Here is a 143,260-nt window from a genome sequence, read left to right as displayed (position 1 = left end):
ACACAGGAAGTTGAAGTTATTTGATTTTATTGGAACGCTTGGATGGTCCATTGGTGCTGCTTGACCAAGGCTAGATCAAGGCTAAACTATGTGCAAAGAAACTATGAATATAATGCTGTCAGGCCTAACTCCATGCTGCCCCTCTTTTCTAAAGAAAGAGAAAAAATCTTTCACCGAAGCCACTTTTTAGAGTACGAGTACGACTGGCGATTGAAGGCTTTAGAGTGGACAACAATGTAAGTCATTCTGACATTATTTTGAACAGCTGCCAGGCATTGCTAGAAGCTACAGTGTGTCCAAAATCCAAATAATTGGGCAAGTGAATGAGATTTAGAGTTAGAGCATGTTCACATTTCAAGTCTTAATGTAATGGGATTTGAAAACCTCACTCGTGTCTAAGGGTCCCTTTGTGGTATTGATTTTCATATAAGTGGAGTTTCTTGATGTCATGTCAGCAGAGTCTGTCCTGAACTAAGAGATTAGGGTAAAACCCACCGTGGTGAATGTGATAATGTGTTTCTACTCTGAGCATCCATGGATCATCTGAGAAAATATTTAATTATGGCATGTGGCTAGACACTGCTTGAAATGTTCTAGGGTTGACTTCTAATATCTTCATCGTCACATGTTTTGCTTCTCATCACAGTGTAATTGACGTAAAGGAATAGTTTGACATGTTTTGTGAAATACACTTGTTCGCTTAAGTTAGTACGTTGACAGTTAGCCTAGCTTAGCACAAAGACTGGAAACAGGGGGAAACAGCTAGCCTGGCTACATCCAGTGGTAACAAAATCCACCTACCAGCACATCTAAAGCTCATGAATTAACATGTTAGTTTGATTCTTTGTGACAAAATGATAAATGAATGTAGATAAATGTTATGTGAGAAGGTATTTTTGGCTAGAAGCAATGACTTCCTACCTTGTTGTTAGCCTGAGGTTACTTGGAAACCAGTGGTGATGGTAGGAGCTGTTTTATTTTACCATGGTTAGTTTCTGCACCCAGCCTTTATGCTAAGCTAAGCTAACCAGTCTCCTGGCTTTAGCTTGATATTTACTGTACAAGCATGAGAGTGGTATCAATCTTCTCTCCAAGCTCTCAGCAAAAAAGCAAATACGCGGTTTTCCCAAAAAGTCAAACTATTCCTATAAATCATAGGGATGCAAATGGGGCATGTCTTGTCACCCTCCTGTGATTGCATGGGCAGTGACACTGAACCATATATAGTCAGTACAGTACAATCAGATGATAACCAGAGTTCCTAGGACACGTGCATAAAATTTAGCACTGCACAGAAGGTTTGGTGATTGCTGACTTTCAGACAGAAAAAAAAACTGCTCCTTCCTCCTCTGGCTATGTCATGCTCCTGTTACAGGCCCAGCAATCACACGGAGATGAAACAGAGGGCTAAAAATGACCCTCTTCTTCTTGTTTCCAGGGGTTAGACACTGTTGCTCCACGCCATGTTGTCTCGCTTTGCTGTTTGTCTGTTGTTTAAGCTTCCACACTGAACAATGTCGAATTCAAACCAAGAACAGGTTTTACATCATAAGATTTCACATTATATGTAACGTCTGCTTATTTTGACCCCACCATCAAGCCTCGTCTACACGCTGAAATCTGTCTGTGTGACGCTCTGCTTTTATTTTGCATCGTGATGCTCTTTCAATCAGTTGAAGGAACACTTTCTACTTTTTTAAATTCATGTTGATTTCTTACTGCCTGCTTTTCTGGTGCAACGAACGTAAAGCACTGTCAAAACGTAGAGTAGTTCAGGTTAGGGTCTGCAGAATGTCCTTCGTATGAGCATCTCTCTTTGTGGCCAGTAATGCATGCAAAGCCATGGAAACTGGGAATGCTGAGATGATTTCTTTGTAAATCATGTGAAAGGTTATAATAGCTGTACGCAGCAGTAGTGGGACAAAGTGCTATACAAGAGGTATGCTGTAATCAATACAAAGGCACACAATTGCCATTAGTCAAACGAGTTACAGCACCCACCCCCATTTGCTGTGCCAGCCTCATCGACTGTACTGTGTTTTTATGTTGGAGAGTAACTCACTGCTTTTTATCTTTTGTTTTTTTTCCTTTTGTCTTGTTTTTTTTTCCTTATTATTATTTTCTTTTGTATTTCTATCCAATGTTGTTTACTCCAGAAATGAGGTCTAGTAAATATAGCAGTAAGTGATGTGGCTTCTTGTCTTGCTGTCTTTGTCCGTCTGTCTCCGCATGCCTTTTCCTGCCTGTTGGCTTCTATTTCCTTCTGCCTTTGCTTCATTTTCTCCCTTCGCTTTTGATTTGGTTTGGTACTGTTTTTGTTTTTTTTTTTTCCTCTCATTTCTGGGGGTCACCGAGCTGAGGCTGTCTGAGTTGTCTGTCTGTTACTGGACGGTACACATGTCAGTCCCTATGGTTGACAGCACTAATTAACTTATATCCTGGTTCAGCGTGCAGGACATGAAAATAATATATCTGCTCCAAAGTGGACATTACACCTGACCCTATCTGTCTCTTTCCTTTTACCACGACAACTTTCTGTGCTGGCAGAGCTTCTCAGAATTGAATTTATGGGTATGGAACATTATTATTCATTTTGCTGTGCTTAAAGGGTTTGCCAAGATCCTCTCACAGTCACACATTATTGTGCCATCTTCTTTCTAAAACCAACAACTGGGTCTCCCTCAACCTGTCCCTCTTTTTCTCCTGCCCACTAACCTGCTTTTAAGACATGTAACCTCCCCTCTCTGCATCCACTCTTCTTACAGTCTGACGAATTTGGAAAAGTAGACATTAGAGAAAGAGACAAATTAACTGAGACGGATACATCAATGAAAGAAAGCGCAGAGGAGAATTAAAACACAATGTAACAGGGCTAATACAAAGTTGTGTTTATCTGGATACCATATCAGAACAAAAGCTAGTCTCTTTGTCCAAAAATCAGAGACTGTCTCACATCATCGATAAATACAAGTATCTGGCTCGTCCTCTGGGCTTTGGCAACGTGCATATTGGCTTCAGCAGCCTGTCGAATAAAAACATGCAAGCTGCGAGTATTTTTGCAAAGCCTTGCCAAAAGCGAGCAAAAGGCCTGACCACATAGTCTGTCCTTATTATTCTGCCCTTGATTGACTCAGTGTCGGAGTCGAGAGCTCGCCTGTCCTAAATCACGATTGCTGTTGGCTCCACTGTGCCAGCGAGCTCGCCTTCCCATTTCCCTTTGCCTTTCTGTATCAGTCCCCTGTGACACACACACAATGCCGGGCCAAGGCTCTCGTAGGCTTTGTCAATCCCTACACAGGCCCTTTATTTAGAACGCCCCCTCCCCTCCCTCGACCCCTTCCTCCCCCTTCAGTGGCGTGTCTAGAGCTTTTTTGAGGGAGGGGAGAAGGGGAAAGGTGAGGCGGTGAATTAGGTAAATGGGACAGTTTGTGATTCACCTGCCCCTGATTTAACCTGATTTCAGAAATGCTATAAAAAATTCAGCTTTCTGATGTATTTTACCTTATTTCTACCAGCTTCCCTCCACCAGAACCACAGCTAGATACACAGACAGATAGTCTCCAGTACTGATCAGCGTCCCTGAATTAAGTGTACAGCTTCAGAAGCTTCACAAACACTGAAACTAACTGAATGTTTGTGTAACAGAAGGTTTATGACATTGAAAAACAATCACTGGTCTTCAGGGAGTTTCATTCGGCCGTAACTACCAATCCAAGGGCCTACCTAATCCAGTTTTAGTTGATAAGGGGACAAAGTCAGGCCAGCCTTTGGTTTCTATGGGTCTAGTTTCTCCCTGGGCCTTTCTCCAGGACACGCTCCTGCTCCCCTCCCAACCTCCCCTCCCCTCCTTCTGTCTATGTGTTCCCTCCTGCTCCTCCTTCCTCACCTCTCAGCCTTTTCTCCTTTGATTCCCTCCCTCTCCCCCTCATGTTCTGTTCTGTTTGTTGCTCCCTCTGCGATTGTGTCGTTGCGCTTGCCGTTCTGACACAGAGTGTTACACCACAGCAGGCCCAGAAGTCTGAAATAACCTAGATGCACCAAGATGGCGTAGTATTCACACGGCATCACCACAAACCTGTTGGAGCTTAATGAGTCGAAAGTAGTGCAGTGTAATGTGATCCAAATCTGTCTAGAGATGTTTTCTCAAAGGCAAGTTCTCCCTATGACAAGAAAGTGCTGCAGCCGACTCGAGCCTGTCACAGCAAAAAATGCCTCATAGAGTAAAATATTGTTTTCATCTTATTTTGCTGGTTTAACTTCTCACCTCCTGCCGTGATGTAAGGTGTACTCCAGGAACTTGTGACATCACTGTTGGGTGTGGTTCACGGTGCAACATTTCTGACGACATTCAACCACCCCCATCAGTGATGCTGAGTGTTGTCAGTGGTAAAATAAGCATGAAGCTTTAAACTAAAACACTGCTTTTCAGAAAAAAACAAACAAACAAGGGTTCTACTGCCAAAAAGCCAGGACCCCCCTCCAGTATGACCACCAAAGGGTCACTTAAAAGACTTGTATAGGGTTCTGTGTCAAATTTGTACAAACACATTACCTGTTCAGGAAGATACAAAAAGGAAAATACAGATCATTAAAGCACATACATATATTCCTGTCAAATATAAAACACTTGTTGCATTTCTCTTTACCTTTGGTGACAGTAATACGGTGAGCTTTGAGAATACCAAACCTTTATACTCTCAGGCCATTGTGGTGTCAACACTTTGAACAAGAAATGCTTTATTCCTTTTTCAGTTTAATGATCTCATCCATGCAGGCATGCATTCAGACCCCCTCCAGTACTATCTGTAGCATTACATCCCCATTGCCATTGTAAATACACTTGTATAAGGACAGCAGGAAGTCTATGTCAGGATGTAGGTATACAGCTCTGCTTTCCATCATAATATTTATGAACTTATAGAATTACTCTTGTGTTGTAGTAGCACTGTGTGACTGTAGTACATTTAAAACAGAAAGCCATGTGACATGATAGAGCAGGAGTTGCTTTATAGACAGCACAGGGGATAGGATGGCAGCAGATAATAGTGAGAAACCTGTTTCTGTAGTTAGCATCAATGGAGTAGCGCTCATGCTGTATGTGTGTGTGTCTGTGTGTGTGTGTGTGTGTGTGTGTGTGTGTGTGTGTGTGTGTGTGTGGCCGTTTTCCTGTCTGTTTTGTGATTTTCTGCAATGCATGGACGTGTGCATGCATGTGAACTTGTGTGTATTTGTACGTGTGTGTGTTTCCATCCACAGAGGCTGAGGAGCTCTACCAGAGGCGGGTGCTGACGATCACAGGCATCTGTGTGGCGCTGTTGGTGGTTGGCATCGTTTGTGTGGTGGCCTACTGCAAAACCAAGTATGTGTCTTTGAAGGAAAGATAAATGACTCCCCATTTATGAAAGGCTCCCAACCTTCAAATTAACCTACTGGAAGAGAAATTAGCCATGAGCCGCTTTTTTTCATGCTGTAGAGCCGTGCAGGAAGAAGTGTTCAGATCATTTTCTTAAGATGAAGTACAACAATCTGAAAATACTCCATTACTATTAAAAGTCCTGCATTCGAAATCCTATCTAAGCAAAAGCACAGAAGTATTATCATCAAACTTTACTTAAAAGTAAAACTATTTGTTGTGCAGAAAATGTCCCTTGTTACTGAAGTATTATTATATCCGACATTAAATTTGATCTCTTTAGACCTCAATCAGTCAGCATCTGAGTCGTTTACAGGGGAAATGTGTCTTTGGTGGAACTGGTAACATCTCGCAGACATATGAAACATGACAAGGAGCCTCAACTAGTCGGGAAACTCAAGGGGCCACTACGACCTGCAAGGCACATGACCGATGGAGACTGCCGACTGTGTCGCTAGGCCTGTTAGCTTTGCAAGCTTGCCTTCTTGTGCTGTACAAAGAAGCACAAAATAAAACAATACGTGAAAAAGTAATAATACTGTAAATCACAGGGGAAACGCTTGTTAATCAACCTGTTGCCTCTGTTACGTTTTGACAAATTGTCATTCGAACATGATTAATGTAAGAAATTTGAAAAGGGAGAACCAAACAAATTAAGATATGTAACACACTGACCTCCTTGCAAAATATTACATTTTGTATTTCATGAATATTCATACAAATGCATACCTCACGTAACAGAATTTAACCACAAATAACGATCCCTTCAGTATGATTTCATTCATCATTTCTTTGTGTTAAAGTTCCACATGTGAGCGTTCTCCCTCTGATTCTTTAATATGTAGCAGCTTGAATGTCCGGCTGGAGAAGTAAAGTGATAAAGAGGACACAGCTCAATGCCACTGTAATGAAAAGACAACAAGCATCATTTTCAATAATCAATTCCTATTAAAATATTTTCACATTTGAAACATTTAAATAAGTGCTCATAAGACAACATTGTCAAACCCACAGCCAGAGAGGTCTATTAAGTTATCATTGTAATGATATCCCACATGCTAGCAGATTAGCTTGCTAGCCATAGTGCTAGTTTGGTTATCAATCAGCTACTGACACACCACACTCTACCAGATAAAAAACATTTATTGATGTTTGCCTGCTTGGTTTCCTTGACATGTTGGCAGCATGAGAGAATGGTTCGTTCTTCTCACTGCCTATTCATCACGAGAAGTTAATCAAGAGCCTTCCCTTATTAATTCATCCCAACAACTCTTGGTATATTTTTTAATAATCTGTAATTTTGCTGGACCTTCAATCCTTAGCACTTTACAGCAAATACAACAAAGAATAAAACGCTTTAATTCCAATAAGTGGCCATAAGGTCTCTCAAAGGTGCAATCCAGAGAGAGAGTGCTGCAGCGCTTTGACAATATTACCATGAACATAAAACAATCATGTGATGAGTTAAGTGCGAGCAAAAGAAGTAATGGAAGCTAAGGAGGGAGACAAAAGGGATTTTTAAAGAGCAATTACAGTGAGTAGTAAAATGATATCAGTCACTGTCTTTAGCACTTTTGTCAGATCACTAAATGTTCCTTCTTCAAAACCCCTCTAGGAAGCAGAGGAAGAAGATGCATAGTCACCTACACCAGAACCAGAATCAGTGTGTGGAGCAACCCAACCGCATGCTGGCCAACGGACCCAACCACCCCGGGCCTGGTCCTGAGGAGATCCCCATGGTTGACGTAAGTCCAAACAGTATAAACGCACAGCGGCTGCAGGTACAGGTGATCCTGAGGTCAGATTTAACTGACTGACTGTAAGTAAAGTCACCTCCTGACAAGCTTGTGCTTCATGCTGAGTAGAAACAGCTCACTCGAGACTGACTACAGATTTTTGAGGCAGAGCTGCTGTTGAGGCAGAAATAAATAACTGTGTTTTTTTTTAAATGCAACAAAATTAACTGGCTTTTGAATGTCAAAATGAGGAAAAGTTAGTCATTACCTGTCAGTAGGGATAGGTTTAATAACACTTAGCCTTTTTTTATTTATTTTTTTTTTTTGAGACACCAGTGAAGCATAATGGTGGTGCCAGGGTGTGTGCGCATTTGTCAAACTTTGCCAGAGACATTTTGGCATAAGTGATTTTGTTTTAGCGTCTGGTAGCCAACAATAACAATAATACAATACATCAGTTAGCTGCCAATCAGAATGCATAGAAGTCACATTCTGCAATGACCAGGTTGACTTCTCTTTCCTATCAAAGTGCACAAGGCTCTGCTGCAATAAAGCCAGATATATCAGTGCTTTCAATTAAATATAACCACCCTATAAATAGGGCGTGGGTGTCACAATGTTCAGAATACACTCTCAGATATTCATTAATGCTGAAGCAGGGACAGCAGAAGAAGAAGAAGAGACAAGAACTGGATGTCAGCCTCACCTGAACAAACTTCGCGAGAAGCCCCACAGAGCCTCGGCTGGTTTATGCCTCCTTATATTGGGTTACTGATCGACCTTATTTAACTTCAGCACTGAATTCTACCGTGAGGGTTCTTTTAGCCTTCAGAGCAGGTTTGCCTCCAAAAGAGTCTTTGTGTAAATAAAACTCTGATCCACTGACAACGCGGGGAAACATGGTGGCACATAGCTGACAGACGTTCAAGAGAGGGCAGAAAACACCTACGATTCTCTTGGAGATGTAATGGGCATGAGTCAGCATTGTAGCAACAATGAAAACAGTGAGGAGAGAGTGACGAGGAGTTACAACAGATCTGTACAGAAGAATCATCGCATCCTTACATATCACTTTATATTTATGTTTAACGTATCTATATTTACAGTGTGTTGGTTATTTTGAAAATCAATACACATTAAAAGTATTACAGTGTGTTTATTAGTGTGTTTGTGTGTGTGTGTGTGTGTGTGTGTGTGTGTGTGTGTGTGTGTGTGTTTGTATTGCAGTACATCTCCAAGAGCGTCCCAACGACAGAGTGTGTGATCAGCCACGGAGCTGAGGGTGCAGGCAACTACGCAGGCAGCCGAATGTCTACCCGCTCCCACCACTCTACCACTGCCTCACATGCTTCCAGGTGGGCCTACCACACTCATGCTCATACAGAAAGGCATGCATATATTGGCAAATATAAGAAGTTTTGGTCATTTTTCTTCATATGACATTGGTTTCAGTTGCTATCAGTTGACATAGAGACAATTTATTTTTGTAGAAAGTAGCTCTGATTACTGTCTGAGGGTTATCCAGAGTAATGGGAACATTTCTTTTATTCTTGGCTTCTTCTTGTTTTCTTTTATTCTTGGTTAATTTTTTTAATGCTTTTGTGCCAAAAATAAAATTCCATTCAACCCACTAAATTGCGGTGGCAGGGCAAATCCCAGAGACAGCTATCTCAAAACCTGAACAGTTAAGACCAATACTATCTGCACTAACCAAACCTTTATCTCAAGTTTTCAAAAACCTGCAATACTTGAAATTTGACATGTTGCCAATGTAGTTCAACTTGTTTTGAAAGCTCTCTTGATATACTGTAGTGCAAGTATCACAATAATACTTAAGGGAAGTCAAGGGGAAATGTCATGCTGGACAGGTAGTTTACAATCAGGTAGTGAAGAGTTGCACAGCTGGCTGTTGATTGTCAGTAGCACTTGCAGTACTAACATCTCTGCCACATCACAGACAGTAATTTGATCCAGTGTTTTTTGCCAAAATTTGTCATTTAATGGTGCTTTAATAGACAGTGCATGGGAAAGTTTTTGCATTATAGTATCTTTACCCAGCATTTCGTCCTCCTCTGTATCCTCCTGCATCCTCAGTGCTGTTGTAACCTTTTAAACTTATCACACCCACACCTGCAGACACGAGGAGCAGACGTGGAGCATGGAGCGAACAGAGAGTATGAACTCAGACTGCCAGTCAGGTGGGCTGTCCAGCTCTGTGGGAACCAGTAAGTGCAGCAGCCCGGCATGCATGGCGAGGAGGGCCGCCCACTGGGGCTGTACGGATGTTTCCGGGCCGGGAATGCAGTACGGCGATTCCTACGACTCGCTAAGAGACTCGCCTCACAGTGACAGGTAGGGAAGGTGGTAATGTGTGTGTGTGATTGTGTGTGTATTACTGATGTTGTGGGGACATAAATCCACTTGAACTGTCACATAGTAGAGACTTATCTTCCTTATGGGGACATAATGCAAGTCCACATAGAATAAATCACAAAATTTAAGGAGGAGACTTGGGTTAAGGTTAGGATAAGGGTTAGAGTTAGAGTAGTGGTTATGGTAAGGGTAAGGGTAAGGAAATGAATGTAAGCCAGTGTAATGTTCTTGCTACATAGTGAGGACCAAGGACGTTTTTAACCAGAGTGGGGACATTTTTGGAAATTTAGGTCATTTTGGCTTGTCCTTTCAGCTTCAAAAGCTTGGTTTTAAGCATCCGGTCAGAGTTAGGTTCAGGGGCTAGGGAATACAAAATGTTAATGAGGGTCCTCACAAGTATGCTAGTAAACGTATGTGTGTATGTGTGTGTGTGTGTGTGTGTGTGTGTGTGTGGTGATGGCGGGGCTGGTGGGAGTTCACTCTCCTTGTATATGACTCTACAGTACTTTTGCTTTGGTTTATTTGTTGCCACTCCAGCCCCTTTACTCTTTGGCGACCCCAAGTGGCAGTAAATTGTTATGCATTTTTCAATGTATCAAGGACTATTTCAACCAGATACTGTATAACGTAATGCGACTTTATAAACCAGTGCTATCCTGGGACCTAAATGAGTTCTTAATAGGAAATGAAGCATTTCAAACATTGATGGTAAATTCTTTGTCAAAACAGACCAGTCTCTGTAGGTTGTGTCATAACTATCATTCTGTGAAGGTCAGTCGTGACATACTCATTTCTTTATGAATGTTGTAAATGACATTGGTGTTCCCACTTTGACTCAGCCTGACACCTGTTTTTATCGTTTACCAGTTAGAGGTTTCCTAAATGTCCCAGAATGCGGTCTGACTAATAAAATGCTAAGTTGACTCAGTCTTTCAGAATTTGGGATCTCTGCTGTGGTAAAATTATACATCAACAACGGAGTTAAACTCAATGAGGTGCAGCAGTCATACACTTGCAACTGAGATGGCACATGCTCAGTAATATTTTTCATATTCTTGGAACTGACTGAGTGGGTGGTGAGGTGGCTCAACAGTTAACACTGTTGTTTCATAGCAAAAAGGTCCTGTGTGCAAACCTCAGCCAGCTGGCTGCAGTGTTTCTGTGTAGAGTTTCCTCCCACAGTCCAAAGACTTGCAGGTCAGGGCTGGACTGGAAACAGTAAATTGCCTGCAGGTCTGAATGTAGTTGTTTGTCTGTGTGTGTTAGCCCCGTGATTGACTGGTGACCTGTCCAGGGTGTACCCTTCCTCTTGCTCAGTGCATGCTGGGTAGGCTCCAGCCCCCTGGCTCTAAGGAGGAGGAAGTGGTTTAGTAAACAGATGGATGGGATTCACTGGCAGAATGGCTGATACTGATTAGCTACTGCCATCTCTCCAAATCACAAAGTGTAACTGTATCACAGAAGTGCATCCCACCCCCAGCTCTACCCCACTGAATTATTTCATGACATTTTCAAAGATTCTACAGATGTGTACTGCAAGATCACTGGCAGTTAAAGTACTGTGCCTTAGTGCCAAATTGAAATACATTCGAAATGCAAAATTTTAGTTAAACAATAGCAGATCAACAGAATGCTAAACATGAAAATGCTGAGTTCATGCCTTTTTTAAACAGCTTGTTGCCCGGTATGGCTTTGAGTACAGTTTTCAGTTCATGGATTTTGTTAACCAGACATAATCATCTATTCCAATTATGGCCAAATGTGTGCTAGCTTTGGTGGACTTGCTTACGTGAGCACATTTGCGTGTATGTGCTCAAGGTGTGATGCAGACACTGCAATAATCTGCTGTCGTCTTTTCTGTCCAGGTATGTGTCAGCGCTGACCACACCAGCGCGCCTGTCTCCAGTGGAGTTCCACTACCCCCCATTGCCACCCCAGGTGCCCACCTTCCAGATCACCTCGCCCAACACAAGCCACGCCCTCTCCCTGCCCCCCGCCGCTGCCGCCTACCACAGAGATGACGACCAGCCGCTGCTACGATGCCCAGATGTATGTTGGAAAATAGAGTACATACATACAGTACATATAGATGACTATAATATGTGTGGAGTGGCAGAGTGATGATGACAACATGCCATCATGTTCTATATTTTTTTATTGTTAACAAATCCCATTAAAAGACCAGCAATACATTAATTCATGTTTTGACTTCCCCACCTTCTCAGTGGCATTCAGCCCAAAGCCCATTTATTCCTACTGAAGACATAAATCTTTAAAAGTGGGTCACAAATATATACTTTTTTTTATAATTAAAAAAAAGACTGAATAATTTCCGTAAACAACTGGCCACTGAAGTTTTTAGATAATGTTACTTAAACAGAAGTAAAAAGTGCCTTTGTTAGGGACTATTTTCAGTCATGGATTACTACACATTTGGTGCTCTACTGAGTATTTGTAGCAGCAGGATGCGGGAATCAACTACAGTACCCATGTTCATCTTCTTGAAGTAACATGTTACCAATGACCAACATACATATTTATCATAAGCAGTTTACAGTTTCTATCAAATTTTCCACGCTGTTTTATGTTTCAGGATGGAAGTTTGTACAGGCAGCCCCGGCGTCCGCGGCGACCCTACCTGACGGAGAGCACAGGGAGTCTTCCGTCCAGCCCCTACCGTCTCCCTGATGACGAAGCCTACGAGACCACGCAGGAGTACGCCTCTTCACGGGAACCCATACGGAGCCGGCGCCGCCCGAGACGCAACCGCCTCAATGGACACATCTCCCAGCGTTCGGCCGGCCTACGGGACTATAGCTCACAGAGCTTCAGCCAGTCAGAGGAGGAGGAGGAAGAGGAGGAGGAAGAGGATGCTCACGGGGAGAGCACACCTTTCCTAAGTATGCAGAACATGAATGTGGACCCACCCTTAACCGTCCCGGGTTTCCGTTCGTCATCCGGTGCGGACACACGGACTCACCGCGGGCTGAGTCGGCCGGGGACACGCAGCAACGGGCAGAGCCGCGGCTCCCAGTCGCAGCGCTCCAAGGCTGACAACATGCCCCTTTAAGACTTAACCTCCCCCCCCCGCCACCACCCACCCCCTCCACCTCACACACTCCCCTTCCTCCTACACACAACCAGTGGACTAGAGACCTGCACCTAGGAGAAATATTTTTATTTTGTATAACAGACAGATATTCTAAACAAATGAAATATTTATTTTCATTTCAGCAAAAATTGTCTACTAGCTAACAGCAAAGACTTTTTTTATAACGGGGGGGAAATATTTATATGTAAAGTTTTTTGATTTACAGCATTACGAGAGATGAAAAAATAAGAGAATTACGTGCCAATTTTTTCACAAGTTAGATAAATAGAATAATATTGTGGTGCCTTTTGCTGTATGCTGAAGTCGGAGGTCCCATTGAGTTTTTGTAGCCTTTCTTATAAAGACTCCTCGTTTTTATAGAGACCAATCCTCTTCCTTCCTTTTGCTTTGGTTTTTCTCTGATTTGGGATCTTCTTCTTTTTGAACTGTGATCTGATTATGTCATCATGCAATATTGATTCCTCCTGTGTAAAAGGTGTCTGTTTACATGAGTATGATCCACACGATGCGCTCGTTTCACAGGGACATTAGTCACTGACGCAACCGGAAATGTAGGGTAGTTTCTCTCGGATGGTTTTTGGATGAATCACATCGATCATTTATGTCCTCGTTCGCTGCCTCTCAATCATTTGTTGTTAATCCTGTGAAAACAAGAGTGTTAGGGAGCTGTTGAGGGAAAGTGACTCCAGATTCCTGTGTAGGTGTTCAGGGTGCTGCCATGACATTGGTGGTTGCAGTGTGTGTGTGCCAGTGTGTGTGTGTGTGTGTGTTTGGGAGCATGCCTGTATGTGCACCTCATGAAGCCTCGTTTGGTTCTCGCCTCCTTTCACTTTCGAGGGTGTGGTCTCTTGTTTGCCTGACATGCTCCTCCCACCAATCCTCACGCTGCCAGAAGCTCCATTGCACTGTAAGAACCTCCCTCCATGAGCAGTCATTGGCCAGGGAGCTGCCGATCCAAACCCAACCTAACCTAAGTTGTAATCCAGCCTGACTCTGGCCTCCCGTGGACTGCCCAGCCCGCCCGTTTCCTATGCCAGCAGCTTAGAGCCGCACTGTGTCTCAGGACTTCCCCATCACATCACAGCCAAAAGACTCAAAGCAGAGAGCGCACGTCATCTCAGTCACAGTTCAGTCCGCAGGCCAGATCCACATCTCCTCACACTCCTTCCTGTCCGTCCGTCAGGTTTGTTGAGTTCACTCGTGGCCATGACGAAAGGAGCGTTGGTAAAAACTCTTGGAATCAGAAGGGAGATTCAGTTGCTTTTTTTTTTGTTTTACTTCAAAAGGTTGTGTGTATGTGTGTAAGTGGGCATGTGTGTCGCTGTGTGTGGGTCAAGATGATGACGATCAAAAAATGATGTTACGAGACCACATCTGTTCACTATGTCGCAGGGGTGTAGCTAGGAAAACTGGGCTCCCTGAGAGGAGGATATCGCTCTGGGTCCCCCCCAACCCATCCCCACCCCTTCTTTGTCTTTTTTTTTACTAATATAATCCAACTGGAAACTTTACGGGCCCTCTCCAGCTGTGGGCCCCTGGAATCTCCACCATCTTTCACCCCTGTGGTGATGGCACTGCTCTGATAGGATAAATCTCTCGGGGGTCACTTCGTGCAGGTTCGCACTTCTAGAGAGAGTTATTGAGTTTGATTCTACTTTTTCTTTAGCTCACAGCCAAATGGTGGTATACGATAATACTGATTACTGCATCCTTGATTTGCATTCCTATACCTTTATTGATTGAACTTCTTTTGCTTGGTCATATTGACTGAATGATCTGTTATGTGTCTGTCTCTGTCAGACCCCTCCACCCCACGTCGCCCCTTCATGTCTTTGTCACCCCCTTATCGACCTTCAGAAGCAACTAGCAGATGAATTTAGGCCCCATCTCCAGATGAGTGTACTGAGCAGCACACTAACAGTGGGCTGATCATATCAGAAACTCTTCCACTTCAGATATACATTGGGTTTAGAGACCCTTTCAAGCTCACTAAGGAAAATGATACTGTGTCAGATACATTATGTGTCCCTCTTAGAGTTAATTTCCAATAAGTAGAGTTCTTCTGTTGTTTCCTTTTTTCACGCAGGAAATGCATGGATCACAGATATAGAAAGTATCTTAAAAATGGTGGCGAACCCCTCAGAGTCAGGGGAATCATGCTAGAAATTTATAAAAACATTATTTGGGTTCACGGCCCGAAGGTCTGGCTAGTTTTGTCTTACTATTCACTGTAACCAATCTGGGATTTGCAATGTGGAAATACTGCAAGTGAGGGTAGTGTGCTTCTAGAGCTAGTTGAATTGTTAACACCCCCCGTCCTCTTTCTCCTCACCCTGCACTCCCCCCCTTTACCTTTACATACACACAGACATTTCACACATCATACACTCGTCACACATAATGAAGCACACACTGAGACACGCACACACACTCATATAACACATACAAACACACACACACACACAAAGACCCTCCATGTTTGTGTTTGTCAAGCAGTTTGCCTGTCTTTTTGGCCCACTGACTTCCTCCCCCTCCCTCCCCCTTCCTCCTCTCCCTCTCCTCTCCTCTCCTCTCCTCTCCTCTCCTCTCCTCTCCTCTCACCCCCAACCCCTCTGCATGTCCTAGTGGTACTGGTAGTTGGGTGCATGGAAAAAGCAGCAAGCAAATCATTTTTCCACTCGGTGAAAAAATAAAAATGTGTCTTCATTTTAACATTCAGCAATAAATCCCCTTCTCTTCATGTCCATCATTCTTGGAATATGCTAGAAGATTTTTTGCAAGTTTTATCAAAAACATACTACTTGTAAAAGAATAAAAATCCAAAACCACCCCTTCATATGAAAAATAAAACTTTATTCCTACCATTTTGAAACAGTCCTGTCATCTTTGTCACAAAAAACAACTGGTGTTTGTTGTTTTTAATTTACAGTTCAAATCTTACTTCTTTGTTTTATTTAAAAGTGGTAAGAACATTAAGAAAGCCAAGAGTCAATTATGAACAGACCAACAGTAAGAATGGAGTTGCACAGAAACGAACACTAGATGGCAGCATTTCTGTTGTCTAGTATTTGATTCATGCTTCTACAAGCTGTTGGTAGAGAAGAAATTTATTTGCACTGTAAGATTTGCTCTCATAAGGTTGTGCCTGCATATAAGCGGCAACATGTCAATCTAATGGATTATATTTGATCTTGTGTTTTTTAAAAGATATGCAACAGTGTGCAACAGATGACATTTTTAAAGCCACTCTCACATACCTCCACACCCACCCACTTACGCACACACGTTACTGTGCCCACTCATTATACATAAAAATGTATTCACGTTTAACAGCTCATCCCACTGGTAGTTAAAATGAAATAATAAATCAATAAAAATGGAACACCTTTGTGTCACTCTAACCTATCTACTAGCCACCAGCCTTAATGAAAAATCCTAACTCGACGTTCACATACTAGTTTTTGTTCCCCCTACACCACATACCACCTACACCACAGCAGCCAGTTTGAAGCTCTGAACTGCATCAGTTGGTAGAAAGTTCCAGAAGAAACTAATACAGCGAATGGACCTTGAATTTAAATTATTTTATAAAATCAATATTTATTTATTCTCTTTCTTGGCATCTATGGCCCTTTTCTTTTTAGAAATAAACAATAGAATGTAAGGTAAAGTGATTATAACACCACAGTTTAGAATTCAACTATTCAGCACCAAAGACTTGTACTTAATCGCTCTTTATAATAATATATACTATTTTATACTATCTTTTTGGTCTTTGTTGCTGACTTTCTTTCATCGATTGCTGCTGTCCCTTTTGTTGCTGACAGGTGGGACAGGTTGAACTGAAAATGTCGCCACCCCTTTCCACCCCCCTTTCATCTGGAAGTGGAAAACATGCTGGTTTTCAGTGTTTCCCCATTGATGACACAGGCAGTGGGTTTCGCAAAGCACAAGTTTCAGGATCCCAGGCACACTTCGGGCATTTCAAGCATGAGCCCCTCCTCACTCATCCTGTTTTACCTGATGAGTGCATGGCTTTGGGGTGATGAGGCTCTAAAATGATGTCACTGCTCACCTGTCGGATCAGCATACAGCTAATCTGTGTTTAAAAGATCTTCTACCATCCTTGGGACCTGCTGCGCACAGGTTTCACCCAGCTATTGTTTTCAAGATGGCAGATGGATGTTTGACCTTATAGAGTAAGAACTGTTGCTAAATGTACTGCCACTGGCATGTTGGGGAAAACCAACAACAGTGGTGACGTCAAGAGTCAAAACCATGACGATCTTTTTGCTGTATATTTAGACCTCTTTTTGATTGGATAATACATCCTGTTCAGGGCTGATTCAGCTCTCCCTCATCACTCGTGAAGTAACAACATGTCATTCCTGTTTGTTCTCTTTATGTCAGTGGGTGTTTCCCCTTACATGCGCATACCTGAGTGTCTGTGTCCGCTAAGTAAAGCTGCTCCTTCAAAGTTTTCATCATTGCTCACAAGCATCTGTAGAAACTCCAGCCACCTCATTGACCTGCAGGCCAGATGAGTTCAAGCTAGAACAGAAGAACCATCTTGACTGTCCACAAGACTGACTGTCTGGATCACATCTTTGGCTCTTATAAGAGAGATAATCCCTCTTTTTTCTTCTTTTTCCCGCGTGGACCACCGGCTTTGCTTATTAAAAACAGATTCTGAATTCAGTGAATGAGGGAGCCTTCACTTAAACAGGTAAGCAAAGAAAACTGCCCACTCTTCATTTAAATTTCAGCACTCAGACAGAAGATGGCCTCATCTTGTCAAATGACTCAAAGCAATTGAGACGTAATATTAACTGTAATTTTGAATATCATACAGTAAGGTTACTATAATACTACTACTACTACTAATAATAATAATAATAATAATAATAATAATAATAATAACATGCAGACGTTGTGGACTGCAGTCATTTCTGTAGAACTGTTTTTCACTCCTATTCAAAGTGTGAATAATTGGCTCTTATATACTCTGATGTCATGCTTTTGATATACAGTCGAGCTCGAGACTTGGAAACAATAGTTGACAGAACAATTTTACCACAACATCCATTTAGTAGCCTATACGGGGCTTTATTAATATGACACAATCTCCCAAAACAGACAGGGTGTCATGGGATTGCAGTCCTCTGTCCTCAGACAAATGGAAATTTGAACCTTTACAATTCAGGGCAAAATCCATCAGCTGATGAAGATCATGTGATAGAACTGGAAACCCCAGAGCAGCTACTAAATGGACTTTTTTGTGAGGTTGTTTGGTCAACGTTCAAATATAGCCTTATTGGTAACACTTAACAAAATTTGAGTAGTTACTAAGAAACAAGTGTGCTGTACATGTACTACATGTTCTCTTTTTACACACATTTATCCAAACTAACATACTGTTTGTGTGTTTGCAGTTGAATGGCACGGTGCTACTGTCGCTGGCGTAATGTGTTAATCTGTGTGTGCACTCCTTGCATCTGCATGGCCCTGCTGTTCATCTACGTTGCTGTCATGCTGTGCACAGCCATGAACAACACGGCAACGCCGGGAGCCTACGGACTGGAAATTACTCACTTTGTGGCTTCAGGATATTTAAGAAAAAATACCTTTGCCCCACTCCCCAAAACATTCTGGGGCATCAGCCCGTATGGGGACGCTCTTTGGAACCGACTCCAACTGACTGTTGACCGCCATTTCAACCCCATCCTACACCCCAACAACACCAAGAGGAGAGTTGAAAGCAGTACCTTTCACGAGTCCCTCCTGAAGCAAAGTTTCTCTGAAGTTATCGACTTGGACAGCAAGTGGAGAAAATTTGACACGGTACCACAGCTGATGCAAGAGTTTGTGAAACACATGCAAAGGAGGGACTACCCAATCCTCTTCCAGCCAGATGGACTATGTGGAGCTGGGGCAAAGTATGAGAAGGGTCCCCCTCTGCTTCTCCTGGCCATCAAGACATCAGAGTTGAATTTTAAGAACCGGCAGGCCATTCGACAGACTTGGGGCAGGGAGGGCTGGGTGAGAAAGGGGAGGAACAGCACTGCAGGAGAAGAAGGTGGAGGATATGTCCGCAGGGTGTTTCTGCTCGGCAAAGAAGACCCTGCGGAGCTGGGTGTGAATTTATCTGACTTATTGGAGATAGAGAGTAAACGTTATGGTGATATTCTGCAATGGGACTTTAGAGACACATTTTTCAACCTCACCTTGAAAGATGTGCTCTTCTGGAGCTGGTTCTCACGCTCCTGCGGCCAGACTCACTTTGTCTTTAAGGGAGACGACGATGTCTTCGTCAACACCCCGAAACTGATAACCTACCTCCAGGAAAAGCTGAAGCAGCCACAAGCACAAGAGACCTTAAAAGACTTCATGATTGGAGATGTAATAGGTGCAGCTCTCCCCAGCCGAGTCAACAATTCCAAGTATTTTATCCCAGACAGCTTCTACAAGGGCTTCTACCCTACATATGCAGGCGGAGGAGGGGTGGTGTACTCAGGCCTCTTGACCAAACGTCTACACAGCATATCTAAAAGGGTTCACCTTTTCCCCATCGACGACGTTTACGTAGGCATGTGTATGATTCGGCTAAATGCTCACCCCATCCACCACCCTGCCTTTCTAACGTTTGACTTTCCTGGAAAAGAAGAGGAGAAGATGTGTTCGTACCACACAATCCTATTGGTCCACAAACGAAGCCCCAGCCAGGTACTTAAACTGTGGGCCGACATGGAAGAGACACAAACAAAGTGTTGGAATGTGACCTTGAGAGATCCAGTCAATAACGGAAACAAACTGTAAGACTATCCCCGGTGATTTTTGGCAGCGTTTGTCTATTGAAGGCTTTTGCTACGACAGTCTGATAGCAAATATTTTGGCGAGCTTCTGCCAGAGAGGTGAAACTTTGTTGTGTCTGTGTTAATTTAATTCAAGCATCTAATCCTGGGGTTATATTTAATTATAGGCTACTAAACTTTGTGGAAACCATAGGATCCATTAACATGCCAACAGCCTGAATAATTTCTTTCGTATTCATTTTTCAGACAGCACAGTGCCATTCACGACATTATGTAAGAATAGTTGTAACCTCAAATGCCTTGAGACTGTAATTCATGTCGCTACTGAGCGATAGTAACACCAACACGAGTGGAGAAGAGCCAAAAAGTGACTGACTTAGTAGTGTGCCTTATACAATAATGTTTAGATGAAGTGTGATAACATTAGCTGCATCAGCAATCATAAGCTAGTGGTTCTATCAGACCAGGTGAGACTGTATTAGCAAACCTTCAGTGTACTGAACTGAGCAATGGTGTTTTATTGTTTACAGATTCAACTTTCCATTTCTAAGAACAATTTGTTATTTCTCGTCTAGCAAGTATGCTATAAACCACGATTTATTTTGGTGTACATTAAGTGTATGATCAAAGCAACTTTTTGTTCATGTAATTCTTCTTGAAAACTTGACTTTACACTGGTTGAACAAGTTATACTGTGTTGGAAAGGTGCTAGCCAATGAATTTCCTGTGTTGTTTCATAGTGAAAAGTCTGGCTCCACTGCAGTTAGATATTACATAGAAACTGTCTAGCAAATATACAATCCTGTACATTCATGTAAAGCATTTCTGTCCAATCCTGATAAACGTTCAATACATCGCGTTCTATTTCCACAAAGCTCCACCTGACAGAATGCACGAGAGAGGAGCTCATAAAAATGTTGAGAAATTCATCTTGGCTACCGTTCAGTATAAGCATGTGAAGACTGTTCTTTTTAATAAGGATGCAAATACAGCAATATCTAATGATGCTAATAGTAGTACATTTTCATATAGCATTTTGTTCAATAACAATCAAAACATATGTACAATAACTCATTTCACTCTAATGTATTATTTGCTAAATTATCAGAAATGTATTAATGGAGAAAATAGCAGTCATATATTTTTTTGTTTGGATAATGATTGATGATTAGCTCTTATTCACTCTTTTTTTTTAAGAATTTGGTAGGATCCATGTTTGTTCAAGCCTGTTGCAACATGCATCTTTCTGAAAAAGTATTCATATTTAATAAAAAGATTTTCAGCAAAAATATTTTATATTGCAGTTAGTTCACAGCAATATGAGCTCCGTAGCTTTGTAGTTGATCTGACACCTCGGAGGCAGAATGTGACATGACTAAAGTTCCTGCAGAACTGGTTCCACTAGCAGTCGAACTACTGCTCTGTGGGTGAATGTCAAATAACATGAACTATTCTTTTGGAATTCTGCTTGTAGTACATGTGGGGAAAATGTTTTGATTTTCATATCCATGCATGTATTACTTCGGCCCATCTGTTTCCTGAGGAGATGGTACTTTGAATTAAAGTAGTGGACCATCGTGAAATAAAAGGAAAGAGATTCTTTACAAAGAAAAAATGTTGAATTCTTAAAGTGGAAGTCATGAACGAAATGATGTCAAGTCAAAGTGCTGACAAACACAGCTAAACAATTTCTCTATTACTAAAATGTTCATCATTAAACAAACTGAAATTACCAACGGGGAAAGGAATGTCAGTAAAGGAGAGGCACAAAGCAGTCCCAATGACCAACGTCATTCAAGCTCAAGAAACTGGAAAGATCATTTTGTAAGACCTTTCAGTGACAAAGTGAACCACAGAGATTATCATATTGCTTCATCTGAAAATGCAATCAATACAATTAGCATGACAAGGGTACACTACGAGTGGTAACGGACCAGCTTGTCACAATATCCTTCAGAGGACAGGTAAAACTGGAATGATATTGAAATTCTCACCACGCCCTAACCTTTCTAACACTCTTTCTAAACCACCAACTACAATCAAACATATAGAAAATATTCCCTCTGTCAACAGTGACAACAATGACTTCTTTATGAGTTATGCAATTTCTGTGAGATTTATTTTGTCCTATAGAAGAGGATGAATGAATAGAACTGTTTACACCAAAGGTATACTACGCAGGGACTGTCGGTCAACTGTTCAGACACACAACATTCAAACTTAGCCCATCTTCCCTGGCTGAACACCACCAGAAGCGTATATACCTGACTGCCTGTGGTAAAATAAGTGATGAGATATCTTGGAATATTTTATCAAATATTGCGTTGTGTCATGTGTTCACTGAATTGCGTATACAAAACAAACAGCTACACTAATTGTTGGATTACTGGCTTTAAGTGTCCAGTGACCTTAGCCGTCTTCAGTCCAGCTTGCTAACAGGCGTAGCAGCAGACTATAATTACGTGTCATATGTAATCTGTCGAGCTTCAGACAGCAGTCAACAATCCAACAGCAACATTTCCTAATTGTGCTTGTGTCCAGGCAGGAGTATTTAGCAGAGCTACCTGAGCTTCAGACACAGATGATTCAGATAAGCATCAGCCTGGTCACTACATTTTTAGAGAGTCTGAACCTCACCTGAACATTGTTATTGGCTGGGAGCTACACATCCACTGCCCAAAGGTTGCAGCCCAAAAATGTCCTGAACATAACAACATAATAAAACCTTAATAAAGGCAAAGGGCAGGTCTCTGCAGATAAAAACACTGCCACAGGCTTCTGGTGGGTCATAAGCAATGGTTGACAGGGATGACTTCTGAGTCTATAGATTGTGTTTTTGGAAAATCCTCCACGGTTTACTTTAAAATTAACCTTCAAATGTACTTTATGACCTGGGTATACAGTACACCTTGTGTTGTACTGCCAATATATTAATGGCTACACCAGAGGTCAGTATATAAACATGCTAGAGTTTGTTATAAATTTTAAATTTCAACGTTACTGATTTTTTTAGAATTCATTCAACAAGCAAGACTTATAGTGCTCCATTAAGTTCAAGTCCACTTGATGAGCCGGTCATTTAGTGTGACAACAGGTTTCCATACAAGAACTGCAGAGGGAGCAGTTGAATGAGGAGCATCGTTACAAATCAGTCAGTGATAACGGCAGCGCACACTGTCACGATTTCCACAGTGCTCACTCTCGAGTGTCTGTGTCCTCAGCTCTGCCACTACGAGCCATTTCCTGTCCTTTCTGGTTTGTCATCGTCTTCTTCCTCACTGTCGTCCTCCTCCTCCTCACTCTCGCTGTACTGGTAGTTACAGCGGTTGGTGTTTACAAAGAGGTCGCTCTCATCATCTTCAGAGTCGCTAACGTCCTCTTCCTCGTCTTTCTCCTCTGTCCCCTCTTCCTTTTCCTGCTGTTCGTTTGTCTTGTCCTGCTCCGACGGCTCCTCCATAAATCCTTCTGGCCTGAAGGACAACAAGGAAAACCACAACACACTCGATTATACTTGACAAAATCATGCTGGTTGTGTGTGTGTGTGTGTGTGTGTGTGTGTGTGTGTGTGTGTGTGTGTGTGTGTTCCCACCATTGCTGTTGTTTTTGCAGGTACTGAATGTGATCTTTGTAGAGAATGAAGCTAATTTCTGCCTTCACCTTCTCTCCTTCCTCAATAGGATCCACAATCACATAGTCACCTTGGGAATCAGAAAGCAGACAGATTTTAAATGTGAACCAAAAAATAAAGGTTATTACTAACACAGAGAAAGATATCAGACTGATGAAGCTTTTAGAGTGTATTTCAAAGCCTGTAGGAAGTGAAAGATCCCATTCTCCAGCTGCATACATCACTACGGAGAATATTTCAGCGTGTTACACCTTCAGGAAATCAGGTGTCCAAAACTACATGATCTGATATTGAAAAAAAGTTTCTGATTAATAGAAAATTTCAGTTGCAAATTTATATGGCAATTCACTGTGAAACGCTGTAAAACAAGAGATGAATGGAGAGCAGCAGAAAAGATGAAGACTGCTTGCAAGGAACATGGGCGTAATAATGCAGGGTTCAAAATGTTCTGTTCTGCAGATGTTCTGTGTGAAATGCACTCAACAGGTTTGTTGAGCCGCAGACACAAGCAGTGTGGAAATGTTAGAGCTGGTTGACTGACAATAAGTGACAATACCAATCTCCCAGATTTATGGGTGGGGTGAGTCATTCTAGAGAAAGATTGTTGAGACTGTCATCTATTCTTCTTACCAATGCAATGAAATGTTAGCATGCCAGATTTACCTTCCTCTCTCTCGCACCCCCTCTCCCCTCCACCTTTGCAACAGCATGAAGACCACTTGTTGCTGATTTGTGATTCGGTCAGAGCCCCTTTGTTTGTTTCCCCTTAATATTTATCAGCAATCATCCTTCAGAATGACCCACTCCACCTTTAAGCTACAGCCCACCATCAGTTACCTCTCTTGATCCAGATGTTCTTGCGGAACTTTGTGGGCATGCTCACCAGGAAAGTCTCACCCTGGGCGGTGACAGTTTCATGGAGGTTGTTACCACGGCTACTGATAACCTACAAAGGCACAGGTTTGCTCAATGGAGTCAGGACAATGTCTTTTTGTTGCTGTAACGTGGGTGATTGTCGTCGTCACTACGTTAAACTCAATGCAGTGGAAAAATAGCTCACCTTCACAATCTGTTGGTTTTCTGTGGGCGTCACAAAATCTCCAAGAACCTCCTTGACAACATGTTTGCGTTTTGTGGCCTGTGACATTATAACCGGTGAGCCTCAGGTTCCTTCGCCAGCTGAGAAAACAAGCGTGTGGTCCAAGTTATGATGAGCAGTAATGAACTCTATTGGTAAGGTCACCTGTGGTCAACTAACGATACATTAACAACATAATGAATTACAACCGGATGCCAATCAAAAGTACTTAAGTTAGTCAACGTGAATACTAGATCACATAAAATTAGTGACTAGCTAGCTTAATTTAGCCGCTTTTATAAATCTTTGGTTACCTCAGTGTTTTCAATGATAGCTAGACGAATGACAGCACTTCAGATTCCCTCAATTAACTATAATAATTTGCACGAAACTTAAGCAAGGAGCTGTTTTCTTGTAATTAACAACAAGATTACTAACTAGTGAGTTCCGTTAGCTGACTAAGCTAACTTTAGCTATCTCACAACACTTAACTGCATTAGCAGGTTACATGCTAACCTTGAAAGAAAAAAAAAGCGCGATTGTTTCTTTTTGATACAGAGTGTTTCTGGGCAGCTTGACAGCAGCTAAAAAACACTTTCGAAGAGAGATAAGTTGAAATAATTATCAGGAAAGCCGAACCACATGCGTTTCTGTTTTCTGGCAACACGAAACACACTTCCGGTGTCCGGTGGGCTGCCCTTTTCAAAATAAAGGTTGTCGTCTATTTTTCTTTATATTGAGGCTAAACGGCAATGCGAAAATACCTTAGAACTACACTTAATATTTCAATTAATGACGCTGACATTATAACTTAACTTTGTCACGTCAGCATCAATTGCTATTGTTTCTCTGACTGAATCACCAAGTCTTAATTATATACAACGGTTTTTTGTTTCCTACTGAAAAAGGTCTACTTCTTCCGTGGCGGTACAATTGCATTATGGGAAATAGAGTTTTGTTCTCTCTAAATTTGAGCAACATTCAAGATCTAGCATGTAATGAACCTGCTGTTGACAGATACTACACCTGGGTATACAACAAGCTTTCCTTCATTAATGCCAGCTTTAAAACGTTTTTTTTTTCTTAAGGTTAATGATCTGCTAAATACTTGTAAAGTGAAATGTTCTCTCGTCTCACTGTTCACATAGGTCCCTGTGACATTTTGGTAATTAGATGGTCATTGCAGTTTATAAATTAAGTAAAAGTAAGTAAATTATATAGACAATGAATTCTAATCACAGTAAAATGTAATGTTGCATTTGTTTGTACTTCCAATAATCAACTTTCACTCTGTTGAAAGAACACCATGAACAAAGAATAGGATTCCACACTTTTTTATTCAATCTTCATTGATTTCTCACTGTCTTACAGCAGTTTTTTACTATTGCATTACAGTTACGTAGTAATGTGCAAACCAGTATAAGGTAAAACCCCCATCTTTCAAAAAAAAACCCCTCTCAAGCACTACATAACATTAGCATGAGCGCTATTATCGAAACATCCAGGAAAACTGAAGACACAAGGCTAACAACAATTAGTGCATGCTCCTTATCGAACATGAGCTCAGTTACTGTGCGGAAAGATGAGTTAAAACCAATACTGCCTAAAACACAGCACTCATTTTGACCTGCAGGACTAACAGAATGAAATGCACACATAAGATCTAGTTTGAAATTACTACAAAACTTCTCAGCAACCCTAGCTTTGCTATAGCTGGTATGTTTTCAGTAAATTGACACGAGGTGTGAAGTATAAGGATCAAACACTAGTCTGGTTTAACGGAAAAGTAACATCAGTAGTACTTTATGTGTGTTTGAATGTAATCGTCATGCAGTCGCAATCAAATGTGTGTGTGGGTAGAGAGAAGGTGGGGTCAGCTGGCACCTGTGGTACATGTAGTGTATGTGTGCACGTGTGTGTGTGAGTAAATATGTGGTGTTTGTGCTTTAGTTGATTACAGCAGATGAGCACATCTTGTTGATCCCACATGCATTGGAGCCCCTGTACAGGTAGTAGTAACCCTGTAAGAGAGACGGAGAAAAACAAACACACACACTCTCACAACTTTATATGGGCAGCAACAAAGCGACAATGGCTGAGTTGAAACAATATTTGACAGTCTCAAAAACACTGAATGTTGTAACCTTCACAATAATGCAGCAACAATTTGTTGCAGGGTTGTGGTACTGACTTCTCTTAGACTGTAAAAGTGAGGTTCCTGTTATTATGGCCAATCCCTACATGAGGTAAACATAGATAGTTAAGAGGAGAAGAGGGTTTTTATCCTCACTTGAATTATTTAGAGACGGTCAGTCTAGGTCTTGTTGTGTTGAATTTGGTAGTGCACACTGACACATTTTAGGTAAGACATTACACTGCTGACTGGTTTGTACAACTTATCATCTTGTCAATTCAAGAAATTCTGGTGATGCCTGTCATTTTAAAATCAGAATGTGGATTCTAGTTGATTTATGTTATACGTAAAATAATTATATTTGAGGCCCTTTTCAACCTTTCTCTAATCCACAAACAGACAGTAGGTGGGGTTGTCTTACCTGCTCTCCATAATCCTCTCCCCAGCTGTTTTTGATGGCCCAGAATGGGATACCTTTACCTGAAAGCACAGAGGCGTTCAAAAAGTACACTTGACTGACTCAGAAAATGATCATCCTTTATGGAGATACAACAAACAGGGGCCAACAAATGTATCTCTGAGTAGGACCTCCGTACATGAAAAGAGGATAAGAACACTTACGCTCTCCGTATCCCACCATCAGCACAGCGTGGTCGATCATCCAGGGGTTGCAGAAGATCTTCAAAGGGTGGGACACACCCTTCCTGTAGAACTACAGACATTCAAAAGACAATAAAAATGAACAAATATTGTTGCATGCTGGAGATAAATTAGTGAAAATAAGATACATTTTGACACACTTTGTTTCTGGTTTCCATGGAGGTGATGGCATCGTGCTAAGAATGTCAGATTTTAGTGATTCAGTCTTTGCCGTGCTGACTGAATACACTGTGGCAGTGGCCAAACTGTTTACCTGCATGGCGAACGCATTCAGAGCGACAGAGATTGGTCCATTCTCAGCCAGCCAAGCTGCGATTTCTGACAACACAAAAAACAAAATTAGTCCATGTAACAGCTCTTTGTATCAAACTGCTGCACAGATTAATTTTAAAGTTACAATTCTACCTGCAAAGTCAACACCCATCAATCTTCACTATGCATTTCTCTTTTATTTAGGAAATCACTGGAGTTACAGGATGTCATTAGTTTGTAATTAAATGTAATTATTGTCTCATCACACTTCGATAAAAAAAGCATCTTTGTGTGTGTCTTTGGGGGAAATTCTAATGACTTATTTGTCAGTGCTACGTCTTCCCTCTCTTCTTCACTCCCTCTCACCTCGCTCAGCCCACTCACCCTTCTCATCTTTGGACAGCTCCACAGAGCTGTTGATGTAGGCGGCCACCTTCCCAGTGGTGAAGTCGCACCTCTGCTTCTGCCCACTGTAGGAATAGTCGGCCTCTGACTCCAGACCACCTTAACAACACATGAGGGATGAAGATCAAAGGTCAGAGCTTGCAGTCAGCATAACTCCCGTGTTGCGTCTACAAAAAGCTGTAACATCCACAGGAAGCTAAAATGTTTCAAATGGTTGCACACATCCTTGTCTTCCTCTTTCTTACCCAGTTTCTCAATAGCCTCATAAGCGTTTGACGGCAGCCCTCCTCTGCAGGCCTGGTCCAGCCCATCACAGTCAACCAGCTCTGTGGAGGACAAATCAATCGACCAATCAAATCATGGACTTTTATCTGCAAATGTAAACAGAGAGTTTTTTTTCTGCAGGAGAAAGTTTGTTTGAGTCTGTGTGTTACCTTGTTCAGAGAGGGACAGCAACGTCCCATTTTTCAGGAACCACTGGCCTTCAATGTTGCCTGTGACAGAAAATGCCCAGCAGGATCCACACATACCCTGCAAGAAACACGCACACACACACCCCAATCAGCATGAGGGTAGATAGGAGCTATCATTTTTTATGTAACATGCTATATAATTAACTCTGATTGATGCTACCTGGTTCTTAACCGGACTGACAGCTCTATGATCACGCCAATCCCAGCTGGCAGGGGCGGGGTCTCGGGCAGGAGGGGCCGGTTTCATGGGTCGATGGAGAGTCCACTGGCTCAGGAGCGGGTTCAGGTACGTAGAGCGAAACTCTTCCTCTGGAGAAAGCAGTCGAACTTTTGTGTTACGTAAGAAGATTTTTTGAACAAAAGCTGATGCATCATATAAAAGCAGAAGATGCCTTTCAACTGTATAGAAATACAACAAAACGCCCTCACACACACACACACACACGTACCAGTTAGGTCGCTGAACTTGGTGACTCCATACTCAGCTGACCCTTGATCCAAAGACTGGAGCTTCTCAGCGGTTTTCAGGTTCTCGTGGAAGATGCGCAGACGACGGTCTGCCTCTGCAGAATCAAAGTTAAATAAACACACTAAAAAAACTTGACATTGAAAGACTGTTTTACTGCTCTGCATATTCATTTTTTTAAACCAAGTAACACTCCAGCCTCCCTTTCCTCAAACAACCACTCCGTCCTGACTTCACCTTTCATTGATTATCGTCTGCCACTAACTGACTGAGGCAACAACAGTTCCTCAGTCAACACCTGCTTATCTGTTTGTTCTGGATTTCTGAAATTGTCTCAATAGCCGTGTGGTTATCTGTCCCTGTTGTCTTGCGTTCAATGTCTCATCTGATATTTTTTTGCTATTTTAAATTTGTTTGTAAATATTTATTCGCTGTTGATGAGATACTGACTCCAAAGGCTCTGAATCGATAAGGGATATTTATGTTTAGGTTTTCTGTTGCTGTCAGTAGGCTCCAGCTGCTTGGACAGGAATGTGACGTCGTATACACCTTGCTATGTTTGGTATGTTCAGTAAATATGCGTCAGTCACTCACCTTCCTGGCTGCTGTAGACCTTATTGTATTTCACCATGAATTCTTTGAACTGGCCCAACAGCTCCACAGACTCCTGCCAGATAAACATAAACAACAACAACTGAGAGCCCCACCTCAATCTCAAATTCAAACTGATAATAGCAGCTAACACAACTAAGGGATCGCTGTAGTACATAAGGGGCAGACAACAAGATGGAACTTAACATCGGCATTGTTGTCCGTCCTATTATTGGTCTAAAATGTGACATCATTTTACCTCCAGAGGCTGGCTGGTGGGTGCATCCATCACCTTGTTGGTCTCTTCTTGTTGAGGTTCAACTGATAAGAGAGACATCCAGGATGATGTGTTAAGTGTGCATAACACCTATATTCATGTAGAATGTGTTCAAAAGTACATTAACTCTACAGATTTCAATGTAAGTAAGTCAATACATATCATATTCATTACTGCTTGTGCTTGGGAAACTCATCTCGTAAATCTAAGAGCCTTAAAATGAATTCTGCTGCTGCATACTCATATTTTTGTTTCCCATTTGTAAGAAGAAAAAAATCAGCATGTATTGGTGGACTTGCACCTCTTTTATCTCTTTGGTATAAAACAAGACTTGTCGTGCAGGCAAGTAAACATCAGTGTCCCACAGTGACTGAGCAAGGAAGGTCAAATTTATCAAACTTTTAAACAACGTGCAAACAAGTTTCCTGGTGTAATATCATGTTTGCATGAAGTCGCTCCTCTGTGACTGTGTCAGCCCGCTTACTGGTTGGTTTCAGCTGCTTGGCGAGATCAGTGGTAATCAATACAAATAGATCCTCTGATCTTTAGAGAGTCCTTCTTTGTAGCAATGGTGGCAAATTGCTTTCTGCATATATGTTGTTTTAGCCAGTATGAGGCCATCCTGAAAGATGATGCTGCTATTATAGAGGAAGCAAAGCACCATGGGATAACACTGAAGCCATATAAACAGCAGGTCAACAGTGGTTAACTAAGACCTGCAGGGTAAGAATAAATGAAAGATACCAATGCAGAGGAACCACAGTGACCTACAGCTGTGTCCTTCGGCTCTATTTTGACACGAGGACAGCTTTGACTGAAAAACCTTGGAGCTTGGATGTTTAATGATCAATGATTTTGGCTGCTGACTGACCTTTCGGCTGGCACTTCTGTTTGAGCAGAGTTGAAGTGCCCTGCCAGGGAACATCCCACACTTCGAACACACACACCTCCGTCTGGCATCAGCAAAAACACACCAAAAGGACAAAAATATTCAATATTATAATAAATCTGATTATATTGCCATACACAGTATATATTCAGACTGTGGAAAACTGAATAAGTGAAGTAATGTGTTCAACGCAGACCAGCCAACACAAGCAACATCAAACAGAGAAAGTGATTAATGTCTCTTGTATGTTTTTACAATTTTAAGGGTGAAACATCTTCACTTAGATCTTCTTTTTCTCTCCTTGGCTTAGACAGAGGCTGTTTTTTTTAATAAATGGGAATAGGTTTCCACTATAAAGTGTAAGAACAGAGACATGAGGAAACAAACAAAACAGAAGTTTATGTGTCAGTGTTGTGCATGCATGCATGCATGCATAAGAGCACTAGGCATGAGCGTGCTTTGGGTTACTTCAAGTCACACTCAAGTCACAAGATCAGATGACTGGTGACATCTGAAAAAACAGAACTGCACCGCTGCAAAAATACAGTCACATTTCTATTTTGTGTTGTTACGTACGTCTTAGTGAAATCTGTGATGACTGTGACCTGCTTTCTGTTACAGGGCTCATCTCTCACTAATTCACTCTCCCTCTCACAAACACAAACATCCTACCTTGAGATTCTTTGACTCGGGATAGAAGTCACATGTCCTGAGCATGGTGGATTTCTTACATTGAGTGTTACTCAGTTCCACTGTTATAGTGTAGCGGATACCCTTAACCAGCTGGAAAACAGACAAATACACATACTTTGAATTTACAGACAAGAAATCTTCTTAATACAAACATTTATTCTTACATGACTCTGATCTAGCATATAAGTGGCCAAACAATGCTTGTGTATTTGGAAGACATTTAGCCAGACTAAGCTTTTTGTGAGTGCATATTGACTGTTTTAGTATCTGGATGCTTCTTTTGCTGCATGGACACTGGTGGCACTACGCCATGCTGCACAGATGGATGCGCTGGCAAATAACTGGCGAAGGCATTTGGTCAGGTTAAACTCAATGACATGACTTCCGTCCACAGTGAAAAGATGAACATACTGAGAGGCATCTGCTGCCTGTAACCTTCCTCTGTAGGCTTTTCAAAAAGTGCCACAATTAAAATATATGACAAACTTGCTGACAGATCTGGAAAGGTGAAAATAGCATGTGCTCATCGTTTTCTTTTCTTTTTTGTATCCTTTGCACAGAACTTTCGTACCGCTGTCATTAGTTAATGCTATTATTTTGAAGGTAAGCCACCTGTTTCCTGTCTTTGTTTAGCTAACTCTAGCTAGCATCACGCAGTTTTTCACAGCCCCCATCCTCACTGTTGTTTACAAAGAGCTGAGCAACGTACAACATGGCTATAAAACCAGTATTCTCCATCCACACCAGTCTGTTGTGACAAAATAAGGCGGTGCAATGCTGTGAATAAACAACGTCACAAAACGTTTCAACACAACATTTTATTTCTGTTACCTGTTTGGTGGCAGAGATGAGCCGGCTGACTTTACGGAGGTGCATGGCGTTGGAGCCCCGGTTGTAGCGCTCCTCGGCGAACTCCAGAGCCTTCTTCAGGCCTGGGTCAGACTCCCGCAGTCGCACAGGAGAGCCGGGAGGCCCGAACAGAGGCCGGTCGAGGTCCTCACCAAGCCCGAGTGCAGAGCCCAGCACGGCGGACAGGGCCAGCCACAGGATTACCCGACAACCGCGGAGCCCGGCCATCATGTTGGTCCCTGTGTGTTGTCAGAAAGAAAAGGGACCGGTGTCCGGTCTTTGCTCGGTTAAAAAGAGGGATGCTGGTTTTCCTAGAAGACAAATCGATATCCAGATATCATCAGTGGTTATACAAGAGACAAGGTTACAGCGTTGTTGCCAAACAAATGTAATCTGCGGACGATGTGGGAGGAGACAGGCTGTATTAATGGGCGGGGTGCGTTCAAGAAACAGACAGTTAACAGCAGCACACTGTGCACATCATTTCACAACCTGTAACTGCGTAATAACAGTTATCATCAGTGTACATATGATGAAAAGACAAGCAGGTCATCACACATATCGGTGACTGAAGGGAATATGATAACTAATACTATGATTCACACACTTTAATAGTAGTAATTATTACCAACAATTTCGGCGCTTTGTTTTAAGACAAGATAAGATAAGATAAGATAAGATAAGATAAAATAAGATAAGATAAGATAAGATAAGATAAGATAAGATAAGATAAGATATAACTGTATTCATCTCCTGCCCTGCTTGCACATGGCAAGGTACAGATAATTAAGTAGCCTACAGTGTTTTGCACTGTTGCACAGTAGAAAATAGTCAATGTAGAGCACATGTACAACAGGAGGCGTCCTCCTCCTCTGGTAGTCCATCTCCAACTAACTGGTGCTGCTGCTATTGAGCTTCAGTTGATTATTGTTGCACCATGTGACAAAACTCTCTATCAATGCCCTGTCCTCCTCTTCACTGTCGTTGGTGATAAAGCCAACCAAGAGTAGAGGAGTTATCAGAAAACTTTTGCAGGTGGCTTTAACCTGAAATGGAAGTCTGAGGTGCAGAGTGTGAAAAGGAATGGTGCATGAAATTCTGATTAGCATATTCCTATGAATATTATGAATCTAATTTCCCTCTTAGGTGACAAACCACTGAAATCATACTGTAACTGTGCTTTGAGGGTTGTTGTACTAAATTGATCTGTAAGTATCTAATACAGCCACAAGAGGGCGACAAATATCGTAACTTTTCAACGCTTTTCCTGTACGAGGACTTTTATTTTGAAAGTAACAAACCCGATTAAGATACATAGCTATGCCTTTTTATTACACAGCTATAGATTGCATGAATACTTTTAATAATTCACAGGTTAGGATGGGCACTCAGATATGCAACTTGTGTATACTTGTGTATCGCACGGCATTTAAGGCAATTGAATTTTGTGGAGATTGCATTTTTATTCTGGAGGATTATGGCCGGAAGTGTTATTGTAGTTGCTGCTAGCAAAGCACAAGCGCTAGCGCTGCTAGCACCGCGGGCAGGAGTATCTGTATGGCGATATCTTAGCTAACATTTTAAACTTGCTGAAAAAGGCTGCCTGAAAACATTTTGCTATACTTTTGCTAACCCACCAGGGAAACAATAACGTTAGCTGTCAGTTTATCCTTCGAACGACAAAATATCTGTCGTGAACGTTATGACTAATTTATTTTTAGGGATCAGGTTGTATTCTTAGCATTAGCCTCTGACCAAAGGTCTGACTGGCCGACATGGAGACTCGGGGGATTGAAGACATGTTTGACTTTCGTCGGTAAGTCAGCTTACGGCAGGTAGCTAATGGAAGCTGCTGTTAACCTTCAGCTAACACCAATTAGCCACAGTTGCATTAATGTTAGGGTCTTATCCTGTGTGTTCAAGAAATGCGGTAACGTTAGATGTTATTCGGTGACATCTGTCGTTGGTTAGCTAACTGCCGTAGGTTTCCAAAAGAAGGGACATCAAACCTTTTATAAAACATGTAGCTAGCTAGCTAACTTAGCTATGTGGTGATGACGTTAACGTAAATATTTTACTGCTAGCGTTTATTATGCAACCTTGTGCAGTGCTAATTTCAGTGTACACATCGCGCTGTCATCCGCTGTAACGTCAGACTCTTCAAGTAGCATAGCTATCTTAACCATAAATGGTTGTTGAACTTCGCACAGGAGAGTAACAGCATTTTCTTCTGATAGCTGTGACTGAAGTTTTTAAGTTTCATTTAAAGCGGACACAGTAGACAGGGATAAAATACACAGATAAAATCTGTGTATGTGTAGTGAATAACTTTTCCCTAAAAGTCTTCTCAGATTTGAGAGGTAAATGTTGTTCCTCGGTCATGCACTCCAAAACAAAGTATCCCACCTTCTCACATGAATACAGGCCTGCAATTTAGGCTTGGCGGTACTGATTATGGTGGCGGGTTTTAGGACAGGACAGAACTATCTTTATATTGATCATCCCATATGTTGTGCTAATCACGTCGCGACACGTGTAATAGCGTGTAGAAAGCGAAATCTGCGGCCACGGTTAACGCGATACTGAAACTCACACTAATGCACACGCAAATGAAGGAGACGAGATGTGTTTTTTCTTCAGCAGTGATTAGTTATCATACTCGAGATTGCTGGAAAGAAATGATCAAATTCACAATAAAGCCTTAGACTCTAATTTAGTGCTTTCTCAGCAGGTGCAGGACAGATTTTTAACAGCCCTGCTGTTTTTTAACTTAAGTTAACTGGGAGTAACGAGCTGTGTCCAACAGTGTTAATTACAATGAATGGTGGCTGATTGTAGAATTGTAGAATTGTAGTAATGTTGGTAATGGTAAGATGAGATAAAGTATTGTGCAAACTTTAATCAGAAGCGAAAACAAAATCTGAACATAAGCCATGTATCAAGTCCCTGTCAGTGTGATTCATATGGTATGTCAAGATTTCACCAGTGATGGCATTTCACCTTTTTCAGCTTTCACCTGCTACATTTATAAATATTGTTTGCAACTCTGATTCTTTCTTTGCACAGGTTTCCCAAAGATGCAGTTGTCCTCCTGCTGTTGCTGGTTTACTTTCCAGTTGGCATTTGTTTGACGTTAATAAGGATTTTTATTGGTGTTCACGTGTTCTTGGTCAGCTGCGCTCTTCCAGAAAGTTTTGTTAGAAGGCAAGTATTGTAAAGTGTTACGGTTTCTATTAACACATTTTACTCTCAGTAGTAAGAATTGTAGTTGTGGCAGCAGTAGCTGTAGTACTCTCGTGTGTGTCATTAATAGTAATCCAGGTGAGCATTAATAATAATACTATAATATAAGTAGTAGTAGAAATACAAGGAGAAACAGTGGCTGTCAATGCTAACACGCTATATAATGCATACCGTTTATCCCATTTAAAGTAATTGCAGCAAGGCTACCTCTCACAGTCATAATGACTGCATTAAATTCAGTCACCCCATTAAATAGCATTAAGGTGAGTGGCTGCTCAATATATTTGGTGCGGTATGTGTCTATTACATAGTGACCTCTTGTAAATGAGATATAGCTCTTGGTAATTTCCACACTTAAATAAAGTTAATGACTGCGGTATGGAGGACCCTTTAACAAAGAACATTTAATTTAATGAAACATGTAAATGACCTGGGTGTTGCTGTGTGTGGAAGAAAACCACACTGAGCTCATCCCTGAAAACACTGTTAATGAGGATGGCCCACTACATGTTAAAAAATACTGCCCCTGGTTACATTCAACCTCATTTCTTTGTTCTCTTAGATTTATTGTAAGGATTATGTGCTCAGTCCTGGGGATGCATGTCAGACAGAAAAACCCTCGTTCCAGAGACAGAAACACCAAGCTGTACATGTGCAATCATGTGACAGAGTTCGACCACAACATAATCAACCTTCTGACCACCTGCAGTACTGTGAGTGTTTAACTAACCTTGTTATACAGTATCTTTTACGCATATTAGACATCTCTCATTCATAAAAATACTACATGCTCCATGCACCAGTTAGCAGCATGCCTGCACTGATGTGATTGTGGATATGGCACATATCTCTCAAAAGTTGAAATTTATATGCACAGTCTTTAATCAGAGCTATATATGTAACAGTATTGATTGTCATGGATGATCCCTGTGAAATGACAAATGGTACATATCTGTAGTTTTCATTTGTGCTTCAGTTTGCATTCATAACTGGTGCACTTACAAACATTTTGTAGATCACCTACATGTCAGTGTTACATTTGAAGTGCAGTTCATGCTTTCCTAGTGAAGCTGCAAGGATGAAAGTATGTCACGTCCTGTGTGTAAACTTCAATGGCTACAGATGACACATGCAGCTTGCAGAGGAGGCAGTGTGTGCACTGGTGCATGAAGCATGTTGAAGTCTTACATCTTCTGTATCTAGGGCATCTTTTTATCCCATCTTTGTTTTTTGTTTTTTTGTTTTACCCCTGTACATTATGGTGTTTTACTGTTAAATACATAAATGAGTTTGCTGTGTCTCTTTCTGCTCGTTAGCCCCAGTTAGAGGGCTCCACAGGCTTTGTTTGTTGGGCCAGAGGCTTCATGGAAATCCATTCAGCATCAGGCCAGGAAGCAATCGGAGAGTCTCTTCAGAGGTACTGCTCCACTGAAGGCACCCCACCTTTGCTGCTGTTTCCTGAAGAGGACACTACTAACGGCCGAGCCGGTCTGCTCAAGTTCAGGTTAGTGCAAACATTTCTATTGCAGTGTCTAACATGTTTGATTTATGTCACTAAGAATGGCATAGTTATTATTTGTGAGCGGATTGGTTAATGTAATGCTAGTAGAAAGTATGACCCAATAAATTCTGCTTTACAGTAATCAAACCAGTCCTACAGCACAGCAGTAACTGTTTGGGATCCGTATTTCAGTATTTGCACATCGAGACAGGGTTTTGGCCTAATATCCATGACTTTGGTTTGTAAAACGAAACAGTGATTTAATCAGGCCAGCCACAAATTATCATTCCCCTTCCACGGCACTTTGAGATAGAGATGAATTACTTCAGCGTTGTTTCCCCCTACTAATTTCCCTCTAGATTTCTTTGGGCAAATTAGTGTAAGGAAGTGAAAGCAGCTGCAAAATTGATTTATTTCTATCGTTGATTTGAGTAGCTCAGAACCAAGTGTACTATATCTTCAGCTGAAGCCTGTTGGAGATGCACTGATGCCTGAAAGACCCGGGAGGAGTACTTCATGCTGAGATCAAGAATACTCCAATGCTTTTGTTTGAAGAGTTCAGAAATTCACTTTATATTAGTTTTTCACTTCACACTAAAAGTGACTAAATCATACCAAAAGTCCTTTATGTCATGTTCAAAATACACAACTAGCTTACTGGCTGTCTGCCTCATGATTCTCAATGTTAACCTTATGACTTTATTAGTGTTTTCAAATGAACGAAATTCAACAGAGTTTGCTTGTACAATCAGTGTTCACAGCATACAGACTCACTAACACTGACAAACACTAACAAATTAATGCATTATACACTGCACAACACAACTATAGTTTGTTCTTTATAGTCTTATTTCAGAATTTTTCACTTATTTCCTGTGTGTAATGCTGCTGCTGCACTGCAATTTCCCAGCTTGGGATAAATAAAGTATATCTATCTATCTATCTATTGCTTGTGTCTTAGATTATCTCTTTGTTTCGACCTCAGTTTGTCAGGCATCATAACAAACTGACATTTTCTCAACTAAATCAGGATCCCACAGGAAACGGTTTTATCCACTTTACTCACGCTCTATGCCGCAGACTATAGGCAGCGGTCTTGCAAAATACTAAAGTTTTCGAATGGCGCTGCCCCCATGGGTCAACTTACCCAAGGCAATGACGAGATCAAATTACTTGTGGGCTGGTGTGATGCAGGTTTTAAAAGTTGAATGTTGGAAAACCAATGAATTATAATTGACTTCAGAAAACAGATGGAGGAGGCCTTCCCAGTGATAATTAAGGGGCAGCAGATCAATATTGTCCAGTCCTACAAATGTCTTGGTGTAACTCTGCAGGTCTTTGTTCCACCAGCGATCAGCTTTTGTAGTGAGCACTTTTAGATGTGGTCTAGATCCATAGCACCTGTCAGGTGTTAATCGTGCCTCAAATGTTTTTTTACGGTGTTATTTATTTATTTGTTGTGCACTTGTTGTGAATGCAATGTCTACATTGTTTGTTGTCTGTATGAGTTTAGGGATTGATATAGCTGCTGCTGTCTTGTCTAATGTAATCTACTAAATATGTTTGTTTCCTCTCAGTTCTTGGCCTTTCTCACTGACTGATTCCATTCAGCCTGTGGCCTTACGGGTGACCAGACCATTGATTGCTTTGGTAAAGTCATTTGAATTTGCTAAAAATTAAGTACAGATACATTACCATAATATGATTATCACCATTCAGTGTTTGAATCTTGGATGCTGTCTAGAATAGCTGAGTATTACACAACAGTTACAAAGAGATGAGATTTCTTAATGTGATTGGTAATGACACATAAACCATCCTAACAATTTGACTGCCTGTAACAAGACACTGAAATGAAAAATGTTACCGTACAGAGGAAAAGAAAATCAATAAGGGAAAATACTGTAATGCATTTTATATACAGTTTCCAAGCTATGAAAAATCATTACAGAGTGAGTGAAAATTCCTGGAAGTATCAGCAAGCTGATTAGTGTGTGCCGCTTAAATCTAATCCAGCCATCTCAGTACCAAGAATAATTCTATAGTGCGTTGCAGTGTGCAGCAGTAGTTAAAGTCTAGTTGCAGGATTGTTTAGGGCACCAGGACACAATGCCACAGCTATTATTGTCCATCTCCTCTCTGTTACTGTCTCTGCTTACATAGCTGAATGTAGGGCATTTCACACTACACCAGAATATAACAGTGGGACTGACTTCATCGTATTTTGTCTGTCCACAGAACACCCCAGAGTCAAGTTGGCTGATGGAGCTCATGTGGACATTTTTTGTTCCATGTACAGTGTATCATGTAAGGTACTAAATAATTTGTATCATTATTCCTATCAGCAGTTGCTTTTTAAAGCTGAATCCTGATCTTCTGCAGCTGAATGATCAATAATAGTCCAATAGTTAAGTTTGTTTTTCTTGTAAACCGGGCATTTTGTGGAGATGTATGTGTGTGTTACATAAACTAGATCCACAGAGTGTAAGAAAAGAAAAGCTGATGAAAACATGTATCAACAAGTAACAACACCAGGCTCATCTATGTCCACTAATGTTAATTAATGAGCATGACTTTCAAGTGGTTTTGAATTGCTTTTGTAATGCTGTGAGGTTATTATTTTTTTTTTTTTATCCTAAATGGTCTCTTATTGATTTTCACTGTTTCTGTTGCAATAGTTGTTGTCACAGTTATTTTATTTTTATTTTTTTGCTTTTCATTTTCATCCCAGTTGGCTCCCACCAGTATCCAGACAAGATGGCGAGTCCATGCAGGAGTTTGCCAATAAAGTCCAGGAGGTAAAACTAATGTTTGTCAGCTGTGTGGACTCCTAAAGAGTTGGGTTTCTAAAAAACAAACATGTAGAAAAAATGTTACACCGTAATGCTGTAATGTTGTTTGGCAATTAATCCAATTTCCTGACCCCCACCTATATCCAGATCCTTCTTTAGTAAACTAGCTGTAGTTCCATAAAAGCACATTATCAGATTTCTGACTTCCCCCTTTATTTTTCCATTGGTATCACTATCTGCCACCTCTTCTCAGCCTTTGTGCTGCAGTTGTACGTTCAACATGTGTCTTATGTCTGTCTTCAATTTCAGCTACTAGCCAGTGAGCTTGGCTTGGTCTCCACCAAGATCACTAAAGCTGACAAAGCAGAGCACATCAAAAGGAAAAGACACACTGCACCACAGACATCTACAAGTAAGTCAATGAACACACACACACACAATACCGACGCATCTGACTCTCCACATGTAAGGATTCAGCTGATTACTGTTGAGTTTTGGGTCGGGGTGTCATCAGTTCTTTACCTTACCCTAGGTGTCAGACCTGCCGCCATTGGCCTTGGTTTCATGGTCCAGAGTCTGGGCACAGATGATCATAGGATTGCTAAAATGGCCCAGCAGGTGAAGGATGTGCTGCCTCATGTCCCAATGAATGTCATTGCAAAGGACTTAGGTAGGGCCCAATTCTCAGTGCGTGTTTACATTTGGACTCTGTTACTCTGTGCTGCACTGTTATCTACCATCTGCTCTCCCACACTCTGCTCTGTTCATTCAATTTGTAACGCATCCTTCAAAAACTTGAGTTGGGTTAAATTGCCATGCACTTGCACTTGTCTCCTAACTTTGTACAGCAAAAACCAATTGTGTTGACACCACCATAACAAATTTGCTGGAGAGCAAGGAGGAAACTCAGATGGAAGCAACTGGGACGTCGACGTTTGGTCCTTCTATGAGCAGCTCCTACTCCTCTGGCCATGCTCCCACCATAAAGGTTTGAGTTTGCTGTGTCTGAGCTGTCTAACTGGGGAATTTACTTTTTAAAATCCAGTTTAGTCATTCATACATGTAGATCATATCTCCTAGGATGGAATTATAAGTTGCATAGAAACAATGTAATACTCCAAAATTTAGTTCAGCTACTTAAATGTTGTGTTACGTTGATTGTATTTGTTTTCATATGCAATCTTGCTTATTGTTTTTTTGTTTGTTTGTTTGTTTTTTTGGTTTTTTACTAAATTAAATTCCATTTTCTTTTCATCCACAGCCTGCTGCCAAATCTTTTGGGAGATCACCAGCTGACAGACATTTGTCTCTCCAGGAGAGAAAAGAAGCGCTGTATAGTTTTGCAAGAAGGTGAGAATTCTTTGCCATCGGCAATGTCACATCATAAAGAGAACATTAGGAGCAGAACATTAGGGGCAGAAAGGTCCACCATACGTTGTGGAATTAAATTTTCCATTAGTCTCTCAACTATTGTTTCAGTGAAATATTCTGGACTCATTGAAAATGCTCCATGTCTGTTCAGTTTATGTTAATAAGACACCTCAGAGAAAAGCCAAAGTTGCTTCATTATGCGCAACATCTTTCAGCTGTGCAGAGGTGAACAGTTCTCCAATATTCATTTGGACAGAGATCTACTTTGAATTAATTCCTAGGTTCATGTCCGTCGCTCAATACTGTTTCTACATAGTGTTAAAGCAGCACCAGGGAAAAGTCTTCTATAAAAATACACCTGTCTTCACTAATTTAGACCCTACAGATTTGTTCTGAAATTCAGACTGACTCTGAAATAGCAGTGATGGAGCAAGACATTGAGGAAAAAATTGGACTGACTAACACAACATTTCTCAACCCAGTTCTACAGATTTTCCAAATGACTTATTAACCGGATGCTTAAACAGAAGTTTCAATTTAGACTGGTTGACTAGTCTAAAAGTAAGAAAACACTCAAACAGTAAAGAGTGAGCACAATTTCATCAGTAAGGTTAAATGTTGAGCCATTTGAAACCCTTAATCACGTAACTCATTTTAAATGCTGCTGAATAGTGGCACTTTGTTGCGTGCGTTATGAACATTATGTTTATCCTGTAATTTAATTGTGTACTTTAATAACATAGTCTATTGTTCTGCTCCCCCAGTCCAGTAGGTGGCAGTAAAGCTGGACTCGATATGAAAAACTCTCCAGCTCTGAATAATGAAGCACACTACAAGTGACAAGCATTTACTACACACTTGTGTGATATAAGTACCCCTTCCTAGCTGGAAGCAGATGGGAACAGAACAGTAGAATTACCATAGTTTTAAAGAGGCCATATTATGCTAATTTTCAGGTTTTCTGGTTATTTTCTACCAGAATAGGTTCACATGCTTTAATGTTTGAAACACACTATTAAACACATTATTTTTCTCATACTGTCTGTTGCAGCAGCACTGCTGTTCTCTGTGCCTGAAACACTGTGCTAGCTCCAGTCCTCCTTAAGGTCTCCCTCTGGAAAATCCCTGCTCTGATTGTTCAGCTCACACAGGCCTGAGCGCAGGCACTGTTCACTGGATTTCCCATCAGCTTTGCTAATTTTTGCAGCACTTCTTCCATGAATATCACCACAATAACAGCTTCTAAAATAAAACAGCACCGGATGCACCTTTATTATTACCTGCAGGGTATGTCTTTCAAGGAAATTTACATACAGCAACAACACACACACACATACCAGCAAGGATCCCGTAACAGAATGGGCTTCACATAACAACAAAGCTAATGCTAGCTGAGTATTAGAGAATGTGAAAAACACTTTCCAAGTCAAACCAACTTCTGTCGTTATTTATATGACTTAAAATGAGGCTTACTGTTCACAGTTTCTATTGACTGTCACACAATATTGCAAGTCCAACATTGTTATAAGCTTAACCGACTAGAATTGACGAGTCGACCAATCACACACATCCCTAGTTTTGTCTCTTCCGCATAAAAATGAGTTAACCAGAAGATCAGATGTCACGACTGTATCGTGGGTCGTGAAGTTAAAGTTTTAGATCGGGTACTTCACCGCATCCAAGAGGATACTGCAATACCTTAGTGTAACTTAATGCTGCTCTAAACAGTGTCTTTTTTGTTAGTTATTTGACCCACTTTTAACAATGTGTAAGGAGTCAGGAGCCACTGTTAGCATGTTTACCACAACAACCTTTATAACAGTGTTGTTTACAGCTTGTGGCATCGCCCCCAAGTGGCCAAAACAACTACATCTCAGAAAAATGTACCCCCAATGGGTGTCAGTATAATGTTCCATTGTTTTCACTGTACTCATGATAAAAGCAAAACATGGTAGCTGAAGAAATATTTCATGGAAAAAATGATTACTCCAGGACAAAATGAATAGCAATGAGTACTGTATATAGTAGATGAAAAGCCCCTTTTTAAAATATGGCTCATTAGTTTCACAGTTGTAGAGTTTGACTATCAGATACTGCATTTATTTGAATTTGTTCCAGAAAGGCACTGGCAGGACCAGGTTGAGTGCAACCACAATGATTCCAGAAACCATGAGAAAGTGATACATGCCCTGTCTGTAATGAATTGTCTGTGACATGTTAACTATCTATGCCAGGTGTGTGTTTGTTACTTTTTGACAGGTAATACTCGTGTAAAGTAAACCCTGACTGTTTTCTCTGTTTCCTCATCTAGACGCTACATTGAAAAACATGGATTGGATCAAGAAGACAGTCACTGAATACACTTTGGGTCAAGCCATCATTGAAAACTTGTCAGAGAGAAGCATATTCAACTTGCATAGCTGTATAATTTGAATGGTGATTTTTATATTCTGTCAACAGGTTCTGTTGGAAAAACAGATTTTGTTAATTGCAAATACGTAATGGGGAGAAGTATTCGGTACACGTATACGTTGATGGAATGGTGATTATGCATGTGTTTAATTCTTCATTCTGGCCGATACATAATTTTGATAACAATTTGTATTACGATCCACTGACTGTGAATCATCTATTTATTTTTATAATGTCCAGAGTCGTCGATAAAAATAAAGTTCAGCTTGACCTTAAGAATTTGTCACTGACGGTGTTTTGATTTAACGTTGACTCCAATTCCCAAAGCTTGGCTTGGGAAAGAAAGTTAAGTTTAAATGTGAATTGCATATAATCTGTATTTTCAGTCATTTATTTTTAAATTTAAGGACTATTGTCATGTTTTTGTAGTTTCAAATTCATGTCCAAATCATGCCGTAAGAGGGAGCCAGAGGGCACTATGCTTGTGCCACTGACGCTAACACAACAGTTGTTGAGAGAACTAGTCTGGAGTCTCTTTTGTCCTCTAAAGGCCAGATTTGGTCTTGGGGATATACAAAACAATACAACCAAAAGGCCTGCGACTGGTGAGTAACAGTGATTCATTCGCTATGAGTATATGAAATGATGTGAATGTGAGCAAACGTGTAGGAGCAAGTTGAGAGAAGTAGATTGGTCATGTCCTGTTGAAAATGATTAAGAACAAATGGTTGCCGTTTAATGAATGTGTGCAGCGTGAATGGACAGGTCAGACACCCAGTGTGGCCGCTGGTCATCAATGGTGGCGACTCTAAGTTTTCTGTACCATAAACGTCACATCTCTGCAGTGCGTGTATCAGAGGAAGTGCGGAAAAGCGGTTACGGTGCGTCGTATGACTGGACATATGCGCAGACAGTCATCGGTCAGGTTGTTTGTTTCAGACCTGCTAACGCTGCGGCTTTAGAGCTCCCTGATACTTTCATACCTGTTGTCAAACTGTAATTTCCGCGTAGTACGTAAAAGTCGCTTTCCGCTACACCGGATGTGACGTTTTCGTCCTTTCTCACAACAGTCAGACGGGATTGCTAACAGTTAAGAAGTTCACGATGTCAGGTGTCGAGGATATTTCAACTGAATCTGTAGACATTAAAGAGGATAAGGAGTTTGATGTAGAGGCTGAAGATCACCTCGGGGGTGATTATTTTGTTGACCCGACTCGGTATTTATTTTACAGGTAGTGTTTGCTGATCTTCTTGCATAAATGTTTGGGTAGCTAGCTTGTTAGCTGCTTACACGGTAACTGTCAACTACTTCATCCATAACACGCTAATGTTTGATAACTTGTAGTTTAATGTCAGCTTCGGTAGTGAGTTATGTTAACGTTTGCCATTGTAACGTTACGACCGGTGTTACTGGGTTAAACAAGTACTTACCGAAATAGCGTTGTGCTAATTGACTTAAGTTCATCTGCACCCCTGCTATGTAAGAACATTTAAGAAACTAACAAAGGCTTCGGTAACATGTGCCTATGCGAGAATGCATGTTAATTATTTCACCTATGAATTTTTGCCTTTATCGTATTTGGTTTACCAATGCAACTTAGTACTGTAAGAAGTGCTAGCTACATTAGCTACATTTAGGGAGTGTTGCAGGTTAGGAGCCAAGAAATCCACCCCCATGTTTTTGTGTTTCAGAGACAGAAAGGAGTGGGCTGACCTGGAGCCTGTTCCTCAGGATGATGGACCAAATCCTGTAGTGAAGATCGCCTACTCTGAAAAGTGTAAGATTGTTAGTAAGAGATGAGAGTCACATGTAAGACAAGTGAAAAGCAAACACGAGCAGATCCACGACTCATAGCTTGTAACATGACACGTAATAATCATAATAATTACACTGGAGACAGTAATAGTTACAGTAATGATTACTCTGGAGACAGTAGGTTGAACACTTATTCAGTAGAAGTTTAAGTCAGAACTCTGGCTCTGACAGAACATATATTTCTTCCAACAGTCTCAGATGTTTATGACTATTTCCGTGCACTCCTGAAGAATGATGAAAGGAGCGAGCGGGCTTTCGCCTTGACAGCAGACGCCATCGAGCTGAATGCTGCCAATTACACAGTTTGGTGAGCATGCTTCAGGTTTGGAATATGGAAAACTAACGTGCTATTTAGTAGTGTCTCATTTTCACAACATGGGGAACAAAAACAAGTGGGGTGATTTTCTGTCAAAAATCAGGGTTCATAGAATAGCTTGTAAAATGGACCTTTGGAGAGTGTTTGCTCCTCGTCAGTCAAACCGTAAGATACTTTATCTTTGGGTCTCAAGTTTTGATAGAGATGGCCCTTAATGAGCAATGACATCGCAGTCTTGAATTTGTCAAGTAATCACTATATTTACAAATGCTTTTCCTTCTGGGTAAAAATGTTTTAGCACCCGTACATCTGTTTATTGTGTTTAAAAATGCTAGTTTCCTCTGTGAAGCTGTATTGTAACAGTCTCTGGGTTTTGGTATGTGCAGGCACTATAGGCGAGTGCTACTGCAAGCCCTATCAAAGGATCTGAGGGAGGAGATGAGGTACATTACTGCCATCATCGAGGAGCAACCCAAAAACTACCAAGTCTGGTGAGTGCTGCCAAATTTCAGGTTACGTGTTTATCGTAGCAGTTGTTGTATAATGCGACATTACTTGAGAAAGTAGTCCTGGTTATGAAAAGTATAGGTTTGAAAGGGCTGTCTATGTCGATTGCTACTTTTTTGTTAACCTTTTATTGTATATCAATCATTAAATAAGATTGGGTGGAAAAAATAATCTAAGATGATTCAGTTTAACAAAAACATTAGAACATTTTCTAAACCCCTCTTCCAGGCATCACAGACGTATGGTGGTAGAGTGGCTAAATGACCCCTCGGAGGAACTGGAGTTCATTGCAGACATTCTCAGCCAAGATGCAAAGAACTACCACGCCTGGCAGCACAGACAGTGGGTCATCCAGGTAGGTGTTGGAGCAGAGTTTGGCTTCAGAAATTAGGGCTGAGATCCAGCTTTCTGCCCACACGCTCTGTCAGAATGAGTCCTTCACTTGTTCATTTTGTTTTTTATTGATGTGCTGTTTCAGTTCCTCAGTGGTCAGAATTTGTCTCATGCATTTCAGGGCCACCATTAAAAGCGCTACATGATTACATAAACAAGTGTGCTGGCAACATTTGTCTTATTCAATCTCCAGGAGTACAAACTATGGGACAATGAGCTGGAGTTTGTGGAGAATCTCTTGGAAGACGATGTGAGGAATAACTCTGCGTGGAACCAGAGGCATTTTGTAATTTCTCACACTACAGGCTTCTCTGATCCTGCCATAGTGGAGAGAGAGATTCAGTGAGTGTTTTTCTTCAATATCTGGACGACTTGGGCACAAAGTTAATATGCACCTTTCAAGTTGGATGAAAAGTGATCACAGTTCTTACCATCAATTAACTCTATTTAAAGGACTTCAGGCTTTGCAGGCAAAAATGTATTGTATATGGGTAAGTGCTGAGGAGGCAATACAATTCACTGAAAGTCAAATACAGTGTTTCAGAGGAATCTTTTCTTGAGTGATAAGCATCATTTCCTGTATTACCTGTATTTTCTAAAGTACAGATGTCCTTTGAATAAAGCTGCATGACTGCACGTCTCTTTTATAGAGCTGGCATTGTTCCTGCTTTGGTATGTGCAGGAGTATTAAGTTTTCTGCTGCATAAATTTGACTGGTTTTCCTTTCTTTGCGTAAGGTATTGTCTGAACCAGATCAGGAAAGCTCCCCACAATGAAAGTGCATGGAACTATTTGAAAGGGTAAGATGTAACATATTGGAATTTTTTTTTCACAGCATATCTAAAATTTCAGGAAGTCTTCACAAAGCAAAAGCCAAAAACATTGTATTCTCTCTAATATATGAATCTGCAGATGTGGTTGTGTACAGGGTAAAAACCAAGTGAGGACTGTTATTAAAAATGAAAAAGCCCACTGACAGTATCCTCTCCTTTTTATATTCTCTCTCCCCAAGGATGCTGCAAGACAGGGGTCTGTCATCTCAGCCAGGCCTGCTGGAGAGGGTCCTGGAGCTGAAGGAGACTCACTGTTCACCTTATCTTCTAGCATTTCTCTTTGATTGCTATGAGGATGCTTTGGAGAACAGTAACCAAAAAGAAAATGTGGGGGAAGAGGAACGAATGGAAACTTTAAGAAAGGCTCTAGAAGTAAGGCTTTTACTGCAACCTTAGAAATATTAGCAACTTTGTGATTGTGACTATCCAAATTTCTGAAGGTTTGTTTAAGGGATACGTGCTGCTTGCTGAGAAGTCTGGGAGAAATGAGGATTATTTTGTTTTAGAAATAAACTGAATATCATGCTTTTACTGTTTTCTGACCCTTCTTGTGTTTGTTCTCCCCCCTTAAAGATTTGTGAACTTCTGGCGCAGGAGAAGGACACCATCCGTAAAGAGTACTGGCTGTTTTTGGGACGTTCTTTAAAGAGCAAATCTGGAAGCAATGGCCCCTCTGATGAGCCTCCTGAACCATTAGTCCCAGCATCTGGGCAGCAGGAGATGAGCTAGACAACTACCAGGAGAGTTGCACCATTTCCACTCCTACCCTGCTTCATCAATACTGTTGGCCAACACATTCAGTTTGATATTACTGTAAACTACTCTAATGTATATGACTGCAGAAGTTTCTTCAAATAACCACTAACATGAGCTCACCTAAGGGACTGAGGTGAAATCGAACAGGTACATGGCAAAAAAATACATGTAAATCCCCCTCTTACTAAAGTGTAATAACATTTGTATCAGAAACGCAATGCTTTGTTTGGAACATAGTGGATCACCTGCAGGGTCCAAAGTTAGCACCCACCTCTCGTCAAGTGCCAATAAAAATCTACGTTCGTGAATACAATAAATGAGGTCAGCCACCACTGGCAGGTGGCTCAAATAGGCCTCCAGCTCCCATCATGACAACACTGAAGTCGACTGACCACATTTGTTTTGCATGGACTCTGCACGCTGATTGCAGCCTAAAACCTATGACCATCAGTAATTGTAGGCTAAAAGGAAAGATGAAGAGCGTGGAGGAAGTATGTTTAAAAGAAAAGCTAAAGAGAAGTGATGCTTCACACAATGAAGTATACAGACAATGACGAGCAGTGTTTGCCACGGTTTATTTTTAATTCTTAATGCCATTGTATCAGACAGACAGAGAAATTAATTTTGGACCTTGATTACATGGCAATTATTTGGCACGTTTTCTCTCACCCATAAGAACTAACCTACACAATCCGCTGCGTCACACATCTGGAAATTATGGGAGGCCAGTTTAGCAGTTTAGCAGTCTACCACCATTAGATTTATTAGAGTGGCTGCTCTCTCTTTGAATCTGAATGTATCAGTCTGAATGCCATGAGTACCAATACACCTCTGCGAGTGTGTTTGCATGCACACGTAATTCAATTTAATGTCCTTTGAGTGATGGCAGGTACATCTTCAGTTAGTGTCTTGTAAGAGGAAAAAAAAACTGTACTGGCAGGAGCATTTAGACATGTTTGTTATGTTATTAGTTTTGTGGTAAGACAGAAGTTTACTCGTTAGTGAGTTCATTCTGAAAGACTTTAAATGGAGTATTGTGTGCATGTAAACCCACCCTTCATATACATCCTGTAATGTTTCCTGATCGTTTGGTGATGTCAGTCAGAGAATTCATGTATTTGTGTTGTAATTGAGGGGAAGTATGAGTCACGATAATAAAACTGTTTGTAGTAATACTGGGAGTGGTTTGCATAACTCGTTGATGATAAAGCAGGTGAAAGGCCGTGGTATGCTGCAGCACTCTGATCAATGGTTCACACAGCGTCACAACTCTCCCTTTTTATCCAAATCTATATCAGCTGCTGTAAATGAGCCACTTTGTAACAATTGGGCAGAGTTTGTTCTGTTTGTTCCTCTGAGCTGTGCTGCCAGGAGAAAGCCAGCGAGCCCCTGCGCACACAGCACATGTATTGACACTCGCAGCTTCATGTCCTGGACTCCCTCGGAGCTAGGAAATGGATTTACTCCACTAGATGCAGCTGTTTCTACTTCTGCTCACACTACAACGCAATCCATGCTTCCAGTTTCTAACCAAGCAGTTGCTTTGCCAGCAGTGTCTAATTACAGCTTCTCTAAATACTTGATATTAGAGTATGATGGCTCGCTTTTCTCTGCTTTTCCTCCCTAATGTGGAGGACACTGTGATTCACGTCATCCACAGTAACGACATGAGCATGTGGGCCCCATCACACTGATTCTACGAGGCATAAAGGCAAAAGCTGTGATTAAGTTAGTCTAATATACAGTATAAGGCACCCCTCTTCTCCTTTAATTAAATGTAATGGTTTTGTTGATGTGACTTTGAGTAAATCTGCATGAGTGTGAAGCAGCTGCTTCGTTGATTAAGAGCAACAACAACAAAACAGGCCACAGGACTAACAATCCAGGCTGCCGAGTGAATATGAATGTTGGACGCACTGTTTCAACTTATTAAACTAAACAGATCAGGTACTTGCTGCAGCACTTCGAGCATTGTTTGGAGGATAGAGTTCCCTGGTGGTTAAACCCAGAACAAAAACAACAAAAAGGGTCCCAGACAGTGTGTAATTAAAATACTAATTAAACCCAGCACAAGTCCACCAAACCACCCAGGCCCCCTTGCAGTCTGCAGGCTATGGAAGTTATTAAATACAGGTGAAGGAGACAGACTGCAGCCAAGAATGTGTCTTCTGTTCCGGCGTCCACATGTGACTTCTGCAGGCTCGTGATGTCACCGGTTACTTTTTAAGATGCATGCACATACGCGGTGGATTAACAGGAGACCAGTGTATCGGTGCAGAGTCCTGGACGAGATCCAGCTCGGTTCTGAGACATCTGTTTCTTATAAATGGTGGAGAAGGCAGCTAATCCTGTGTGGGATTCTGCAGCCGCTCCGTTTATCATAGACTCAGCCACATGTTTTTTTTTTAAGCACTGAGACACAGGAGCATTGATACCAGAACCATACAGCACATGTAAGATTTTTGAGGGGGCACATATTTGCATAAATACTGTATTTTCACAGTGTAAGTCAATACAGAAAACAGATGGTAAGAGCAGATGAAAGGAACCTGCAAATTTGGAGGCAGCAGTGAAAAACTAACTCGTGACTCCAGGTGACATTTTTATCACCTGTCAAACTATTTTAACACCAACACTTTTGGAAGAGGTGACAGAATGCAGTGGCCTAATCGTCAGTGGCTGTTTTTTTTTAACATCTAAAAATGTCCTATGAAAGTTTTAATGTGATTGGGAGTTTTTTTTTTAATCGTGACTAAGAAATACCCAGAGACAAGGAATAAAAGCCAAAGACTGCTATGCCAAAAAATGAAGATTTAATTTGAAATGAATTTAAATGGAAAACACTTCCAAAATAGTTTTTCCCCGGTAGCCTCACTAGAAAAATAAAATACAAAAAAAGCCTCACACAATTAAAGTCAATACTGAATATTTGGGAAAAAAAAAAAATCAGTGGTTAGCTTTTCTAGCAGTTTGGCCCTTGTCTGTGTGATCACAGCACATTGAAAGAGAAACACAAGCAGCAGGCCTGGCATGTGTGCAGCAGGAGCCCTGAAAAGATTAAAAGCAACAATGACGTGATCCCACAACAAGTGTTGCCCGCGTAGCCAAAACCTCCTTGTTATCCAAAAACTATTGAAAACACATCAGTGAGTCACGCTGCTACCTTGGCTCACATTCATCACAGTGAACACGGCCACTTTATTTTGAGTTGATCCCACATACACCGTGCTGGTGCCTTAATTACTCACTAGTGTACAAAATTTGCATTAATAATAGTCCCCAGCAAAAGCACTTCTGCACAATTTATTTCTTTTTGAGTAACAGATGCTAAAACCTACGGTGGCCAGCTATTTTAGAAAAACTATTCTACCTTTTTTATGAAAGTTTTTGCATTTTTTTTTTTAACAGAGCCAATGGGTTTGAGGCTGAGAGCCATAAACAGGGTCAGGAAGTGGGACATCATTATCAGAAAAGTATAGAATAACATCTGACTTGTTCTTTTAGCAGTCACTCAGAATCCCAGCCCCTCACCACACGTAAAGAATGTAAAATGCAAGTCATACCCCTCTCTCACCCCCTGTGGTCCCTTTCTGTATCTACAGCGTCATTATTTCATGACAAGGGAAAATACCAAAGAGAATCTTTAAAGAAAACAAACCTCCTTGACTGTGTTTTATTAACCTCGTGCATGTGATCATCATCATTACACCTCCTCCTCCCTACTAATGAACCACTGTCATCGTCTGATCATCATCATCATCAGCCCAGCACTGCTCTACAATAGAGAGGGGGAAAAAAGTGTTTTGAGAAAAGCTACATGGATATCAGTTTAACAAATGCCACTATTAATCTTCTCTAAGGCGTAGCAGAACAATCACAATGATAGCACCGAATGTGGAAGAAATGTACTAATGCATTCATCCGCTGTCTCCAGGCCAGTCAGTCAATGCCAGAAGGATGATTTAGAATTGGCTTCAATTTTTTTAAGTATAAACAAAATTAACTGAGTGGGTTGTCAAATGAGCAGACGCTGCTCACAGTGTTGTTTGTCTTTATGATTTAAACTTATTTCCAGGATTTAGTTAATGTGGCTCTTTGTGCCCTTTACTCTGTGAAAATATAATTAACAAATGCTCTTTGATTAAAAGTCCACTCCATGTAAATACTGAAAGTATTTATGGTTGGCCAAGTAGTTCTATTACATCAATTAGTGCAAATTAAAATGACCAGGCAAAGAGTTGAATTGAGTTTTGACTTAGATTATGAGAAGAAATTGTATGAATTTGCTTTGAATGTCTTTTAGACTGGCTGATAATGGTGATGGTAACACTGGTGACAGAATTGATAATTGTGGTGGCTGGTTTCAGATTGATTAAGTGACACTGAGCATTATATTTCATGTGTTTTTACTCTAAAAAGCTGCAAAGATTCAACGTTTCCTACAGGCTGCTATTCTCTTCATGGTGAAACCACATTTCAAAGAGCATGTACTGTACATAATGCTACACTTAAGACTCCATTGACCCTAGTCTACTGACATTCCCTTAACGTTTTCAGCATTTTTAAAAAGGCAATGGTACAAGGGAAACCTCCAGGTATATCAAATCATTCCATTAAATGAAGAAGCAGCTTACAAAAAACATTATCTTGCAATTATTCTAATGGTATTTTAATGCCAAAATGATGCCAATATTTCACTTAAAGCCAGTTGGGTGCAGAAGAACAACAACAAGCATCATATAAAGTTGACATGACTAACATGTTAGCATGAAGTTGCTGCAAACAGTTAAATTCACCAGACTGGGAGAAACACTGGCATTCATTTGTGGCTGTGTTTCTGTCCGGCTGACGAATTTAAGTCCAATTCATTCTCCTTGTAGCTCTGTTTTGGTCTCTACACTATGTTCACCAGCTTACGTTAGCCACTAATGTTTTCTGGTTGAGTTGGGCAGGTAGTGTTAAGTGGGTTTATCAAAGCAACGCCTTTCACATTAGACATAGTCATTTGATCCGTTGTTAATATAAAAATATTGATCAGTGCAGCTTTAAATAATACTCTTGCCTCTGGACCACCTTGCCTCTTTGTTAATTTTTCTTAATTTTTCTTACAGTCTTACAGTCCTGTCCATTGGACAGGCTTGTCCCTCGTCTTATCCCGACCAGGCAGGTCTTCCGCCTCTGTATTGATTCTATATAGTTCTGAGTCAATTCCTCAAACATGGCGTCCCTCCCAGTTCCAGGTAACAGCAGCTGAGACTGTTTTAGATTAATTAATATTTATGGGCTCACGCAGGATTTTACAGGCTGACCTGTCACCGCTGTTGTAACTGCTGCCGTAAAACTGCATCTCAGGTGCCGAAGCAGTCCCTTCACTGCTGACTCTTAGCACTGCCGAAGCAGTGGGCCCTGGATACACACACTTTTGCACACGCCAGATCCACGTCTGCTGGGTAAAATGTACTGTAGTGTTAACATACTGATCCAAAGAGTGTCCTCCACACTGCAATTAAATCAATTTTTAGTTACCTCCCGAGTGGTCTACAGCCTTCCACCTCTACAGCCTGTGTGTGTGTGTGTGTGTGTGTGTGTGTGTACCTGTTAGGATGGGAATTACTTTCCTCTTCGGTAGCAGCATCTTCCAGGTTTGTGACCATGACAGGGAAATTGTCTGTGTTATGGAGGTGAGCAGGACTCTTGCTTGTGCCCTGCTGAAAGACATATGCTGTTAACAACTTCTGCTTCATCAAATTTGTCGGACAATTGAATTCAGTCGTTTTCCCTGGGATTAAAATGCACGCTGCGTCCTGTGACTGCTCCTACTGTGAGTTAACGAAAGCCATTTTCTGAGCTGGCCTGGTCCAAGTTTATTTGTATAGCTCTTAATCACAGTTACAGCCTCAAAAGGCTTCACAACGCCCACATTATGGAACAACAAATGTGAAAATGGTTTGAATCAGCTGGTCAGCAAAGCGTGGACATTATACAATACTGTAACAGAAGGGTGGATTAAGAGTTGTGGTTTTTTGCGCTGAGGCCAGGTCTGTCTGGGTCAAAAGATGTGAGGTGATGGGTGCAGTCAGTCCCGTTCATGCTGTTGATGGTGTTGACATCCACAGCTCTGACCCACGCTGGAGGAGACACCGACTGCCAGCAAGCAGGACTGCCAATCAATCAAGCAATCAGCAGATCATCAACACATCATTCACAGCACTGTCTCTTATCTGCAAACCTATGCAAAGTAGTAATGATCTAATTAGACTCCCGCTCACACACACACTTACTGGCAGCTGTACTGGTACAGTCAATGAGGTGGCTCATTGAGATGAATGGATGGGCGAGGGCTTTCTCTGGTGTAATTCTCTCACCTGCACCCATCAAAGGTTTGGTTCATTAAGTCAAAAACTCGTGCTTGTCCTCTCAAAGTTTTCACATTCAGGCTAAATGAATTGGAAACCGATCAAATGCAACAACCTGCAATAATTTGCCAGCAGGTCACACCATGGGATCATTTTACATATCCTTGGACTTTTCTCAGATGGTTGCTTCTTGAGTAATTTTGTAATTTTTCTGATGTTTCCAGCTGGCTGGCCCTGACACATCTTTGATTTTAGCCACGGTAGCAGTGTGGCTCTGCAGGCAGCAATGTCATTCTTTCAGTCGGTCCATGAAATGTTGAAACATTGATGGTCCCCCGAAGATGATTTCTAATGACACTGGCAACGCTTGTCTTTCGCTCTTGTGCCACCATGAGGTTGACATTTGTGTTAAATTTCTTGACGAATATCTAAATTTGAATTCATCCAAGACTTTACTACGTTTATGACCAAACACCTACAAAACTAATGACTTTCCCAACAGCCTGGGCTGCACTGTGTTTAGTGCGAATTAGCAAAAGCATGCTAACAGCTAAACTAACTTAGCACGTGATGTAGCACTTTCAGTTAGCACATACAACTTTTATTTGTATGTACTTTTTACTTATATACTTTTTAGAACTATTTATTGTATTATTTTGTCCTACGCGTTTTACTAAGATATACGTGTACTTTCTTGGCCTGACCTGAACGCATTATGAGGGTAAATGCTAAAACCATCATGTTAGCATACAGCCTTTCTTTAAACTTTATCCGACCCAGTCTGATCCTCACGCTCCTCTAACCCGCATTAAGAAAAAAAACTACAGACAAAATATGATCTTAGGGATAAAATAAAACCTCCATATCCACCTCTGAAATGTTCCCGGAAACGCATTTTAAACCCAGGTATTTATATCTGCCATCTGCCCGCCGCTACGTCGCTCAACAGGAAACATATTGGACTTCATGCTCAAACATGTACTTTTAGACTGTGGGCTAAATCAGCTTCTGTTTGGCATTACAGCATCGACTTATGACTCACACGGCATGTCCTTCTACATTTGTTTTGGGACTTAAGAGGATTTCTCCAAAAACAAAACATGAAAACCTTTATATCTGACCTGTAACACCCGCAGCCTACGTCCTCTGATTTCTCTCTGTTTGTGTGTGGCCTCCTGAACCTCCATCACACCAAGGTCATCTGGGCACCGAGCAAACAAACACACACACACACAGACCGCAGTTATGTCCCCACCTACACAACAAGTCATTAAATCTGTGCTAAATAAAACGCGAGAAGTGTCTCCAAGTTTCTCCTGGTGCATTGTTTCTGGGGGAGGTTGGCCGAGAGGAACGATGTTGAGGAGTCCAGTCAGCTGCCATCTGGCCCGGGCTGGATGTTTCAGCACCGCGGACAGCGCTCGGCCTCCGTCGGTTATTCATGCTTTGCTTTCTGATTTCCAGAAAGATCCAGCCGACAAACATCCTCATTATGCAAGGATGACGTAGATCTATCACCGCATGCATGCAGCCATATATAATATCAACGGGAATGAGACGAATAGAGTTATAAAATAATGTCATTGTAGAAATTCCGCTTTTCCACCTTTTACTAGCAGTTTAGCACCGGTGCAAATTAAATTCATTGACTCACAGTTACTGCTACCAAAGTGACTTCACTACGAGGCTGGGGGGCTTTAAAGGGGTGTAAAGAAATTAATGTTCCTGAAAGCGAGTGATTTCTGTTCCTGCTGGCGTTTGTTTTCTCGATCACCGGCCAAAAGTCGTTTGCCCACCGTTTCATTTAACGCCACGTCGCTATAAAGTGAGCACGGGGCGCTTGAGGCGCATTTAAAGAGCCTGTAGGAGTGTTGCAGTGATTGGGAGGCCTGTGGGTCATCGGTCCACAGGACCCTCAAACACCTCCGGCTCAAGCAGCCGCCTCCTTCACTGCCACAAAAACGCCACACGGCATTCAATCCGACGACTTGGCGGACTGCAGAGGAGACTCTCTCATCAGGAGGAGGGAAAAAAGGAAAACTTTTGGTCAGGAGAGTGCTTCAAAGAGATCTGACGGGCGGTTAGGGTGATCTGGGGGTAAAGTGATCAGTGCTTGTGTATGGATTATCGATAGGCCCACTGTAAGTGCAACAAGGACCGCGCTCTTGCCATTAGTTATTTATATATTCCTGTAAAGCGGCGGGGATGCGAGAGAGACGCCACAGCGGCGAGGATCGCCCGCTCTGAACCGGAGGAGTCACCGGCAGATGATGTCCCGATGTGAGAGTGCTTCCAGAGGAGACGAGGGAGAGGACGAAGGAGGATGAAGAAGGGGGGAGAGGGATCGAGAGCGGCAGAGGTGGAATATAATGAAGTTGAGTGGGAAAGGACTGTGCGCCGTCTTCTCCAGCACCCTCCTCTTCGTGTGCGCCCTGAGCGAAGTTGTCGTTGGATTAAGATGCGTCTCGCTGGGATCTACGGTGAGAGCGCATTTCCACCTCGGCGCCGCGGCCGGGGCTTTCTACTCCGGGCTACTTGTGGGAGTCGGGCAGGTCCTGCTGGGCTCCGCGCTGCTCCTGTGCATGGAGAAGCCCGGCTGCAGGAATTTCTTTCTCATCGGTGTTGTGGTCTTCTTGTTGGGGGTCCTCACCGCCTTCTCCGGCGCGGTGGTGGACGGGGACACGGCTTCTCTGGTGGAGAGGAAATATTCCCATTACTGCTTCCACTCTTTGGTTGTGAACCCTGCCTGCGAGCAGCTGAGGGATTACCAGCGGAGTCTGGTCGTCTCCACTGTTCTCAGCACCTTGGAGTGCGTCCTAGGGCTCATCAACCTGGTGGTCATCAAAAGGTACAAAACAGCACAGTTTTCTAGGAGCCGGCAGTCTCAGCGGCAGCGCGCCGGCGCGATCCTCTTCAGAGAGGAGCGGGACTGCTCCTCGGCGGATTTCCAGCCGGTGTCTTACATCAATTTGGGTGTTTTTAACGTCTTCGATGAGACAGGTGCAGAAGTGCAGTGCGGGGGACACCCGTCAATAGAGCTGCCGGGATACTCGCCCACGGACCCGGAGCTCAACCATTGCTTCCCTTTCTCCTACCCGCTCCCCAGTGAGCTGCCGCCCGCATACGAAGACATTTTCCCCGCCGAGGCATGCAACACATAGCCGCTCTGGAGCAGCCCCCAGCAGCGCTCTCCTCTGCTGTGACAATCAGTGACTTTGTGCTTAAACAATCCCCCCCTCTCCTCCTCCTCTTCCAACACCCCCAACAAAAACCAGTAAGTTGCACAGGAGGACAGCAGCAGCGGATTTTAATTCATTCCTTCTCATTCTGATATTTTATCACATCTGCCTGGTAGCTTACATTGTGCATCACCAGTCACACTGATCAAAGTGACACAGGCCCAGGCAGTGCAGACAGATCAAGGCTCATAACAGCTTGCTCGTATAACAAAGGCAGAGTTTGTGTTTTGAATGTTTGCTGTTCATATTTTTACTTGTGAATAAAAAGTGTATTTAACCTCAACTGACGTCATGAAGCTGCTGCCAGTGTAGCTTTCGGAAACCCTGTTGGTACTGTGGTCAGTCTGAACTTCATTCTCATGGGTTCAGCCAACTTCTGCTGGTGCTGTGTAGCTCAACAGTTTAACCTTTTTGTTTTGTATAATAATCTAGAGCCCTCTTTAGTGTATAAGCAGTTATTTCCCAGCCCAGAAGTCATCATCGTCCTGCCATAATGTTGACAAAAAGACGTGCGGGTCCACTGCAGTGGTTTATCATTTCATCTTTGTAAGGTTGAGTGGGGACTCAAACGAGACAAATTGAATCGAATCAGAATGGAAGCAGCAGAGGGCAAAGTGCCCCGACTTTTCCCTCATATGAGTCAGTCTCAAAAACACTTGATTGCATTTCCCATAATGCAGCTGGATAGCCTTTTTCATTACACTGTCCTTGCCTGGTAAACATCTTTTAAACTCCACACTCTCAGTTTTTAATGCTTTGTGTTGCAAATTTGTTGTCTCCAAGCTCAAGCTGAGATAAGCCTAATGACATCGCCGTGACATCATCAGGGTTATTTTTTTTCCACACTTTTGAAGCCTCCTTCCACAGCCACAAAACATTATACACCTGTTTTCCCAGGGTGAGTAGCTCTTCTCATGATGAGTGAAGTAAACTTGATGTGTAAAGTTGTTGGAGTGTATCTTTAAGGCTCGGTTTTGTGGAAATTACCCAACAGATCAAAGATAAGCCTGAAACTGGTAATATTCATATGACTGTTATCAACGATAATGAGTATGTGGGTGATCAGAGGAAACAGAGGGACTGTCTGAGCCTGAATGCACCATTTCCTTTAAAGTAGCAGGAGGCGTAATGATACAAAATCCCTCATTTCTGGGGTCTTTTAATGCACTCTCAGATGTAGCAAGCTGTCCGGATATGATACAGAGTGAAGGTGGCCCCGCACCGTTTCCAATTTAAAGGACTGAAAGCACGCCGCACTGCTTCCCGTATTATTCCATTTGACGTGACTTGAAGTCATTCCCTAACTCGACCACACACAAATAACCACATCAGCTCTCAGCATTGATCCTCCCGGGTCCATCAAAACCTTTTCAGCCTCACTGTTACTGATTTCACTTAACAGCTAGAACAGTGACAGAAAAAAAAATAGATTTGGCTGTCATCATTATGTACCCACCTTCAGACAACACTTCTTTGTGGTAAATTAAAATAAAATGGTCGCTTGTCCCTCAAATTAAAGGCCTCCAATGAGCACCCATGGCCAAATGTTTCTCCAGAGGCACTTTGAGAGAAAAACTTTAAGGAGTACTGTACTGGCTCAGTGTACTAATCCCCCTCTTATCCTTTTCAAACCATGTGATGATGCTTTCCACTCACTCATTCTACTTAGGCTCGGCTTTGCGTGCCAGAGCCGAATGCATGATAGACAAAAAAAACCCCTCCTCTTCTCTTTCTGCTAACATTTCAAGCCAGTAAAAAATACAGCTATAACCCGAGATTAACTCAGCAACTGGCCGGAGAACAAAAGAGATCTTCAGGGAGCTGCTGTCTTAAAAGTTTCATGAAGGGGTGTCCAAAGAAAGATGCAAACAAAGCTAACGGCGAGGGCTCTGTTAAAGTCACCTGCTGTGGCTGTGCATCGGCGCTGTCCACGGACAGAGAGCCAGAGCAGAAAACAAGACTTCAGGTTCAAGTGAGGTGGTTGCATCTGCCAGCAGCCCCTCTTCAGCCTGGAGCAGACACCCAGGTCAGCAGTATCACACCAGGCTTAGAGAGCTGGCTGGCCGGCATGCGTTTCAGGTGGTCTGCTGCGTCTCAATTCTTAATTATTTTTAAATGAATTTTTCAGTGGGACAATGGATAGATAGGTTTACATTTGTTTGAGAAAGTGTCTGAGAATGTTTCCGGCCTCCTTTCTTAGCTTGTAACACCTTGAAATGAAGTAAAATGTCATGTTTTTTAAAGAGCGTCGTTCAGGGAGCTGGTGCAGTGAAGCAGTGCTGCTCATATTGCATATTTTCATATGCATGGTGCTTGTTACTCACGAAAAATGGTCCGACGTTCAATAACCGGAGTCAAAATAAGATAGCAAGGCTCTAAGGTGGAAAGGCATCATTTGGTCTTACTCGACTGCCTGTGAATGTGGTCTTCAGGGGACTTAATGTGGTGTAAATAAAGCTAAAATTTAGATAGTGGAGTAAAGTACAGATGAAACTCCAGCCTGTGATGGTGCTCTGATCATCTTATTAAATCCCTGGACCTTCAGTAGTGGCTTTGTTTGCACTGGGAGTTATTGAACTGAAGATATTTTCCATTTTCTAATTGATTATCTGGTTAAGCCAAAGATGTAGATTTCATATATTTCCAGGATGAACAAAGTCTCTTTACGTACGGAATAACTGAAAAAATGTCCAGAACATTTTCTGGCTGCAAGTCAAACCGTGCATAAACCTCATCACAAATTGTAGACAAACTGCTGATTATTTCTTCAAGCATAGGATGACTCACGCAGATGCCTAGACTAACATTTTCTGACATTTGCTGCTAAAATCTTTTGCACTGATAACATGGGGAGGTTCTTGAGCAGATTTTAAACGATGGGATAAAGGTTTCTTAAACAAGAGAACAATAGATTTTAGTTGAACTACTGAGGGATTTAGCGGAGACCGAGCAGTGCTCAGGCTCCTGTCAGGATCGATGTTCGCAGCGCTATTTAATCAGCTGGCCATATCAGGCCCAATTATGTCACTTTTAACAACACACTGTAGCCATCACAACAGACTGGGTCACATAGTTTGGAATCCATTGATCGAAAACAACAATCCAGTTTTCTATGACATTATATTTGTTTGGGACACTTAAAGGTTGTTTCCATCATTTATTTATGTATAGTATATTGTATAGAAATTCTTATCACGTGAAGAATAGTTCACTTTGATGAAAGTATAGTTAGTTCACTTCCTGAATGCATCAGTAATAATAATCCAGTGATAATGTAGCCTAACAGTATGGAGGCAGAGCAGAGCCATGCTTGCACTTCTTTATTTTAATGCTATTAGCTCGAGATTACAAAGCTCCCTTTCCTGTGATAGCGAGTTAATTTGCCTCATTATCTTGAGAAAACAAAAGGCCAATTTCTGGAGACAATGAGATAATTTATCACAGGAAAACAACGTCATGAGATTTATACGAGTGGACCAAGACATACGCACACTGCTCTGTGAGGAAGTTTCAAAACAAACCTATGAACTTCTACTGAGCCTTTGCCGTTTGTTGTAAGAGTGTTTTCTGATATGATGGATCATTATTGTCGGGGTGGGCTCACATCCAGCGGTCAACCTCAAGCAGACGTGTTGCTGCCCAGTGAGCTAAAGAAACCTCACTGGCATAGGAGAACTGGAAAAGAGCCGACCCACAGTGGTGGGCTTTTGAATGGTATGATAAAGTATGTACATGCATATGAATAAGACTAAAGTACAGTCCGATGCATTGATCAGCACTGGGTACTCCTTCATCTGACATTTCCATCTTATTCAGCTAAAAGATGCCGTCTACGCATGCTGGCACGACACGCCTGCTCTCTGGTAAACATTAATTAACAGCAACAAGAGGAAACAGTCTTTTGTTTCCTCATGATAATGAGACAAATTAACCCGTTATCAACTTGTGATCTTAAAAAAATAATTGCAACATGGCTGTTCGTGGCATTCAAATTTTTACTTTCACTTTTACTGCCGGCAGGTCAGCTAACTGCATAAACATTTGACTCAAGTCCCTGATTAACAGTGTTTATCAGCCACTTCTGCTGCTAAATGTAAAGAATTCAAGGCCACAGTTAAAGTGCAGTTTTCAAACTATTTAAAAAAAAAAAAAAAACATTACATACATACATTACAATAATCATAATGCCTTGGCTGTGTAACTGGCAGTTATCAAGTTAGCCAGCTAGCTAAGTTAGCTAAAGTGCAGTTCATCTTGCAGAAGTTAGCGAGCTACCTATAGGGAAGCCGAGATCGCGACATAATAAAGTACAGATGAGTTTCCGAACAGAGCGTGGTACATGTTCATACATTAGGCTTGTAACCAAAACTGTACAAATGATGCATGTGTGGCTTTAATGTTTCTCTCAGTGCTTCCCTACAAACTGCTCATCCTGTTAGCGATCCCACTGGAGACAATGCAGCTAATCAGAAAAATCCGTAACCCATCTTATTGTCTGGTCTGACATTGTGGCACACTGTGACGCTCTGTCACGTTGGGCAGTAGGGAATATAAGAAAGTGCAAATGAGTAAAAATAAGTTGCTTTGCGTGCTAAAGTGTCTATTAACGAACACTCAAGTGCATTTACTGAGCAAAAGACTTATTTTGTTTGCTCAAATTAAACTGTTTTGTGTCATAATTTATCTTACTGCCCATACGTTTCACACTCAGTTCAGCTGACTCATTGCATCCAGCATGTTTCACGATGTTGCTGTGTTTAAATATCAGCTCCATCGGACATTATGATGAACTGACAAAGTGCATTCATCCTTACAAGTAGAGGAGAGAGAGATTAACTTTCTAAAAGTCACCGCAGCGGGAGCAGCTTGTAGCCGGCTGTCTATCATGACGAATGCATCTCTGTTCTGCGCTTGTTAACAAATGTCACCTGTCTGTTCGCTGGAAAGAAAATGTAAGCTTATACAATAAACTGCATCTGTATTTATCCGGGGAGGCTGGCTGAGCCTGGACGCTATTTGCCAGCAAATCACACTCGAGCTCAAGTTGACGCGTTCACATTGCGGCCAGATAGCAGCGGCGCCTCTTCATGGGGTTTGACCTGGCTGACTTCTCTGCTTCTATAAGACAGATTCCACCTGAAATCTTCACAGGAGCACTCTAACAGAGAGGATGCGTGTTTCATCACACTTTAAACACTAATGCAATGTCAAAACTGCTGTAAAATGCCATCTACAGCGTGTAGCTGGAAGTAATTATCTCCATTAATGTATGGACTGCGCCTCAGATGGCTCATGATATCCTTTCCAGCACATGCTGTTGCTTCAGAGGTATAATGAGTAATTGCACATCTAGAAAAGCAAAGACATGTCAGGTTGTAACGTATAGGGCAGTCTATTATCTTAAGATCTGTGTTCTCTGCGGTCCGGAGCTTTTTCCTCTCCTGGTGGCAGATCCTTTGTTGGATAGCGGTGCTGCATTAGTGTAATGACAGCCTCCGGCTCTGGTCACACAAAGTAAAAAGCGCTGACTTGCATCTCAAAGTTCTTCACTCTGAGGAATATAAGGGAGGGTTTCTGCACAAGTGATTACACTGCAGATATTCGGATGAATGATGTACGTGGACAGGAGCGCACTGCCGGGGTGAGCCGAGGGAGCCGAGGGAGGGGGATCAAAAATGTCTTTGGTGCTACTTGAGACAATTAACTCATTAACAAGTGTAATAACTTTTTAAATGTGGTATTACCACCTCTGTGGCCGCTCATGCAGAGAAAATAATAGTTGTGCTGCTGAGAGAAACACTGGCACAAAGGACTCATTGTGCATTACATTTTTCTGCCCGTCTGCATACTTGGTCCAAATGTATGTCAAGGACAAAACTGCTGGCCATACTTATGGAAAAAAAATCAATACCCCCTAAAAGCCTTTCATTAGAAACATATCCATTTGACTGTGTGCAGCTGCCAGAGAAAGTTGTGTCTGGAGAAGCTCCAGTGGCTTTTAAAAGCCAACACTGGGCCTTTCCTGACAAAAATGTGGTGCACTACCTAAGTGTGAGCTTCTAAGCCATTAGACTCGCTTGTGCCAATTTCTGAAAAACTCGATTCTTCTCTATACTCTCTTTGAAGAGTCCGATTTTTGTTTTTCTTCTGCAGGAACAGCAGTGTTAGAGCTCTCGTTCTGACCGCAAAACAGCAAAAAAAAAAAAAACCCCAAAAAACCAAACAAACCCTTGAACCCACTGCAGGGGCTTCAAAATCGCTTAGCGGCAGGGCTACGTGCGTACCGTGTGCTCACATTATTGGCAGATAGTAGTGAATTTGTAGCTTGATGTGCTGGAATGACAATCAAAGCCACTTGTGCTTGAGATTCAGCCCACGAGGGAGCATTCACAGATCACTCTGATACTGTATGCTTTGAAACTGTGTTATATCGGCGTGCACGATGCGGCTGTGTGTCTTTCGGCATATCATCATTCCTTGCTAAGCTACATACAAAGTGAACATTTAGAAAGGTCCACTTATGAGCTGCAGACTTTTTACCTCATCACATGGTCTTCATCAGTGGATGGGATTTGCTCTGTTGTCATGGAGATGCATTTGACGACACGTGAGCTCAGTGGCTGGTTTGATTTCTACTGCTGCAACTATTTTCATTATAGATTCATTTGAGTATTACTTTTAATCGTAAAGCCTATAAAATATTAGAAACCAGGGCGTAACGCAGGTGATCACAAAAGGCAAAGGTGACGTCTTTAAACGTCTCGCGTTTTACGACCAGGACTTCAAAACCCAAAGACAGTCAGTTTACCGTGATAGAAAACAGAGGAAAACAACAAACGTTTACACTGCAGAAGCTGGAACCAGAGGCTGTTTTTCATTAAAAACTAATTTTTACTCAATTAAATGATGTCGAAATATTTGCCAATTAATCTTCTTCATTAGTACATTCTTGACTTTGGAAATTTGACCAAGCAATCCCAACTCAAGCTCCACTTACAGAAACAGCTTTTTCTGGAGCTTTTAACCGCATCACCTGATCTTTATCTGCTGATGACGGCCGCGTGACACGACTGTAACGACTCGGATGAGAATTCCTTTAAGTTGGATGAAACGACGTTGCTGAGAAAACTCTCAGAAACTGATGACGACCATGTGATCGTTTGGCCAAACGACTATTTCCAAAGTCAAGGAGGATCTTAAATGCTCCAGTCAAAGATAGTTCACTGGTTAAAAAGGCAGTAAGTACAGTTTCAGCTTGAGTGCAGCAGTTGGGGCTGCAGGTGTTTTATGAGGTTGTCGATGAGAGTTAGTGATTTAGTGATTACAGCCGCTCGTTTGTATTGAAAGAAGCCTCCTGAAATACAGGAATATCCTCTCTTGTAAAAACGTGACTTTATTGTTTGTATCACTTGCATGCTTCTGTAATTCAAATGGACGGACAGACTTTGTATCGAAGTAGAAAAAGCTCGATTGACCACCTGCTGGGTGCCCAGAAGGGGTCGATGAGGGTCATGGATGACTTAACAGCACTTGGTCTTATCACTGACCTGCAGCTGGATTTGTGGATTACAATCGTCTCATCTCACATGGCGGCCTGCTGAATTAATACTTAATGAATGCTTTTCCCGTTGTTGCTATTTAATTATCTTTAAAACTGAGTGTTTGTCTGTTCGATGGACCATTTGCCAGAGAGGTGGTTTACATTATAGCGAACTCCCGGCTCGTTTGTTCATCTACTTTTACAGCGTTAATGGGATGCTGAGTGCCACAATTCCCACCTGAAACTATTAGAATGAGAATGGATTTATCATACAAGTCCCAGGAAGTGTTCTCAACACATCCTGACATTCAAGATAGAGTACAAATACCCACTTTTCAGATTTTCAGGTCAGTGTCACCTCCATATTTTTGCGGTGACTTGGACACATAATCACACCTCGGAAAGTCTAATGGAATGTATTAACCAATGAAAGGCTCTGAATGCAGCCTGTGAAATGCAGCTCACGACGGGTAAACAAGCAGCTTTTCCACTGCTGTGTAAGTCAAGCCAGTAGTAATTTTATGCAAACAGCAAGTGTTTCCCTCCAGGCTTCTTAACATCTGAGCAGAGTTTTAGTGGGCTGGATTCCTCTCAGCAGCTTGGAACAGAGAGTGTGGCAGAGATGCAGTGAAGGGAGAAGGGGAACCCTGGCAGCGTCTGCAGCCACAGAGTGAGCCGTGCGTCAATCAATAGCTCCTGCAGTGGCTGCTTTCAGATGGAGCCTGCTCTAAACTTGCAATAACCTCTTTGGCTCGCCGCCATTCGCCACTTAGCAGACAACTCCTGGAGCATCAAAAGAGCGGAGTAGTGCAGCTGAGGTGAGGTCGCTTTCACAGGGAAAGCTCCAACTCAAAGGCAAAACTTCAATTTAGTTCTCCAGCTGCTCTACTCCTGTAATTAGCTGTGTATTTTCTGGTGGACGGCCAGACATGGCCAGTCCTTACATCACATGAGAGAGAAATGAGGAGCACATACAAAGCAACATGCTTCAATATGTATTCCAACAGCATATACATGCTGAGGAGGCGCAAAGTGCTTACTAATTTATGACACCACAATTTATGCCCTTTCACATGCACACAAGCAGGCTCCTGATGATTTAAAGAGGCATCGCAGTGTAATGGTAAAACATGTCATGTCACACAGAGCAAAACTCCCACTATCGCTTTTATTTTCCAACATCGATCAAGGATTATCTCGATTGTTCCAGCACTGACTGATTTTAGTAGGGACAAACCTGTTAGCAAACAGCTGCTAATTTACACTATCAGCAGAATCAGAGCAACATTTAGAGTCGTGTTTCTGGCCTCTTGATGAATGCACATCCGATATGCACTGTCCTTTTAGCTACCTGTCTGCTGGTGGTGCTAGACAGGTGGTTTGACAGCTTTAAACTAAGCTTACTACAGCTACATTCATGAGACCAAGCTAGTTTCAACGTAGTGGTTTTGAAAATCCCTAATATGATGTGTACTCAGGGGATCTTTGAGAAAGGTTTACAGTTCAGAATGAGAGGCTGGATTTGGTGGATAACAATGTGTTTATGCCTCACATCAGCTCGGGAAGAAAAGAAAGGATCCTATCAAAGAACAAAAAGGGCTAAAAATTATTGTTTACCTTTATCCATCCAACCAAAGAAAGAAATTCCAACAATGAGGACCCACAGCAGCAGCTCTGAAACCAAGCCCCTCAATAGAAACTGGATATTTTCCTTTTCCAGAGCTGCCTGGGGTAAAAGGTGTGAGCCAGATGTCTCATGAGCCACCAGAGTGGGCCATGTTTAAATCCTCCACTGCTGAGGCGGCTGTTCGGTGGCCAGAGGGTCATCTGTGCCGGTTGTGATGGAAACCAAAAAAACTCAGAGGTGGAGGAAGCTGACATGGTGAGGGAGGAGGCCTTTTGGGCTTAGTTAGCCCAATAAACTCTTCAATCTGCCTACTGGTATTGGCAGGCCAAAAGGACCGCAGCCTCTGTGGCCACGGAAGCAACATAAACTCATATGTGGGGTGAGCTTTGTAAGTCCGTGCAGAATTCATTTTGGTTAATTCAACTCTGGCAAACCGTTAGACGCCACAGGAAGCATGTCTGTGGAGAGTGATATGTGTCATGTTTGCTGACACATGGCTGCAACTTTGCAGTGAAAGGAACAAGTAGAGATGGTGTGGGCATCTGATCAGGGCGCCTCGTGGACACCTCAAGCTGGGAGGCTGAGGAACTACACATCCCTTTTAGCCTGTGAACGCCTCAGGATCATTTATTAATGCATTAAAAATGTAAATACAATTGGGCAGTTTCTACATTAAGTTCTGAACATACTGAAAACAAAAAGGAAATGGTAAAAAATTTTTGAGTATTTTGTGGATGGTGGCATTCATGGACATTTTTTAATAGTTTGCATAAAAAAACTTATTGAAAGCAGCTTTTTGCCTGCAACATTTCTGATTTCAGGGCAGTCATACATCTTAAGTGCATCATCACATCGGAGGCTTTAGGAGAGACTCCCACTCAGAAGTGAGCACAGCATAAAATTTGTGGTTCCTTTAATGATGGCATTGAAGTCCAGCTCCTGAAGGCATAAAATAATTATTTAGTAGGTGGACAGCAGATAGCGGAATGATTACTAAATTACCAGCCTCCTCCTACCACTCTGTACGTGGAGAGGCTAGGTGCACTTTCACAGATGGTTCCTTGTCCAATTTTACTAAGTCAGTAGGAAACTTTGACAGGAGAAACTCCAGTGAAAAATACTTTGTGTCGGCCCGCTGACAGATGGCTGAAAGACAGTTTAATGGGCAGCTAATAATCACCAACATTACAGGAGGACCCTGTGTAGATTCTTATTAAAATGTCTGCTTAAAATATGGGAACATTCAACTAAGACCAGCTCTGAAAGTAGTTGTCGCAGCTGATAAAGTCACCCAGAAACGAAGACTGTAGTGTGGTAAATGATTTATTTCATCATTAAGAACATAAATAATGCAAGAGTAAGTCTTGATAGAAATTGATTTTGGGAAATATGCTATCTGCCACTTTTCATCATTTCACATTTGAGGCAGAACTCTAAAGTCAGAGGATACAGAAATCACAAGTAAAAAAGGAAATCACTTGATACAAATAGTGTGGAAAACGCACACACACAAAGAAACAGGATGGCCTGCAAAGTTACCATAAACTAAAAACAAGTGGGATGTTACCAGAATAAGCATATAAGTAAATTTTATGTATTAAACAGGAAGCGCAAAGAGCTGGAAAGAATCTTGTGAAACAAACAAACCAGTGAAGGCTGATGTAAACCTAGAGTATTTGCTGTATATCTGATGTCACAATGATCCAAACTACATTCATTCTTTGTCCCTCAGACCTGAAATAAAAAATTTAAATTCAGTCGACATGTCCACTGAGGGATCGTACAAGTAGCAGAAAATGCACCATTCACTTTTCATGAGAAGTATAACTGTATCGCTAACACGTGCTTAAAAGCTTTCAACCACGTGGACGCCACGATTATTCTGATCCATTTCATGGGCCGGCTGGTATTTGGACACAGAGGAAGGATTTCACACAGAAAGTGTCATCCCATCAGATTTGTGAGAAGCTGCTTTGAGGCCTCTTCTTGCACCGGTGCAGTCAGGTTTTACATGAAGAGCCATGAGGTTTTAAAGAAGAAAAAACTAGATCAGCTTAAAAAACTCCAACCAAACTGCAGTTATTATCAAGACTTATTTTCTCTCTGTGAGCACTTTCATCGGACTTCACCACAGTGACTTTGACCCAGACACCCAGTGTCTGGGTCAGCTGTTTTGACTTCATGCTTTTAAATCATGTTCCATGACGTTTGTGTTAAATAAAAACTACTCTCACCTGCCGACAGCTCATAGCCGCTGCTGTACGAAAAGTCCAGGAACTATGAAGGGACAAAGGAAAAAAACAGCAACAGAAAAACACCCCTTACAGACTCTCAAACTTCATCAACGGAAAACCACAGGAAAGGACAAATCACATTGTTGGCCGCTGGCAGCAAATCCGCTGCCAGCACCAAGAAAAATGACCACTATAATGATATTATCAAACTCAGTGCCCCAAAGAACTTCTCAAACTCCACAGAACTAAAGTGGTTTCACAGGTTTTCAGTTTAGTGCAAGCTAACTGAGGAGATGCAGAGGGACAAAATGAACGTCTGTTCATTTTAAATCATCCCAAATCACCTTAAAACATTACAATTAGAGGAGAAACTTACATAATGTTGCCCATTAAAAGCAAAGGAAAGCTGCTACATTTCACATTTTAGCATGCGTTTAGTGTTGTATGTTCTGTCAGTGATGTGAAGCATCACTGACAGAACAATCCACATGAGTGATGTAGATTATTATCCGGCTCATAAACTATTTCTATCAGACTTTGAAGTCTGTGTTATTGTTATTCCTTATTCAGCTGAAGGGAGGAAAAGGCACTTGACGAAAGTATGCTGTCAATTCAGCTCAGAGCTCAGCCGCCTCGCAGCTCAACGCGTCCTGCTTCTGATGCGAACCCGCTAACCTGCGGTGATCCACATGCAGCGTGTGTCTGTGTCACTGACCCTGTGTATTCAAACGGAAATCCTCTTATTTGTCTGACTTTTCAAATGATGTTCAGGACATTTAAACTCTATTTTCTGTGGGTTCAGTCGCCGCCGAGGTCGCTGTCAAGGTGAGTCACGGCAACAGCAGCAAAACAAAGTGTGAAGCTCGTCTTGCATCAGGCACAATCTAGTCGGAAACACGCTGAACATCAGCATTGCCCCCACCCCCTCCTCCACCCTCCACCTTTTTCTCGCTTTGGCATCTGCTTCTCCGACGCCTGTGGCAGCTTGGGGGGGGGGGGGGGGGGGGTAGTCAGCGATCTTAGCCTCGGGCGAGGTGCTGTTTCAGGGCAGACAGCTCATCAAGGTGAGTGACAAGTGTTGGGGCGGGAACTTACGATTCACTTCTCTGCCCCGAGGCGGAAAGTTGCACACTGTTAGCTTTAGCACAAAATCTTTAAAACGTGGTCTTTTTCTGGACAAATCTCACAGGGTAATGATGTAAGAACTGCGTGTTAGAATCAGGAAGGAGCTTTGAAGTAGTCCTGTTCAGTGACATCACAGAAGCCCATAACCCAACCAAACAGCTGCGTAATGCACCCCTGCATTACATTGTTTTACGACACATTAACAAATATGTGAGTTTCTGACACAATTATGAGACTTTTCTTTGATTTTACGTTTAAAATGGAGTCCAAGCAATCAGTGAGATGTTATAATAATAAAGCGTGCGCATAAGCACCACGACAGCAACCCACTGTTTGCTCTTTTGGCTCTATACCCTTATTGGTTTAGATGAGCGCCAGCTTTCATGCAGGCTTTCCTTTGGTGGGATTCTTAGTGATGGAACAGGCTGAAAACAAGTTAAAGAAGTTTACAAGTCTGCAGTGAACTGCCAGACCTTGGAAATCATACGACTTGTACATCCAAATCCTGATGTACATAGAGGAAGCATTCAGCGGGATCAAGAGAGCAAGTAAAAAAAAAGGGGAATTACGTTCCTGCAGCAGAGCTTCGAGATAAACCAACCAAAGTCATTTTGGCGTTTTATTCCAGACTGTATCTCCAGCTGAACAATGTGGGAAAGAAAGAAAACAAGTTAACTTGTTCACATCTTCTGTGGTTGTAGCTGTAGTAGATGCATGGCTGTTTTACTTAATCCAGTAGGATTAAGTAGATAATACGCCATGAAATGCATTTATAGACATGATCTAACACAGACCTGATAACTAACAGGTTGAATGTAAAAAAAGAACAGTGTGTCTGGTGTTCTTGATGTGCTGCAGATCTCCAGTCGACATTACATGCAGCACAGATGCTTGCCAAGATACTAAAATTGCTACTGCATTAATAAGGTCTCAGTTAGACCTGAAGGAAACAACCAAAAATGATAATCTGTACTACATAATACACCATGATATTTCCTGTCGACCAGTTTAATTCTGGCTGTCTGGACTGAACTGTGAAATGATTGGCTGCCTGAAACCCTGGCTAGATGTCACGGGTTGTCGTAGCCATTCTGAGTTTAATTTATGGGAATCAGATAATTAATGCAGTGAAAATTATGATAAAATTCAGGTCAGTTGGAGATTTTTAATGTTAGTAATTGGGTACTTTGGGTTTATTGTTCAGCCATGCATCTAACCATCTTAAAAGGAAGATTATGAACAGGAAGCCCACAGTTCTAACTGCTCATGTGATGTTAAAGTATCTAAGAAGCCTTTTGTTTGCACTAAAAAGATGCACTTTGCCAAAACCGGAGCCCATAAACCCGCTCACCTTTATATCAGTGTGTGTGCCCACACACACACACACACACACACATAAAGATATCTAGAGCAGCTTTGTGTCGGCCATTTGCAAAACATCCGTCAATGTTGAGTTAAATACTTCAGAGAGTGAGACAGAACAGGAAAAAAAAGATTACATAACATTTTACCAGCATATTGAAAACATTCTGAAAGAAACAAATGTCTTGAAAACTCCCACGTTGAACCCCCCCCCTGCATCTCCTTGTTACACCTACACAGGTGTTTTCTCTCCTGCTGCCTGATTAGACTGTGTGGGCAGCATCGCGCTCTCTTTGTTGGACCTGTTCGGCCAGGACAACTTGAACCTTAATAATTAGCCCATAGATGTTTTTTCACAGTTTGACCTGTCACAGCAGGAAAAGCACGAATGCCGCTAATGGCATCAACAATGGCTCTGTTTTATTCAAGTGTGCCAGTGAGCCATGACAGCGAAACAACGTGCACAATAACAGGACCCTGAAACTGCAGCAGCCGAACTGAAACCGCCATCACTGGTTGTGTTATGAACACCTGTGCTTTTCCTCCTGTGACACATCACACTGTGCTCTGTGACAAACACCTGTTGACTCCGGTGAGCTCGTGTGACTCCCAGCATTGCTCGGCCCAACTGCGAATCAGCCAGAATAAGTGAAAACACCTGCGAGCGCGCAGGTCGTTACTATGCTGCTATCGCACGTTCACACTCTAATTACAAGATGCTCTCCCATCTAAGTCTAAGTAGCTCACTGTACACGTGTCCCTGAGGTAATATACAGCATATATATGTAAAAAAAACACTGTTATTCTCTTTCAAATAGGTGCTTTACATCATTTCACTTTTATTCATCCGCAAGCATCTTCTCCGTGGAAAGAATGGATATTTAAATAGACTGCTCAAAAATACATTAGAAGTGTTCTTATAGTATTCTTTTTGCAAACCAAACACACAGAGTCCAGAGGACGGAGCCTTTGCGGAGCACCTATTCACCTATTGTGAACAGATCAGTATAGTACAGAGTGAGGGTAAGCGTATTGTAGTGTGTATCAGTCACTTCCATGAGGCTGTGTCCGACCCTTTGACTTAAAGCAATCCCTTAGGGGAAGATGTGCGTCTTTGGCTCCCTAAGACTTACTGGAACTGTGGCTTTGCTCCATCGTGTTGAAGAAGAGACAGACTCCTGCAGTCAGCAGCAGGTGCATGGACTCGTACAGCAATTTTGGAGAAAAGACGCTCCATATGAAGAGATGGTACCGCAGGACAGTTACCAGCACAATGTAGGCTGCAGCTGGCACAGACCTCAGCAGGGCCAAACAGTAGCAGCCGTGGCTAACTGCAACCGGGCTCCTGCAGAGAGGAAAAGGATTCATCAGAGAGGAGGAAAGCACTGCAGAGAGCAAAGCAGGCGACTCTTTGCTGTGAATAATGGGTAAAAACCTCCTAGAGAGCCACACAGAGAAGTTTTTTTTGCACACCAAGGTCACCCTGAGCTGCTCTATGTTTTCTATATGACAGTGTCTCATTAGTAGAGCTGCAGATTGTTTGATGATTCATCATCAACGAACGCTGCATTCTCACATTTTTGGAGTTTTTACCTTACCCTTGTAACAAGGAGAAGAGTCTGATCCAATTATCTTCTCATAATAATACGGATTGCTGGCAAAGTCTGATAAAGAAGTTAATGACTTCAAAAACCTGCATGATTGGAGGAGGGATGCAGTGAGGAGATTAGGACATGATGATGTAAAAACAAACACGCGGATACACAAAGACTCATGTACACTCGACTTCGTCTCTGATGCATTGAGGCACACGCGTAAATCAGCGCTGGGATCTTGTTCATTCAAACAGGCAGAGTCCCAGCTGAGGGGGAGCAACTTCAAGCCTTTTCCCAAGACAAGAGTAGTGGGAGACATGGGAAGGAGTCCAGTTTGGAGGTGGAAAATCATATGACCAGTTACAACACACACACTGTTGATTTCTATGAAGATCTGCATGGGCACAAACACACATGAATAAGCAATAATGAGCTTTTTCTGAATGCAACAATTCAATACTATGGCACACAGGAAGAGATGGAGTTATGCTTTTGTTGCTATGCTGCCGTCAGAGTCAATGACATGTGATTAAACAATACCACTAACTTGCAAAACTAAGAGTCCAGGTTTGTATACATGGGGGCGGGGGACTCATCAGGGACAGATTAAAAAAAGAATGGGCGAAATTGAAGCAGCAGAGGCTGAGATATGCTGACTTTTAGCCGCTGGTATGGGTCTGGCTCCAAAAACTCCAGATCCTACGCCTCCCATAATGCCACTTATTATGGCATAATGGGAGGCGTAGGATCTGGAGCCAGACCCATGTTAAATCCTCCCTGCCTGGTGAATGCCCAGGTCTTTCAAATGCCGAGGCCTCAGTTTGTATTGCAGGCTTTCTGTTATGAATGTGTAGTCTTGAAACCCAAGCAGAGACAACCCTGATGATCCTTTCAGAGCCACAGAGGACCTTACAGAACAGTTTTCACAGACTGAATCATACTCTGCATGACAAGCACACTAAACTCGATGAGTAAAATCGATGAAGTGCTCTTTTATAACAAAAGTCTAATTTAACCCAGTTATCTAATTACTTATTTGGATGGGAAAACAAAGGTGGACACACCAGAAATGCCCTAAGTGTTCACATATGACATATGTCTGATCGTGGCGAACCCATTAGTAAATCTGTGACTAGCGAAGTGGCCATGTCCTCAGATGAAGACAAACGATGTTGGTGAGTAGGAAAATAACTTGAGTCAAACTGAACACTCAGTTTGTCTAAAAATAAACTGAATCCCACTGTGCACCAGCAATCAGCGTACTGTAAAGGTTAAGCTCCTCAATTAATAGCGAATTCCACAGAGCGGCTGTTTTTAAAACAGCTTACGTTTACTTCGCCGTCCTACCCCGAAGAGCTGCTAAACATTCATGTGCGACCTCTCAGGTGGGCACCCAGGTAAACAGTCAGGCTGTGCACAATCCTGCCAGCGACTTCATCCTCTCAGTGGAGAAGATGTGAGACATCTACGGCATCCTCTCTAATTCACAGTTTTCTAAATGAATGATGTGATGAAGAAGATAAGCTTGACTTTAGCTCATTTATCCAGCGTGTGGTTCAAAAAAGTGAAAATCCTAAAACAAAATGAGAAAGCCACAGAAAGAAGAAGACTTCTAACACAGAGAGAGGAGTATTTTTTGGTCTTAATTTATCCTTCTTCTGCTGTCATAAATGTGCAAAATGATGGATAAGTGACCCGCTGACTGAGGGAGATCCCACCACTGTTTGAGGGAAGGCTAAGTTGTCCTTCAATGCATCATATTTCCAATCCACTGCACTTAAGAGCTTACAAAGCAGCGAGATGCACAAAAGATCGGCTGTCTGTCACCACGTCCACTTTACTTTTTCACAGCTCTCAACAAAGGTAATTTCAAAGAGCCAGTGCGGCTTCTTAGAGATCAATGACACGGTGAAAACACGATGACCTGAACATGCTTTTTATCTTCTGGATTTATGTCAGAATCCGACTCTTTAGAGATGAAAAGAAAGCTGCGCCGATGGGTCTCGTCTGATTGGCCGGTTTGGAGGTTTACAGTGATATGAAGTGCACTAAAACAATAAAGCATTCTCTTCCAATCATGCGACTGCTTTAAGTAAGAATTTGAGTGTGTCAAGGGAAATCCGTTGAAAAGCTATTGATCAAAGTCCATTTTCAGCCCTTGTCTTGTGATGGAGCTGCTGATGGTGCAGAGTGAATTCTAAATGAGATACTGTATATGAGGCTATTTTAGAGTTTCCTTTGTGACAGTGTCTGAGTAGTGCATATTACAGGTGGGGTTTCTGACGGAAGCGTCCCTCTATGAATAACAACAACAAAGGAAGGCAGTCATGTGTCCTGCACGGTGACGCAGTGTGTTATGTTTACACTCTGGATTTAATGTGACGTTAGCTCGAGGGGCATCATAGAGCAGAGTCCCTGCGGTGGCCTCTAGAGGCTGCAGTGTTCATTGCTGCACTCGATATGAAAGTGATGGGCAGACCAAACAACGTACAGGCGATTTGACTATTCAGAGGGTAAAACCACAGTGAAAGTGGCGAGGCCGCCAGACTCCATCATCGCCTCCCCTAATGGCCTGCTTGTGGGCAGATCAGTCGTGCCATCAGTCTAAATGGGATTTACTGCATGATTGCGTTGTTGTTGCAGTTTTGGTTCACGAGTGGAACAGATGAATGCATGAGCTGCATTTGAATGAGGTTTTTCAGAAGTAGCATTTTAGGCAGCCGATATACATTCAACATACATCACATCTCATATGTCATGTTGCTGCTGGCTACCGTATGTGACATTCTGTCATGCCTCTCACAAGTGATTTGCTAGCTTACTCAGCCGTGGTGAAGCTTCCATCTGAGCGTGGCTTCACTTTTCATGAGGAACCCCTCTACTCTTGGTGGGGTTAGAGATTGGGTTTTCCCTGATTGTGGTGCTAAAAGAAAGTTGATGGAGTTCATTATAATCAAGCTGTGTAAATTTTTATATTTCTGTGTTAAACTTTCAGGGCGATGACGGTGAAAATTTCATGGATAGAGGTCTTGGAAATGTCTCGTCATGGATCACAGGGACATTTGTACCTCATGGTTGTGCTAAATGAAAGGTGGAGAGGTCGCCAACATGAGAGTCATCCTCTGAGGACCTTTAATATCCACATTAAATTTCATGGCAGGCCAGCTGGGAGCCCTCCTGGACCAGAGTGTCTGATGGACGAAAGGATCGACTTCATCATCCCTTTGCTCTGCCGCGAGCAGCACAAAAAATTTTAAGATGGGTAGAACTTTTTAATCAGACTGTCTGCACTACTGAAATGTTCAACATATCACAATCACATGTGGGATCAAAGATTATTAAAAATATAAATCATGCATGGGTATATGCGCCTGCTGCAGTCTAATTTCTATGGGACCTTTGTGCTGACTTCTTTTTACATGAGGTAGTGATGTATTAGCACAAGGCTGCAGTCTTAGATAAATCGCTGACACTTAAACAACATAGGCAGGTTAAAGCAAACTCTTTTTATACAAACAAACAGTCTACAATAAAAGAGCATTTTAGTTTTGGCTCCATCAGCAGGGCAGCTGCTGCCCAGCCACAGAGCTCATCACTCAGCTCTGTGCAGGGGCGCCATGCTGAGGGGAAGCTGTAGTTATTGGCTGCATTCACACGTATACAGCAGCCGAGCCTTGGCCTCTCTCCAGTTAAGGTCTTATGCGGGCTAAGCTGTTTACATGCATCTTTGATACCCTGCACGCAAGTCTCCTTGTTGCCATGAGTAAAACTATTAACAGAATATCCCTGTTGTGCCGGTGCTGTCCCACCCACAGACAGTATTCACAAAGAAAAAGTATAAAACAGAAACATCACTAGAAGTAACTGTAATAGTGACGATGCTGTGTGGCTGAGCTGGCACACACACGCTTAAAACCAAAGTAGAGGAGTGGAGCTTGTTTAACGTTCAATTCTACCATAGAGCAGTAATTTCCAACATTTCGGCTGACGAACCCAGTCCCTCAAATACCCCTTGACTGGCACCACCCGCCATGATCCAAATGTGTTCTTATACATGGAGAATAAACTGGATGTTACTTTATCACTATATTTGTGCACTTTATAATTACATGTATTGATGTTTAACATTACAGGGACATTTTCAGCGAATGTAATTGAGAAAAGATGGTTTATTCATTACTTTATTTCAACTCTTTATCCATTAATTACTTTTAGCTCATTATTTCTAAACAGGTTATGCATTACTTTTAGCAATTTCAACCACTTTTTAAACTTTAATTTATATAATTCAACCATTTATCCATTACTTATAGCTAACTATTTTCAACTTGTCCACTCGTGTACAGTGTGGTTGAAAAGATAAGCATAATGCTAACTTGTAGTCCTATTTGGCTGTTTAAGATTGTCCTTAACAAAAACATGTGGATGGATTTTTTTGACTGAGTTGACCCCCTGGAAACTGCAGGAGTAACCCCGGTGTATAAACACCCCTGGTTGGATATCAGTGCCATAGAGTGACTGACACCTACCTGTCTCTCTCGGAGCTAAGGTAGCAGACGAGGTGACATGCCCAGAGCAGGGGCCCGGCGTAAGTGCTCAGGGCCGTTAAGAAGATGGCAGGTGCTTCTACGTAACTTTCCAGTCCAACGAAGCCGACTGAAATGTCGACGGTGGCAATGTTGTTGGAATTGCCCTGCGGGAGCACAAAGGAAGCTTATTTTAGCATCACCATGGCACAGGAATAACTTACCCTGTAAACAGACAAAATGAGTGCACAAAGATCTGTGGGTGAAGCGTTGTAAGCATTTCAGAGCTCTAAAGAACTGGCCCTTTGCTTTATCATCATTACTCGAACCTTCTGGCCACTTCCCATCGGCACAGTTGTTTGTGTTTTCCAGTCCCTGACCAGAGCAGCACACACAGCTTTCTATCTGGAGCTCCTGGACTCTTGTTAGAGCCCCTCGGGCTGCTGTGAAAGTGTGGACATGTGCATGTACCAGCACACATATTTTATTTTTTAAAAACAGCATATTTCTGGCTTATTTAACAACGGAAGGAATTTCCAGGACCTCTGAAACAAGACAAATATGCCTGCAGTAGAACTGCAAATATGAAACTTTCCTAACCTTGTTTTATTTTCTTTGTTCTTTGTTCAGAAGTTTCATCTGAAGCTTTAGGAGATTGTATCACTGCAGCACAATCAGGATTTATAGCCACAGTGAAAATGGCATTTGGTTCTGTAAATGTAAGATATATACACATAGAAAAAATATACCTTTGTTCCAACCTAATAAAATAATGCAACTCAAAAAAAGAGGCTGAATAGCTGTGCTGATATGAGGAAATATTTCATAGCCTTTAAATATATGTTGAAGATTTTTTATGCAGTTGTTTCAAGCTGAACCGGCAGAGAGACCAGAGATCATTAAAGCTGTAATATAGACATTATAGCTTTTAAATGAAGGAATATCGAAATGTATAAAGTGGTCCGTCTTTGTGCCAATGCAGATCATAAAGTAAGCAGGTTAAAATCTTTCTGACCAGAAAGGCTCCTTAACTCCAGTGACTCTAAAGACATTACTGCACCCAGTGTTCCCTGGGCAGTCAGTTTTAACCTAACCTTTACAATAAAAGCATTTTTGAGTTCAAATTAAGTGCAAGCATTTAAAAAAACAGGGGCAAAGTAATCCATGTTCAAATCTGTGTCACTGAGGTGCTTTATCTGATTTCTGGTTGACACATTCAGATGGTTGAAATCAGATACCTCCTGTACGCAGAACGCAGCTCAGAGAAACGCCGTCATGTCTGCTCACGCCCCTTCCCACCAACTTCAAACTGGCTCATTTGCAGTATCTCATTCTGTAAGTGTGTCCCTTGACAAATTAAATTTCCTACAATATAACAAGTGATAATTACATTTAAAATTCATTGTGATTGTTAGGCTGCGGTATGTACGCTCCACCCTAAACATGCACGCACACAAGGAGAGGAAAATCAGAGGGAACTGGCAGAGATTTAACAAGAGAGGACGCCTTTCTTGTTAAATCCGGATGCAGTCATGATTCATAAGCAGCAACACATCAGGTAATGGTTTGTTCCCCTTCTGCACAGACATCTCTGATCATAGAGCAAGAGAACACTAACAGCTGGCTCCATTTTAAACAAACACACGGTGAATATCAGCGAGCAGGTTGGAGGCTGCATATGGATATTTTCTGCTTGCTCTCGTGCTGAAATCCTGCTGGGATCTTTCATATGTAAGGAGTGTCATTCTGCACCATCGACAAACACGTCACCTACGAAAAAACACAAGTGCGTGAAATGTTTTATGATTGAATTTTACACCAAAGTCATTGTCAGAACGGCTGTCAGAGCGGGGGAAGTCTGAATTACCGATGCTTTAAAAGTGATGTTAATCAGCCTGTGCAGTGTTATGTGCACTGAAATGCATCACCAAACAGAAATATCTCGTGTAACTTTTATGTTTAGCGTACATCACTTGTGTCACATTAATGCAATGTGTCTCCACCTCTCAGCCCTGAGCCCTAAAAACATCCTCGTGATGATTCATTTTTTTCTACAGAAGGTTGCTAAGTTGCATCTGAATTTATGCTGTGGGGCGACTCGCCCCTACTCATGAAACAGGCTCAAGTCGTTTCTGAAGAATAAAACCCTCCTTGCTGCTTTACTGACCGTCTGGTTTCGGGACAGTGATGAATCCACAGAAAATCCACAGCAAAGTCCGACTCGTCCATCACTCCAAAAGATCAGGACAGCTAAATAGAGACAGCCCAAACGTCTCCTGTGAGACAGTTAATTCGTCATATGATGTGATTTACCCTTTTTGTGACACTAGCATTGTCTGCATCTGAGGTTACCTGGAATATTTCCCTTAATCCTCTTGTGTTTTTGTGTGTTTGGTCGCCAGAGAACAAGGACACTTGGCCAATCAGCTTTCTGCCGATGTTTATGATCAAGCTTTTGAAAACAGAAAAAGCAACTGTGACTAGACTCTGCATTAATATCTTACCACCCAGATCAATGTGCAACCCAGAGCTCGCCGCTCAGCTGTACCTGAACTCGCTGATTAGATTTGAATTCAACATAATTTTGACTATTGCATGACACCACTTTTTGCTTCAGAGCAGCAAATTTAAGTCACATATGTTGTTGCTGTACAAATCAATTATGGTTACAGCTTCGTTTAGGACGTTATTTCTCGAAGGTCTGTAATTACATGCCTGGGCACCTACACTCAAAATTGTCTGGTGGCGGTCTATTCCCGAGCCCATCAAAGCATTAATGACCCAAGGGTGGTGGCGCTTATTAAATTGTTAGCGATATGGAAGTTCAGTACGGACAGCCGTACACATCTGTTAACCAAATATCTGTCCTGGGTGGTGGCGAAATGAAAAGGAAGGGATCATATCTGCCTTAGAGGAACAGTCATAGCTCAGAACATAACACATCCACAGGAAACAACTAATCCAGTTCACCTTCATGTCAGTGCTGCATTGATGGAATATAATTTACACACAAACGCTTCCTCTGCCCAGAACTGCACCTATTATAGTATCCAGCACTTTATCAGTGGTGATAGCTTTCCTAAATGTTGCTACACTCTGTGTGAGAGCGTTAAATTAGATGTCTCTTACAATCAGACAAGAAAACCTTGCTTACTGTTGTGTTGTTCCCTCGAGTTCCTTTTATAGATATGGGAGGTGGTGATTTTGGCTCTGAGACGCATCTTGACGCCTTCTTTTTGGCGTTAGAAATACCAATAGGTACTGCAGTTTGTGAAATGGTTGTATTTGTCAACTGGTGATGGTTTGAGTTGTTTTTTTAACCGCAAGACTAACTCTATAGATTTACAGCAAGGTGAATTGAACTTAATTTGGGAAGGTCAGTAGGGGGTAAACAAGCTTATCTGACTCTACAGATACAAACACTGCAAGAAGTCAACAGAAAATGCCAATCACTACCATCCACTGCTGCAACACACATTCATTTAACCTGTATTTAGTGAGGGAAACTTCACTGAGAGCAGTGCTGTTTTTCAGGAAGGCCCTCACACAGAGCTTACCAGCCCCATCTCAGCTTCAGCTGGGTTAAAGGCTCTTCTCAAGACCACCACAGTTAAGGCCCTGCCACAGCAGAGAGTGACGCAGCAAAATTCATGAAGCATGTTTCCTCGAAGCTTGGTGATTTTGGTCCATGGCATGTATTTGACAAAAAAATTGATCAATGATAGTGGTAATTCTAGTGGAAATAAATGATTTTTCCATTTTAACACCTGACATTTGGCTCCCCACTGCCCATCTGCTACTGTTATTCTGAAAATATGATATAGTTCAGAATATACTGTATATCAACAACATTTTGGGGAAATGTTACTTTGAGTTTTTGGTGTCTCGCCACCGAAACATGACATTTCAAACTCATACACAATCCACATTACTTAATATACCAACATAAAGTAATATTTCAGAGAAACTTTGCTATTACTGACATTATTATTGATGCTTACCTGAAAGTAAAAGAAGGCCTGACCAAACCAGTAATGCATGATGGTAGTTTGGGCGGCGTCATAATGGAGTCTCCTCCAGATGAACTGAGCCATGAGCGTCTGGATCAACAGGCAGCAGCAGAGGACTGGCAGGTTGTGAGCACGAAACAACAGTGAAACCAACAAAACCAAGCCACTGTAGATCTCCCATAATCCCCTGCTCTTCAACTTGGCATCTGCTGTGATGATCTGGGATCGCAGCAGGTCCTTGGTGCCCGTGAAGAGGATGCCCAAAACGAAGACGTAAACAAAGCGTGCCTCCACTGTTCCCCTAAAAGAGAAAGATTACAGTGTCATTTCTGAATTTGCAGTAAGCCACTATTGATTTTTCTCTACAAAACTCCCCGTTCAATATTCAAGTAATTGCGGTAAGTGACTCTGGGATGTGGATTCTGGCTGTCTTGCTGTACCTGTCCATGCGTTTCAGCAATTAAATATCCAGAGATTTTTTGGGACATGAGGAAAATGATTTAATTCAGACTTTACACGCTGAATGATAAAAGAAAAATTACTTTAATCAAATAAAGGTGACAACAAAAGCTGTAAAACAATGAACAAGAACAAAAGCAAACAACTGAACAGAACCAGAACAACAATCTTAATTAACAAAATGCAGCAGAGCAGAAATGTTTGAGCAGAGGACAGTCTACACCTAAACAGATTCATATCGTCTCTGTGATACTGACATTTTCAGGTGGATAAAGAAAATGTATCAGCATCAGTCAGAGCAGATATGAAATATGGAGTGTAAAAGCTCAAAACAATACTACATATTTTGTTGAATGGCTCATCACCATGTTTCATTCATTAACCTTAAACTACAGAAAAAGTTTCCAACTACAAACATTTCCAATTACGAGAGCCAATGATCTACAGCCGAACACACTCCAGATTCAGACCCTTTGTTAAAACGGGCTTTCAAAGTTCACTACTTAAATTAATTTCATATCCCTGCCTCCTGTTAGACAGTATTTCTCATATTTCTGTAACTCTTCACCCTTCTTTCATTGAGTATGCAGTGTGTCAATGTAGCATTAATAATTAAAGCTATGAGACTGGAAGACAGAATAACTCGTCTGAGGAAAACAGACTTTCTCACATCCATCTCTCCGTCCATTGTGCTCTCTGCATCTCTACAAGCTGAGAAACAGGTTATTACCATATTTTGGGGGGCATTTGGAGTCATACGACTTTTTTCACCTGCTACTGATGTCAAAATGATCTTTTTTGAATGCAGTACCACAGGTTGTAAATGGTAAGGATAACAGGAGTGGCAGTGAAACAGCCCAGACTACAGACTACTCTTGAAGGTCACAGACAGATTTTATAACAACTGACTAACTTGGAATGCTAAAAACTTTCATACTTTCGTCATTTATTACTGATTAGAGCCATAGACTCCCATTGTTTTCATTTGTAGAGACATACTGCTGTATTTATATCATACTGATACAGTATACTGACCAAAACACATAACCTGTAGTTATTCCTAACACAACATAATAAAGTAGTGTACAGTAAGTCACACAGGACTCCAGGTGTTCAAAAGGGGAGTCCTACCAAAAATAAAGCCACAGGATTTGAACCTCAAATCAGAATCAATAACTCAGTATGTGATAATTCACCTTTAAGCCTGTAGTGTTTTTTATTGTGCTGTAACAGGTTTGTTCATATTAGTAATAGACCAGAACAAGATAGAACTGTATTTTGAATTTTGAGTTGAGAAATACACAAAAGTACAACACTCAGTTGCCAGTTTGTTAGGTACCCCTAGCTAAAAGTACCTGTCTGATATTGGGAGGTTTATAATATCTAGTCTTCTGTTATATCCACAGATCAGGCATAAAATTATGACCACCTGCCTAATATTGTGTTGGTCCCCCTCTTGCTGCCAAAACAGCCCTGACCTGTCTGGGCATGGACTCCACATGCCGCTGAAGGTGTGTTGTGGTATCTGGCACCAAGATGTTAGCGGCAGATCCTTTAAGTCCTGTAAGTTGGGAGTTGGGCCTCCATGGATCGGACTTGTTTGTCCAACCACAGATGCTTGATTGGATTGAGATCTGGGGAATTTGGAGGCCAAGTCAATACCTCGAACTGTGCTCCTCAAACCATTCCTGGACCACTGTTGCTTTGTGGCAGGGCGCATTACCCTGCTGAGATAGGCCACAGCCATCAGGGAATATTGTTTTCATGAAAGGGTGTACATGTCTGCAACGATGCTTACGTAGGTGGCATGTGTCAAAGTAACATCCACATGGATGGCGGAACCCAAGGTTTCCCAGCAGAACATTGCACAAAGCCTTACACTGCCTCTGACGGCTTATCTTCTTCGCATAGGTGCATTCTGGTGCCATGTGTTCCCCAGGTGAGTGACAAATTGCGATGCATTCTGTTTATTCTGACACCTTTCTATCAGAACCAGCAACTTCTTTAGCAATTTGAGCTCCAGCAGCTCGTCCGTTGGATCGGACCACCCGGGCCAGCCTTCGCTCCCCACGTGCATCAATGAGCCTCGATTGAGCAGGATTTACTGCAGCGATGATGTATTAGACTGCATAACTAGACAATAAACTGGCAACTTCAGTATTAAAAAATACAGATTGGGCCATTAATTCTAAAGTTTCACAAAGACATTAAAAATTTTACAATGACATTTTTACAACACTGATTAACGAAACATGAAAGGTTTGCCAATGAAGGCCCCGCTCACCCACACAGGTGTTTTCAATTACTGTGTCTGATTACACCTCAAGTCAGCTAAAGGTAGGTGGAGCCATCCTGGGAGTAATGTGATGTCACAAAACTCCATAGACCAATGAGATAACAACCAGGTGCAACAAAACTAATTATGAATGTTGGGGACATGTTAAAACACAGTCTGTACACATGCACACACACACACACACCTGAGAGGAGGTCTAATCAGGCACCACACGTGAAAACACCTGTGTGAGTCGACTGTGGGTGTGTTAAAACCTTAAGGCTGAATTAAACTGCCATACTTTTAAAGCGAGTTCTGTAACTTTCTGCCTGTCTGGTAAGAATGCACAAAGGTCCAGTGTTTAGGATTTAGGGGCAGCTAGCGGTGATGTTGCAGATCACAACCAACAGAGTATCCCTCACCTCACCCTCCCCTTGTGTAGGAGAACCTACAGCGATGGTGATGCAACATGGCGGGCTTTGTGGAAGAGGACCGGCTCCCTCTGTAGATGCACAGAGCTTAATCTAAGGTAACAAAAACGCAGCAACTTTCAGGTGATTATACACTAATGATCATTATTATGAATATCATATTCTTCCCCAAACCCTCCACACTGGACCTGTAAATCTATACAATTTACAAACTGATGCATGTTGGCTTTTTTTCAATTACAAGTAGAATGATTTAGAAAACAATGACATACCTGTATCCAGAAGCATGGCTTACTGCTATTTTTTTTTAATTTGTCTGGTCATTTAGCTCCGGTCGGTTGGATCGAAAATTGTTTCCAGTGCACTTAACTTCTTTTTCTCCTGACAATTAATGTAATACGTTTAGAAAACAGGAGGTTTCACCCTAAATGATTAGAAGGATGTAAACTAAACAAGTGCTGAATTCATGTCAACAAGATTTAATACAGATTTAAAGATACTGTGGGCCAGTAACAGCAAGTCTGGGGCTAAAGTCTGAGGCCGCAAATATCAAAAAGAAAGAAGTTTCCATAAGGCTCTTCCCCGTCTAAAAGGCTTACTCCACAAAAATCCTTCCCCAACTATAAATAATTTATATGCTCAAAAAGTCCCAAATTGAAGCTTTAAAGGAAAAGTGCTTTCGATTATGAAGGCAATTACATTTAGTCTAATTTCCATTTCAGGCATTCAGCATATGCTCTTATCCACAGAAATTTAAATGAAAAGATTTTCCCGTCAAGTCTGCTCTTTAATTAACTTACATTCATTAATATTTGTCAAAAAGAGAGGAATGAGTAAACCAGCCTTAAAAAAACAGACAACAAAAGAGTGGTTACAGCTGTGACAATGCTAAGTTGTTTTATTCTATTTCATAATGGATGGAAGGAGAATAAAGAGCATTAAGAGCTAATGAAGTTCAGGGAGCCACTGAATTTTCAAGAAGTTACAGCCTGAGGAAAATGAGGCTTTTAATTGTATTCTCTGCAAACACGTCGAGTCATTATGAATGCCAAATGTTTTTTTATACGTTCACCTATTGACCAGCGTAGCCCAGATGTTCAGAATCGTGTCTAACATCGATTTAAAACAGCTTCTGGTAATATTTTCCAAACTGTGATGGCTAAAAACTATTTTCACTTCTAGAAAATATTCTTTTCACAATCATGACATCGGAAACACGCTTCCTCCAGAGTAAAGGGACATTTCATTTTGCAGCAGCGTGCAGTCAAAGCTGCAAAAGCACTACAGGATAATAGCTGACCCTGAAGGAGTTGAGCAAGTATTGGACATGTATTATTAATCAGTGTGTTTTATGGAAACCTGTTCCAACAGAGGAAAGGAGTAGAGTAATATGCTCCATACAGCACTATTCTTTATTATTCACAACTCCCCCAACAATGTGGCAGGGATTGTATTCATCATTATTTTATGCAAAGGAAAAGTGGAAAATCCTGGCCTGGATCTGACTTTATGCGAGGACAGTGATGGGTTTGAGCTGCCGGCCTTACTTGTTAACTAGTTTGCAAGGTAGAAAAATTGAGAGAATTACAAACTAATCTTTCTGTGGCTACGTGTTTGTGCTTAACAAAAAGTACTGTGCCATGCACTTGACGTGGCTGTCATCTTACAACCGTGCTTTACACAAAGGGAGCAGGATGGGAAACCCGTGAGATTTACATGCGGGATATTAAAAGATGCCTTCCCTCCTGAAACCTGTATATTTAACTGTGAAAGGCTGCAGCGCTAATCCACATCAGTCTGACACAATAAACATTTTCTCCAACACTGAGACATGCAAAATTCTGAATGCTGAAAGCAATCTTGTTTGCTTTGACATTTTCAGGGCAGAAAGCAAGAGTGTTCTTTGTCTGAGCAGCAAAGGCTATTTGCTGTTTATGTCATTTCCAAAACTGCAGCACCCCAAAAGTGGCTGCAGTTATTTTAAGTGTCTCCTGATTATAGTATATCACACAGCACAGCTTTCAGATGTATTCATCTTGTCCAGCCCTTACTTCAATTAGACTAGTCATTTCGCTAAGGGGGTATTACTCAATTTATGATTTCCATCGAGCTCTACAGACGAGCAGCAGGCAGCAGGATCTGCAACAATACTAAATAAGACTGCTGCAACCCCTCATGTCCACTTGTAGTGCAGTGGCTTGTAACAGGCTTAAAGTCACGATCTCCAATAGAGAGATGTAAGCAAGCTAATAGCCAGTTTAAGAAGCAGTGTACAACTATGGCAAATGCTGGGTTAATAAGGCTGCACTTGAATTTGACTCTGAAGTGTTTGTGTGTGCGCTTGGTGGCAGTATGCAAAGCATCTTGGAACTCCAGTCTTGAGGGAGTTTTTTGTTCAAATCAAGACTACAGCCAGTGCAATTGTTAAGTCATTAGTATTGATCAACAATGGTTTCGGCCCTCCTCAGATGTTCCATTGTCGTTTTGTATCGAGGAGTTCGTAAAAATTCTCCATTTGTCCTTTGGCATGCTGAAGTTAAGACCACCAAGCAAAGGCCGAGGTAACAGCAAGCTGAGTCTTATTCCAGAACAATAACAAAGAAAAGGCCAAAGTTGTGGTGATAATGGCGTTCAGCTGTGTCTTCCAGCAGAGCACATTTATCATCAAGAACAATGCCAAGAGTGCATTTTGTTATTTTTGGCATCATTTGTTAAGATTACTTGAGAACTTTAACCCTGCTCCTTTCTGGAGCGTGCCACCTGATTAATAAAGCCAGGCAGTCATTAAAGCAGATACAGTAATACTGTATCCCAAATGTATTCTTTAATCAAGGAATCAAAGTAGAGTATCCAGTCAGGTAGGTCTGCATAGAAAATGCCTCGGCCTACAACATGTCCCAAGCAGAATTATTCCCACACAGATCCTCTCTGGTATCGCTTTCATACTAAACACATAACAACTTTATCTAAGGGATGATAAATGTTTTTGAAGACCCTGAAAGCAGGACTGTCATTTTTAAAATGTGACACATTGCATTGTGGGATTGTTAGCAGAAAGCAGTGGACATGCCACGAACCCTGACCTGTATTTTAATGCACCGATCAGAATTTATCGATGTCTGGATCGAAAGAACTGACGACAGTTTGCTTCTGCTGATCAAACCACACCAACGCAGTCATGATGGAGCAGATTTTCCAGTATCTAACTCTTCATATATAATGCCGAGGCTTTTCAAGCCTTGAACTTTGATTGTTGCTCATTTAGGCATGAATATTTAATGTTATTGAGGAAAATGTTCAGAGCTGAAACAAAGATTTCAGAGGCTTTAAAGCCTCAGGGAATCCTCCACATTGCTTGGTGAGAAAACTCGACCACTCACATATTTCTGATCTTATCTGCTGCATTTTGTAATGTTAATAGAGGTAACAGCGGACAGAAAACAGTCGCCTGTCAAGCTGTGTTACAGAGGCGCCGTCTGGAAATCATGTTACCTTGGAAACAAGTGCTGGTCTTCCAGCAAGTGAATAAGAAAAGGTAAGATTACGTCCAGTCCCCTCAACATGTTTGTTCATCAATCACCTGCATTGGGCTCACACTTAGAGTAAATGAATGAGAATGAGGAGGAGCCTGCCCACTTCATCTGAGCCCCGGGAACTCTGTGGGAGAAATCTGTGCACGTCCAAGTTGCAACTATTGAAATGCCACTGGGAAAAAGTGTCAGACTTTAAAACAATGCTTACAGACAACACATCTAATTACACAACAAAGCACGAGATCAATACCTGCTCCACTGCCAGCACGTGTGGTTTTTCAGCTTTATGTTAGATTTAAAAAAAAAAACAAATCACCATCATTCTGTAACAGTAGCATGATTTAGAAAGATAAGGTACACAAAAGAGCACTGTAATGAACTATGCTTTAAAGTCAGTGGAGGATAATGATTTGTTAAATGTTACCACTGATATATTGTAAAAACACAGATTACCTTTGAAACAGGGCTCTAAAATGGTTTACCTCTTGGGTAATATAAGTGAAAACTGAATTCTGTGTGTCTGTGTCTGTGTGTGTATGTGTGTCTGTCAGTGTGTGTGCGTGTGTGTGTGTGTGGCAGGGGTTCACAGGTGTTTTGAGACGAGTTTGAATATATTTCCATTTTTAAGCGGGATCGGTATGCATGAATATTTTTAAATTGGGAACCTGCACAACAGTCCCTTTCTAGATAAAGCACTACATGATAAAATGGGTCATGTTTTGTGCAGGTGTGAAGCACATACAAACACAGATGAAACACTAACACTGTAAACACTTCTGGTGGCTTCATGTTTGGTAGAACATTTGCCATAAACTCTCATAAGGAGGACGGAGACAGCAAAGAACTTTGGCTATGATGCACACAGGCACAGACAGGCTTGGCCCTCAGCCGGCTGCTTTGATGTTGAGCTGTTTCCTTTTGGAACACTTGTTAATCTTTTATGTTACCTTGATTGTATCTTTCTTTATAGGTTTTTATAGCTCAAATCCTAATCGGTAATGTCTCAGTATCCACTTATAGAAAAATAAGTACAGGTTGGCCCTGTCAGCTGACTTTCCATCTCCGTCTATTTTTAGGTTAATTTCCGATGATGCTATGAGAAAGAGACAGAGGAAAAACTGTATCCACAGTGACATCAATTCAAGTAACTCTTTGAACTGTTTAAAGTGAGCAGTGCTGGCTGTTCTCAACCCCATTAGCCATTTTGAAAGAGGCAACAGCGCAATTAGGTAGTTGGCACAAAGGGAAAGCGAGGAGGGAACCGGACAGTTGTCAGGGGGCTTTATTCTGATAAAACACAGAGAGAGAGAGTATCCCAGGAAGACCAGACTTTAAAAAGGGTCATTATACAAAGTCATTTCTTCTTATAGTCACGTTCAGATGTGAAAGAAAAAACACAGCAGTGAAAAATGCAACATTTGTGTCTTTCTGATTTCAGAGAAAGCGAATCTGCTGTGATGTTGTGTCTAAAATAAATTCCAGGTTGTTCAGAAATACTAAACCATGAAAATCAGACCCGTGGGAAACATGCTTTGATTACAACATTTCAGCAGTTGGAGGCTACACTGTAATTACACAAATAAGGCTTCTCTTTGCCCAGCAATCAAAATATAGCACCTGGGACGGAGAGCATGTTATAAGGCCCCAGACTCAAGTTTGTCTTGCTTTATAAGGAACTCTGCCAAGGAATTCACAGCGCGGACAAAGTCTAAAATACATCCTTGAGGCAGAGCACCATAATGATCAACTTGTTGAGGTCTGAAGAAAAGGATGAAGGACCGGGTCAACTGTCAACCTTGTCAATCATACAGTTCGTCAAAAGGAGCCGGGGTCCCTGAGTGGCTTTAGTCAGGTGTCTTTGTATGGGTAAGGGTGAGAGGCTGAGCTTTTAATTAGGTGAGCGAGTAGGAGAGACTGCCAAGGAGAACAGGAAAGGTTAGGGAAGGCCAGGTACTGGTATTAGATGAAGGGAGGTCGGGAAAACTAGACAGGAGAACTGTGTGCAGCCCTGCACACTCATTATTTTCTGACGGGGGTTAGTAGCAGATAACTCTGTGCCAAGCTACAGTCTGCAGAATGAAAAATGACCACACTTAGGCAAGCAAGATTGTCGATTTCCCCTGTTTTTGAACAATGCTAATACAACTATTACATAGATTGTGCTAAAGGATTACATGTATACAGTGTAAAGAGGCATCAATCTTAAAGAATACTTATATATTTTGAGGCAAACATTAAACAAGATTTTTCATTATTCAGGTTCAAGGACGCACCTGACGCACTAAAACGCACTGGGCACTGAAGGGTTGAGCATCATATACTGTGCAAAAAGAATGTGATTATGAACCTAATATGCTTGATTAAGGTTTGAGGGTCTAGGAGAGGACATTCTTACCCTCAGGAACATACCGCAGGGGTCTCAATGCATCTGCAGGTTTAAGAAGTCCAAACTCTTCTCAAGATTTATCTTTCAATGACAGCAAAAGGAACTCAGGAGCAATTTAAAAATCGAGATAAAAAGCTGGAAAAACCTTCTTATCAGTAGGCAGTACAGTAGCTAGTAAACTGTCTTCTCTCAGGGTCCACAGCCATGCTAGCTGCTCTGTGAGGCTGCACTCGGGCACACTGGTGCTTTGGGCTAAATGCTTAGTTCGGCATGCTAACATGACAACGGTAACATGCTTCACAGGTATAATATCCATGTTTAGTTTAGCGTGTTAGCATGCTTATTGCTTGCATGTGCTTAAGCCACACCACTTACATGGCTAAAAATACACATAATTTGTGAAAGACCTGTAATAATTATCTCTAACGGTGTAAAACGGAGTTACAATTCCTGATTTCAAAACTCTTTTTCCGGCCTGTACTGTATATTGCATATCTTGAGACCTGAGACTGCAGTTTCTACAAACGTCCAAACCTTCCAACTACTTACATTTTTATTACTCCACAATAGAGAGAAATGCACGATTTTGTATTTCAATCATGGAAGCTTAAAAAAAACTAATTTTCAAGGCAAATGAAAAGCAAATTTACAAAACTATTATTCCAATATTCCACATGGTGATATATTGCCTCTTCATTTTCCCTGTTCAATCTGCACTCTAATTAGCTAGCTTACTTCTCTGTGTTGTGAAAATGTGACTATATCAGTTTCATCGGTAACAGAGGACGGGAGGGCTGGGTGGTGTTGTGGCTGTGCCAGGGACTTGTACTGGAGGAGAAAAGAACTGTTGATACCACTGCAATTTTTACTGAGTGCCAAATTAAATCAACAGCCATAGACTGCGCTACTCCTCTTTCAATGCAATTCATTTAATGTAAGACACTCTCTGACTTTTTTCAGGACTTGATGGTACACTGGGTTGGGGAGATTTCCTGTAGGTAGATGCAAGGCGAAAAAAAAGAAACAAGTGTACAGCAGTTCATTATCACAATTTTAAGGGATGGGGGTCTGATTGTTTCTCCCAAATGACGTGCAGCACTGCAGCCTGCACACTCAGCTGCATCAGAGCACAAATCAACAGAGAACAGCAATTTGCCAACTGTTACATTGAATGAAAACATGCTCATTGGGTGCACAAAAAACTTACTTGGACGTAGCTTGACCAGAGTGATGCCAGGGAAACGAGACGTTGCCGACAGCTGCCCGGTAGCTGTAGACACCCAGAAGTCCGAGGGCGAGGGCAACCTTGGACACCCATGAGCACCGTCTTTGAACCAAGAGGTAGATAAGAACCAAACAGAAAGCAGCCAGCAGGGAGAGGACTGTCCTGTGTTCAGAACTAGAAAAAGACAACAAACAGACCAACAGTAAAGAAAACACTTCCACGTTCTTTACATTTTGAAACTGATACTCATTTAACACATATTTGCAGTGCATACTGTACGTGTTCCAGTGTTTTCCTTATTTTATCTTTAAGAATAATGTCAAAAAATGAATTCAGTGATTTAATTAATTGAAAAAAGAAAGCTTAAACCTTGAAGTCGACTATTTACTGAGCAATGGAGAACATTCTGGCCAGACCAACGCTGTCAGTCATATCCTCCAGCAGCAGTTTAAACTTTAAAGAGGCACGAATCTTCAATTGTTCACTGGATTTAAGGCTATACAGTTTGAAATTACACCGCACCGAGCGCAGACAGGAAATAAGACCTCAAAGGACATATCAAAGTTGGACAGACGGCATGTATTTAGCTGTTAGCTGGATCAGACAGCAGTGGAAGTTGGGCGCTCTGAGACAAGATGAGGCGTAACGCTGCCTAGATCTCATTATCCAAGCAACAAGCAGAGCAGGTAGGAAGAAAGGGCAACGCCGGACAGGGAAAAGGTCAGAATCCACATTTCTATTCCACAATGTGATGCATGTTAAAGAACAAACCATAATCCCCTGCCCTGTGCTGTTGGCAGAATATTAATGGCTCTGAAACAGTCACAGTTTTACTGAGAAATGACAGTTTTTCTACAGCCTGAGCAATCACAGACGGCTATTTTCCCGTCTTTACTCTTTAAAAAAAAAAAATGCTTAGCAGAGGGTCCTGTCAGCTTCTCAGCCAGAAAAACACATTTTAAAGTGATTCAGTGTTATACGAAAAGCCTTGTATAGTGTTAAGACCCCATACATTAAATGTCTGTAATGACCAAATCATTCAGGACTTATTTTGTTATCAAGTGTAATTTTCCTGCATATTACAATCAACCTGCCTCGTCTACTTCAGCAGGAGATTTAGTATATTTCCCCAAATGGCTTTCAATAACCACCACAGAACAGGAATGAACCTGTTACGGTGATCTGCTATTTTTCTGTGTCGGTGGAGAGACAAATGGAGATTGAACACCTTGTCTCTGCATTGCATTCAAGCCTACTGAGGTTATTGTCTTTTGGTATGTGGACAACTTGACATCTTTGTGTTTTTATAGTGCATTTATCCCCCTGTGACTGCTGAACGTCAGTATTTAACCAGTGAAAAAAGCCTATTCACATTAAAACCTCTCACCCTCAACTGGAGCTGTGCTGAAAAGAAGTTCTTGTAATGTCCTGTCACCTACATGTTCCCACGTATCCACATAAAAAAGAAAAATATACTATACACTACAACACAAGACTAATAGTCCTCAGCTCTGCTAGCAGCACCATTGGTCATTACTGCTGTTGGACAGAACAAACAAGATTTCACTGTTCTTGGAGCCTGTGAAATTTGTAAAGGTTGGCTTTGGTAACAAGAGAAAGACATGGAGTCAGTGCACTCAAAGGGACTTATGCGCGCATTTAACAGATTGTCTATCAAATGTTCTTTCAGACTTCTGAACTTCGATGTAATCACTGAACATACTCGGCTCTTTTGTGTTATTTAATAGGGAACTCCAAAGACTTCAGAGAAACTAAAGACGAAGACAAACCAGTCTCTCTTTTTGCTATTCACAGAGTGATGCATCTTTTCCTCGGGGAACAATGGTGCCAAGATAATTCTGAATCAACCAGGTAGCTGTTGCTGTTAACACTATCTCTTTGCTTCGCTGCCTTGTTGAGTTAAAGAAGTCTGGCTAACGGATGCTACTTGGCTAATCTCTGCTCTCTGATCACATCCAAAACCAGTAATCATATATAATCATAACAGATGTCAGGCACAAGACATTTTAACTTCATCTATATCACATGCTGATTCCGAACTGTTTTTAAATACTATGCCTCACAAATGAACAGTTCAGAAATGAAAATGTCTCATTGCTTTTGAAGATTAAAAAACATCTATAATGGAGCATGTTGAATGCTACTTGTAATGTTTCCCTTCATATATAAACACTGTTCTGTGTATGTAAACTTTGTGTCCGTGCTGCTCAGACTGTGTATGTTTTCTTTATAAGGAGACTCTGATCTCAGTGAGAGTGCCTGTTTAAATAAAGGATGAAATAAACTAAACTACCAGCAGCCGGCTACAAGGCTGAGGGCATGTGATTTGGTGAGAGGCAGAAGTGTGGAGAGGTGACAACACCACTGTTATGGCAAGTGACATGAGTCGCTGCCGAAAACGCCAGTGTGAAGGCAGCCCTTTGAAAATTAGCACTTCAAAATAAAAATGTCCATAAATAAATGTATGAAATAATAATGATATAATAACATTTCATAATGTAGAGTTTTTATATTCAATTAATTTCATCTTCACCTTTTTCTGTATTGATTCATGTTATTATTAATTAATTTTGGACATTTTGGAGTTGCACCGTTTGTGAACCTTGTTGCTTTTTGCCTTGTATAGCACCTCATGCAATATTTATCATTTTAGAAACCCTACCTGTTAAGCCAATGTCCCACGTCAGGAAGATGAGCCCACTGCACCCCGGTCTGGTTGAGGGAGCGCAGCAGTCGGCAGCAGAGCAGAGTGAAGGGCGGCGTGGCTAACGCTAGCCACTTCTCTGAGCAAATCTCTGCCTTGGGGTGAGCAGAGGGATGACACTCTTTGGAAGGGAGGATATGCTCTTCCTCATCCCCAGCGCCTCTCTGCTCTCTGAAGTACTTGCGGCAAACATCCTGGAAGACGGCGAGGCATAGGGTGTTGAGCAGAAAGTACCAGGTCTGGTGCTCTTCCTCTACAAAGCTGCTGGCCGCCAAGCTGAGAGTGTGTCCGACCGTGCCGGCCAGCAGCAAAACATCCAGCTCTGACAGCGACCACTCGCTGCCACTGCTCCTCAATGGAGACTACGAAAGAAAACAAAAGTGCAAGAAGCATTAAGGCAAAGAGTAAAAAATGTCTTTGTGTGGTTACACAGTCATGTTATATGTTCATTCTCTGGCTCCTGTCTGTTTATCTGCTTCTCAGCTGGGAACCTCAAAGATCAAAGAACAGATTTTCATGAGATTTTGCAGACAGATCGGTCTGGGGCCTCGAAGCAGATGATAACGTTTCGGTAGGGATCGCGAGTTGATTATCATGTTTGTAGCCAAAAGTACAAAAGTAACACTGCCCAAATTCAAAATCTTAAGGAGTACCTTTGCTCTGTCACTAAATCTATTTAACTTGAGACAATTTTAACAAATGGGGCGAGAGATTGCAAAGTCCACAACCAGACAAGCCTGACTAGACAATCTATTTTCACCTTGCCCACCTCTGTACTGTGGATCCACTGGCAGGTCTAATTGTTAAACACAGTGGGATAATTATTTGGATGAAACCACTGCTTGGGTGATTCACACTAATCTACTTCAATATTGAAAAGCCTCATCAAGTGACAGTCATTAAATGAACCATGTACTTCATAATGAAACTGTTCAATTTGCAACCACTTACACCTGCTCTATTATCTCAACCCTGATCATTCAAAGTCCAAAAGAGAAAACTGTGTCTACCACTGCACAAACTGTTCACATCCAAATGCCAGCAAAGAAACACGATACAGACTGCTGTTTTTTTTTTTTTTTGCTAAGACACAAGATCCAGTCAGTCATCACATTCCACACTGTGTATTGAGGCCATTTAGCGCAGCAGACAGCGACCGTGAGCTGTCATTCATAAATTGTAGTCGGTCACTTGTGGATGCTTCCATCGCATTCTTAAAATTGATGTTTGGCCAATCACATACTTGTATGCAAATTATTTTGCTCCGTGCTGACAGCGTACTGCCATGCAAAGCAAGTTCAAATAAAGTTCAGCCAAGCTCTTAGTTCAGCAGTAATATTTTAGCCCAACAAACAACCACCAAGTGCAGACGTGCATCTCAGCCTGTGTTCACCTCCTGGACAAAGGGAGGCTGAGTCTGTGCATACAGTACATTGCCTGCAGGCTACAGCACCAAATCACTGTGGGACTGGGCTGTTTCATACTTGTTTTCTCCTTACAAAACTACAGGCTATTATTGTGGACAGCTTTTATACATATGCCTGTTTACCTTATATAAAATTCTGTGACATTAAAGATTCACTTCTGGTTGTTGTGTTTTTGAAAATAAAAAAAAAAATACACTCAATGGTGTCAAACGTAGGGTCTACAGTTTCTAGGTTGCATGCATTTTCATATAATGTCAGTATCTAGGTTGTTCATAATTTTTGTTTCCAAGTTTTAATGAATGTCTCTCAGATTAAATACCCTGTATGATATTAAATTCCCCCGAAATATAGCTTTCTATCCTACACTTGTTTGAAGGTTGAGCCAGGCATTTGGTTAAGCGGGGTCTCTGCCCCTTCATTCTGTACAGCAATCCGAACTGTCTTTGCATGACTGGGAAAAGGATTAATGTCCTGCATGCCTACAACTTCTTTGTTTTTGAGATTAGACCTGTCATGGCCCAAAGGGAGCTGTAATGTTTTCCCGGCTCCAGTGCTCCCTGTTCAAGTCTGTCTCTCCTCCAGTGGTTAGCAAATTGTGAAATCTCAAAATCAGCAATTCCTCATGTTTTTCCTTCACGAACAAGTGGTTTGCATACTCATCTGTGTTCATGGCATTGTAGATGGAATGCAAACAAGAGAGAAGTATTATGGAAAAAAATGAGGAAGCATCAGCATTTATATACAATTTCCCTTTCTATATGATTCCATGCCTTAGCAATGTATCAAAAATATCTGATTCAAATTAGCATTCATCAAAGTTAAGGGAACGACCAGAGTAGATTCATGAGAAAAAGATGTAAAAAGATAAATGTCACCTGAATATAAAAAGTGAGTACATACCTCACTCACATCCTTTAAGATTCAAAATGACACTGGCAAAATTTCTATTCTGGTATTATCAGATCTCACTGTCGCTTGTGACGCAGCTGATCACACCTCATTATTGGACAGGTCTGAAAACTGGATTGGGCTGTGAAGGCACTGTTCCGAACTGGTTCATGTGCAACTTGCAAGAGAGGAAATATTCTGTCACCATTGGTTATCTTATTTTCAAGCAGGTCAGCATGACCTGCGGATTACCACAAGGATCGATACTTGGCCCCCTTCTGTTCGATCCACACATGCTGCTGTTAAGCCAGCAACTTCAGCTTTTCCAAAATGCAGCTGCCAGACTTCTAAGCAACATAGTACACCCAGCTCTTTGCACTGGGTACCAGTACAGTCAGTTTCAAAACAGTGCCCGTGATCAATATTCACTAACTGGGCGAAGACCAAGTTGGGTTTCTGACATGATTTCTCCGTAAGAAACTTCCACAACTCTCAGGTCTTGTGACTCAGGACTCCCGACTGTTCCAATCAACAGGGAAAATTTTATGTTCATGTCATTTTTAAACTTTTTGTACAAATTAAACCGATAGATGTAATGTATTAATTTATGGTCTAAAGGCACTGGCAGGTGGATTAGCTGTTCCCCTTGTTTCTCGTCTTTGTGCTAAGCTAAACAGATTCTGGCTGTCGCTTTCTATTTCACGAAGGGATATGAGGGATACTGATCTTGTCATCTACCTCTCCAACAGAAAGCAAATAAATGTGAAGCTAGTCCTGTCAGCTGACTCTACTACTGACAGGCCATTGAACCCGACTTTCTATCATGGAGTTGTGAAATACTCTTTCCCACTCAGCCCTTTGGACTTTCCAGCTTCCTCACAAGAGAAAGAAACATTCACTCAGGACGCAAAAAGAAAGCTTATTAAACTGTTATACTGTAGACTCCTTACAGACGCACTTAAAACATTTGTTAAAGGGGTCTTCATCCTCTTGTAATATTGCTGGTATTTTGCACTTGGCATTTTTCTGTACTCTAATTTAAATTCTAAATATTCTACAACTTGTCACCTCCTTTATAGACACTACTTTTTTAAATAAAGTACATTCACCTTTAGGTCATTAATATTCACTCAACTGGAATTCTAATCACAGTTTTGTTGGAGTAGTGAGATAGTAAGTGTGCTTAATCTTCCAGTTTTTCTCCGTCTTGCAGAGAAACTAATCAGGATACCGCTAATAAAGGTTTTGGATGCCGCCCATAATGCAGTCATTTGTCAAGCCAAACCAGGCGCAGCTTTGCACTTAGATCCAAACTGATTCCAGTGATAAAATAATATAACAAGACTTTACCTGACTTTAGATCATTTCTGACCCTTGTCATATTTCATTTTGGAACTTTGTTGCACAATATTTTCCTAACTTCTTCTCCTTAATGGCAACTGAAGCTGCATTTTTGCAAATTGAAAAGTTGCTGAGAACTGTACAGACAGATGCCAAATTGGCAAAAGCAGAAGCCTTTTCGAAAAGTCAAAGAGGACTTCCTGCAAATTCATGACCGATACTAATATGATGTAAAAATAACAGTTTTATTATCTAATCTCAATATCAAAACGAGTTTGTCATTAATGACTTAGAGGACACAGATTCTACTAATTGCATTTCCTTACACAGGTTATTACAGAGATAAAGATTTTGGCCATAAAGATGGGCCATGATTGTAAATTTTTAATCACCTTTTTGAAACAAGATGTAAATGCAACATATGGAACAAATAATATAACATCCATTTATTGCTTTCAGAGTAATCAATAACATTTTAAAATTGATTCCAGCATCAACTGCAAGTCAATGTAAGGAAGCTGAAATGCTACCTAAGTTTTACGGTATATGATCCTTCTAAGACTACTAAATTTTTTAGTTCAAAATATATCTTCAGCAGGATTCAGCTTTTATATACAGCTGGAGTTTATCACCCATAAGTATACGCTGTTAAGACCTTTGATAGCTTGTATCACGTAAATTGTGTGGCGGGAACCGTCCGCCAATCAGGATCCAGCACTGCCATTCCCCTGTATGTTTTTTCATATTATTCATATTCTTTTAAGATATAGTCCCATGTGTTTATTGCTTTACTTCCTTGACACGAATCATTTATGGAAAACACAGACAGTATCACTGAAACACCACCAGTTTGATGACTGGTTCATATAAGTAATTTATCAAGTGCTCCTTCAAAACATTATCTGGTTCCAGCTTCTAAAATGTGAGGATTTGCTACTTGTAAATTAAATATCTTTGGGATTTGGTGTGTGGAATTTTCTCTAGTATTTTAAAGAATAATAATGATTGCAAGTTAAATAAAGAAATAACTTTTTTTGTGGTTATCGTGTCATTCACAGAGACAAAAAAAAAGTGAAATCCAAATCTTTCTAAATACTTTGAGTTTATTGTGCACACTGTAAAAGTTTGATGCATTCATTGGCTAAGTTTGCTTCCTGGCTGACAGTTTTACCTTTCTGGCCAAAGTCTGGTGACTTCTCAAGAATCTGCTGCTGGATGAGGAAGCACATTTCTCTTTCCAAGTCCAATCATTACCTGCCAACTGAGCTATGTGCACATTTTCTTTGACATCTGTGTGACACTGGAACTCAAAGAAAATATTCCAGAGGCTTTTCAAGGAAGGCCAATCTACAGCAGATTTTCTCTGCACGCTCCAGTGTATAGATTTGGAAGATGATTTCTTCACCCAAACCTAATGGCCCGAGTGGATTTCTACTGAATTCTTTTTTGCCGTATCAGCACTTTCTCAAAGTTCCCAGAGGGGAAATGAGATGTAACCTTTACAGATAAATTATAATGAGCAAAGAGGTGCAGCAGCGATGAGGACTCATCTTTTAGGCCAATTTAAACAAACACTTAAGACTGAAAGCTTCCATCTTCTGAATAACGACTCCCGCTATCTCTGATTGATTGCTCACATTTAGAAGAGCAATCTTCACATTGCTGGTAATCACTTCTTTTTGTTGAAGTAAATTTCAACATAGCTGCTACAGAGAGAAGACAAAATACGTAACAATACCTTCTAAGTATACTTTGTCTGTGTGTTTCAGTTGTTGACTGCTGGACCTCTTTGTCCATCAGCTTCTGGGTTTAATGGTACCACACATGTTCAATGACTGTTCCCTTGACATGTTAAGTCATTTTTCTGGTTATTTGACAGGCGCACTGCCTTTCTGGGTGCACGTGGCAATGGTACAATGTGCTAATTCACTTATTAGTTGGACAACTTACACATACAAATACTGTAATAGTCTGTTTTACAGCTGACAAATGCTAAAAACTAAGCCATTCATTATAATATGACCTACTTTTGTGAGAGTAATAGTGATTACATTACAACTGTGCTTAAGTCATTTTTAAGGATGTTTTTACAGAATTTTGTCTTTCCCATTCAGTTAAAGGATAATCCTCATGTAAATTAATCAATGTATTTTTTTTAAGTGTTTGTAATGTCAGACCCTTCTTCTGTCTGTTGTACTAAAGTCTGCTCTATTTACAGAGTTCATAAGGCGCCACTGTTTTCAAAGAGCAGCAGACATTTTGATGATTTTGGCACAGTGGCTGTAATTGCAGATCACCCGCTGACACCCGCTGCTTCAAAAAGACATGTGCCAATGGACAATCATTACAAAAAAAGACAGAAAACAAATGGTTATGCTGGAGTTTACAAGAATTTGAACTATTGCGTCCGATAAGAATGAAAACACCTCAAAAACCTGCATCGCAAAATTATTATCATGCAATTCATGTATGTGGGGACCTGGCAGGAAGTCAGCTGACAAAGAAAATCTACACTCCACTGCCAGTTTATCAGGTACACCTAGCTAATAAATAACACGGTCTAATAGAACAGTCCTGTAACAAACCTTTGAGAAGGTTGTAATGTTCAGGTTTTGTTGAAACTGTTTTAGAGGTGTTGATTCAACTTTATATCATTTTACAGGGAGGTGTTTCTGTTATATAGACATTAGGGTGGACAAAATAATAACAACAGGTAATATAAGTTTCATATTTACTTTGATAATGTTGAATCAACACTTCTAACACTTCAATAAAAAGTGAACATCATTCCTTTCATGAGGGTAAAATATGTTGCACAAGTATTGTATTCGAGTGCATTAGTTTGAGCAAGGTGTACCTAATAAACTGGCAACTACATCACAGGGTCCACAGAAGCCTGAAACTATTTTGGCGTATGTGCCCAGAATGGAATGAATCGGCTGCCATCTTAAAGCACCATATCTAGTTCTCTTAATACATCCATGGTCTACTGCTGGTCTGACTGACAGAATACTAAACAGCACATCTATTCAATTTTCTACCATGACTTTATAATGCAGCTATTACTCATAGTTGATAGGACTATTTTTGCTTTGTCCATCATGCCACACGAGGATAAAACCTCTATTTGCAATAAACGGGCAAAACAAAACTTCCTCTTATGTCGAGTGGAAGCACCATCCAGCTGGAGGCACACGATGATCTCTAACAGATTCACTTCTGCTACTCAGGAGCATTTTTGTTTAGGGTGCAGTGATTGTGGGTTTTAAGGTGGTGTTAAAAATAGTCCACTACACATGCTATTTGAATGATGGATTATGTTCATCAGTGCGGCAGCGTCTTTCAGAAATGTGACCTGATATTAATGGATATCGTGTTCACAATGGGAGCCTGTGACTCCTGGGACACAACGTAAACCTGCAGCACGAGAGACCGTCGCAGCCTCTGTAACACATTCAACTCACAATCACTGCGCTGACTGATAAAAAGAGTATACTTTATTCCACGTGTCTACATTAAACAATATCATCTTTTATGTGTCAATATAAAGTTATGTCACTGCATTAAAATGTCAGCATTAAAGCTACTCCCTACTGTACTCATTACCGTCCCATTTCCCTGTGCAACACTGTAGAACAATTAAGGCGGCTCATTGGAATCCTGCATGAAAAACACACGACAAGGTGTGCATGCAGCCAAGCACTATTTGATTAATATAAATGGTGCCCAAAGTCTCAAATCGACTAAGAGGCACTCACTACTAAATCTACTAAAACTTTTTCTCAGGCCTTTGTTTCACAGTACAGGAACATTCAAGTGATTTAAGGCGGCGTTATTAAAGACTTTGCTAACTTAGCTAAATCATAAAGTGGGGGTACAATAGACAAGACCGTGCCATCCCCCCTGAGCCTCAGTAGATTTAGTGGAGTTCTCTCTCAAATAAATTCTGATAGTCTCATAGGTAATGTTGCTCTAAACGCAGGAAGTGAAATATTAAAACATAAGAGTAAAAATCGATCTTTTAAACAGCAGCGAGGTAGCTTTCCATCCACAGACTTGTATATTCACAAACATTAGATCTTTTTCCCCATCTGTTAAATATAGTTTGTAAAGCGATCACAGACCACCTGACCTGTTAAAAAGTTAGGTTGCATATTAATGCATTGCGTGCAGCTTTCTGTACGTAAGCAAAGCGCATGTGTATAACACCTACGAGGGCAAACATCTACCACAATCTGTATCCGTGTTTGGCCGGTATATTTAGGTGCACAAACTCACCTTCCCGTGAATCCTGGATCCCAGGGGGAGTCGCCGTGTTGCCATAGAGACCAGAATACAAAACATTGCAGAGGAGAAGGCAACAGCAGCAAACACGAGACCCCAGGAGAGGCTGCAGAAGTAACAGGAGCTCTCGGCAGATGTGCACACCAAGACGTGCACTGAGGCGAGCAGCAGGCACAAGAGGTAGAAAGGGAGGGAGAGCAGGGCTGAGAGGACTGGGAGGTCCACGGCTGCTTCACCACTGAGGGCTTCAGGCATCGCCAGCAGTAAGACCAACAGGAGCTTGAGGGCCAGGCCAGGGGGGGAGAATGGGGAGAGAAGGGGAGATAAAGTTTGAAGGACTTTTTCTTTAACTCATACAACCACAGACACCTTTGGTAACGTAGCTTGATCGGGATATGTAAACAGTGGAGACCACACTCCTTAATATTGGCAGCATGGCAGTAAATGTCTTTCTTCTTTCTTCTTTTTCTGCTCAATTTATGTTTGACAATTACGCTGTTCAAAGCATTTCCTCCATCACAAGAAAGCTTTCAAATGTAGGCATGGTTCTTTTGTTCCTTCACACCTGTGACAAAACACTGACCTACCAGCAACACCTATTAGCCTTTAGAGAATGAAATTCTCCTGCTTACCTGAAACACAAACACCATGCCGGCGATCATGGAGTACATATCGTACTTGCCCAGCTGTTTGCTGAGGGCCGAGCTCATGGCAGCCAGGGCCTCCAGATACTGCTTCAGGACCTTTTTGCCCATGTTGGTCAGCACCTCAGAGGTGTTGCCCTCCAGGTAGAGCTTCATCCAGCTCCCATGAGCCTTTTCTGCCACACGGAACTGCTCAAAGCCTGCCTCTAGATTGAACAGAAGTGGGTAGGGAGACACAGATATCAATAATTGGGATGTTTTAAGTGCAACTTTCAAGTGACCGTTAATTGGGACATTGATGTTTGCTGTCAGGTACTCAAAGACTTCTAAAATGTTGTGAAACATGTTGTTCTTGTTGGAACTGCAACAGCTATTTAATTCATATACATTTGTCAAAGTGAGGAGGACATTTGCAGCATCTCATTAATAATCTTTTTGGGTTTTCTGCTGCAGTGTCACATTCATTTTGCTCTGTTTGTTTATCACCAAATACCATTTGATGCATGAGGACAATTAAACTTATTTATGAAGCCAAACAATCTGTGATTTCCTATTATGTAACTTCAACCTCTGTCTGCAGTCTGCCTCCAAACTGAATGCAGTGTTTTCAGTATTACAAGTGAACACTGCTGTCAATTGGTGGAATTATTTCCTTGCATATAACAACAATCTGTCACCATATTGTGACATATTAACAACGTTACAACCACGGTTGGAGCCACTGGCAGAAAAGCTCATTTTTTTACTATTAGCTGATTTAAAAACAAACTGAACCATGAGAAAAGCGAAGAAAAGTTAAGGTTGTCTGGAGTACTTTGCCTCACTTTGGAAAAAGCTTCCTCAGACTGCTGCCTGTCCTGCTGTAGCTCATTGTAAAGAAAATACAGGTATTTTCTAACTATTTGTTTCCTTATGAATGAGAGTTCACTAATCCTATTTATGACTTCATAAATCATTTCGATGCATGTTGGATGATTTAAATGGGAAATATCAGTTAATTTAAAATGTCAGTATTTCACTTTTCTGTTTCCTGTGTTGATAATGTTCCTTAGAGTGTGTCCGAGGCGAAAACCATTTGGTCCTAAAAAAAGTAAGGTATTATTTGTCAGGGTTCTAACGATGACAAGCTATGACTCATTCACATGTTTACTCAAAGCAGATGAAATGATGCCTGTTTTCATTTTACTTCTGTGCTTTAGGAGCCTGTTCAAGGACAAAGCAATGTGGAGGTTTGATTTGTTGTATACATGACTGAAACACACACACACACACACACACACACACACACACACACACACACTCCTAAAAACAATATTTTTGCAGTATAACACCTATCTCAGCAGCATAGGCATGGGGGTGATAAATAGTGACTGTGGCTTTGCCAGACAGAGGGGTTGGTAGAAATATTAGAACCTTAAGCCACAGGCATGAATCATACAATATCGATGGCCCTGGCCATGTTTCATCTGTCTAAAAGTACGGGGACTGGTTAATGGCCCTCCAAGATGCCTGAGGTTAGAATCACAAGGAAAACATAATATGAAGATTGATACAAGGGAGACAGTGATGGATTTACAAATGAGTTTTATGGGGCATTTCAAATTTAGCAGCTATTTCACTGTGTAAAGTTTTTAACTGGGCCTTGGATATCAGACAACATGCAGACACATGGGACTCTGCAATTCTAACATTAATTCATAAAAAAGGTAAAGCACCATGTTGTCCAATATCTTTGTGAAATGTGGATCATAAATTACTTCCATTGGTTTTTGCAAATAGACTGAAAACTGCTATCCCAAACATCAGAAAGTTTGATCAGTCAGGTTTTGCCTCTAACATCCAGGACACACTGCTTACCTCTACCTGTGTGTGACGGCTAGGACAGCACTGCTGCTGCAGAGCTGGCACTGCCAGAACTATGCTTTTACATTGAGTTTGCCTTTGATAATCAATGACAGAATGTTTGATTTCATGTCATTAGAAATTTAACTGATATTTACGATGAATTTTGTCCAATCATGTGTTCACAAAGTGGTGAACCTCGCTCCATCCTTGCTTGTGAACGACTGAGCCTTTCCAGGATGCTCCTTTCATACCCAATCATGATACTCTCACCTGTTACCAATCAACCTGTTTACCTGTGGAATGATTCAAACAGGTGTTTTTGGAGCGTTCCACAACTTTCCCAGTCTTTTGTTGCTCCTGTCCCAACTTGTTTGAAGCATGTTGCTGCATCAAATCCAGATTAAGCAGATATTTACAAAAATCCATTCAGCTAATTAGGTCAAACATTGAATATATTGTCTTTGTACTGTTCATAGTTGAGTCCATGTCAAAAAGAATTTGCAAATTATCACATTCTGTTTCATGTTTTTAGCTCAGACAGAGCAAGGCTGAGAAGCATGTGCCCAAAGCGTGAATGATCCACCTCCATGCTCAACAGTCGGAGAGCTGTTCCTTTCATGAAATTCATTCAAACATATGTTTGCTCAGTATGGCCAAAAAGTTTTGTTTTAACTCCATCAGTCCACAGGACGTGTGTCCAAGATGTTCATTGCAAACTTCTGACTCTGTGGTGAGGACACAGGAACGGTTTTCCTCCATGGAGCTCATATTTGTGCAGGTGTCGCTGCACAGTAGAACAGTGCACCACCCCTCCACAGTCTGCTTCAGCTTCATGAAGGTCTTTTGCAGTCAAACAAGGGGTTTGATTTGATTGATTTTAGAGGAGCTCCTGGCTGCTGATTGTTTGGTTTGAGGAGTCACAGCATTTTTAACGCTCTTAAATTTCCAGCCAGAGCCCTCACAAGCTGATTACGGTCAGAGGCCTCAGTAAAAGTTATCTGAAAGCTCAAATCTTAACTTTTGCATTGTGCTCGTTTCCTTTTTTCACTCTAAAATTGTACAAAACAAAATAATCCACTAATCTTGCTTGAAATGTTGAAGTCTTCTGGAGATCAGTCCATCATCTAAACACTTCACTACTCACAAGTAGTAGTAGTACTACTAGTAGTATATCTCTTTCTTTTTTGTTATTCTTGATTTATTTTACTTCAGATGTGCAGCGGTGGGGGAAGGGGTGGATATAGTTATTGCAATCTTGTCTTGATTTCATTGTGACGATAGTAATGGATTAAAACCAACAGATAAACAGTATTAAAACAAGAAACGAGACTGACAGAGAATGTGGCAGACAGATATAGAGGCAGAACAAGGTTGTTTAAACCTTGTATCACCAGCTGAGTTGAACTTTAAAATGTTAGTTTCATGTTTTTCAGGTTATTCTTACTTTGGAACAAATACATGTGATTGCAAAAACTTAACAGAGATTTCACGATAATGATAAAATCCTAAAATATCCACTCAGGCTGGGACTGGCTGGGTATTATAAATCTAGTACCTTTGTTCTCCTAATTAAAAATACTGTTTTCTGACAGAAGCTTTCTTTTACGCAACTTCTTTCACACCCGGTAAGATTTTACCCCAACAGGTGTCCAACAGGCATGCTACTTAAAATATCATCCCAGGCGAATTTCCCGGCAGTGACAACTATTACATTCCACTGCATAACAGCTTCATGATTACCCAAGTGGACAGACAAAAAAAAATCAACACATCCAAATGTAGGTCTGCTGAAATAATTTCCATTTCATCCCATCACTATGGAAACCAGGCACCAAAATAGAGTGGAAAATGTGCTGCCAGAGCGTTAAGTTTGTTAATGTGAAAGGAAGTAGTTTGTTTTAAATGAAGTTTTGAAAATGCAATATGCTGCTTACAGCACTCCAAGTCTGTGAGAGTTTCCTTTTAGACAATTCATTCAAGACACACAAGATAACATGCACTGAGGTATTGTCATCATATTGTACTGAAAATTGGGACAACATGTAAGTGTGTGTGGGCTCAAATTCAACACAAAGATGTGTTTAAAAAAGACAAAACCTGTTTGGTGAGCTGGTTGTTTTTCTTACAGAGCTGACACTGAAATATGATTTGGTAAATAAAGACAAAATGAAAACTTGGAAAACTTTGCTACATTTTAGTAAGACTAATGTCAGAAAGCTACCATGCTCACGCTGATAATGCTAACATGCTGATGCTAAGCCAGTCAACTATTCACCATGTTTATTACCTTATTTGAAAGTAGCACTAAACGCAAAGTACAGCTGAGGCTGATGGGAAAATCATTAGTTTTGCAGGTATTTAATCAAGTGACTCCTTCATACTAAGTATTTCTTGCGTGTGGCCACTCATCTATTCATATTCCATCCCAGTCATTCATTTACAGGAATCGTTGCCCTATTTAAAAAACAAATGTACAGTGTAAATGAATCTTAGGAGTTACCTAGCTGATACTAGAGGTTGACCTTCTTACAGATCCAGAATCATTTTAAATCCATCCTCTAATGCTTGCTACAGGCATCTAACATTGGAGATGTCATTTCTTCATGCTGTAGCTTTTTTTGTGCCTCCGTCTGTGCTCAAAACATTCTCATTAGGTATGCTGGCCTGTAAGCAACCATGGCACCGCCTATTACGTATTAGGTCAGTATTCCATGTTCATGGTATGATTCAGTTACAAAAAAAAAAAAAAAAAAGACGAAGATTATTAAATTTTAAATTAAATGTCACGTGTCCAATACCTGTCCAAACAAGCCAGTTACCAAAGAGTTTTCTCTCTGCCTCCTTCCCTCTGTCTCATTTAAAACGATAAGATAAATTACTTCCGACCGATCAAACATTAGCAATGGTAATTGCTGCCACGGGTGTATCAAATGTTTGCGAAAGTGAAGGACAGCAACTGAGAGACAGACGGAGAGGGAGACAGATAAGAGGCGTGGGGGAGAGGCTACAAGATGGATAACTCTGACAAAAAGTGTGACCCCGAGCTGTAAGCAGGGAGCAGAATTCAGTGAGGATATGTGCATGCATTTGCACAAAGAGCGGGCAGCATTAATGTTCAAGAACAGACCACAGACTGTGGCTCTCCCATTTGGAATTTTCCCAGTTGCAAGGTTGTTCAATCAAACCTAAAGAAATCAGTGTCGAGATTTTCCACACAGGGTGTAACCCTGACATGACAGGAAGCACCATGTTCAGAACAGGTCTGCCTGTTTCTCACTCAGACACTTGGTTTCTGGTGAAGCTATGTTCAGTCTTTCTTCCTCTAGTATCATATGGTCAGTAGCCTTTAGAGCCCTACTCTCTGTGAGTGCATACCTGCTTCATCAGCGGCAACAAAAAAATACAAACATACTGTAAACTGAAACATTTAGAGGATCATCTAACTACAAGATGAATATTTTCAATCCGTGAACCAAAATAAACCCATGTGGTTGAATGGATTTATTTTCATCCAAGACATGTTGAAATCTTTTTTTTTTTTAAAGCTTTCCAGCATTGACGAGCTCTGGTATGATGAGTCTCTTGAACTTGTAATATGATTCTACCCTCGTCTTAATCAGACTGCTTCAGGTTAAACGCTGTGAGACGCTGCTTTGATGCAGTCGTCAACATGGTGCGAATAATGAGGAGATGGACTGTCTGTTTACAGCAAACCACTTCTGAGTCAACATAAATCTGTGCCATCTGCGTTTCTTCGGTGAAAACACGACATGCACAAAAGTGTGAGAGGAATGCAAATAAAACAATCCTCTAAATAAGACAATGATCCTCTTATAGTCTGAGTTAGCATATGCCATCTTCATAACTGATGCAGGGTATTGTGGTTTTCACTAACTGTGATGGAGATCTGTTGGAACATGTAGAAACATACATTTTATTTCTTTCATGCAGCATTAGCAATTCTGTTTTGAGCCACTCAGGGGCAGCGTCACTTCGAAATTGTCATGCTTCGCAAATGTTATAGCTAACGTAATAGCAAAATGTGGTTTTTCAGACTGGTTTTTATTGAAAAAAGGATGAAAAACAGGTTGAGAGTGAGAAACAAGAGTCAAACTGTGGGCCTTTACACCAAGCGATGAAAGATGTTAAAAAGCTCCACAGAGGTGTGGTGACTCAGGTGATAAACCCCTGTGGGTTTGTCACTATGAGTGACCACACATTACATACATTTGACACCTTGTTCATACAGAAATATGAATATAGATCATGTTGCTGAAGGGGTGCTTTTTGGAGTTTCAATAAGATGTCTGTATTAGCTTCAATAGTTTTGGAGAGAGCTGAGACGGAGTTATGGGAACAGACTCGTCCAAACACTGTGTGTTCTACCAACTTCAGTAGTGTTTGATTTACACGGTGGTGAAGAAAAAATGACTGCATTTTCATTTTAGATTGAACTTAAATTCCACTGTTTTCTTATTATTGGCAATAGTCATTTTGTTGTGTGCATTAAAAAATGTCCCCACTGATGCTATCACCAGCCTGGAAACAATACAGCATGATGATGAGACTCCCTGTCAGACAAGGTCCAGACCTCCCAGGCTTTTAACGAGTCCAGAAGTTGGACGCTGTGAATTTGTAACCCACCTTTCTCGTAGTCGGGCATGCTGTCTTTGAGCAGGCAGCTGAGCTGGTGGCCATTGAGATGCAGGAAGCGAAGCTGGTCTCGGAGAGAGGTTTCCTCCAGGACACCCGGGATGATGCGGCCCACGCTGTTTTGAGATATGGGCAGGCCTAGTCCCAGGGCCAGGGTCGGTGTCAGGTCAACCTGCTCTACAACTCCAGGCTTCTCCATCGCCACTGACATCACAGGATAAAAACACACAAGCAAAACAGTGAGGACCTACTGCACCTGCGTTGCATGATGGAGAAATAATGATGAATCAAGTGCATTGCTTTGCATTTTTCCTTTTTCATATTTTCGTGTGTTGAACCTTCACTTGTCAATCATTGTGTCCAGTACTACGATGTCTTTTTTGCTGATAAACTTGAACCTGTTCAACTTGAATGCACCAACTATTTCCCCTTGGAAAAAGCTTTCACAAACTAACCAAATGTTAAATCACAACTGTGCTGCATCAGTCTGTGACAGTGGGAAATAAAATGGATATTTATTTATCAGAACAAAAGTCACTCATTTTATCACTTCAAACTTCAAGCAAAAACTATTTACACAATGGACATGAAGAACTTGTCTGAAAGAATTTCACAAAACTCATCAAGATTCATTTGTAAAAGCAGGTCCTTCTCCTAAAGTCACTAACCTGACACAAACACTACCATGAAAAAACCCACACCTTTCTCTTATTTGGAAGTCAGTGATTATGGAGAATATATTTTACTGTCACTCTAATAACAGCAGCTGCAGCATCTCTGTCCCCTCAGGACAGTCAAACCGCGGTCACAGGAAAATGGTGAGAGCGCAGTGAAACATCAACAACATTTCCCCACAGGATTTGATTCATTAAGGCAAAGTGCATTAGTAACATCCTTGTTGATTAGAATCAGGACAATATTCAATTTGAATTCTAACATAGAAAACCTGAATCTGGAAAAAGCATTACAACCAACTCTGATAATGAATCCTGTATTCATGCCTGAGGCTACGACCATAGGGAGGGTTGTCACAACGTGCAAAACAACCCAAACAAACACAAAAAATGAATGAATAAAATCGTTACCATGTGAAACATGGCTGTCATTTTTACCTCCTTGTCAAAAGTGAAGGGACATTTTTATGTTGACACCTGGTTTCCTGTAGAGAGCTTTTGAAAATACAAACACAGAGTGGGAGTCATTTCCCAAATTGTCTGTGTCTGAGTGAAGTTTTCAGGTTGGAATAATGAACTACATTGCTGTATAATATATCTGAAAATGAACAACACAGCTCATATGTGTGAGGAAGTGAGACAGCTGCAGACTAAAGACTGGGACAAACCCCAGAGCTATGAGCTAATTTGGTAATTGGACACAATGAAATAAGCCTGGGAATTATCCATTTTATATTAAAAGGAGACGGATTTGCAACAAGACATGGACTTTGCTGTATTAAGCCCACAGCTATTCAGGATAATGCCACTAATCTACCAAGTGTATGAGGCTTGTTTGAATCTGTTCACATAACAATGAATGACTGAAACTGTTTAAGTTATGGTTTTAGTTGCAGCAATTACACTAATGAGCAAAGTAGATTTTTTTAAGTAAAGTCTTTTCAAACAAAATGGAGATGTTTTGTCGAGCACGAACATTAATCCAACATTAACTGTGTGTAAAATCACACAGTATGCTTTTATATATTTATGATGCCATTTGTTCTCTGAAAACAAGCCAAGAAGAAGAAATGTGCTTGCCAGACCATTGACCACATGCCCATAATGTTACATCCAACCAAACCTCTGTAGAAAAATATCCAGTCTGTTTGTACTGTACTCTTTGATTTACATAGAACAGAGCAGCTCACATTCTGGCAGAACAGATGTGTCATAACTCAGTGAAAGGTTACACACACAGAATGCTGATTCATAGATGAGGAAACTGCAGCTGATGCTCAAGCCATACGCATTCAACTATCTAGCTTGCTAATATTCTCTCTAATATGTTGTAGCCATTTTGGAATTCTTAATATGACTGTACAGATTTGTGCATCAGCTTAATGATTACTTCGTATGAAAGCTGGGGCAATAACAATGTTTTCTTCAGAGTTCATAGCACATTTACATCCATGCTTGTTATGATAGGGTGTAAACTGGTGCTGGCACACGTATGAAATGTGTATATGGGTGATATACCTCAGTTCATTAATATCTCTCTCACATCACTCGGCTGAAATTCTGTGCATCAAAACATTGTTGCATCAGTCACTGGTTGCACCACTGTTGGTGTAGGTTTTGAGGCTGGATAGTTATCCATTCTCTGGCTTTTCTTGGCTTTGACAATACAGTGTATCATGGCTTCTTTAAGAAAGCAAAAAATGGCAAGGATGCACAGACATCGGGGTAAACAGTGGCTGTATGGCTTCTCACACCTACGCCGTCTGATTAAAGCGGCGCCTCTCAGGATCCTCCCAGCAATGTCGACTAAATGTTCTGCCAATCTGCGGTAAGAGGGCTGTTTTCTCAATGATGCATTCAGATTAAAAAGTGAAGCTCAGGTACTGAGCCAGTAATGAACTCTGATCCACTGCACTATGTTCTAATGAAAAACAACAAGCAGCTGAGCTTTCTCCTAATGGCCCATCATCCTCACTGCGTTAAAAATAACCAGCTGTTGAACTAACCGCAGCAATAAATAGAAGACATTTCTATGTCATCATATGTACATCTAAAGTGATATTAATAGAAAGCTTGTGTCTTATGGCATTTCAGTTACAAAGGACTCAAGGAACAATAGATTAAAAACTTAATTTTTCCTTTCTAATTAGTAAATTAGATGCTTCAGAATTGAATCAGACTGTCTCCTTTTTATGAGGAACATGTGGCATAAGGATGAAGGATGAGGGTGCTCACAAAAGTGCATCTTCACAGAGAGATGACTGGATATACACCACCAAGACAACAAAAGTGCACAAAACAACGCCTCGTGTTGGACTCAAAGGCCCTGAAAACCGATTTTCTCAACCAGCTTCATATTATGAGCCATGGGATCCCACACGAACACACTCTTGTCTGCAAAAGAATAACAGTTTCTTTCGCATTAGAGATTTAAATCATTATTTTTTTCTCTGTGCTCTTGTTGTTGGTTGTAAGTGGGCAGCACTCAGGTAGCAAAAAGGGATGTCATGTACGTCCATGCAACAATTAGGATTTAGGCAGCATTCGAATTCAAATCTGATGACAGCTTGTGGGCTGTTTGGTCGCTGTTGATCAAACCAGACCGCACAGCCCCCCTTCTGAGCGGCTACATTATGTTTGTATTCTATATCTGTTGCCTTTACTTCTGGCTGGACCACAGAAAAGCCAGCCAGCACTACAAATGCAAAAATCTGTCCCTGACGGAGTGCGTGAGTGAGTGTTGAAGTCACACCATCGGTTAGTCGACTGTTGGAGTTTCCTCATTGGCCTTTGCACTTTGAAAATGAGCAACCTCGCCAATGCGTCACAGCGCGATGGTGCATCACAGAACATCATTTACACACAGATGGCACAGAAACAGAACAGTAGTGGATATTCACCACGAGGGAAAAGAAACTGGAAAACGACATAAAACCTACTGCTACGAGAAGTGGAGACGATGGCTACACATTTTACCACTCCAGCACAGAGCGGCGTGGAAGAGAAAACAGCTCTCAATGCACAGAGAGGCGTGAGGGAGGGCGCACAGTTAAAGCACCACAAATAACAATCGCTCTGACAAGACACTCGATACAGAGTGAGTCATGGAAAAATGAGGGACACCCAATAAATAGAAATGAATAAAAGAGCAGGGGCACTTAATAGATCATTACAATAGTTATAGTGATAGTTAGAATAATTTCTCTTTCAAATCAAACATGTTAATATATGAGTGGAAAACTCTCTGTTGTGGTTCCTGCACAACAGAACAATTTAAGAACAAATAGTACCGGAATCAGAAAATTGCCGATGCATATTAAATGTCCAGGAATTCACATTAGAGGCACAATTGTCTATCCGTGGCCACAACGTAGCACAGTGACCATACACAGTCCAGCTGTATTCTAGGTTTTTGACCAAGTCTTGTCATTGTACAGACAGCCCAAAAGTGGTGCCACAAAATAAACTTTTCTTACTTCCCAAAGAAACAGTGCTAGCCTCTTTTAATTTCTATGTTAATGAACCACAGAAAATCACTTCATTAATGGCTTTAGGAATTCATTCAACTGGATGCATTTCACTGAAGCAAACGCAGAAGTTGGCATTTACTTCTTACCCCTTCTGTGATTGGTAAAATTGTAGAATCAAAAAGCATAAAGTCCTACTGGTAGGCAAGTCATTCAAGCTGTTGGCACCACAGGAGGCACAGAGTGCTAGCAAAACCAAGAGTTCTGTAGCAACAACTCAAATGAACTGTAAATGATTAATTCACATGAATGGTCTATAAATAAAAAATCTATGCGAGAAAAGATCTCAAAAATAGACTTGGCTGAGAAAGAGGCAATTATCACGATCACACTTTCACACACTCACCACATTTATCATGGCAAAATAAAGTTCTGCTCAGGAGTTTCTATTTGCTCTCTTTTGAGATGACACTGCTCCTCACACTAAAATTAATGGAAAGCTACGTGTGAGCATGAAAGAAAATGTTTCCCTCTCAAATCCTATTCAAAAGTTTAGCTTGACTAATTCATAATTTTCAGTGATGAACAGAACACATTGTCTCCAGCAGGATGGACCAGTGGACAGAGCCCCGCCTTAACTAGACTGTCCAAGAATCATGCCACGTCTACACATTTATTCAAGGGTCTGTATGTTGACAGGGAGCAGCTGTAATGGTATCACTAGCCCCCGCCAAACAGAATCTCTTTGATTTAATGGCCAATCTGCTGCTCTCAGCCTCTTTAAACAACACCAGACAGTTTACCTTTTCTTTTGAAGGCCGGACTTATGAGCACCAGGGGCGTATTGACTTCTGGTTCTGAGGAGCCTCCGTGGCTGCCGGTCTCCGACATGCCGTGGTCTCCACACAGCACCAGCAGGTAGGGCAAGGATCCCTCTGCCTCCTGAGAGAAGCAAACACTGAGGTTAATGGACTCCCACTCTATGTGCTGATCTGGGAGGGCAAACCTCAAAGCTCTGAGACGTGAATAATTCAAACTTGGCACCAAATGGAAAAAAAAAAAAAAAATCCAGTTTGTAAAACAGAGCAATAGCATGAAATGGCAGCAGCTGGGATAATAGATTGTTTCACCAGATATTTTTCATATTATCATATTGTATATGGAGACTTTTAATAGCAGCAGAAAAGGAAGACATTAAATCTTAAACTTTTGAAAAGGAAGTTGTGAAAAACACTTCCTGGCACAGTTTTGCTGCAGCTCCAGACTAAAAAAAACAACAGACAAACAAGCACAGGATGAATCGTTTGTTGAGGATGACAGACTTTGATCAAGCCTGGTTTCTTCCTTAAGTGATTCCCTTTCAACTAGACCTTCCATTGACAATGAATTCAACAAGCATGCCTTATGAGTCATGGTAGTGGGGGATGATTTAAAAGCACGACTACAGATGTTAACAAAACAAAATCCAAATCTAACCACACATTAAAATACTCTCAAAAATAGCAGGAACTTCATTTATGATTAAAGATTGAAAATTGTGTCCTATCAACTATAGATGAACACACAGCCTGAATGACAGACAAAGCAATGATTGCTGAAGGCCGAGATAAATCATGTTTTTGTATTTGGAAGCCAAGTGAGATAAAATGCTAGTTTCATTTAGGATGACCTTATCCAAGCAGACAAGAAAAGGCCAAAGTCAGCATAAGTGTTTATTTTTTAGCGATGGCTATAGTAACATATCGAGTATACTTTTTTGATACTCTCAGAAGGTGACAGGAAAACGCGATGAACACTTTGAGCAAACACTGCACTTTGGAGTCCGAGCCAAACTGTGCCATTGTGCTCAGCTGACCTATTACATTTGCTACACACTCAGCAAAGAAGGAACAGAAGACTACCTACTGTCCTAGATTTTACCTCTTGGATGCTTGTTATAAATGGCACTGGACACAAGGGACCCACAAAAACACGTCAAGACCGGTACTAAACACCGCTGAGCCCCACGCTGAGCGAGCCCCTTCTCTCTTTACGGTAAGTCAGAGTTTACTCCCATTCTGGAGGATGAAAGCACTTGGCCTCTTTTGGGAGAATTTCTTCTCACCGTATTAGAAACCTTTTTTTAAACCAATGCACAATGTACCGCGCTGAACAAGACGATAGCTCATGCTCTCCATGGGCAAGACAAAAAAAACAAACAAGCTGAATGGTACTTATTTTTAAACTGCAATCATGTAAATCAGTAATTGTCAACAAGGGGTACTGGTGTTCCAGGAGGTAAAGCTCATCTCATTAACTCAACTATACTCAAGTAAAATATAGAAATTGTAAATTAAGTAAAAAATATACCTCTAAATTTGTGTTGAGGATGAAAATACACAGCCAATTAAAATTACAAAATGGTGTGCTGTTGATTTTCAGTCAGTTGCAACACAAGTGTTGCTACTGACTGTGTGAAAACTAGTTACATGGAAAAATACACGGCTCAGATTACACACCGGTCTGCGGGTCAGGTTTAAGAAGGTTCAACTTCAAACAGCAAGAGCAGCAGCCAAACCCAAAAATCTGAAATATCCACAAGAGAAGATTGAGGCCACGTGATCTCGATTAACACAAAAGTCTGATGGAGGTCTTTATGACCAGGAGGTCCTGCTTTCCAATCATGCCTTAATGGAGAGTGTTGTCCACTCTGCAGGTAGAGCATGTCACTGCCCCAAATGTGAGCTCGCTGAAATAGGCTACTCGCGTCACATTACAAAAGATGCTGTGAGGGGCGTCATTTGAATATTACTCTGCTTTTTTCCTTCATCCCGCTGCAGCAGGAACCATCGTGCATTTTAAGGATGCAGCAGAAAACAACTCACATGTGCAGTCAAACACCCTGAAATGTTGAGAGAACACCCCCATCATGTTAACAGCGTGTGCCGATAAGAGAAAACACAGTTGTTTTTGTAGAAGCTTCTATAGTATTCTGCAGGACCCCACTGGGCTGTGTCTATTTTTAGGTCACAGGGCTGCTGTGGGAAAGAACAGCCACAGCTTTCACTAATGTAACTAAAGCGAGACATTTCATTCAAAGAGCTCGATGGGAGCACGTATGAGGCTGCCACTGCACACAATGCACAGATGTCACCATGAGCCCGGAGAGACAGGACTTAACAAGACAGAATTAACAACTTTGGGGTAGTGGTAAAATGTTGCCTCAACATTTGCAGAAATACCCATCAGTGCGTCTTTTGCAAAGAGGAGAAGTTTACAAGGATCTGCTTTTGGCTTCTGTTCTCTCTCTGCCAGTTCAGGGACACAAAAGGACGAGAAAGAAAGAGTTCCAAGGCTCATGTTGACATGATTTCACAACCTACATACAACAGATGAATGACAGCGAGACAATGCCCATTAAAAATACACACACGGCGCAAAGACACTATGCACGCACGGCTATCAGACCGCACAGAGAAAACAAGGCCACAAGACCTGCACACTGATCAAAGACAAAATTAAAGATAACAGAGAGCCTTAACAGTTATTAAATCTCTGAGGTTGCTGTGACAGATAACATAATGACTGCTGGAAACGTTAGAAATTATCTGTGTAATTAAGTGACCATCCAAAAACTGATAATGCTAAAAGTTCCCTGATAGCATCACATTAATATAATAACTAGTGATCATTGATATACTTCATCATATTTTCAATTTCAATCATTTTTTACACGGTGACATTTACTGCTTTTATAATGACCCTCAAAACCCTTAAACAATGCAAAATTTACTCTTCAAAATTGGAAGTGTAATAAGTTTAATGACTCTTAATTGGGAGAAACAGGTGTTGACAAGCAAGAATTAAGTTAAAAAACCTAAGATTTTAACAAAATAAATTTTTTTATTTCTTACATTTTCTAAACATTTTCATTGTAAGTGGCAGAGTCCACCATTCCCACAGCAGACTCAAACTGCCTTTCACCACACAAAGATTACTGTCCCCACAACATGAGTCACACATACATGCACGCACGCACGCACACGCACGCACGCACGCACGCACACGCACACACAGACACGCACACGCTTGCAAAGCTATCCTTGGAGTTCCACTCATTGTGGACAGCCAAGCCACTCTACCCCTAACCCTAAACCATAACCAATTCATGCCTATCCCTAACCTTAACCTCACCTCAATTCACGCCTTAGCCCTAACTTTAATGAACCAGGACCTCAGAAATAACGTTTTTGACTCATTAGGATCAGGTTTGGTTCCCATGAGGACTACTGGTCCTGACAAGGTCAGTTTTTATACTGGAATAGGTCCCAAAGAGAAAAAAAATCAATGAAAAGCAACTACAGACAATGGAACTCTCATTGATCAAATCTATTACACGAGAATGTGTCCTGAAATCCTCACAGATGTTGTCAACACCTACTACTTTGACCATGACCTCACAGCAGTGATGCTTCTGCAGGGTGCATGAACATTTTCCAATTGTTGTTGGACATTCAATATTCATGTTCCTGCCAAACAACTGATCATTTATCTCTTGCCAATAATGACACATTCTACATTCTTCTGGATCAAACAAGGGAATATTTGTGCAAAACATATACAGTGCTGTGAAAAAGTATTTGCCCCTTCATGATTTCTTACTTTTTTGCATATTTGTCACACTTAAGTGTTTCAGATCATCAAACTAATTTTAATATTAGACAAAGATAACCTGAGTGAACACAAACTGCAGTTTTTAAATGATGATTTCATTTATTAAGGGAAAAATGCTATCCAAACCTACCTGGGCCTACGTGAAAAAGTAATTGCCCCCCCTTGTGAAATCATCAATTAACTGTGATTAACCATATTTGATGACAGAATCTGTCCTGACACACACTGACATATAAACACCAGCCAGACAACTCAAAACTGCTTCTGTGGTACATCCCACTACCACACACACACACAAACACACACAAACACACAAACACACACACACACACACACTCAAAAGGTGAAAACAATACCAGCCATGCTGTTACAGCTGGTAATTACACACATGGCCTTATGAAGTTGATACGTACTGCTGCAAGTAATGATTCATTTCATCATGGATTAATCTGCTCATTACTTTCTTGATTAATGGATTAACGGTCCATTAATCCATTAATGGTCTATTAAATGTAAAAAAAAAAAAAAAAAAAAAAACACAATAATGTAAATGCCTATCACAATTTCCTGAATCCCAGGGTGATGTCATCAAATTGCTTGTTTTCTCTGACCAATCAAAGATATTCAGTTTACTGTCCCATAAAACAAATAAAAAGCAGCAAAGGCTCACTCCTGAGAAGCTGCAATTAAGGAATGTTTGACATTTTGATTAATAAACTATTATTCAGTCATCAAAAAAATTCCCTTTTTTGTCAGCAACTTATCAACTAATCATTTCAGCATCATTTACATGGTAAACAGTTGCTTCTTTCAACTAAACCTGCAACAACTATTGTCAAACATTTGGGAGTTTCAGCTGCTAAAATGTAAGAATTAGACTGCTGGACAAAAGAAGCCATCTGAAGACGTCACTTTGGGCACTGGAAAATATTTTTTCCACAATTAATGATATTCCATTGACTAAATGATAAAACGGTTCAATTGTCAAAATAATGGATAGATTCATCAATAATAAAAATAATCGCAGCCCGACTTTACATGTTGAGCAGCCTGAAGTTGTGTTTCTGACCACCTGACAAAACCAAGACCAACATCCGCTCTGTTTTGGCCTCCTACTTAGAATAGTAATTTGGCTCTTTAGCTGCTAAACGGTCCACTGTGTTCACCAGCTACTTGCTAACTTTGTCCGTCTGCTGTCTGGTGTTGGACAGGTAAGGTACAGTGGATTTATCTGAGCGTTTTTACTAAAAACAGGCACCTGCTTCTTACAACAAGACGATGACAGCAGAGAGACTGAATCACAACGGTCAAGTGTTGGAGCATAAAACCAAAACAATGCTGTGAAAGAGGCCAAAACATTCTGCAGAGCTGAGCTGAAGTCTGACAATTCTCTGTGGGTTTATCACTACGAGTGACACCGTTCACGTTACACAAGTCATTTGACACGTTTTTCATATGAAAGTATTGACTGGCGCAGCTTTAAAATGTCACATTACATTTCCAGAACTTAGTTGGTACTTTCACAAAACAAACTCTGCAACACATTTCACTGAATTCTGAATCCGTACAATAACAGAACGTGCAGATGAAACACGACCTATGAACAGAGATCAGGATAAGAGGTTACCTTTGAAATGAGGGCGCTGTGAATCTTCTTCAGGATGTCATCCATCTCAAGCAGTTTGGGCTGGATGAGGGAACTGTGGGGTCCACTGATGTGACCAATATGGTCAAGGCCTAGATAGTGGAGAATCAGAATGTCCCAGTCATCTCTCTTCAGGGTGCTATCCAAGTGACGAGTCACATTGTTGTCAACCTGCGTGGAGACATGATGCATAAAAGATACACATTTACTGATCTACAGGATTTCAACTAATAACCAATTTAGGTTGGTATAACTCAAAATCCTCCCCTAGAGCAAATAAGAACGGAGCTTTAGCCAAAGCCGTGACAGAGTCTGGTGATTGTCTGATTATCATGGAGCAAAGATTTTCCAGCAGATATTTACCTTCATCCCACATTTCAGGTAAACGGCTCAAAAATCAGCACCAGCAATATTCTAGTATAAACCAGAACAGATTGTGTACAGTCCCACAGTAGATTTGTAGCTACGGCATATGGAGCAAACTGATGAGCAGTTTTTTGTGTGATCTCATCTCTGTGCCTCCCTGGTGGATCAGCTGCCTTCACTTCTTTAATGCAGATCACTTGTAGATAATGCAGTGACTGAATCATTTCCAGACATAAACCGCAGGTTAATTAATCAGTGACGCATTATGTACAGTCCTTGCTGTATGTATAAATACTTGAACGTATAGCAGCAGCTGTGTGGAGGAACTTGAGCATAAATCATATTTTTGCATGATACAGGTGAAAGGTTTTTACTTATAAAAAAAATAATTTGAGGAAGATTTTTTGCAATGATTTCATAATTATACAGGTCTTCCTACCATCAGCAATGGTGGTTATTTATATTTATTTACAACAAGTTCCACGATGCCATGCTGCCTCATGACGTCTTTTGTTCTCATTGTTTTGATTGAGAAACGGCAGAAAGTACATACTGTGCATTTAAAGAAACAGAAACATGATTTCGGGGACAACTGAACCAAATTTTCTTCGGTTTTAAACAAATTTGGCATGTTCACAATATGAAACACCTGAATTCATGCTGCAAAACTTTTAGTTTAAAAAACTTCAAAGTCCTGGCTATCGTACAAAATAAGGTTTCATAATTTCTTCCAGAATTTCTTATTGTATATTTTTTAAAATCAATGTATCATATCAGCCATTAGGTGCTTTAATCATTCTTATCTTTCAAACAGCCAATCCCTGGCTGTTTGACTCATACATACCTCAGTGTAGTCAGATACGAAGAAGGAGGTCGTGCCATCGTACTCCATGAAGTGTTTGGGGAAGAGGCGCACCCAGGTGTCATCTCCATAGAACACTATCCGCTTCCCTGCTGTTTTGGCCTGCCAAATGAGGTTGTCTTCCAGCAGTGCAGGAGAATTCAGGTTCATTACCACATCAATGAAGCCTGGGATACTGCCAGTGGTAAGAGCCTGGGGAGGGATATGTTTTTGTCATTGTCCTTTGAACAATAATTGTCTTTTAATGGTGTTATGCAACCTTACAGTTTCATCATATTAATCAAGCTAATGAGGATTTGTGCTGTAGTACAGTGTTCAGTACAAACTGTTTTCAAAACAACTCATCCTCAAAAGAAATACATTAAATGAATCAATTTCCTTTTTATCTGTCTGATCTGGTATTGGTAGACAAACTCATTCCCACATCCCCAAAATAATCTTGCTGCCACAAATGAAAGCTGAAAGCTGAATCAGGTAGATTGATGATATTTATAAAGTATAGTTTCTACTGATTTCATCATTGAATCTGAAATAAAACAAGACTGGCCTCCATTTGACTGACAAGGAAAACACAGCCTGTTTGGGAAGTCAGGAGAGAGCCTGGTGCATCGTCGAGGGGGGAGTACAAAGGCCTTGTCTTTATGCACTGAAGGAGACATGAGATTGCAGATGCTGGCAGGAAACAGTGTTAGAGATCCTGCGGGACGCTCAAAAATCCAGGCCAAAATCAGAGGTGACCAGCCTTTATTGTGTGAGGGCCCCGGTGTTAGAGGAAGCTGTCGAGGGAGCGGGGCTGGCAAATTCAAAGTCATCTTTGAAATCACTTCTTAAAACACTATTTTATCTGCTTTATTGTTGATGCATTTGTCCTTATATAACCCTGTTTTTCAGTTCACATCTGGGTATTTTGTTCATCTTATCAGTTTTTATATAGCAGTGTTGCTGTTTTCTTTCTTGTAATACATTTCATAGCAGTTTGTGCGCGGTTACTGTGCGAGCACCTGTCCTATAGCAACTTTGTGGCCACTTCGGACACAAATAATAATAAAGATATCGCGCCCCCTAAATCAACTTTAAGAGCTGTCACAAGCTGCAAACCTTTCTTTATTTGCTATCACAAATTTCAATGTACCAAGCAGAATAATGTCTATCAATGTCTGTCTTGACATGTGGGAGCAAAGTTCTCCTCTGTCACTTTGAAAGGTTTGTGTCTGCTACTTAACAATGACAAACTAATAAACATACTTTATGCCAAAATAATGTCAGAAGCCTTTCGGTGTGGCTCGCTGATTCACAGGTATCGTTCCGACAGGAAACTGATGCTGAGAGCCTCATCTTGCGAGCTTTGTTCCTGAGCTCAATTATTCACCACTTCCTTCCTTGCGATTGTTTTGCTCCTGCCAGTGCAGATGCTTGTTTCAGGAAGAGATGGATGTTCCGCTTCAAAAGCAGTCCTCTCTTTCTATCTATTCAGTTTCCGTGTGACCCTCAGTCTATTAATAGAGATAGTCTGACCAATGAAACCAGATCAAACACTGTGTTGTTAGGTGATAATAAACACAGGGGCATATGGAGAGTTCTACTGTAGAGAAATCGATCAGCTGGAGACATACAAGAGCTCTGTGAAAAAGTTCACTGTTTAAAAAGGCCAAATTTTAAAATCCCCAGATGCCAAGAAAACACTGAGAAGCTGCCCAAACGAATCAGTGACTCATCAACATACTAATTACTGGCCCGCAGTATGTGTCTCGGTTTACGATGTGCCACTGCTTAAATGTCAAATACAATATCAGTGGGGTATACAGACACTCTCTGGCACAGTGATGAAAACTTGAAAATGTGCCAAAACACAGACGGAAGGGGGCTGTGACTTCAAGTCTTCAAGCCTAGCAGAATTTTTCTTTTCACTTACTTTTGGTTTACTACTGAAAAGAAAGCTTTCGACCGTTCTTTTCAGGTCTTCCTGCCAGATAATACCTGTGTGTGTGTGTACGACCCAGCCAGCCTTTCAAACACCATCAGTGCATTTCTGCTGCTGCAACTGTTATGATGTACTGACTTCATTGTCCAAATGAACCTCAGTAATGTGCACTGACTGCTGTGCCAGTCGGAGACTGAGGCCCAACTGGCCACATGTGAATACAGGAGAGAGGAAGAACACCAAATTCTTTTCTCTTCCAGTCATATTGTTAGAAAGAGCAAGTACAATGGAACCATTAAATTTAGTGGGACGACCCCGGAGTAGAGTTTCCAGGTTAACAACTGTTCTATCTGGCACTTCAATAAAAAATAATACATAGACAAGAAACTAGATACTAAAACCTAAATGTGTATCTGAGCAAGTCTTCAGCTGTGCTGTATGGGTGCAGGAGGCTTGCAACTTTATTAGATACAGTGGAGGCAGTGGTAGGTCTAATGTGTGTTTAAATTAATGGCTGTGCCACTGAGAGATTATGATTTAGGTTAGTTGGCTGTGTCATACCAGTTAATTGGGTGCAATGCAGTGATAGTGGGCAGTAAACGGCAGTTGGTTTGTACTGCCACCTACTGGTGCATGACAAAATCCCAGTGCAGCGACAGAACAATTTAACCTTAATACTTTTGATGCTGTTAAGCTCTGTGAACAACACAACTTCAGTGTTAAGCTGAGCTGTATTTCTATATATGGGTCAATGGGTTCTCATTTGTATTATATCAAAAATCTTTCAAGTAATTTCCAATCTGCCATTGTTCTTTTGGAGAGGTTTGTCAATAGATGAGGAAGAATACATGAGGCTGAAAACGAAATGGGTTGTGCCTCAAATCTACTGTAGCTGCTCAGCCCCCTAAAATGTGATTAACTGGCCCTTCTGTAGGGCTTACAGATGTACCTGTGTGCTCACCAAGCCTGCAAATCAAAGTTACACGTTTCTGGACAGCTAAGGAGGTGGCATTTCCAATCTCTCCTCTCCTCCGTACACTGTACTGTATCTCTCTGCTGCACCATAAACCCATCACGCCTTTGCCTTACTTATCGATTTCCCTCTACATACTCATTTACCATCAACAAATCTTTTGAGAAGGTTCACATCCAAAGCTGTTTTTCCTAACCTCCTTATGGCCTTTTCCCTCAATCATCACTGCATCCTTCTCTAAACCCTTGGATTATGGTGGCACATCTGTCTCCCTGCAAGTCCACCTCAATCACGCTCAGCTTTATCCCATCAGCCCTCCTCCACATCATAGACCTGCTCCATCTCATGACAACCAACTCCTCCATGAAACAAGAGTTGAAGACAGAGTTCTGTTCAAGAAAGTGTTCCTCCATCCATTAAGTTTTTATTTTTTTTAAAATTTAATACTAATGATAATGCTAGTATAATAAGTTTAACCTCCTAGTATTTCTGGTGCTGAGTAGCAAGAGTAGAAATCTGTAATCGACTTGTGGGCACACGTCATTATCAATTAATCGAATCAACGGAAACTTAATAGCAACTATAATTGATTGTTTTAGTCACTTTCAAGTAAAAAAAATCCACCCATTCACTGGTTACAGCACCAACAAGGACTTAATGCTTTTCTTTTGTCATATGATAATAAACTAGACATTTTATGGACTACAGCTGAAACAACTAACTGAATACCAGATAACAAGAAAATAATCTGCAAGTATTTTGGTAATAAATTAAGTTATTTCTTTAGTAAAAACATTAAACATTCCTTAATTGCAATCTTTTAATGGTGATGATTTTTCTGCTTTTCTGTCTCATCTGACTGAACACTGCACATCTTCAGATTTTGGAGCGTATGAATGTTTCTCAGAAGTTAGTATTTGCTGTTTTTCTTGTTTTTTGTGATAGAAAATGAAATATCTGTGAGTCAGGACATGGTCATTGTCATTCTGTATCAATTAAAACAAGCTATTTTAATAAATTGCTTTGTGTTCAGATAACCTTTAACAGGCATTTCTCATTAAACATTTTTAGAGGCTAAATGATTAATTCATTGATAATAATAATAAAAAAAAACAATATATGAATGAATAGAGAAACAGAAGCTGCTCCCTCACAGCGTACCATGTTCTGTTGGATCAGGCTTCAGGAAAGCTTTTATTAGTGAGACTATGATGCTCCAGGTTGTTCCTGAAGTAATGCTTCTCCTAGTTCTCACTACTCACCCTGTCTACTGTCTTTGACCCTGTCAACCAACACACACTGCAGGCTTCTCCCTTTATCTTCCTGATCACATTTATCAGGCAACACTGAGGAGGATTCTGTCCACACTGTGTATCCTAAGCAGCAGGATCCTCTCGGGTTGAGTGCTGGCTTCAGTCTGTCAGCACATCCCCATTCCTCCCACCACTGCTTAAGCCTGAATGCTGCTTTTTATTCTGCCCTCCGACTGTCCGGCTGAATATTCTGACCTGACAACTTCGGTTAGATGCCTTTGCACCACCTCAGCAATGCCCAGCACCCACATGGAGAAGGCCGAGCTGTTCTTTTTCCTGGAAAATCATTCCCACTGGCAAATCTCCCCAGCACCACTGACAACAACACACTGACTCTTTCTGCCCACAAAACTTAGTGTTTCAGCACAACCAGCTGCCATGCAAGGCACATATAACATGACTGTAATTCCCTCCTGGCTCTGCTCCCAAAATACTCTCATCAGCATGACACATCACCCAAGTGTGACAACTCACCATGTTGTCACCCATTGCAAATTCTACCATCTAACCCCATTTGCAGTTGAAGGCTGAAAACTTAGCACCTTTTTCAAAGTGTTCCTCACACTTTTCTTTTGCATGATTATTCTGGGCTCACAGGAATACGGTGAGAGCATTTTGGCTCCAACACTTGCAGCTCATATGATAGATGAAATATTGGTGATAAAGGAATTTAAACTTTTTCTTTTTTTTGCTATTTTACTTATAGTCTTCCCATAGCTCAAGGAAAAGAAAAGTAGCAAATCTTCACATTTCACAAGAAGGAAGTATTTTTCGTAACAAATTACTTCAACGATTAATCATATAACGTGTTTTTGATTAATTTTGTCATGCGGTTAATTCACTAATCGCTTCAAAACTACATTCAAATGCAAATAATTGATAAAAAAAGCATTTAATACATTTTTAATGAATTTAATGAATTGCTGTGGATCTGATATTACTGCCATTTAGTAATTAGATAACAAACACTTTCCCTTTTCACTTACAGCTGGGGACCTTTGTTGCATGTCATTCTCCATCTCTCTCTCCCCTCATTTACTGTTATCTCTCTACCATGGCTAAATAAAGGCATAACATGCCAAATAAGTAATTTACATTTTACAAAATCAGGTCAATTTGAACTTTACATTAACCTCATCTTCAGCATTAGCATCCGTCAGGAGAAATTAGTCTTGCAGTCAGTCATCCACCTCAGATTGACTGCAGATTCCTCTTTTGCAAGTTTCAAATTGTTCTTTTAAGGGTGTGATATATACACTCACTGATATAAATGGAGAGGCCAAAATGTTAGAAACACATCTCAGTATAACACAATGTGGTTCAACAGTATCACAAACTGCAGCCTCTAAAATGATCACTCAGTAGAATCAACACTTCTTTAAAAATGTCCAAACAACACCCGAATATTAGCATTTACTGCAGGGCTGCTGCATTGGACTGCATGAGCTTAATGAGGTGGACCTGTTACACAGGAAACTGAGAGCATATCAAAGTTTACCTGGCCATTTATGACAGGTGTCATGCCTATTTTAATACACAACTTTTTAAAAATTAAACTATGTATTTGTGACCATTTGTTTTAAGGTTTACATCTTCAGTTGGAAGAGATGGGCTTTGGGGTGAGAGCCACAGTGAAGACAGGGAAGAACTGGTGAAGTACAGATAATTTGAATGAACTAATTAGAGCAGTTTTATATCCAGCTAACCGTGACCTGCCAATCAAAACAAGGAACTGTGAGAGACTAATGGCTTGAGTAAGGTGACAAGGTGAACAGACCTGATGGGTGAGTTCTCACTTGAATCTCCACATAATGACACCTGCGTGACACAGTAACTTCTTACCTTGATCCGGGGCATGGTGACAGTCGGGGGTCTTGCCTTGGCTACAAAGCTGTTTGAGGAGCCTCTTTCCACCACGTGTCTAGTGTAGGGCATATACATGCGACCACTGGGTCCAAATACAAAGTCCTCCCGGAGCGCATCCACTAACATTATAACCACCTTTTTGAAAAGAGGTTGGGGGAGGCGAGAGGAGTTGTGAGAGCTTCCTGTAATTAGAGCAAACATGTTATAAGTTCTTCAGTCGACACTGCAGGCAGATACTCGCATATAAACGCAGGTAAGTCTGAGAGCCAGACGATGCTGAGCTCACCTGTCAGCGGCTCTGCTGGGAGATCTGACAGCTTGCTCTTGGATGAGAGAGAAGACTTGACAGGTACAGGAAAAAATCCCCGAAGGAAGAGGGCAATGCCAATCACTTCAGATATTAAAATAAACGAGGCAAAAACAGACGAGCGTACTTTCATTTTGCTGGTCGACGGAAACTTCCACGGACGAGTAAGTTAGTAGAATTACTTGCTAGCTAGCAACCGACATGACGCTTCCTCCACTTTACCCAAATAGAGAAGATAGAAAGCCATAACATCCCATTTCAGATGAACGCACTGTCAAACAACACATTACAAAACCACGTGTCTCGGTACTTAATAAACTGCCTCTATATTATATATTTGTGACAGTTCCAAAGAATAAAACACTAATACCAGTTGGTGTTGTAACCATTCACAGCAGCTTCCGCGTTACTAGCATGAAACTACGGGTACAGCGTAGACTCAAACAAGACCAAACGCTTTTCTTTTTTTTCAAATGGTACACTGTTTTGACTCCGCAGGCTGCAGAACAACGGCTAGATGTAATAATAATTGCCTCCTCAATAACCTCATCGAGCTATTGGCTATGAGGTATGAGGAAAGTTAAACATACGAATAAGTGTTGCCTTTAATCAAAAGCAGGAGTTTGGACAATCTTATGTTCATTTCTAGGCCGTCCAGTGAAAGCGTTTAATTGTCTTTTGTATTGGAGCCATGTGTACAACAATAAAAATAAAAATATATTTTTGTACATAAGTAGTACAAAATATAATTTAACAAAACGGCAACAGGATAATGAGGCACCGGAATCAGCAATAAATACCTGTAATTTAGATACAATATTATTGTGTAAAAGCCTTGTAGTTAAACTTAGACCTAAATAATGAAGGTACAGGTGTCGACAAGTTAAATATGTCAAATGATTTGTAATCTCATTGCAGTTTATTTCAGTGGTGTGGAGCAAATATTTAGTTAGTTAGTTTTCTTATTGGTCTTAAACTGTAGTGAAGAGGTGTGTTTTCCTGTGCTGAAGGTATTTATAAATATACAGTAAAGCAAGTAGGTCAGGTTCTAACTGCAACAGAAGGCCAGTCTATGTTTCTGTATAAAGCTGTCATCTGTTACAAATCTTAAAGCCTTGTGCTATAACACCTGCAGCAGAACAAGACATACTCACAGTCCAAGGATGACACCTGTACAATTTGAGAGCCACTCAAGGCATACGTGCATGTGCCTGTACCAGAGTTAATTATCTCAACTTGCTGTTTTCTTTTTGCATTTGGTACTAATGATATCCATAAGAGCCAGTTGTAGGGCCTGGAAATCTGAGTGCATTTTGAATATCGAATATCGACTGAAAGATACAAAAAAATTTATAGATGAAGAAATATCATTATTTTATAGGGAGAATAAAAGTGTTCCTAAAACAGACCCCTTAGGGACCCATAAGAAATCAAACTGTCATTTCATACCGATTGTAATGGACCAAATAAATGTGAGACTGTAGGTGAGTTCAATCAGGAGGATCACTTAAATCTTTGGAATTGTAGCCAAACTTTTGATGCTTTTCTTAAACCCATGGTGACTTGTGAATCCAAGTTGAGTCACATCTGAATGTTTGTTCATACACTGAAATGTCAAAACATCCAAAATAGCTGGGAAGAAGTTGGTAGGAAAATATTAAGTGCCTGCTGATTTCTGTAGTTTGTGAATGTTTATTAGTCATCGCAAAAAGTGTGAATATAAAATGTGCTGGTTTCCTTTGAGTTTAACAGCACAAAGGGCTGTGAAATATAATTTGATTGAACCATGAATACAATATAGACGTTTTCATATGGAGAATTCATACTCTCAGTTTGACTTGGCATAGCAGCTAAAGCACAGGTGTAATTAATAACTTTAACAATGTCTGAAATTCAGAGTGTATGCTGGCACTGAGTAATCCATATTATTAATTACACCCATGCTTTTCCTGCCCTAACGTGTCAAAATGCCTGCAATGAATAAAATCTAATTAAAGGTTTAACTGACAGTTGAAACATTTCAAGTGTTTCACTTGACTGCATATTGCTTAATCACAACTTGTCAAATTCTGCACTACTTTCATTCCTTCAACTTTAGCTAAATACCAATTAGTCCTTTTTAGCCAAGTACAAAGGACAGACAACAGGAACAATGAGGTACTTTCAGCGAGTCACTTTACCTGCTGGGTAGAAGGTAAATGGACTGTCTAGAGTTTCACATGATTGAACCCAGACATTTATGGAGCCGGAGCCTGATGAGGTCTGATTGGAAATGGAATTAAAGTCCTTTCCAGTCTTTTGTGTGTTTTGAGATGCTGCTGCCATCTACTGGGAGCGCTGCTTAAAGAACAGCCTTCCAGCTTTTATGCTGCACAAATACAGCTGGCACGCAGTATAATATGGATTCTACTTTCTATCTCTCCCTTTGGAGGTCTGATGTGAGAGTCAGCAACCAGCCAAGAGCTGGAGGGGATTAAGTGTTTTGTTCAAGGACACAGTCTGCTTGTTGCGGCAAGGGAAGGTGGGGATGTTCTCAACCAGTCGCTCAAACTGCAGGACATCATCTCAGTTGTAATATTTTGCAAACTCTGGCACAAACTTATGAGTATCAACTCATCACTGGAGTTACAACATCCTTTTGTGGCTAAAAAGTGGTTAAAATTTGACCATGTAATAGTTAAAAATGCATCCTAGTTCAATTCCAATTCAAGATCATCTCACATGGAGACCAGAGATCAAAAATGAGTCAAGACAAAGCTACATTTTTCCATACACAATGCATGTCCTTGCATTCACTGTTGCACAGGAACCCCATCCCAATATCTTTGTCCCTGTTACTACGGGATGCCACCATGTTCTACTCTCTGTTCATCCACAATGTGCACAACTTCCATGATCAAATACTCGTATTTAGTGTTGTAAAAGGGAAATGTTTCCACAGGCATCTACGAAGCTTTACTGAACATGCCACATTTGTATCTTGTCACTGCATGCTTCATCTGAAAACATGGGGCTGAACAATTTTCTTAAACTATCGGTTTATCAGTCAGTTAGTTAACTGGTTAATTAGTCTATAAAATGTTCAAAGTTATGAATCAAACCTGCTTATTTTGTAAAAGAAGAAATGACCTAAATGAATAATCAATTCTCACATTTAGCAAATAATTTGTTGACTGATTGATATACTTATCACAATGCTATCAAACATGTATCCATACTGACTGCACTAAGTACAGTAACGTGGTCTGTTCTGACAATGTAACACATTCAGTGACGATGAATCATCATTTTCTAAACATAATATGGGGATCAATGTTATTCTGTTTAATAACTTCAGATCTGCAAAGCAAACCGTGCCATAATATGATCAACAGAAGTGTTAATAAAACATTAGAATAATTGGGGATAAGTGAAGGCAAGTTTTTTAAGGTTCTGACAAACATTATGAACAACATGTAATCTATAAATTCCTCTCCTGGTGTCCTGATTATCTGTTAAATGTCAGAGAGAGAGGAAGTAATGACGGATATTGTTGAAATCAGCACAATTACAGCACTTTGTGAAACCAGTGACCACTTTATTCAAGACCTGATGCATATGATAATGATACAATAATATAATAATATACTAATATTGCAGCAGTCTATTTGTCTTTCCTCTTCAGAACATTGATGAAGGCGTCTTTGGGAACTTCCACAGTGCCGATAAGCCGCATCTTCTTTTTACCCTCTGCCTGCTTCTTCAGTAGCTTCATCTTCCGTGTTATGTCACCTCCGTACTACCAAGACAAATATACATATAATCTGAGTTTGTGGTAAAATCATAGATTTAACAACTGTTGACAGTTAAGAAAAACCTTTACTTACACATTTAGCGAGAACATTTTTTCTGTACGCCTTAATCCTGAAAGAGGCAAATATCATCACGTTATATTTCATACACAGACACAATTCATAAAGCTTTCTAGATACACACTGCTTTGCATCTCATACCATTCTAACAAAGCCTTTAGTTTAGCTGTACTCACGTTTCCCTTGCAATGACCTTACTTCCAATGGCAGCCTGCACGGCGATCTCAAACATCTGCCTCGGTATGGAGTCTTTGAGTCGCTCGCACATGGCTTTCCCTGTGCTATACGCACGTTCTCTGTCGAGAAAACACACCCATCAGAACCAAAAACATCTGTAAAACTGCGTCAAAAGGCAGTAGCTGATAATGATATCCCAATACATGCAGGTGGCCCTTTGGGAAGTCGCTAACAAGGTGCATCATCTGTCCAAGTTTAATCAAAAATTGTGACTTTTAATCATAGGGAAGTCATCAAAATAATTAGTGTTCAATTTTAAACCAGAGCAGAATGTCTACACACATGTTAGGGATAGATGTATAGCTTCACTATACATCTGTGTGCCCTGTCATCCCTTAAGGCACCTTAGATAAGAGCCTCCACAGGAAACAGATGTACTGTGATTAGCTTCTCTGCCTGACAGGACATACTTGTCTCACTTAGGTCCATGTTCCATATATTTCAGTCACTCTGTAATGCGCCTTCTGTAAAAGATATTCTGCCCTGTGATTGGTGCATTGGCCTTAAAGAGTAACAGACTGAAGCTACGCTCAGCTCGGCTCGGCTCCAAGCCTTACAGTGTGAACGGTCAAAGAGTAGCCATCGGTGGTGAAGCGTAGCGCCCTTCAATTACCAAAGTCTGGACAGGCCTTGGTAGTACATTAAATACCGATCTGCTGCGCGTCATCATTTTTTGCTGTGAAGTTAGTCTATTGTCCTTGTCACAAAGGGAATGAAGACCTTGTCCAGTGTGTAAAGTCATGGTAATAGATAATGTTAACACTGGCTGCCAAGAGGCCATTTTTTAATGTTATCCTGGGTGTTGAATACATTTCATGCTCCATATGCTCAGGAGAATTACTTCAGTAATGAAGGACCATACAACCTTGAAATTATGTAAACTCATAAAAATCTTCCAATTCTTTTCTGTGGCAGCAGCGATAATAATTAAGCTACGGGGGACTGCTGCGACAATGGAAATAAGAAGATCCTCTCAAGCTTCAGAGTGACACCTCCTGAGACAAACTAGGAACTTCTTAGCCAAAATAATTTAATGAAAAATTAAGCAAGCTCAGACACTTTAAGTGCATCTGAATTCAGCTTTGATTTCAAACATACTGACCTCTGGACAATTGTGGTGAGTTCTTCCACCGGCCGCCCATTCAGCAGAATATCCATCTTTATCAAATCAGCAGCCTGGTAGCCGGCATTCTCATAGTCAAAGCTGTGGAGGATAAAATCACTGAGTCAAAAGTGATGCAGGATTTCATTAAAGACCTTTATCAAACGTTGTTAAATGAAAGTCTCCAGGTGAGATGCACAGGAGAGGGAACACTATGGTTTCTTGGCTTGGGATTTTTTTTTTTTTTTTATTTACTGGATTAATTGGTATTTTTCTTTAGAATAAAGATCTTAATTCATTTTACACTGCAAAGAGATCAGTTCCCACCACCTGCCATATATGATACGGTAAGAGAGTGTAAAGTAAAGAGAAGCCCAAAGCTGCATATTAACTGTTCATGACTATATTAATCTATAGATGTGGTACTTGTGTTGTTTTACCTTGCATATCCAGACGACAGAGATTTGAGGAGGTCATAGAAATCCACAACGATTTCATTTAAAGGAAAGAGATACTTCATCATGACACGCTGGCTGTCTATGTACACCATGTTCTTCTGGACGGCTCTGCGATTCTTAAAGAGCACAACAGTATGACATCAGCTTTGCCTCCACCAGTCTCGCACATATTTACAATCCCAGCAATCCAAGGAGGGCTGCTTTGGTAACCTAATTAATCAATTACTTTTGAAAGGGACAGAGACTGCTTGGAGCCCCAAACATGTCAAATAGGATCAGAAATATAAACCTTTTTCCTAACACAAAGGATGCATTTTCTCGGCTTCCTTTTTAAATATCATTTTCTCTTTGGCTCCAGACCAGTTTGGAAAGAGTACAAAGTAAGGATGCACTCTAGTATCTCCTGTCAAACTACATTTTCCAACAAGCTTGAGAATCAGTCTGACTCTCCTCTGAGTGTTCATATCCATCATCCGTCTTTGATCCCATATGGGGCACAAACTACACCTTCAGGTTAATCAGCATACACATTAGTTGTCATTCATCTCATTTATCTTGCATGTTCCTCTTACCAAGCAGAGAGTCATAATCTTGCCAGTGTAGGTGTCTGGAGCGAGAATGGTCCCCAGTACCATGGGCTCCAAATACTCTGACACAACGGATTTGTCTGGGAACTGAGCAGGGTTCACGATGGTGATCTCCTGGCTGCCGTGCTCCTGTAAGGAGAATCAAACAGATTTGAGATTTAAAACTGGAGGTCTTTCCAAAGCTTTCATAATTTTACAGCCCCAACTCCAAACGAGTTAGGGCGCTGTGTAAAACAGAAATATAACAGAATGTCATCATTTGCTAATCCTTTTTGACACAGTAACATAAGTTTTGAAAACAGTACAAAGAAAATATATTTAATGTTTGACCTGATCAGCTTCATTGATTTTTGTAAATATCTGCTTCTTCTGCATTTGATGCAGCAACAAGTTTTCAACAAATTGGGACAGAAGACTGAGAAAGTTTTGGACTGCTCCAAAAACCCCTGTTTGGATCATTCCACAGGTAAACAGGCTCATTGGTAACAGGTCATAGTATCATGACTGGGTATGAAAGGAGCATCACGTGAATGTATAAAGGATATTACTACACAGGCTCAGTAACATTTTCTACAACCGCTGTCGGTGAACACAAGTGTTTGCTTTCTGTTTTTATTTATGTTTTACGCAGCAATTCAACTTTTTTGGAATCAGGGATGTGATCCACCTAAAGGTTTTGCAATTGAAGCGCTCACCGCCTGCAGGCTTGATCTATGAATGTAAAAGGTTACCTTTACAGTCAAACAGCATCTCTGTTGCAGTATGTTGATTCCATTACTGGTCATTTAATACTGAGAAATAGTGTAAATTGTAATAATTTGTCATAAAAGTAACAATTTGAAGTCTTTCCATGCAGTTGCTGCTTATGGGATGAGAAGATGGAAACTCGACTAGTGTACATTATGCATTCAAATTGGCTGTGATTTTGCCTTTGCGACAGGACATTTTGATTGTCCTCTCAAGTATTCCCCATCTCATATCTCCCATATGTCATTTTACTGGAAAGCACGCCAGAAACAGCTCCATTTATCATTCATTTCAAACTTCTTTTTTTTTTTTGCTGAAATCCCAGTGCGAGCCCTGCTCTTCTGTAAGGCCAGAAAATATACGAGCAGGAAGCGGCTCTTACCTTGATGAGTTTGGCTGAAGAGAGGACGGCCTTGTAGGGCACGGTGGGCGCCGTTACTATGACAGAGGCGTTGTATTCCTGCTCCAGCCTCTGATTGAACACCTCCATATGGAGAAGGCCCAGGAAGCCAAGTCTGCCGGGGGGACAGGAAGGTTCACAGGTTCACCCAAGTTTTATAATTGATATTCATGCTTTTAATTACAAAGAGCCGGTTTGGAAAGAGTTCAACAGTGAGTAAGATTCATTGCTATTCCCGTGCAGTTTCATACCAATCCAAATGATCTAAATCACTGCCACTAAAAGAATCAAATTTACACCATCTGGACTGATACGACCTGTGATGATGAATAAACTCTTACTTGGCTGTCTGTTTTGGCAACAGGCAGCATGTCCCAAGGAAAGATGTTTATTGCCCAATCAATCATATCTCATGACGTCCAAGTTTGTGTAGAACCCGATGAGGAAGACGATACATCTTGCTGCTTCTCCCTGCACTTGGTCCCTTTTAACAAAAAGTGTGTAATCTTTCTGCAACAACAAATTAGTTGAAAAACATCCAAAAAACCTCCTGTTCTAAACTTACTGCGGCTGCACTGCTCAATGTCCACACTTTCGCTTTCATTCGCTGTCACAGTGTATGAAATGACCCACGCCTCTGTTGTGCTCTGAAATCCATTTTTCATTCTAATTCAAAGCAGTCGTCCTCACCTCCAGCCTGCTCCCAGGGCCAGACTGCTGTCTCTCTGCACTGTGACACTTGAGTCATTCAGGGTCAGTCTCTCAATGGCGCTACGAAGGCCCTGGTACTCTGACTGGTCCATCGGATACATGCCTGAGGGACGCACAAACAAAAGACAGAGTGCACAACAAGACTCATACAGGACTCTTTTCATTGACTTGAAAAGCACTCACTGCACCGGCTGGTGAAGCACAACATGCGCTTAAGGGGTTTTAGGTTTGACTACATGTCCACTGATACTGATACATTCACTACGAGTGTTCACTTACGGTATGAGTAATGATGTTAATGCATGTGATGTTTAAAAGACTCACCAGCAAAGACCATGGCTTTGGCAGGTTTAAACCCTGGAAGAGGTTCCACTGGCTGCTCCTGGAGGTAGAGTGTGTCACCAATCTGGGCCTCCTTCACATCCTTCATCCCTGCTATTATGTAGCCCACCTGGCCTGCAAACCTGCACAGCAGATGAGGGGAGTTACACTGATGCAGTGTAAACAAGCATCTCAGTGGACAGTTGGATGAATGTTCTAGTTGATAAACGCTAGTTAAAATTCCAGTATTTATCAACCAAGTGCACCAGTGCTTGTTACAAACCAAACTATATGTACAGTAGAGTTATTATAGCATTATTACTCAAGGACAGTTGCAGTGGCAATGGATATTTTACATGTGTGTTGCAAATAGAGAATTTAAATAAAGCTATGCCGAATTTTACTGAGAAACTCTCCTCTCTTTCTTTGATTATTAGCATATTCAAAGACTATATCCTCAAGCAACTGGATGTGTGACAGGTGCGAAAAGAGCGCAGCAGCAAAACACTGACTTCATTAGTGCTGGTTCATTTCATGCCGCCTGTTTTCATCAAAACGACCTTCAGCAGTTATATGAACAAGCATCAAACAGTTCCACTGAGCTATACTGAAGATGCTAAAAGACTATGCAATCAGAATGCCACTGAATCAAGTAGTGCATAAAACACCTTGAGAAAAATAGAAGAAAGTCATCCCTATATGCATATGTATGTGTAAATTTATATAAAGATGCATTCCAATAAGACATCGACTGATGACTAATGATTATTTTCATTACTGATTATTCTGCTGGAGTTTTTATTGATTAATAGACTGATTTTTTTTCTCATCAGAAAATGGTGACGACGCCAATCAAAATGTTGTTTTCCTAATTTAAAGATATTTACTATCACAAAAGACTGACAAAGCAGCAAATCCTCACAACTGAGGAGCTGGAACCAGCACGTTTGGCATTCAACTGCTAAGGTGGAAGACGTGAACGAGAGGGCGGAGATGGCACGTACAGCTTCTGTGTTGGGTGCTCATCCGGCCGGAGGAGCCCCAGCTCGTTGACCTCGTAAGTTTTACCGAGGTGCGCTGACACGATCCTGTCCCCTTTTCTGACCCGACCCCCAAACACAGCGATGTTGGCCACCACTCCTCTATAGTGGTCGAAATTAGAGTCAAACACTAGGGCTTTGAATGGGTCATCAATACTTGCCACAGGTCTGAGAATACAAGAGTAAAAAAAAAGCGTCACTTCATGTGTCAAACACATTTCATGCGAGAAATGTTAACAGATGAACCTTCTTACGGTGGAATTCTGCTCACAACCGCTTGGAGAACCTTTTCAACATTTGTTCCAAGTTTGGCTGAAATCTGAAAAAGATGAGGGAACCAAATGAAGAGAACTTCAGATAATACTGAAAATGAAAAAGCAGCTGACATACGCTCCTACTCACCCTAATGCACTCTTCACGTGGAATATCAAACACCGTTTCAATCTGTGACTCCACTCTCTCTGGATCAGCGTTCTTTAAATCAATCTACGGGAGACACGTCAAATTAGGACAAAAAATAAAAATTAGAAAAACAAAATGTGATTAAACCAAAAACATGGCGGGCTCGGTGTACCTTGTTGATGACGGGGATGATTGCCAGCTGAGCTTCAAAAGCGAGGTAGAAGTTGGCCACCGTCTGCGCCTGAACCCCCTTCACATGACAACAAAACATTAATAACTGAATCACATGCAGCATGTACATCCACAGTAACTCATTGAGGAAACTGGAAGCCAGACGTGTGGTTTTGTACCTGATTGGCATCGACAATCAACAGGACACCTTGGCACGCAGATATCGATCGAGACACTTCATAACTGAAATCGACATGACCCTACAGAGAGGGAAAGTAGTGGAGAGCCAAAAATGAGAAAGCTGAAATCTGCAGCACAACACAATAAATAAATAGGAGATATTCCACATCATCTATCTTAGAGCCAGAATCCATCTATTTTTCATCATGTTTTCAGTTATAGTGGGGAAATCAGAGCTCAGAGCTCACAGCAGTAGCAACTATGAACAAAAACAATAAGGAAAAGAGATAATCAGGTGGATTTATAATGTAAGGGACAGGTGTTGGGGCTGGAAGCGAGGATGACTGACAACTCACTTCACTGCCTCGAGATGAAGGGTTGCGTGTTCAGATCAAATTGTCGAGTGCATTTGCCGTGACACATTTTCCCATTCAGGGATGACAGGCAGAAGTGGTGAACTTTCTTTATTTCTGTTTAGAAGCTTCTCCTTCCTGAGGCTGGCACACTTACCGGCGTGTCAATGAGGTTCAGGAGGTGCTGCTGTCCCAGGTGGCTGTACAACAGAGAGGCTGTCTGGGCCTTCACGGTTATCCCTCTCTCCCGCTCCACCTGAAGCTTGTCCAACACCTGTTTGTTCTTCTCAGTCTTTGCTATGGCACCTGTTTGTCAGTGGCACCAATTAGTAACACATCCAGCTGATATTCTATGGTTTGATTGTCTGAACCTGCATAGTAGGCCAGTTGTTAACATTGTGTGTGTTTGTCTGTGTGTGTGCAGAGAGAGAGATGCAAGTTTTCACCGTCATGTCATTAACAGCCATTTGGATATTAACAGCCACACACAGATCGCAAAGCCTCTGTAGACCCTAATACATGACATTATATCATATTATGGTCATCGTGTGTTTTCAGACCTAAACCACTGTGTCACATGACTCTTGTGGTAAATCTGTTTGAAATGTTGATATAAAAACTAAGGTGGGAGAAAAGCTGTTATGCAGGGTGATGAGCAAACATACCTGTCATCTCCAACAGCCTGTCAGCCAAAGTGCTTTTTCCATGGTCAATATGAGCAATGATGCAAAAATTCCTGATTCTGTCCACAGGGAACTTAGACAGGTCAATAGTTTCCTTAAAAGCAAGAGGGAAGAAGCCTGTTACTGACATTGATCATGACAGTGACTCAACAGCTGCTGATTGACAATCATTATGTATACAACGAATGAAGCAGGTACAGAGCCGTTAATGAGTGAACAGCTTTAAAGTTTCTCAGCACCTCTCACCCCTTTACTTTAGGTATAAGCTCAGAGAGAGCTTCCAGTCTCCATCTCTGTATTTAATATCTCTAACAATAACTGTACTGCATAATTACGACCAGGAACACGCTACCTGAAGCTATTGTTCTCATGTTTGTGTTACCTTGTCTGTTTGTCTGCTGATCATCCTGAAGCTGCTGGAGAACAAGGGCAGCCTTTTCATCCAGCGATGTCTTAACAGTGTATAGCTCATGTTACAGTTTTGTATTTTCCTTGTGCACATTTTAAACTGTAAAACACGTCTTAAAAGGGGTGTTTCACAGCAACGTTTCGCTAAAGAAAACGACATGTTGTCGTGAAGCCAATTCACTTTACAGCATGAAGGATAAACAGATGCTAGCTGGCGTTAGCTAACGAAGCTAGCTGTGGAAAAATTCTGTATTGCCATGAATCTGGGATATGGCTACACTGACGGATCGTTAGTGGACTGTCACGACGATAGAAATACACGAATCTTTAAAGGAAACAGTCCTGTAATCGTCCGGTGCATGAGTTCCTAGGGTGCTGACATTTTGGGTGACAGTTCACCCGCAAAGACTTGTGGGATATGTTGTTAATTTCTTTCGAAGCAGAGGTTATATAAAGAAACAAGATCATGCTATGTAAGAACTTCCGTTTTCTTTTATGCCGCTCAGAGTAAGCGACCGAAACGTCGACGCTGTCATAATGTGTCTGTAACGCAACCGTTACACATTTGCTTTTAATGTATCGACAGTTCATTGTTATGCTAACTTTGCTAAGCTAACTGCTAACCCTGCTGTCAATCTCTCTTTCCAGTGATTTTTTAAAACGGTAATACAGCTAGACACCACAGCAGCCTGTGTTTACGGATAGTGTAGCAGTATTCAGTCGCCTGGGCACTGCAGCTGCAGTAATATCATTACACACAGAAATTTAACTCGTCAAAGGAGGATGACGGTCTTGACCTTTTACTATCTTTGGAAATGCTTGGGAAGTCGGAAGTCCCGCCTACTCAACTTGTCAAACGAAAGATAAAAATGGATATCAGTTGCTATGACAACGAAGCTTCCTTTTGTACAAGAATAGATGCTGCTTCTCTTCTTTGTGCAACCGGAGGTAATAAGCCTCTATTAGCTCCAGTTGTCATGTAATCATTTTTTAACATTTGAGACTTATACACTGAGGACTGCGTTTGTGTCACAGAGCTAAACATCCATCCAGTGTCTAAAACAAATCTCACAGGTCATTCCACAACACAACTTACCTTACGTGGATTTACAGTGATGGCATAGGTACATCTTATCAAATCAACATGCACATATTTGACCGCTGCACAGATTCTGTAGAGTTCCAGTCGTTGTGTTGTTTCTTGACTTTGTGGCCTTCGCACATTTTGTTGGTTATAAGAGAAACTGCATCCAGCCTTTCTGATTTCCTTTAGGTTTTGTTGAAATGACACAATACCAGTGTTTTTTAATAGCTTCCTGCTACCTTGCCCATAAACAGTTATACTAACTTTGTCTCTTATAGCACACATATTTTGGGTAACTCCTTTATTTTACATAAATACTTCACTAGAAAATAATGGCATTCTTCCATACCAAACATTATCACTACAATGGACACAAAATAAGTGTGCAACATGAGACCAACTCAGTATCATTTCTTAATAACAGTGTTCACTAATTTAATCTAGTCAGCTTGCAAAAATTAAAAAAAAAAAAAACAAAAAACAGTATTAAAATAGTAATTTATTGATGGTCACTCATTCAACCACGAGCATGATGATAGCTGAGCCACTGTCCTCCTGCTGAAGTGTATGTATGTCCAATGTCCACCTTAAAATTAACTTCACTGCAGTGCAGAGAAATGCAGCCTGTGGCTCCTTTTTGAGCACTCCAGTCGGACAAATGTAAATGATCCTCAGTTATGAAGATTTGTAGACACGCATGTAAGCAGCCCTCCTCCTGGTCGCCTCACATGCATCAGTATTGATTTCTGTCAGGCCGCAGCCTCTGAGCGAATGAGCAGGGTCAGCGGTGGACTGAGGAGATGGAGCTCAGAGGAGAGGAGAGCTCACGCTGCGGTCTGTGCAGAGAAACGCTTGAGTGGTGGAAAGATCGGGCCATGAAATGAAACTTCAGCGAGCTTTGCTTTACAGCTCAGTGCCACAGGGCTTTTTGTGGACTTTACCAACACACTCGGAATGATAGTCACTGGCAGCATAGAAGCATTGCTTGACAGCATCCTCTGCCCCACTCACGGTCCCATGACCCGACTGGGCTGCTGTACACGTATCTGGTTACTGGTATTTCAAGGGAGAAGCTGGGACTGACCTCAGCATGTACACTGATATAAGCATGTATGTCAGCTAATAAGTAACAAAAAATGTTTGTTTAAATATAAAGCAAATATTTACCAATATATCAGTATTGGATTCTTAACAATTAATTGTTATTTAACAATTAAATATCGATATCAGTACCAGCTTCAAAAATCTAGAGTCAGTCAGGCTCTAATGCAAAAACATGGCCCAAACTAGATGTAAAGAATTGAAACAATATGTGTTTTATTAGAAACTGTGCACTGAAAAGCATCCACCTCGTGAACAATCACTTCATCTGGAATGTTTAAGACTCTATCAGGATGTTGGAGCAAATTTAAATTAAAAATAAATATAAAATCAAAATCAAATCAAATTCTAGATTTTATCTTCATGCAAAGTTCAACTCAACAATAAAATTAAGTTGAATTAAGTTAAAATATTGATGTGAAGCAAAATCACTTTATGAAAAATAACACAGTAGAGTACCATATATGGCTACTGATATGGGGCTGAACATGATCTGTCTTCTGGATGATCTACAGCTTCCACGGTGGAGATGGTTCATACAATACTTTGCCTGATGCTGTGTGCTGATAAAGTACAATCACTGGTTGTTGCTGATGGAACTGGATTACATGAGGACTGCCTATGGCTTTTGAGTTAGTCCAACATTTAAGTGTTTACAACAATCAACCTGCGTAGGAACATGGGGTGAAGCTACAAATCTATGACAATTTCATGATGAAAAATATGAATTTTGTCCCAAATCCGGTCTGTCTCCTCTCACTTTAGGCCTGTCACACAGTAGGTTTGCTGGCAGAGGAATGTGACTACCATCCACACATGATTCACTGAAGTTCATATTGGCACAAAGCGGTCCTGTGTTTGCAGTCCTGTCCCTTTAATATCTGTAGTTATCCTGAAATAGCTTGTGTGGCTCATGAGATGTGTGCGTAAATGAATAATCACCTCAAATTGTAATGGCAGACATGCTGATTAGTTCTGCCACAGTGATCCAGTCTACACCAACAAATCCACACTGTCCTCCAGAGTTACTGCCACCTTACAGAAGCCGATAAAAAGCTGTAATAAACAACAAGTTTTCCCATGTTTATGCACATATGTCAACCATACAGCAGTATGGTACACCATGAAATCATTTAGATTTTAACCTCGCAAATATAAATCGAATAAAAGTGCTTGGCCTAATTCAAAAATAAATTGTGGATAAAGCTAATCACTGTGCTTTTGAAGCAACATGTTCTTTCCAATTAGTAATTTCATAAATTCTTTGCATCTTTAGCTTAGCAAGTGAGCAACTTAGCTGCTGTTGAAGAAAATCAAACATCTAAAAGCCTGTAATACCAAAGAGTTTCCTCAGGAGTTGGTGGAGACCAAAACAGAGCTGAAGAAAAAGGGAACAATGGCACGATCCCAGTGTGATGATAACGATGCTCCCTCTCCAAAACAAAACTTGGTCATGGCTGTGTGTCTGTCAGTGCTTCTGCTCATTAGAGGGGAAAAATGAACTCCACAGACATCCATTCAGTCATGAAGTCAAATGCAACTGATAATATTCAGGTATTAAGTTATACATTATTGTTTAGAATTTTTTTGTAAAAAAAAAAATCCTTTTTTGTACTACAAGTAGATATTAAACTGGACAGAATACACATATAAACATACCACTCAAAGCTTTCTCTAATACAATAATGACACTTTTTTGATCAGCTATTATATTATATTATATGTAATGAATAAAACAAGAGTGACTTAATGTAAATATATGAAGCATTCATGAACTCAGTTTTAGACCTCAGAACACACTGTGTGCAGCTTTTGTAATCCTGTTGATTTGAGCATTTTTTATGTTTGTTTCTTTACTTCCCAATG

At 41.1% G+C, this 143,260-nt stretch overlaps 9 protein-coding genes across 10 annotated transcripts in view; 5 read left to right on the top strand and 4 right to left on the bottom strand.

Annotated features, from left to right (window-relative positions):
* Positions 1-12,592, top strand: part of nrg2b (neuregulin 2b) — a 49,475-nt gene extending 36,883 nt beyond the window's left edge. The window contains exons 6-12 of the mRNA XM_041944001.1: positions 2,548-2,571; positions 5,257-5,359; positions 7,029-7,158; positions 8,377-8,504; positions 9,286-9,501; positions 11,388-11,571; positions 12,116-12,592. Of these exons, the coding sequence (XP_041799935.1) occupies positions 2,548-2,571; positions 5,257-5,359; positions 7,029-7,158; positions 8,377-8,504; positions 9,286-9,501; positions 11,388-11,571; positions 12,116-12,592 (1,262 nt within the window). The remainder of the gene's footprint in view (positions 1-2,547; positions 2,572-5,256; positions 5,360-7,028; positions 7,159-8,376; positions 8,505-9,285; positions 9,502-11,387; positions 11,572-12,115) is intronic.
* A 4,564-nt stretch (positions 12,593-17,156) lies between these two features.
* On the top strand, positions 17,157-19,764 carry LOC121611807 (N-acetyllactosaminide beta-1,3-N-acetylglucosaminyltransferase 2). The gene is made up of 2 exons (XM_041944506.1): positions 17,157-17,360; positions 18,067-19,764. The coding sequence occupies exon 2, from the start codon at positions 18,071-18,073 to the stop codon at positions 19,448-19,450; it is 1,380 nt and encodes a 459-aa protein (XP_041800440.1). The 5' UTR covers positions 17,157-17,360; positions 18,067-18,070; the 3' UTR covers positions 19,451-19,764.
* A 199-nt stretch (positions 19,765-19,963) lies between these two features.
* On the bottom strand, positions 19,964-24,805 carry eif1ad (eukaryotic translation initiation factor 1A domain containing). The gene is made up of 5 exons (XM_041944207.1): positions 24,669-24,805; positions 24,135-24,253; positions 23,912-24,020; positions 23,036-23,144; positions 19,964-22,916 (listed from the first exon to the last, which is right to left on the bottom strand). Exons 2-5 carry the CDS (start codon positions 24,219-24,221, stop codon positions 22,676-22,678), a joined length of 546 nt encoding a protein of 181 aa, XP_041800141.1. The 5' UTR covers positions 24,222-24,253; positions 24,669-24,805; the 3' UTR covers positions 19,964-22,675.
* A 665-nt stretch (positions 24,806-25,470) lies between these two features.
* Positions 25,471-32,233, bottom strand: ctsf (cathepsin F). Its single transcript, XM_041944145.1, has 14 exons — positions 31,824-32,233; positions 30,972-31,082; positions 30,282-30,363; positions 29,393-29,454; positions 29,137-29,209; positions 28,526-28,639; positions 28,237-28,385; positions 28,038-28,134; positions 27,849-27,929; positions 27,583-27,702; positions 27,200-27,264; positions 26,908-26,998; positions 26,708-26,766; positions 25,471-26,173 (listed from the first exon to the last, which is right to left on the bottom strand). The coding sequence occupies exons 1-14, from the start codon at positions 32,070-32,072 to the stop codon at positions 26,099-26,101; spliced, it is 1,428 nt and encodes a 475-aa protein (XP_041800079.1). The 5' UTR covers positions 32,073-32,233; the 3' UTR covers positions 25,471-26,098.
* Positions 32,234-33,362: 1,129 nt separating this feature from the next.
* Positions 33,363-43,433, top strand: aup1 (AUP1 lipid droplet regulating VLDL assembly factor). 2 transcript variants are annotated; one of them, XR_006007095.1, is made up of 13 exons: positions 33,363-33,657; positions 34,908-35,045; positions 35,647-35,797; positions 36,401-36,588; positions 38,163-38,235; positions 38,824-38,897; positions 39,317-39,383; positions 39,687-39,789; positions 39,910-40,047; positions 40,226-40,365; positions 40,639-40,727; positions 41,800-42,035; positions 43,060-43,433. XR_006007095.1 is itself a non-coding variant. In XM_041943923.1 (12 exons), exons 1-12 carry the CDS (start codon positions 33,617-33,619, stop codon positions 43,103-43,105), a joined length of 1,248 nt encoding a protein of 415 aa, XP_041799857.1. In that variant the 5' UTR covers positions 33,363-33,616; the 3' UTR covers positions 43,106-43,433. The 2 variants fall into 2 exon arrangements, 1 of the variants encoding a protein (XP_041799857.1); XM_041943923.1 differs by lacking the exon at positions 41,800-42,035.
* A 793-nt stretch (positions 43,434-44,226) lies between these two features.
* Positions 44,227-48,947, top strand: fnta (farnesyltransferase, CAAX box, alpha). Its single transcript, XM_041944289.1, has 9 exons — positions 44,227-44,392; positions 44,853-44,938; positions 45,169-45,283; positions 45,679-45,783; positions 46,028-46,154; positions 46,386-46,534; positions 46,930-46,992; positions 47,205-47,397; positions 47,599-48,947. Exons 1-9 carry the CDS (start codon positions 44,265-44,267, stop codon positions 47,752-47,754), a joined length of 1,122 nt encoding a protein of 373 aa, XP_041800223.1. The 5' UTR covers positions 44,227-44,264; the 3' UTR covers positions 47,755-48,947.
* Positions 48,948-56,506: 7,559 nt separating this feature from the next.
* Positions 56,507-57,298, top strand: LOC121612096 (transmembrane protein 271-like). Its single transcript, XM_041944847.1, has one exon. It carries the CDS (start codon positions 56,507-56,509, stop codon positions 57,296-57,298), a length of 792 nt encoding a protein of 263 aa, XP_041800781.1.
* A 10,552-nt stretch (positions 57,299-67,850) lies between these two features.
* Positions 67,851-127,958, bottom strand: pigg (phosphatidylinositol glycan anchor biosynthesis class G). Its single transcript, XM_041944096.1, has 13 exons — positions 127,538-127,958; positions 127,228-127,433; positions 121,161-121,370; positions 119,933-120,121; positions 114,456-114,594; positions 109,503-109,715; positions 103,002-103,219; positions 102,364-102,648; positions 94,388-94,791; positions 91,687-91,878; positions 81,387-81,696; positions 77,389-77,552; positions 67,851-72,609 (listed from the first exon to the last, which is right to left on the bottom strand). The coding sequence occupies exons 1-13, from the start codon at positions 127,689-127,691 to the stop codon at positions 72,387-72,389; spliced, it is 2,907 nt and encodes a 968-aa protein (XP_041800030.1). The 5' UTR covers positions 127,692-127,958; the 3' UTR covers positions 67,851-72,386.
* A 3,168-nt stretch (positions 127,959-131,126) lies between these two features.
* guf1 (GTP binding elongation factor GUF1) lies at positions 131,127-139,597 on the bottom strand. The gene is made up of 17 exons (XM_041944306.1): positions 139,184-139,597; positions 138,784-138,895; positions 138,276-138,424; positions 137,765-137,845; positions 137,587-137,664; positions 137,415-137,498; positions 137,267-137,331; positions 136,977-137,180; positions 135,976-136,115; positions 135,631-135,754; positions 134,923-135,055; positions 133,779-133,922; positions 133,189-133,322; positions 132,749-132,850; positions 131,586-131,705; positions 131,425-131,461; positions 131,127-131,336 (listed from the first exon to the last, which is right to left on the bottom strand). Exons 1-17 carry the CDS (start codon positions 139,367-139,369, stop codon positions 131,202-131,204), a joined length of 2,028 nt encoding a protein of 675 aa, XP_041800240.1. The 5' UTR covers positions 139,370-139,597; the 3' UTR covers positions 131,127-131,201.
* Positions 139,598-143,260: the final 3,663 nt, after the last annotated feature.

The sequence above is a fragment of the Chelmon rostratus genome, chromosome 9, assembly GCF_017976325.1.
Source record: "Chelmon rostratus isolate fCheRos1 chromosome 9, fCheRos1.pri, whole genome shotgun sequence".
Classification (NCBI taxonomy): domain Eukaryota; kingdom Metazoa; phylum Chordata; class Actinopteri; order Chaetodontiformes; family Chaetodontidae; genus Chelmon; species Chelmon rostratus.
Note: the sequence above shows the minus strand (reverse complement) of the source record. Positions and strands in the feature narration are given on the sequence as shown.

Bases quoted from the DNA above. Each gene is read 5' to 3' on its own strand.
- LOC121611807 (XM_041944506.1), top strand. From the start codon at position 18,071: ATGGCACGGTGCTACTGTCGCTGGCGTAATGTGTTAATCTGTGTGTGC.
- eif1ad (XM_041944207.1), bottom strand. From the start codon at position 24,221: ATGTCACAGGCCACAAAACGCAAACATGTTGTCAAGGAGGTTCTTGGA. The intron at 24,021-24,134 runs GTGAGCTATTTT...GTGCCTTTGTAG, and splicing joins AAAACCAACAGATTGTGAAG to GTTATCAGTAGCCGTGGTAA. The intron at 22,917-23,035 runs GTGGGAACACAC...GTTGTCCTTCAG, and splicing joins CTGCAAAAACAACAGCAATG to GCCAGAAGGATTTATGGAGG.
- ctsf (XM_041944145.1), bottom strand. From the start codon at position 32,072: ATGATGGCCGGGCTCCGCGGTTGTCGGGTAATCCTGTGGCTGGCCCTG. The intron at 27,930-28,037 runs GTAACACACAGA...TGTCCTCCACAG, and splicing joins GCTGTCCCTCTCTGAACAAG to AGCTGGTTGACTGTGATGGG. The intron at 26,767-26,907 runs GTAAGTGTTCTT...CTGTGCTTTCAG, and splicing joins GATGGTGGGATACGGAGAGC to GTAAAGGTATCCCATTCTGG.
- aup1 (XM_041943923.1), top strand. From the start codon at position 33,617: ATGGAGACTCGGGGGATTGAAGACATGTTTGACTTTCGTCG. The intron at 38,236-38,823 runs GTAAAGTCATTT...GTCTGTCCACAG, and splicing joins CCAGACCATTGATTGCTTTG to AACACCCCAGAGTCAAGTTG. The intron at 39,790-39,909 runs GTAAGTCAATGA...ACCTTACCCTAG, and splicing joins TGCACCACAGACATCTACAA to GTGTCAGACCTGCCGCCATT.
- fnta (XM_041944289.1), top strand. From the start codon at position 44,265: ATGTCAGGTGTCGAGGATATTTCAACTGAATCTGTAGACATTAAAGAG. The intron at 44,939-45,168 runs GTAAGATTGTTA...TTCTTCCAACAG, and splicing joins GATCGCCTACTCTGAAAAGT to TCTCAGATGTTTATGACTAT. The intron at 46,993-47,204 runs GTAAGATGTAAC...TCTCTCCCCAAG, and splicing joins GCATGGAACTATTTGAAAGG to GATGCTGCAAGACAGGGGTC.
- LOC121612096 (XM_041944847.1), top strand. From the start codon at position 56,507: ATGAAGTTGAGTGGGAAAGGACTGTGCGCCGTCTTCTCCAGCACCCTC.
- pigg (XM_041944096.1), bottom strand. From the start codon at position 127,691: ATGAAAGTACGCTCGTCTGTTTTTGCCTCGTTTATTTTAATATCTGAA. The intron at 127,434-127,537 runs GTGAGCTCAGCA...CTCTAATTACAG, and splicing joins CCCAGCAGAGCCGCTGACAG to GAAGCTCTCACAACTCCTCT. The intron at 114,595-119,932 runs GTAACCTCTTAT...TGCTTCTCTCAG, and splicing joins ACAGCGCCCTCATTTCAAAG to GAGGCAGAGGGATCCTTGCC.
- guf1 (XM_041944306.1), bottom strand. From the start codon at position 139,369: ATGTCGTTTTCTTTAGCGAAACGTTGCTGTGAAACACCCCTTTTAAGA. The intron at 138,896-139,183 runs GTAACACAAACA...CTTGCTTTTAAG, and splicing joins TCAGCAGACAAACAGACAAG to GAAACTATTGACCTGTCTAA. The intron at 137,846-138,275 runs GTAAGTGTGCCA...CCCTCTCTGTAG, and splicing joins TGAACCTCATTGACACGCCG to GGTCATGTCGATTTCAGTTA.